We start from the raw sequence: 114,398 nt of genomic DNA, 5'->3' as shown, positions 1-114,398 counted from the left end.
CCTTACTGCGCCAACTAATCGCTCGGATGTGGACAAAGCAGTCGCAGGTGGTGACTATGACGAAGTAGCGTGATTTTTGAGAGCAATTCAATTGCAAGATTGATCTCCGGTATGTGTGTGTGTGTGTGGGACCCGAGTTTATGTTTGAGTCTCTAAGGCAGGGGTGGGGAACGTTCGGCCCGTGGGCCGTATGAGGCCCGCAAAATCATTTGGGTCTGGCCCTGCCAAGGCAACCCCGGTCGGGACTCGAAATTAAATAAATCTAGGAGCAAACCTGGAAAAGCAGTTGCGAGTAGCAGCAACATCAATACCAACTAACATCATCACACGCCTCACCAAAGAGAAGCAGTTCCAGCCATAGCATTAGGGGCGAGTTAATAAAATGTTTGACCAAATATAACGGGCAAATTTGTAAGTGGATGATTTTGTATGGCCCGCGAATGATGTTATATAAATATCCAAATGGCCCTTGGCAGAAAAAAGGTTCCCCACCCCTGCTCTAAGGCTTCCAGTGATTTATTTTCAACCGACATTGCTTCAAGGAAGGCAAGAGGGCAGCTTTACAAGAGGCACTTAGCATAACAAGCTGCAACCATAACCTGCTATACCAGCTGGGTTGTGGCGAGTGTTGTCATGGTGTCATTGTGCATGGTACGATACCAGTTCTCGCTATTAGGTACGACGATTGTCGCGATATATGAACGTTCCGTCACGGGAGACTATCAGAAACCACAGACTCGGTATTCATATCCGTTATTAACCTATTAATGTTCGGTTTTGCACGACTGCTACAGACGTCAAAAAAACTTTACCATCAAAATATACGAAATGTATAAACACTTGAACACGTGGTAGTAGTAGGAAGCTTTTGCGACCAATTTTATCCATGAGGGGGTTTTTTGGGGGGGTTAGATCACTTAAATATGTCGTTAAACCCGCCACCACCCGACAGCCAATGAGGAAGGTTTGTCACGTGAACAAGACGTGCCAATTCGTTACGAGTGCAGCACGACACCGGTTGTGTGTTGGGGAGCCAAATCTGGCTGTCGCCTGACGATGACGGCTGTAATTACTGGTGAAACAGCGTCCTCAAATAGTAAATGTTATGGATTTACCCTGAAACACACCGGTGTGCTGTACTATTAAAGAATTGGCCACGTTCTAATTTCCCTCAAACACACCGGTGTGCTTTACTAGTAAAGAATTGGCCACGTTCTAATTACCCTCAAACACACTGGTGTGCTGTACTAGTAAAGAATTGGCCACGTTCTAATCACACTCAAACACACCGGTGTGCTGTACTAGTAAAGAATTGGCCACGTTCTATTTACCCTCAAACACACCGGTGTGCTGTACTAGTGTTGAGGTGCAACTGACGACATGGTTCTTTAGTAGGAGCTGATGTCAAGGTTTATTAAGTGCTACTGCCGGTAACTTATTAAAGGCTTATGCCCAACAGGTAACAACCCTAACATCTCCCCAGGGGAAAGGGTACTGGGATGTCCCTAGCTCCACCCAGGCTATACGTGATCTCCCCCCCCAGCACCGACCGAGAGATCACCCAATTCGGTCAGCCGGGTGAAGTATCACACTCGCCTGGTGCTGATTCCCCCTACCCTGGATCCCGACTCCCCAACTCTCTCTGTTCCTGGCCCTTCGCGACGACCCCCTCTACGTCACGCGTTCCCCCTTATATATCCCCCGTAACTTCTGACGTCATCCCTTTTCACCCCCCCCCCCCCCCGTGAAAAAAACCCAGCCGAACCGTCTGCAACAATTATGCGAGAGGAGTCCATTTGGCGGGAAGCCACCCTTACCAGAAACCCCAAGGACGCATGCGTATAGAGACAACCCCGGCTGCTAGCAGAACACAACACTAGGGCAGCACGGGATCAGAAAAGTCTGGACAGTCACCACCCGGCAACGTAAGTGGCGACAAGGCAGGGGATCGAAGTAGACGACTCCGCGGGCCGTCAGTGTATGCGCACGCCCCATGAGCGCGTGCCCGCCGCCGGCGGCCTGCTCCCCGTGTGGTGTCGGCCGCCTGAGGCGACGGTGCGCCGGCCAAAGCCGAGCCCGCCGGCACGTGGCTGAGCTAAGGTGTCACCGGCGGCACCACTGGCAGGGGCTCCGCTGGCGCCTCTAACGGCAGCCCACTGCTCCCTGTGGCGTCGGTGTCCGGACCGGGCGGTGGCCTGGAGGGAGGCAGGGTCGCCGCCGGGACACCCCCCGGACGGCCCGCTGTTGGCGGCGTCACTGTCGGTGGCTCTGCGGGCATACACAAGGGCAGGGCATCGCTCGCATTTCCATGACCCCTGCGGCCCGGCTCGTCGGACGCAGCAATCGCCGACCGCTCCAAAAATGGGGATGAATCAGGGAGCCCCGGCGGCACCACCCGCTTGAGCTGCGACGGGTGCACGGTCCAGTGACGACGGCCCCACCGGATGCGGACACATTGCGGACAGCGGACCTCCACGACCTCGACAGGGCCCTGCCATGGGCGATGTAATTTAGGAGACGTACCCACCGGCACTTGGGGGCAGTGCAGCCACGCCAACTGGCCCTTTTCCCACGGGCGGCCGACAGCCTGGTGTTTGGGCAGACGCTCGGAGGCCGCCTATCGGCTGGCCGAATTATCTAACGCCGCCAACCGCGCCTCGCGCAGCCGATCGAGCGCAATCCTCATCTGGATGGGAACAGGCGAACCCTTTTTGGCAGGCCCGAGGTCCAGTTGGATGTGCATCAGGGGTTCGGGTTCTCTTCCATACATGAGGTAAAATGGTGAGAACCCCGTCGAGGCATGAGGAGCTAACCTGTACGTGGCCAGCACCCCCAGGATGAACAGGTCCCAGTCCAATTTGGACGTGCTCACATGATGACACAGCATGGACGTGAGCGTGCGGTTTAATCGCTCTACCATCCTGTCGGACTGGGGGTGGTAGGGCGAGGTGTGGACCTTCTTCGTCCCAAGGAGGTCACAGACCTTCTTGAGCAAACGGGAAGAAAAATTCCGCCCCTGATCCGCCAAGAGCTGTTCTGGCGCCCCTTTGTCAAGGACGTACCCCTGAACAACGCCTCAGTGATGGACGAGGCCGATTGGTCCACCAGAGGCCACGCCATAGGCCAACGTGTGAGATACTCCACGCCCACCAAGAGGTACCTATGGCCCCGATGGGATGCAGGGAATGGCCCCAGAATGTCGAGTGCCACGAGCTCATTGACACGAGAAACCCGGATGGACTGCAGCGGCGCCCGATCCTGACCAACAGGGGCCTTCCTCCGCGCACAGTCGTGGCAACCTTTCAAAATCAGAGCCACATCATCCTCCACACCCGGCCAATAGTAATTCCGTTTAAGGGTCAACAAGGTCGTATGGTAGCCGAAGTGCATAAGTTTTTCATGAATAACCCGGGTCAATTTTCCTCGTAAGCCAATGGGCACCACCACACAATAGCATTCCAACTGGGCATCCCAACACATGAGGAGGCCGTCATGTACTACGATCACCGGGGCCGCCGACGGAACCGAGCTACGGGCCTTTGACCCAACCCGGCGTCGCAGCCTCAGCAGAGAGGAATCCTCCATCTGCAACTTGGACCATACCTCCCGGGGGAGTCCCAGGCCAAAATCAACAGGCAATGCAATGCCACACCCGGAGGGGGTGCCGCTTCGGGCCGATGCGACCAACTGGGCCGCAGTGTTCACTGGGGCCTTACAGCGGCTGGAACCCAGGGCACAAGCGCACCCGCTGTCCGGGGGCAGCCTGGAAAGGCCGTCCGCATTCCCATGCCGAGTCCCCTTCCTGTGGATGACATCGAAGGGGTACTCCTGGAGCGCCTCGAGCCAGCGGGACAGCTGACCCGAGGGCTGGTCAATTCACAGGGAATACTGCAGGGCTGCATGGTCAGTCCGGACGGTGAACCGGCGACCATACAAATACGGCCGGTACAGCTGGACAAAAAAAACAAAAGCCAGCAGCTCCCTCCTGGTGACGCAGTACCGCTGCTCAGTGGGAGACAATAGGCCACCACCTGTTCCACCCCATCGATCACCTGGGCCAAGACGGCTCCAATGCCCGTGTCACTGGCGTCGGTGTCGAGAAGGGTTTAGAGAAATCGGGATACCCCAAGGGCGGCGCATCCGCCAGGGCCGTGCGAAGCGCCACAAAGGCGTTTTCCTCCTCCATCCCCCAGCGAAATTTTGTACCTTTGGCCGAGAGGGCGTGCAGTGGCTTCGCAATAGTCGCAAAATCGCGAACGAAACCGACGATAGTATGATGCGAAGCCGGTTCCGGCGTCGCGCCAACAATGGCGGCCGGTTCCTGCATCGCAGCGACAATGGCGGCTGGATCCGGCGGCGCATAAAAAATGGCGCCCGATTGCCGCGGCACACCCGGCAGCGCGTTGGCGGGAATTATGGTTTTGGCAGGATTCGCGATGTCGGCGATCCCGCGGTTTTGGCAAAAATCACCGCCCGCCGAGTGTACGCGGTCCCCCACCTCTGCCAAAGCGACGGCGAGCTGCGCCATCGTGAGCTGCAGCGTCTCCAGCCTGGCCGCGATGGCGCACCACTCGTCCGACGGCGGCGCGGCAGCTCCCCCGACCGCCGCCTCTTCTGGCCCCGACTGGACCATCTCCACGGGGAACATCACCGGGCCCCCGGTCTCCGGGATCATCGCCAGCTCGCCGACGTCCTTGTCGCCCTGGTGCACCCTAGGCGTAGTCTTTCGTTTCGCGCCGGATCTAGGCATTGCGGCGCGGAACGAAACCACTTCTGGCACCAGTTGTTGAGGTGCAATTGACGACACGGACACGGTTCTTTAGTAGTGGCTGATACCAAGTTTTATTAAGGGCTACTGCCGGTAACTTATTAAAGGCTTACGCCCAACAGGTGACAACCCTAATTTCTCCCCAGGGGAAAGGGTACCGGGAGGCCCCTAGCTCCACCCAGGCTATACGTGATCTCCCCCCCCCCCAGCACCAACCGAGGGATCACCCAACTCGGTCGGCCGGGTGAAGTAGCACACTCGCCTGGCGCTGATTCCCCCTAACCTGGATCCCAACTCCACAACTCTCTCCGTTCCTGGCCCTTCGCGACAACCCCCTCTACATCACGGGTTCCCCCTTATATATCCCCCGTAACTTCTGACATCATCACTTTTCACCCCCCTGAGTGACATGACGTCCTCCACTACTCCTCTACACTAGGAAAGAATTGGCAACGTCTATTTACCCTCAAACAAATCGGTGTGCTGTACTAGTAAAGAATTGGCCACGTCTATTTACTCTCAAACACATCGGTGTGCTGTACTAATAAAGAATTGGCCACGTTCTATTTACCCTCAAACGCACCGGTGTGCTGTACTAGTAAGGAATTGGCCACGTTCTATTTACCCTCAAACATACCGGTGTGCTGTACTAGTAAGGAATTGGCCACGTTCTATTTACATGACACCATACCAATTGGTTGGCGGGTTTAACGACACTTATATTGAAGTGATCTCACCCAGAAAATAAAACCGTATGGATATATAACTGTCTTGGTACGAAGCGTACCAAATGCCACTAGGTTTGTATTTAAATTCTAGTATGCATTATCTCCACAAGGGTGCACACACACATACATTGTACCCAGGTTCAATGAAATCTTATCGCAAAGAGAAACATACTCTTTGGTTCTTTTTGTAAAGTCACGTAGGTAATACAATAAAATAAATCACGACGTTTCGATTGCAACACAAGCAATCATCATCATCAGGTAGGAAAACCATGCATCGTTAGCCCAATTAGTTATTAGACGACAAACTGATTCATATTCTTAGTTTTTTCGGTAAAGTCACGTTGAAGAGAAACAACAAAATAACAAAATATATATAAAACAATAAAAAATTCTCACGACGTTTCGACCATAACTCAAACGGTCATCATCAGGTGTGTCGGTTTGCATAAATTATTTTTTAAAACGGCACATTTATTTATTTATAAAAAATAATTTATGCAAACTGACACACCTGATGATGACCGTTTGAGTTATGGTCGAAACGTCGTGAGAATTTTTTATTGTTTTATATATATTTTGTTATTTTGTTGTTTCTCTTCAACGTGACTTTACCGAAAAAACTAAGAATATGAATTACTGCAGTCACGAAAGCTTTAAATCAAAATTTAAACTGATTCATCTTCATCGCACTTGTGGTGGTCACGTGACTGATAGGCGTGACCAGGTTGTGATTCGCCGTGGACGTTGATTTATTGGAGACGTTATCGGAGCCATTGGTGATGATGGCTTCTGCCTTTTGGCAGTACAGGATTCGCTGCAAAGTGGCGACAATCTCTTTGTCCCGAATCGAGTAGATGATGGGGTTCATGGCGGAGTTGAGCTCCGCTATGAGCAAGAAGTACTTATCAAAGGCCAGGACATTGCAGTCCGAGCAGAACGAATCCAGCAGCAGAATCACCAGGCCTGGCGTCCAGCACACGATGAAGGCTCCTGAGAGGCGACGGCACGAGACACACGAGTCAGGCATTTTGATAGCAACGTGTGGAACAAGATCAGCGTTGTTCCCTGAAACCCGTGGAAGGTCAAGGCACAACCCTGCAATGGCTTGCTCCATGACTGCTGCAAGGAGGGCCCCTCCACTAGAGGAGAACTGTGGAGAGGCCCTTTAGAGGCTTCTTTTCCCACCTGCTTTTCCACCGTTGGCCAGACAAGGAACCACACTTTACCTCGCTACACCCAGACCTGCCGATCGACAAACTGTGGCTAGACCCCTACGTACTGCCGGGTGGACAGAGGCGGTGGGGGGGGGAGATAAAAAAAAAAACTTTGCCCCGTTGTTTCAACCGCTGTGCTAGAATAGTCGTCGTACGAATGATAATTCACAGGCCTTCGTCAATCCTCTGCGTACTTCAACCTAGCCGGTGCAGTTTGGTGAAACGACTGGGGAGGTGCCGCACCTGGTGCCGATAACGACTCGCCACCGTTAGCCGTGGTTTGAAATCGAACAGCAGTCGCTGGGTTCATAGCGCCAGTACGCTAACCACTGGGCCACTGTTTCCCCTAAAGCTGTTCGGCATGCGATATGAGCCATGAATGTTGCCCACAACCAAAATCACCCAGAGAACATTCACCAAATCCGATCAGAAGCTGAGCAGAGTGTTGAGCCAAGACGGTGCTTGGTTAGGCGACTGTCACGCACGTCAGATTGATGTAGCCTGCCCCGGAGGCTACATGGTGGCCAGTGCAACAATCTCCATTGTTGTGCTACACTTTCTATGCTCCCACGTCTATTTACCCCACCTTTACACAACCCACACTACAAAATGACTCCCTACACATGCACCGGATCGACACAAGGGGCTGTACACATGCACACACGCTCGAAGACGAATGTGAATCGTGTTGTCGAATATGAGCACCTGCTGCCCAGACCCACAACACTTACCCAACATGATGGTGACCGTTATGAGCAAGCTCATGGTGGCCTTTTTCCTCTGGGTGGACCTGGAGGTATTCTGCGGCACGGGTATCGTGTTCCTCCACACGTGCACGAAGATGTGACTGTAGAGTCCCACCATGATCAGGAATGTGGAGAGATTGGAGCCGGCCCAGAAGATGACGTAGCTGGTGCTGTACAGGGGCGCCATGGTGGAGCACGTGCTGATGTTGCAGATGCAGTTCCAGCCCATGCTGGGAATGGCACCGGTGATGATGGACACGAGCCAGATGATCGCAATGACGACCGCGACGCGCCGCTCGCTCATCCGCGAATGCATCTGCATCCGGAACACCGTGATGTGCCGCTCTATGGCTATGGCCAGGAGGCTGGCAACGGAGGCCGTGAGGCTCGTGTTGATCAGCCCCTGGCGTAGCATCCAGGTCGGCAGCGACAGCTTGTGAGTGTTGGGTCCCGTGTTGAACATCAGGTAGACGTACGCCGCTCCCGCAAAGAAATCCGCCACGGCCAGGTTGGCCATGAGGAAGTAGATGGGGTGGTGGCGTTTCTTGTTGATGTATACGGCGAGCATGACGAGGACGTTGGCCAGCATGATGAAGAGGCACATGGTGATGCCGAGCACCATGACCAGCACGCTGGTGACAGACCACTCGTCGTACAGTGGCCTTTTGATGTTGTTGTAGAAGAAGGTGATCGTCTCATTGTGGTGGCAGCTGCCGTCCATCTCGTTCTCGCGTTTTGTTTCCCACGCCGACACCCACCTGCAAAGCGAAGATTCATTAAAGTTAAGAGAAACGTTACACTCTTGTCCCGAACCAAATGTTTTTAAATGGACCGATTTATATTAAAAAAAGGCGAATTGAGTATTGTTTTTTGCCGTGTAGTCAAGTTACAAGGTAATTTATGAGGCGGCTATATTGTGCTGTGATAGACGACTGTTGCCTGAAACATCGCCTGTTAGATGTTTTGTCCGTTTTTAAGGTCCACGGTGTTATTGTGACCCACTACAGCCTATACAGTATACAGTGTTTACACTACAGTATACACTACAGAATAATAGTATATATACATACTGTGTACACTACAGTATACACTACAGCCTATATATATACACGTGTACCAAGGCCGTGTGAGTCTGTGGGTCTCTGTGTGAGTGTGTTGGTCTATGTGTGAGTCTGTGGGGCTCTGTGAGTCTTTGTGTGAACCTGTGGATCCTTGTGTGAGTCGGTGGGTCTCTGTGTGAGTCTGTGGGTCTCTGTGTGAATGTGTGGGTCTCTTTGTGTGTGGGTCTCTGTACGAGTCTGTAGGTCTCTGTGTGAGTGTGTGATGTTTTTGTGTGAGTCTCCGGGTCTCTGTGTGAGTCTCTGTGTGAGTCTGTGGGTCTCTGTGTGAGTCTGTGGGTTCGTGTAAGTCTCTGTGTGAGTGTGCGGGTCTCTGTGTGAGTCTTTGTGTGAGTCTGTGGATCCATGTGTGCGTCTGTGGGTCTCTGTGTGAGTCTGTGGGTCTCTGTGTGAATGTGTGGGACTCTGTGTGTGTGGGTCTCTGTACGAGTGTGTTGGTCTCTGTGTGAGTGTGTGGTGTTTTTGTGTGAGTCTCCGGGTCTCTGTGTGAGTCTCTGTGTGAGTCTGTGGGTCTCTGTGTGAGTCTGTGGGTACTCTGTGTGAGTCTGTGGATCTCTATGTGAGTCTGTGGGTCTCTGTGTGAGTTTGTGGGTTCGTGTGAGTCTCTGTGTGAGTGTGCAAGTCTCTGTGTGAGTCTGTGGGTCTCTGTGTGAGCCTGTGGGTCTCTGTGTGAGTCTTTGGGTCTCTGTGTGAGTCTGTGGGTTCGTGTAAGTCTCTATGTGAGTGTGCGGGTCTCTGTTTGAGTCTGTGGATCCATGTGTGAGTCTGTGGGTATCTGTGTGAGTCTGTGGGTATCTGTGTGAATGTGTGGGTCTCTCTGTGTGTGGGTCTCTGTACGAGTCTGTAGGTCTCTGTGTGAGTGCGTGGTGTTTTTGTGTGAGTCTCCGGGTCTCTGTGTGAGTCTTTGGGTGTCTGTGTGAGTCTGTGGGTCTCTGTGTGAGTCTGTGGGTTTCTGTGTGAGTCTGTGGGTCTCTGTGTGAGGCTGTGGGTCTCTGTGTGAGTCTGTGGGTGTCTGTGTGAGTCTTTGGGTTATTGTGAGTCTGTGGGTCTCTGTGTGAGTCTGCGGGTCTCTGTGAGTCTGTGGGTCTCTGTGTGAGTCTGTAGATCCATGTATGAGTCTGTGGGTGTCTGTGTGAGTATGTGGGTCTATGTGTGAGTCTGTGGGTCTCTGTGTGAGTATCTGTGTGAGTCTGTGAATCCATGTTTGAGTCTGTGGGTGTCTGTGTGAGTCTGTGAATCCATGTTTGAGTCTGTGGGTGTCTGTATGAGTCTGTGTGAGTGTGGGTCTCTGTGTGAGTCTGTGGGTCTTTGTGTGAGTCTGTGGGTCTCTGTGTGAGGCTGTGGGTCTCTGTGTGAGTCTGTGGGTCTCTGTGTGAGTCTGCGGGTTCTTGTGAGTCTGTGGGTTTCTGTGTGAGTCTGTGGGTTCGTGTGAGTCTCTGTGTGAGTGTGTGGGTCTCTGTGTGAGTCTGTGGGTCTCTGTGTGAGTCTGTGGGTTCGTGTGAGTCTCTATGTGAGTGTGTGGTTCTCTGTGTGCGTCTGTGGGTCTCTGTGTGAGTCTGTAGATTCATGTTTGAGGCTGTGGGTCTCTGTGGAAGTCTGTGGGTCTCTGTGTGAGTCGGTGGGTCTCTGTGTGAGTGTGTGGGTCTATTTGTGAGTCTGTGGGTCTCTGTGAGAGTCTCTGTGTGAGTCTGTGGATCCATGTGTGAGTCAGTGGGTGTCTGTGTGAGTCTGTGTGAGTCTGTGGGTCTCTGTGTGAGTCTCCGGGTCTCTGTGTGAGTCTGTGGGTCTCTGTGTGAGTCTGTGGGTTCGTGTGAGTCTCCGGGTCTCTGTGTGAGTCTGTGGGTCTCTGTGCGTCTCTGTGTGAGTCTGTGGGTCTATGTGTGAGTCTATGGGACTCTGTGTGAGTGAGTCTGTGGGTCTTTGTGTGAGTCCATGGGTCTCTGTGTGAGTATGTGGGTCTCTGTGTGAGTCTCCGGGCCTCTGTGTGAGTCTGTGGGTCTCTGTGCGTCTCTGTGTGAGTCTGTGGGTCTATGTGTGAGTCTGTGGGTCTCTGTGTGAGTGAGTCTGTGGGTCTCTGTGTGAGTCCATGGGTCTCTGTGTGAGTGTGTGGGCCTCTGTGTGAGTCTCCGGGTCTCTGTGTGAGTCTCTGTGCGTCTCTGTGTGAGTCCGTGGGTCTTTGTGTGAGTGTGTGAGTGCATACTCTTTGGTTCTATTGGGTAAAGTCACGTAGGTGAAAATAAAATAACAAAAAATCACGACGTTTCGGCCACAACACAAGCAGCCTTCATCAGGTGAAGGGACGAGACTGTCTGGAGGACAGCGCTGGAGTGAGAGAAGCCACGCTTAGATCACGACCTTTAAGCTGTGTGAGAAGAAAAACACAAAGCGCCTTGACAAAGGAATTAGCATATAATTTAGCATTGAAATGGCTCATTGAAATAGCTAAGTTAAAGTATACACATCGGCAAAGGTACCCCTTGACAAAGGAATTAGCATAGAATTTAGCATTGAAATAACTGAGTGATTAGCTTGTAACTGGTCACAGAAATAGCTATGTTAAAGTCAGAGCATATACATTCACCGAGGCACCTAGTACTCATCAAACAGGAGAATTTAGCGAAACACAACCACGCTCAGACAGCGGACCTTTAAACTGTGTGCGAGCAAACAAGGTGTTCTGACGAAGAAATTAGCATAAAAATTAGCATTTGATTGGCGGATTTTAGGAAAGAGGTGGTGTACGTGCCGGTGGACTTGCCGTTTGGCGCGGGGGGGGGAGTTTACCTATTGATGGTATACAAGCACGCACACACACACGTGGGTCGGTAGTGGGGGTGGGTAGGTGGGTCGGTGGTGGGGTTGGGTAGGTGGGTGGGTGGTGGGGGTGGGTGGGGGGGCCACTCCGCCTACCGCGTACTTCATAGACGCCGCGCACTCACACACGCTGACCAACCCACCCACCCCCACCCACCACCACGACCACCTAACCACAACCAACCCACCTACCCACCACCTACCCATCTACCCACCCCCACCACCCACCCACCTACCCACCCCCACCACCTACCCACCCACCCTCACCACCGACCCACTACACAGCACCCACCCACCTACCCACCCCCACCACCGACGCACCCTCACCACCTACCCACCCACCCCCACCACCCACCCACTACACAGCACCCACCCACCTACCCACCCCCACCACCGACGCACCCCCACCACCTACCCACCCACCCCCACAACCGACCCACCTACCCACCCCCACCACCCACCCACCTACCCACCCCACTACCGACCCACCTACCCACCCCCCACCACCTAACCACCCACCTAACCCACCCACACCACCTACCCACCCCCACCACCGACCCACCACCGACCCACCCCCACCACCGACCCACCTACCCACCCACCTACCCACCTACCTACCCACCCACCTACCCACCTACCACCCCCACCACCCACCCACCTACCCACCCATCTACCCACCCCCACCACCTACCCACCCCACCACCTACTCACCCCCACCACCCACCCACCTACCCACCCCCACCACACACCCACCACCTACCCACCCCACCACCCACCCACCTACCCACCCCCACCACCTACCCACCCACCTACCCACCCCCACCACCCACCCACCTACCCACCCCCACCACCTACCCACCCCCACCACCTACCCACCCCCACCAGGCTGACCCCCCCATAGTCTTCGCTGTTACAAACTGCTTCACCACGCTGTCGCTAAACAACGCGCACTGCTACTTAAGAGGCTGTACAAAGCTACAACACCGTGCTGCTTTGTACACCACGCAGCCCTGAAACACCGCGCACTCAGAGAGGCTGACCACCCGAGTCCTCGCGATGCAGAGTCTCACGATCTGTGTGTAGACTGCAGGAGGAGGAATCCGAGGAGCTATGAAGCTCTTTTCCACACACGTCCAGTAGGGGGGTCACAGGGGTCAGTAAGCGACTACAAACTTCAGCAAACTGATAACCGTGCTCTTACCAAAAGGCTCCACAAACGCCGCGCACTCGCTAATCGCACTCGCCCGATTAATTATTTTTTATTGCCCAGAGCATCATCCTCTGCATAGACGAAGCACACCTCTCACCCCTCCCCCAAACGCTCCCGAAGCAACACGAAAATTCCCACTTGCCGCCATCAGCTCTGGAATTCCCTCCCGTCCCCTCTTCTCCTCATCCCCACAAGTTCTTGATGACAACGACCTCGGCTCAATTCAAGACACATCGAACCCTAACTACATTCTAACTACATTTTGACATTTGCCGTTAGTTGCTGACCGCTCGTTTGACTTTTGTGCCTATGCTCAGCAACTGTTTAACAACAAAGTACCCGAAACTAACTCCTACGTATACACACACGTGTACACACACGCGTGTACACACACGTATACACACACACAGGTGTACACACACACGTGTGTACACACACACACGTGTACACACACGCACGCATGTACACACACACACGTGTACACACACGTGTGTACACACACGTGTACACACACAGGTGTACACACACGTGTAAACATACACGCGTGTACACACACACGCGTGTACACACACACGTGTACACGCACACACGTAGACACACACACGTAGACACACACACATAGACACACAACAACCGCCATTCGCCACTAAGTGGCGGTGACGTCACCACGACGCTTGTGCCAGGCCATGTGCACCTTGAGGCTGCAGTCACGGGAAGTGGGAAGGACGTCTTGGACGAGTGTGATCCTTCTACAGATGTCTCTGCATTTTTCGAAGCGATTTTTTTCTTCGGATATCTCGGGATTTTGTTTGACTCTCCAGATTTCTCAGGAGTTTCGCAGACTGTATCCAAGACATTTCAGATATAGTCTCTAGATTTACCAATATTTTTTTTTACAAAGCTCTCCGATTTTCTGCAGATTTCTCTTTGCCGTACTATCTCCAGATTTCTCGATTAACAAACAAAAAAATATTCTCAAGAATTGCCAGTTACTTTTGCATCCAGATTTCACAGATTTTCGAAAGTTAATCCACAGCTGAAAAAAAACATGTAGCAGGAACGCTTAGTAAACGTCACAACGTTTATGCTCTCGTGGGGGCTGACGCCCCGCTCCCCGTGAGAGGGCGGGATGCCCCCCCCCCCCCCCCCAGCTGCTAAGCCCTTGTGTCAACACGGCGACCGCCCTCGAGTGGTTATTTATTAACTTGCTGGCAGCTGCAGAAACTCCGCAGCTGTACGGATACTCATTAGTTTGCGCTCTCGGGATAACCACCTAGTTTCAGTTTCATTTATTTGGTGTATAGCCCTGTGAGCCATTCGGCTCTTGAATCGGGTGCAACCGCAACAAACAAAAACGCGAACAAGAAAACATCTTAAAGTGACTTTGTGACTTTGTGGAAACAGAAAATCCAGGAAAAAATCCTGAAAAAGCACCGTACACCAACGCTGTGTGCAAAAATCCCATCAGTCTAACTCCGTACTACAACAAACATGGCCAAACCAAACCCACTAATTTATATCACCCACACACGGCAGTGTGCCAATCGCTGTTCCACCACTCTTCACACACACACACGCACAACGCGTCGACCATCAATCTTGTACCAAGGTTTTATTCCCGGCGTGAATAGTGAACCCCTGTTTATGCCCCCCCCCCCCCAGCGAACACTCCACGGATCTCGCCTAGCCTCTTATTTCCCACCCTTCGCGATGTGCGACTATTCTCAGGCTAGGGCTAACGGCTAACAGGGCTGAATTGAAGCAATTGGCAGGACCCCGGGGGTCTCATCACTGCCCCGGGGTGGGAAAAACCGCGTAGCGACACGAGTCTTGCCTTACCGACAGCAAAACTAGTGGTCAATCAATTGGCCTCGTTGAGAGCTACTCGGGGAACTAAGTTTCGTAAAAAGTTGAAAAATTACATAAACACGTTAAATTCACTGCGGGCGCAGGCTCGCCTTGGCATAGAAGCTGAGGATCGATGGCTGACCGGAGGGCGGACTGAAAAATAATAAATATTGACCTGATTTTTTCGGGACCCCGGGGTCACGCCAAATGAAATTGACCAACTGAACGATCACTCACCTCGCACGGTGGAAGTTGGGGAGGACGCTGGGCAGCGAAGACTCTGCCTGGGCAATGGTTCGCAGCTGCACCCAACGGGCGTCAGGCGGACGCTGAGGGCGGCTGGGATTCAGGGCGGCTCCAGGTGAACTCTGAATTCGATTTGCTCTCTCCCTCCCCTCTTATCTTCTCAAAGCCTGTTAATCCCCGGGTGACATGATGTCATCTTGCACGTCCAATCGAGTTCTTTTTACGTGTCCCACCCATCACTACCTCTTCCTACCAACCCCCCAGTTGCTAAACCTCGATCCTCCACTCTGCTCACAGACATACACACATTCTTTGTGCTTTCAAGAAACAATACCAAGATCCCCCGTGTAGCCTGCAACAGACTGCCGGGGCAAGTGCTGTTAGAGAGCACCTATGAAGGTCGGTACGGCACACGAGCCGGTTGGGTGGCCAACACCACGCCCGGCCGCCTTTGTCTCCCCAGTGGTGATGTTTACGACACACCGCACAAGGTACTCATTTGAGGCTGAGTCTATCTAAGGGAGGACCCAGGATCGGTGCAGATAATTCGTCACTGATGTTGGCGGAATCGAACTCCGGTTGCCTGGGATCGTGGCTAAGTGCGCTAACCACTGCGCCATCACTCCCCCACATGTAAATAGACAGAGGTCCCCCGTGTAACATGTAACAGACTGTAGGGGCAAATGCTGTTAGCGAGTAGCAGCAGCAATGTCTATGAAGGAGACAAAGATCCCCCGTGTAGCCTGTAACAGACTGTGGGGGCAAGTGCTGTTAGCGAGAAGCACCTATGAAGGTCGGAACGGCACACGAGGGGGGGGGGGTACGTGGACAGCCTTTGTTTCACACGCACACACACACCACCACTCTGTAACGTTTGCCGGTTTGAACATTTGGCTCCGCTTTTAATGCTCCTATTATTCTTCACAGAGTCTTTGAAGAAGAGCACACGCGTGTGTGGGTGTCTGTGCGTGTGGGTGTCTGTGTGTGCCCTGTGTGTGTGTGTGCGTGTGTGTCTGTGTGTGGGGAGCGATAGTGTAGCGGTTAGCGCGCTGCGCTATGAACCTGGTGACCCGGGTTCGATTCCCGCTCACGGCCAACACCAGTGACGATTATCTGAACCGGTCCCGGGCCTCCCCTAGGTCGACTCAGCCTCAAATGAGTACCTGGTGTGGGAGACAAAGACGGTCGTGCGTGGTGCTGGCCACCCACCCCCTCGTGTACCGTTCCGGCCTTCATAGGTGCTCGCTAACAGCACTTGCCCCTACAGTCTGTTACAGGCTATATGGGGGATCTTTGTCTTTGTCTGTGTGTGTGTGTGGGGGGCCTTAGAAGAGCCACACCCTGTTGTTTGGCAGTCTGCTGCCCTGAGTAGAGAACTGTCCACCCCTCATGGTGGCAGGAGCCAGAACCGGTCCACCGGACCTCCTGAATGCAACAGAGATCCAGGCGGTACCGGTTCAGCTCCCGACAGAGGAGTGGCAGCTCTTCTCCGCAGTGAGTGTTCGAACATTCCACGTGGCCATCCATAGTGGCTTTTCCTTGTTTCTGGAGGAGCCCCGAGGATAGAGATTCAATCTCCTGGCTCTGCCAATTGGGGTTTGGCCAGGAGATGTCATAGACGCCTGTCCCCCCAGGGCCTCCGGCACAAGCTTATTAGTAACATATTTCAGTTTAACTCGTGGTTTAGTGGTAATTAATTGAAGGTGGAGGGGTTACCAGCCCCTCGCACCCGTCCAGAGCCCCCATTTAGCCACTGTGCTGGACACAGACGCCATGAGGGGAGGAGCCAATCGGAATTGGCCCTCCCCCCCCACAGCACTGTCCACGACAGAGTTGCCCGTCCGGCACCGCGAGGAGATAGGGGGCGTGGGAGCGTGGCGGTGAGGTGTGGGAAGCCGTAAGCCCAAGGCTACTTTGGGCTCACCTTCCCATCAACCTTAGGTGAGGAGTGGTGGTCGTGGTTAATTATGCCCCCACCGAAGACGAACATCCGTGGAGGGATGCAGGCAAAGCCGATGAGTCAGATGCCTTCTATGACCTCCTGTCACAGGTGCTGGCTAAAGCGGCACCTCGGGATAGAGTCATTATGTTGGGTGACTTCAATGCCCGAGTTGGCCATGATGCTGGCACCTGGGCTGGAGTGATTGGAGGGCATGGGCCAGATAAGCTCAATAATAATGGTAGGAGGCTGCTAGATTTTTGTGCAGCCCATGGGCTTGTAATTACCAACACGCTGTTCCGGCATCGGCGCATCCACACAACGTCATGGATGCATGCCGGGTCCAAGCAAGAACATCTGCTGGACTACATAGTGACGGACCAGCGGATGCGAGCCCATGTCCTTGACACCAGGACCGACCGTGGAGCTGATCTGCCCTCTGACCATCGATTAGTCATCTGTCAGATGCGCCTACCATTCTTCCACTCCGGTGGTGGGTGTACACCCAGGACCCCATTCCAACCTAAAGTGGTCTGGTCTCAGTTATCTGATGAAAGTTGCAAGCGAGAATTTCATCATCGCGTGTGGCTGGGATTGGCATTGTCCCCGAGTCTTCCTGATGTCGAGGGTAAATGGGCGACGTTTAGGACTGTGACTCATGCAGCTGCAATGGCTGCTTTGGGTACGCGTTCCAGACCTCCCAAGAGACCCTGGCTGACAGAGGAGGTGTTCAGGATGGTTGAGAAACAGCGACAAGCCCACTGTTATTGGCAACAGAATTCCACGTCCCTCGGAGGTTCGGAGAGCCGTGAGGCGCTGCAAGGATGGGTGGTGGTCGCGGGTTGCTGAGGAGATGAAGTCTGCCTCAGTGGCCCGCGATCACAAATCTCTATTTAACTCCATCAAAAAAGTAACCTGCAGGGCCACACCTATTACCATCATTAGGGGAAAAAACGGTGATCCAATCTCCGACCCCCAGGAACAGGTTTGTAGATTTTCTGAGCATTTCTGTGAGGTCCTGGGGGAGGGAAAATGTGGGGGCTACCGTCCCCCGCCATCACTGAATTGTCGGGGCCGTTGCCCACCGACTCCCCCGTTCCACTCATACCGCTACCCCCCGGCTGCTCTGTCAGGTCCAGACTACCGACCCCTAATGCCTCGCCCCCCTGTACCTCTGCCTGGGATGTCGACCGCGTTTGCGTAGCTTAATTAGCGGCTCGTACGCTTTATGCTCGCGATGCGCTACCCTGTTGAACGGCGGCGTGTCGCGGTGAGCGCGCTCGCAAAGTAGAACCCTGTCCTGCACGGGAATAAACAAGCGCGGCGCGCCCCCATGGGATTCCCTCCCACCCACGCTCCACGCACTTAAGCAAAAACAAACACGCCTCGATTACTTTGCTCCGATTTAACGGGCTGTTTACACAGCTGCGTATTCGCGCACGCCAGGAGCTTAATTCGCTATTAGACAATCGCTCGAGTGCGCGCCCGCCACCCCGCCACCCCATTACACAGGCGAGCGAGCGTAAAGCGCTACTGTAGGCTATTGCGCAGGTACGCGAGCGCTGGGCACCACCGAAGATATTCGTGTAGGTACGCGCGCGCTGAACGATACTGTAAACGATCGTACAGGTACCGGCACTAAGCACGTTCTACTCCCTTATTCGCTGCAAACAGCCGCGTATGCGCGCGAACACAAAACACTCTGTACACACTCGTACCGGTATGCGAACACCAAACACTCCGTCTCCCTCCTCGCACTCACAGTGACCACGACACAGCTTTATCCTATTAGTGGTTTTATTCCCCGCGAGTATCAAACTAGACTGTGTGTGTCAGTACGGACCAGCAGGACACGTCTAACCTATCTCGCTACTGCCTGATACTTAATGGACCTGTCTGCCCTCTATTTTCTCTCCGAATTTCGTTCCTTTGTCTTACCTCTCTCCCTCGTACTTACGGTCCGACCTCGCAGCGATGGAGGTCGCGGATTGATGATGCTGTAAACAGAATCTGGCTGTTCTGTCTCACGGACGTGTGAGTAACAGTCAGGTGACAGCTCCTCGATCCCTCCCTCCTGTTGATCTCCAGTCAAATAAAATAAATGGCCCCGTGCTTGCCCAAAGCGTCCCTTTTTATGCTCCTTTCAAAGCCCTCGCACCACCCGTCCGCGGTGCATCACGGGTCAGGCCGTTAATCCGCGGTGCATCACGGGTCAGGCCGTTAATCCGCAGTGCATCATTGGTAGGGTCGTTAATCCGTGGTGCATCATGGGTAGAGACGCTAGCCCGCGGTGCACCATGGGTAGAGACGCTAACCCACACTGCCCTGGTCCCCACCTGTCTGCTGGTCCGTGTGTGTCCTGGGCATCTCCTCAATGCGGTTCTCAGCGAGTTCTCCGTGGTCATTAAATTCTAAGTTAAGCCACGGTGCCGCAGTGCCAGTTGGCCTGGGGGGGGGGGGGGTGGCGGGGGAAGTGCTGTGATGGGAGCCGGGTGGCTTCTCGGTCGCAGCAGCACAGCGACGGCCCCGGTTTCGACGGAGCGGCTTCGCTGTTGTGGCACCACACACTCTCATCCCCACAGTCCACAGTTGTAATGCGAGCTTGTGATCTTTGCAGGTCTTTCTCCGGCTCAGACCACCTTGCCTTGCACATGAAGAGTGTTGTACGTGTAGAGGCGTTACGGGAGGGTGACACGCGGTTGTGTAACGGTGGCCACAAACACGTGTAGAGGTGTTACGGGAGGGTGACACGCGGTTGTGTGACGGTGGCCACAAACACGTCCACTACGGCCACCAGCCTGGGGGACTGTGGGGACGCTGTGATCACTCCCAGCCCCACCCCTCAGTGAGCGACAGTATAAAAGGTGGGACCCGGGGAACTGAGGTTTAGTTCGACTCAAGCAAGATGAAGAGCCAGTAAAGAACGAAGATCGACTAGCCAGACCCTGGAACTCCTTTGGCCCGCTGCCCTTCTGAGGGCCGGGCAAGGCAAGCCAGGGTGTGACCCCAGAGCCAAGAGGGCCGATGTCCTTCTGAGGGCCGGACTCGTGTGGCTGGTGGTCGGGACCTGCACCGAAGCTGGGCCAGGTCAGACAGCCTCCCGGGAGAGGACCAGGATAGAGGGAACCAGGGAGCTAGCGTGGGCTAAGGCTCGGGTAAATAAAAAAATGACAATGATGTAACTGCAGATACAGATAAAAGAGGCTGTAAAAAAAGAACCACATTTGTACATTACAAGTTACGTGCCTAAAGTCGTGTTCTAGGATGGACCACCGGAGTGGGCTTGAGAAAGACACTCACACCGCTTTCAGGGATGGTCAAGGCTGCTGATGGAATGGTAGTCAAAGCAGAAATGACTCCCTCAAGGATTATCACCATGGACGTGGAGTAATGTGAAACGATAACGCGCAGGCATGAGATGGATGGTATTAGCACCATCGAAAGACCATGTGGAATTGTATTAGCGTGGGAATGCTTTCATTCAGCAGTGGATATTTCTGAGCTGATGGTCTCATACTTGTTAATATTGCTCTGATATGAAGTGCATGAATATGCACATATAAAACAGTCTGCCTCAGCAGCAGGCCATGCTTCCCCACCTGATGATGGACGCTTGTGTTGCGCCCGAAACGTCGTGATTTATTTGATTTTACACCTACTACGTGACTTTACCGAAATAACCAAAGAGTATGGCTCCCATAGACTTCAATGTTAAAGTCTCCCATAGACTTCAATGCTAAATTCTCCCATAGACTTCAATGTTAAAGTCTCCCATTGACTTCAATGTTAAAGTCTCCCATTGACTTCAATGTTAAAGTCTCCCATAGACTTCAATGTTAAAGTCTCCCATAGACTTCAATGTTAAAGTCTCCCATAGGCTTCAATGTTAAAGTCTCCCATAGACTTCAATGTTAAAGGCTCCCATAGACTTCAATGTTAAAGTCTCCCATAGACTTCAATGTTAAAGTCTCCCATAGACTTCAATGCTAAAGTCTCCCATAGACTTCAATGTTAAAGTCTCCCATAGACTTCAATGTTAAAGTCTCCCATAGACTTCAATGTTAAAGTCTCCCATAGACTTCAATGTTAAAGTCTCCCATAGACTTCAATGTTAAAGTCTCCCATAGACTTAAATGTTAAAGTCTCCCATAGACTTCAATGCTAAAGTCTCCCATAGACTTCAATGTTAAAGTCTCCCATAGACTTCAATGTTAAAGTCTCCCATAGACTTCAATGTTAAAGTCTCCCATAGACTTCAATGATAAAGTCTCCCATAGACTTCAATGTTAAAGTCTCCCATAGACTTCAATGTTAAAGTCTCCCATAGACTTCAATGTTAAAGTCTCCCATAGACTTCGATGCTAAAGTCTCCCATAGACTTCAATGTTAAAGTCTCCCATAGACTTCAATGTTAAAGTCTCCCATAGACTTCAATGTTAAAGTCTCCCATAGACTTCAATGTTAAAGTCTCCCATAGACTTCAATGCTAAAGTCTCCCATAGACTTCAATGTTAAAGTCTCCCATAGACTTCAATGTTAAAGTCTCCCATAGACTTCAAAGAATATGGACACAGTAACCAACCTTATTTATTCACTCTAAGCCCTGCGCAGTTTTAATGAAGGTTATACCTGATTGTAAATCAAATGCGACATCATTTAATTTCAAAGGCACAAACCAATAATGCTAATAAAACACAATGCGGGAATATAGATGAGTTCAAAATGAAAATGTGTTTTTTCTTTGCAAGCTAACTGTATGAAAAATTATATCTGTTGAAGAAATAAATTACTTACTCAAAGGATTAAATCACCTTCCATTACTCAATGTGCATCTCAGATTACTGTTTCTGTGACTAAAGACAATGCAAGTATAATCATTGTTGAGATTTGTTGCCAAGATTTGTTCCACTTGCTTGTGTACAGTATATATATTACTTTCACGTTACTGTTTAAATAGAAGGAAGACGTCGTAATGACCCAACGCCACCTATTTCACGGCGTGACTCCACAGGTGAGCCAGGTGATAGGTTTAAGGCTTCTCGACGATTGCCTTGACCTTTGCTAAGATTAGCCAAATAAGTGGATTCTTTACTCATCCATCCCTCGAAGTTGGCTGTATCACTTGGGGTAGCTAATACCCACATTAGAATGAGCCAGCACCGTTTTTAATGACAGACAGTAAAATGGAATGATGGATTGATCCATTGATATCAATATCGATTTCGCATTTAATTAAGCATGCATTGAATCGAATATGAAAACAATCGATTATTTTTATCTGAATGTTTATGCAATGGGCCCAAATTCACTACAATGTTATAAAAAACGGATAGATGATTTTATTTAAATTGCGGCAATTCATCTAATCACGAGGTGCAACTAGTGACATCATTGTTACACCTACATCAGAGAGCCACCTTGCATTTTTTGTTTCACTTAATTTGGATTCGACCAACTCTGAGAGTGAGATATAAGTAGCACATGTCAGATGACTGACACGCATTGAACTGCTCTAATGGAGCACAGGAATGTGCTGGTTAAGTGTGACCTCTTGAAGAGATGCCAGAAGATATTCTCGTGGTGTTTCTTGTGGCATCTTTACTAATTGAGACATCGATCTGCTGCCAGTAGGAATTTCCCTGCCTTGTGTATTGGCTTCGATATTACAATTCGGAACATAAATAGTTAAGCATTCAGAAAAATAGTAAAATAAAAAAATACAACTGCACATTAAACATGTGCTCAGACACATTTGGCCAATCAGGGTGGAGTCTAAGGTGAAACTGGCTGTTTGCTACTGGAAAATTGATTAAGTAACTGTTCTCTTTGTTTTACTGTAACCATCTCTGCGTAAAAACAAATTGCATTGTCTAAGGGTATCAGCTTTCCCTGTTCCTTGGCTGTTTGCTCAAAATGTCACGGTTAGATCCGTGTTGAAACAAATAAGAGACACTGACCTTCAAAATGTCATGGTTAGATTCGTGTTTAAACAAATAAGAGACACTGATCTTCGAAATGTCACGGTTAGATCTGTGTTTAAACAAATAAGAGACACAGATCTACAAAATGTCACGGTTAGATCCGTGTTTAAACAAATAAGAGACACAGATCTTCAAAATGTCACGGTTAGATCCGTGTTTAAACAAATAAGAGACACTGACCTTCAAAATGTCACGGTTAGATCCGTGTTTAAACAAATAAGAGACACTGACCTTCAAAATGTCACGGTTAGATCCGTGTTTAAACAAATAAGAGACACTGACCTTCAAAATGTCACGGTTAGATTCGTGTTTAAACAAATAAGAGACACAGATCTTCAAAATGTCACGGTTAGATCCGTGTTTAAACAAATAAGAGACATTGACCTTCAAAATGTCACGGTTAGATCCGTGTTTAAACAAATAAGAGACACTGACCTTCAAAATGTCACGGTTAGATCCGTGTTTAAACAAATAAGAGACACTGACCTTCAAAATGTCACGGTTAGATCCGTGTTTAAACAAATAAGAGACACAGATCTTCAAAATGTCACGGTTAGATCCGTGTTTAAACAAATAAGAGACATTGACCTTCAAAATGTCACGGTTAGATCCGTGTTTAAACAAATAAGAGACACAGATCTTCAAAATGTCACGGTTAGATCCGTGTTTAAACAAATAAGAGACACTGACCTTCAAAATGTCACGGTTAGATCCGTGTTTAAACAAATAAGAGACACTGATCTTCAAAATGTTACGGCTCGATCCGTGTTCGCGACCTGAGCTCAAAACACAAAAGACACAAGGTGATGATGATGGTGGTGATGATGGTGGTGGTGATGATGGTGGTGGTGACGATGGTTGTGATGTTGACGACGGCGGTGTTGGCGCTGACGATAGCGATGGCGGCGGCGGCGGTGGCAAGGAGCCCGCTTGCAGGCCTGCCTCACGGCTCCGTGTGTCTTGGAGGCAGCGGCAGGCCGTCAACACCGCTGCTGCCTCGTCAGTGACGACCGCACATCTCGGCCAGCGACCTGCGGCCGTGCCTGGTGGCCGCGCCCGTGGCCCTGTGCAGCGCCAGCGTGTGGCCACCGCCCTCCTCCTCCTCGCTCACGACGAAGCCGACCGCGATCGCTGCCTCTCCTCCTCCCGATCCCTCCTCTTCCGACTCTCCCGAGCAAACGTGACGAAGGGCCAAAATGATGACGACGAGGAGGGGGACGATCATGAAGATGATGGTGAGGATGATGATGATCCACGGTAGACCACGTCCCGACTCCTCCGCTTCCTCCACTCCTCCTGCGAGTGGAGAGAGACGGCGTGGGCAGAGAGCGCGGAGAGAGAGCAGAGAGAGTGGAGAGAGTGGAGAGAGAGTGTGAGTGGAGAGAGATAGAGAGGAGAGAACGTGGAGAGTTGAGAGAGAGAGAGGACAGAGTGCAGACAGATAGAGAGGAGAGAGATAGAGAGGAGAAAGAGTGGAGAGAGGAGAGAGAGAGGAAAGAGTGGAGACAGATAGAGAGGAGAGCGAGTGGAGAGAGAGAGAGTGGTGAGTGGAGAGAGAGAGAGAGTGGTGAGTGGAGACAGATAGAGAGGAGAGAGAGTGGAGAGAGAGGTGAGTGGAGAGAGATAGGAGAGAGTGGAGAGAGAGTGGTGAGTGGAGAAAGAGTGGTGAGTGGAGAGAGAGTGGAGATAGAGTGGTGAGTGGAGAGAGATACAGAGGAGAGAGAGTGGAGAGAGTGGAGAGAGAGTGGTGAGTGGAGAGAGAGTAGAGAGAGAGTGGAGAGAGATTGGAGAGAGTGGTGAGTGGAGAGAGAGTGGAGAGAGTGGAGAGAGTGGAGAGTAGAGAGAGAGTGGAGAGAGTGGAGAGAGTAGAGAGAGTGGAGAGTGTGGAGAGAGTGGAGAGAGAGTGGAGAGAGAGTGGAGAGTGTGGAGAGAGAGTGGAGAGAGAGTGGAGAGAGAGTGGAGAGTGTGGAGAGAGTGGAGAGAGAGAGAGGCGTCTCTGCTAGTGGTATGTGAGAGAGAGAGACTCAGCGTCATCGCTGAGTCTCTCTCTCTCTCCTGCCACCCCGGTTACCTTCCACTGTGACCTTGACGGATCGCGACCTCACCAGGCCCGGCACGGAGTGCGGCGAGGTGACGCACCGGGAGCGGCCGTCGCCGCCGCTCCCCCCGGACGGCCTCGCGTGCCGCGGGGCCGGCGTGGCACCGCCGGACACCGCCTCCCCGGCCTGAGGCACGCAGAGCGCCGGGAAGGCGACGGCCGTGAGGCTCCACGGAGCGTCGAGCGCTCTCTCCGCTACACCACCCCCCCCCCCCCCCGGAACGCTCACCGACACGCGAACGCTCACCGACACGCAACGACACGCCCACACGCGTCACCGCCAAGCGGCGGTGACGTCACCGCGGCGCTCGCGCCAGGCCGTGTGCACGTCGAGGCCACCACGTGGAGTGTCGAACGCCCGCGGGCAGGAGGTCACGAGGCAGACCCAGCAGGTGCCACGGTGCCATGGGTCGACTGAGATGCCTGGCACGGTGCACCACCTGTACCCCCTACTGTGCCACTCACCTCATTCTCATCTTCGTAAATGTCACCCACCACCATCACCACCGTCACCACCGTCACCACCACCGTCACCACCACCACCGTCACCACCACCACCGTCACCACCACCACCGTCACCACCACCGTCACCACCATCACCACCACCACCACCACCGTCACCAACGTCACCACCACCGTCACCACCGCCGTCTTTGTCTCCCCCGTGCTAGCGATGTTTACTACAAGTACTCATTAGAGGTTGAGTAGACCTAGGGGAGGCCCAGGACCGGTTCAGAAAATCGCTATCACTGCTGTTGGCTGTGAGCGGGAATCGAACTCAGGTGGTGGTGGTGGCACGGTGGTGGTGGCATGGTGGTGGTGGCACGGTGGTGGTGGTGGCACGCTGGTGGTGGTGGTGGTGACGGTGGTGGTGGCACGCTGGTGGTGGTGGTGGCACGGTGGTGGTGGTGGTGGCACGGTGGTGGTGGCACGGTGGTGGTGGCGGTGGCACGGTGGTGGTGGCACGGTGGTTGTGGTGGCGGTGGCACGGTGGTGGTGGTGGCACGGTGGTTGTGGTGGTGGTGGCACGGTGGTGGTGGTGGTGGCACGGTGGTGGTGGCACGGTGGTGGTGGTGACGGTGGTGACGGTGGTGGTGGTGGTGGCACGCTGGTGGTGGTGGTGGCACGCTGGTGGTGGTGGTGGTGACGGTGGTGGTGGCACGCTGGTGGTGGTGGTGGCACGCTGGTGGTGGTGGTGGTGGCACGCTGGTGGTGGTGGTGGTGGTTGTGGTGGTGGTGACACGGTGGTGGTGGCACGGTGGTGGTGGCATGGTGGTGGTGGTGGTGGTGGCACGGTGATGGTGGCACGGTGGTGGTGGCATGGTGGTGGTGGTGGCACGGTGATGGTGGTGGTGGTGGTGGCACGGTGGTGGTGGTGGCACGGTGGTGGTGGTGGTGGTGGCGTGCTGGTGGTGGTGGTGACGGTGGTGACGGTGGTGGTGGTGGCACGCTGGTGGTGGCACGGTGGTGGTGGCACGGTGGTGGTGGTGGCACGCTGGTGGTGGCACGGTGGTGGCACGGTGGTGGCGGTGGCACGCTGGTGGTGGTGGTGGCACGGTGGTGGTGGTGGTGCTGGCACGCTGGTGGTGGTGGCGGCACGGTGGTGGTGGCATGGTGGTGGTGGTGGTGGCACGGTGGTGGTGGTGGTGGTGGCACGGTGGTGTTGGTGGCACGGTGGTGGTGGTGGTGTTGGTGGTGGTGGCACGGTGGTGGTGGTGGCACGGTGGTGGTGGTACGCTGGTGGTGGTGGTGGTGGTGATCGTGACACAGCGACTGGGTACCTCTGCGCACTTGTAGTCGGGTATCCCGGACGACGAGGGCGTGACCTGGGTCGCCCCGGCCGTGACCTGGGTCGCCCCGGCCGTGACCTGGGTCGCCCCGGCCGTGACCTGGGTCGCCCTGGCCGTGACCTGGGTCGCCCCGGCCGTGACCTGGGTCGCCCCGGCCGTGACCTGGGTCGCCTCGGCGGGGCCAAGCCTCACGTCTTCCGGGTCTGGCGAGAAGGACAGACGACAACCCCCCGCTGAAATCTCGATTTGAAGCTTTCGTGACTGCAAGGATTCATCTCCTTTGGTTCTTTCGGTAAAGTCACCACCACGTAGAATGAGAATAAAATAATAAATCGATAAAATAAAATAACGCGATAAAATTCTCACGACGTTTCGGGCACGACACAAGCGGCCTTCATCAGGTGAAGGGACGAGACTGTCTGGACTGATGCTCCTGTTGTTTGTGGAGTGACTCATGCAGCTGGAGCTCCAGCGCTGTCCTCCAGACAGTCTCGTCCCTTCACCTGACGAAGGCCGCTTGCGTCGTGGCCGAAACGTCGTGAGAATTTTCATCGCGTCATTTTATTTCATCGATTTATTATTTTCATTCTCATTCCACGCGGCGGCGGCGACTTTTACCGAAAGGACCGAAGAAGACGACCGCCCACTTACTCGCGGCCAAGCGGCGCCGTCCGCTCGCGACGTCCCCCCCGAGGAGCCGCCGGCGGAGGAATCCGCAGAGTCGCGGGGCTCTCGGCGTGTCCCAGACGTCCAAATCGGGGTCGCCTCCACCTCGTCTCGCGGTGACGACGACGACGACGACGACGATACAACGAGGTGGAACGGGTGGCACGAGGTGGGACGGGGTGGAACGACGATACAACGAGGTGGAACGAGGTGGAACGACGATACGAGGTGGAACGGGGTGGAACGGGGTGGAACGAGGTGGAACGAGCCGTCGCGCCCACCCCCACCGGGATTCCCCCAACGCGCGACGCGCGAGAGGCGACGGTTTAGCGCGAGGAAAGTCGTCCCCAGGCGACGTGGGTTCGACGCCTGGGCCAGGGCATCTCTCCTGCCTCGTAGCAGCAACAACAACAAAACAACAACAAAACAACAACAAAACAACAACAACAAAATAACAACAACACAACAACAAAACAACAACAACAAAACAATAACAACACAACAACAACAAAACAACAACAACTCAAATAGTACAACACACCATTCCGTCCCGGGATGCCACCTATTGTAGATGCCACTGGTTCTTCACGTTCTGCAGATGTAGAAGCCACTGGTTCTTCACGTTCTGCAGATGTAGAAGCCACTGGTTCTTCACGTTCTGTAGATGTAGAAGCCACTGGTTCTTCATGTTCTGTAGATGTAGATGCCACTGGTTCTTCACGTTCACTAGATGTAGATGCCACTGGTTCTTCACGTTCTACAGATGTAGATGCCACTGGTTCTTCATGTTCTACAGATGTAGATGCCACTGGTTCTTCACGTTCTACAGATGTAGATGCCACTAGTTCTTCGTGTTCTGCAGATGTAGATGCCACTAGTTCTTCGTGTTCTGCAGATGTAGATGCTACTGGTTTTTCATGTTCTACAGATGTAGATGCCACTAGTTCTTCGTGTTCTGCAGATGTAGATGCCACTGGTTCTTCACGTTCTCCAGATGTAGATGCCACTGGTTCTTCACGTTCTGTAGATGTAGAAACCACTGGTTCTGCACGTTCTGTAGATGTAGATGCCATTGGTTATTCACGTTCTGTAGATGTAGATGCCACTGGTTCTTCACGTTCTGTAGATGTAGATGCCACTGGTTCTTCACGTTCTGTAGATGTAGAAGCCACTGGTTCTACACGTTCTGTAGATGTAGAAGCCACTGGTTCTTCACGTTCTGCAGATGTAGATGCCACTGGTTCTTCACGTTCTGTAGATGCCACTGGTCTTCACGTTCTGTAGATGTAGATGCCACTGGTTCTTCACGTTCTGTAGATGTAGATGCCACTGGTTCTTCACGTTCTGTAGATGTAGATGCCACTGGTTCTTCACGTTCTGTAGATGTAGATGCCACTGGTTCTTCACGTTCTGCAGCTATAGATGCCACTGGTTCTTCACGTTCTGTAGATGTAGATGTCACTGGTTATTCACGTTCTGCAGATGTAGATGTCACTGGTTCTTCACGTTCAGTAGATGTAGATGTCACTGGTTCTTCACGTTCTGCAGATGTAGATGCCACTGGTTCATCACGTTCTGTAGATGTAGATGTCACTGGTTCTTCACGTTCTGTAGATGTAGATGCCACTGGTTCTTCACGTTCTGCAGCTATAGATGCCACTGGTTCTTCACGTTCTGTAGATGTAGATGTCACTGGTTCTTCACGTTCTGCAGATGTAGATGCCACTGGTTCTTCACGTTCTGCAGATGTAGATGCCACTGGTTCTTCACGTTCTGTAGATGTAGATACCACTGGTTCTTCACGTTCTGTAGATGTAGATGCCACTGGTTCTTCACGTTCTACAGATGTAGATGCCACTGGTTCTTCACGTTCTGTAGATGTAGAAGCCACTGGTTCTTCACGTTCTGTAGATGTAGATGCCACTGGTTCTTCACGTTCTGTAGATGTAGATGTCACTGGTTCTTCACGTTCTGCAGATGTAGATGCCACTGGTTCTTCACGTTCAGTAGATGTAGATGACACTGGTTCTTCACGTTCTGCAGATGTAGATGCCACTGGTTCTTCACGTTCTGTAGATGTAGATGCCACTGGTTCTTCACGTTCTGCAGATGTAGATGCCACTGGTTCTTCACCTTCTTCAGATGTAGATGCCACTGGTTCTTCACGTTCTGCAGATGTAGATGCCACTGGTTCTTCGTGTTCTGCAGATGTAGATGCCACTGGTTCTTCACCTTCTGCAGATGTAGATGCCACTGGTTCTTCATGTTCTACAGGTGTAGATGCCACTGGTTCTTCACGTTCTACAGATGTAGATGCCACTGGTTCTTCACGTTCTCCAGATGTAGATGCAAATGGTTCTTCATGTTCTGTAGATGCCACTGGATCTTCACTATCTATAGATGTAGAAGCCAGTGGTTCTTCACGTTCTGCAGATATAGATGTCACTGGTTTTTCACGTTCTGCATGTGTAGATGCCACTGGTTGTTCACGTTCTGCAGATGTAGATGCCACTGGTTCTTCACATTCTGTAGATGTAGATGCCACTGGTTCTTCACGTTCGGCAGATGTAGATGTCACTGGTTCTACACGTTCTGCAGATGTAGATGCCACTGGTTCTTCACGTTCTGCAAATGTAGATGCCACTGGTTCTTCACGTTCTTCAGATGTAGATGCCACTGGTTCTTCACGTTCTGCAGATGTAGATGCCACTGGTTCTTCGTGTTCTGCAGATGTAGATGCCACTGGTTCTTCACGTTCTGTAGATGTAGATGTCACTGGTTCTTCACGTTCTGTAGATGTAGATGCCACTGGTTCTTCACATTCTGCAGCTATAGATGCCACTGGTTCTTCACGTTCTGTAGATGTAGATGTCACTGGTTCTTCACGTTCTGCAGATGTAGATGCCACTGGTTCTTCACGTTCTGCAGATGTAGATGCCACTGGTTCTTCACGTTCTGTAGATGTAGATACCACTGGTTCTTCACGTTCTGTAGATGTAGATGCCACTGGTTCTTCACGTTCTACAGATGTAGATGCCACTGGTTCTTCACGTTCTGTAGATGTAGAAGCCACTGGTTCTTCACGTTCTGTAGATGTAGATGCCACTGGTTCTTCACGTTCTGTAGATGTAGATGTCACTGGTTCTTCACGTTCTGCAGATGTAGATGCCACTGGTTCTTCACGTTCAGTAGATGTAGATGACACTGGTTCTTCACGTTCTGCAGATGTAGATGCCACTGGTTCTTCACGTTCTGTAGATGTAGATGCCACTGGTTCTTCACGTTCTGCAGATGTAGATGCCACTGGTTCTTCACCTTCTTCAGATGTAGATGCCACTGGTTCTTCACGTTCTGCAGATGTAGATGCCACTGGTTCTTCGTGTTCTGCAGATGTAGATGCCACTGGTTCTTCACCTTCTGCAGATGTAGATGCCACTGGTTCTTCATGTTCTACAGGTGTAGATGCCACTGGTTCTTCACGTTCTACAGATGTAGATGCCACTGGTTCTTCACGTTCTCCAGATGTAGATGCAAGTGGTTCTTCATGTTCTGTAGATGCCACTGGATCTTCACTATCTATAGATGTAGAAGCCAGTGGTTCTTCACGTTCTGCAGATATAGATGTCACTGGTTTTTCACGTTCTGCATGTGTAGATGCCACTGGTTGTTCACGTTCTGCAGATGTAGATGCCACTGGTTCTTCACATTCTGTAGATGTAGATGCCACTGGTTCTTCACGTTCGGCAGATGTAGATGTCACTGGTTCTACACGTTCTGCAGATGTAGATGCCACTGGTTCTTCATGTTCTACAGGTGTAGATGCCACTGGTTCTTCACGTTCTACAGATGTAGATGCCACTGGTTCTTCACGTTCTCCAGATGTAGATGCAAGTGGTTCTTCATGTTCTGTAGATGCCACTGGATCTTCACTATCTATAGATGTAGAAGCCAGTGGTTCTTCACGTTCTGCAGATATAGATGTCACTGGTTTTTCACGTTCTGCATGTGTAGATGCCACTGGTTGTTCACGTTCTGCAGATGTAGATGCCACTGGTTCTTCACATTCTGTAGATGTAGATGCCACTGGTTCTTCACGTTCGGCAGATGTAGATGTCACTGGTTCTACACGTTCTGCAGATGTAGATGCCACTGGTTCTTCACGTTCTGCAAATGTAGATGCCACTGGTTCTTCACGTTCTTCAGATGTAGATGCCACTGGTTCTTCACGTTCTGCAGATGTAGATGCCACTGGTTCTTCGTGTTCTGCAGATGTAGATGCCACTGGTTCTTCGCGTTCTTCAGATGTAGATGCCTCTGGTTCTTCACGTTCTGTAGATGTAGATGCCACTGGTTCTTCACGTTCTGTAGATGTAGATGCCACTGGTTCTTCACGTTCTGCAGCTATAGATGCCACTGGTTCTTCACGTTCTGTAGATGTAGATGTCACTGGTTATTCACGTTCTGCAGATGTAGATGTCACTGGTTCTTCACGTTCAGTAGATGTAGATGTCACTGGTTCTTCACATTCTGCAGATGTAGATGCCACTGGTTCTTCACGTTCTGTAGATGTAGATGCCGCTGGTTCTTCACGTTCTGTAGATGTAGATGCCACTGGTTCTTCACGTTCTGCAGCTATAGATGCCACTGGTTCTTCACGTTCTGTAGATGTAGATGTCACTGGTTCTTCACGTTCTGCAGATGTAGATGCCACTGGTTCTTCACGTTCAGTAGATGTAGATGTCACTGGTTCTTCACGTTCTGCAGATGTAGATGCCACTGGTTCTTCACGTTCTGTAGATGTAGATGCCACTGGTTCTTCACGTTCTGCAGATGTAGATGCCACTGGTTCTTCACCTTCTTCAGATGTAGATGCCACTGGTTCTTCACCTTCTGCAGATGTAGATGCCACTGGTTCTTCATGTTCTACAGGTGTAGATGCCACTGGTTCTTCACGTTCTACAGATGTAGATGCCACTGGTTCTTCACGTTCTGCAGATGTAGATGCCACTGGTTCTTCACGCTCTGCAGGTGTAGATGCCACTGGTTCTTCACGTTCTCCAGATGTAGATGCCAGTGGTTCTTCATGTTCTGTAGATGCCACTGGATCTTCACTATCTGTAGATGTAGATGTCACTGGTTCTTCACGTTCTGCAGATGTAGAAGCCAGTGGTTCTTCACGTTCTGCAGATATAGATGTCACTGGTTTTTCACGTTCTGCAGGTGTAGATGCCACTGGTTGTTCACGTTCTGCAGATGTAGATGCCACTCGTTCTTCACATTCTGTAGATGTAGATGCCACTGGTTCTTCACGTTCGGCAGATGTAGATGTCACTGGTTCTACATGTTCTGCAGATGTAGATGCCACTGGTTCTTCACGTTCTGCAAATGTAGATGCCACTGGTTCTTCACGTTCTTCAGATGTAGATGCCACTGGTTCTTCACGTTCTGCAGATGTAGATGCCACTGGTTCTTCGTGTTCTGCAGATGTAGATGCCACTGGTTCTTCGCGTTCTTCAGATGTAGATTCCTCTGGTTCTTCACGTTCTGTAGATGTAGATGCCACTGGTTCTTCACGTTCTGTAGATGTAGATGCCACTGGTCTTCACATTCTACAGATGTAGATGCCACTGATTCTTCACATTCTGCAGATGTAGATGCCTCTGGTTCTTCACGTTCTGTAGATGTAGATGCCACTGGTTGTTCATGTTCTACAGATGTAAAAGCCACCACCGCCATCTATTGCGTGGCGGTTGAACTTACAACTCTCGTTCCGAACAGGCAACTGGACTTACAAACAGGTTTGAGCGTCTCTCTGAACGTTCAAAAGTCAAATGTTCATAGGTAGTGGTAGTCTCTGTGTTTAATTTGACCTTAACCCAATAAGATGGTCCGTCAGGCATGTATTTTCTGTTGTGCACATCACACACATGTCTGTTGTGCACGTCACACGCATCCCTTGTGCACCGGCGTCTGCCTGGTGTCCCGTGTACTCACAATGCAGCCCCACGTGGATCGTCTCCGAGGCAAAGGCCTCGCTCCTGCCGCCCGGCATCGTGTAGTTCACCACGCAGCGGTACCCGGCTCCCACATCCTGCTCCTCCGGTTTGTAGCTCAGGACGGATGTCACGGCGAAGGTGCCGTTGGCCTCCGTCGCTACCGTCCGCGTCACTTTCACGTCTAGCCACGCGCACGCACGCAAAGACAAAGATCCCCCGTGTGGACTTCAACAGACCGTTGGGACAAGTGCTGTTAGCGAGTGGCAGCCCGGCACGACACGCGAGGGGGTGGGCGGCCAGCACCACGCCCTGCCAGCTTTGTCCCCGCGGCGCTAGCGATGTTTACTCACTGCACCACGTAATAGTATACACTACGCAATACACGGCACTATAGCAGACGTATTCACCAACAGATACATTAACCGACAGATACATTCACCAGCAGATATATTCACCAGCAGATACACTAACCAACAGATATATTCACCAACAGATACATTAACCAACAGATACATTCACCAGCAGATATATTCACCGGCAGACACATTAACCAACAGATATATTCACCAGCAGATATACTTACCAGGTGATGGCAACAGGGGCAGGGAAGCCTTGTACCAGGTGATGTGGGGCTCTGGGTAAGCGTTGTGCACGAAACATTTACCAATCTGCACGAGAGGGAAACAGACCAACACACACAACAAAGAACCCCTGTATAGCCTTAACAGACTGTAGGGGCAAGTGCTGTTAGCGAGCACCTATAAAGGCCGGAACGGTACACGAGGGGGTGGGTGGCCAGCACCACGCCCGACCGCCTTTGTCTCCCTAGTGGCAATGTTTACACACCGCACCAGGTACTCATTTGAGGCTGAGTCGACCTAGGGGAGGTCCGGGACCGGTTCAGATAATCGTCACTGGTGTTGGCCGTGAGCGGGAATCGAACCCGGATCGCCAGGTTCATAGCGCAGTGCGCTAACCGCTACACTACCGCTCCTCACTCACACAGAGACACTCACACAGAGACACTCACACAGAGAGACACACATAGAGACACACAGAGACACTCACACACAGAAACACACACAGACCAACACACACAACAAAGACAAAGAACCCATGTATAGCCTTAACAGACTGTAGGGGCAAGTGCTGTTAGCGAGCACCTATGAAGGCCAGAACGGCACACGAGGGGGTGGGTGGCCAGCACCACGCCCGGTCGCCTTTGTCTCCCCGGTGCTGGCGATGTTTTTACGCACCGCACCAGGTATTTGAGGCCGAGTCGACCTAGGGGAGGCACAGGAACCGGTTCAGATCATCGTCACCGGTATTGGCCGTGAGCGGGAATCGAACCCGGGTTGCCAGGGTAGTAGCGTTATCCACGTCGGGATCGAACCCACGACCTCCTGCGTACCAGGCGAGGTAGTCAACATCCCCCTAACCAAAACTAAACCACGTTTGAATCTACGCACGAATCGGTGGCGTCTACAGCACAGCCGTTGGCGTGCGGCCGTTTTCGCGAAGGGGACGCCGTGAAGGTTAAAAAAAAGAACAACCCTTAAATGACCGTCAGCAGACGGCGCAACAGGAATTTGAAATAAAAAAATGTCAACGTATTCTAGATTTAAAGCTTTCGTGACTGCAAGGATCTCCATACTCTTTGGTTCTATTCGGTAAAGTCACCACGTAGGTAAAAAAGTAAAACAACAAAAAATCACGACGTTTCGGCCACAACACAAGCGGCCTTCATCAGGTGAAGGGATCAGGCTGTCTCGAGGACAGCGCTGGAGTGAAACACAGCCACGCTCAGACCGCGAGACAACCTGATCCCTTCACCTGATGAAGGCCGCTAGTGTTGTGGCTGAAACGTCGTGATTTTTGTCGTTTTACTTTTTTACCTACGTGGTGACTTCACCGAATAGAACCAAAGAGAATGTCAACGTAGGCCAAGGGCTCACCTCGTGGCGCTGTCCGTTGAGCAGCACGGGCCGCTTGCTCGCCGTCACGGCCACTGTGGGGGCCGCTGGAAGGGAAGCGAGGGGAGGGGCCGTCCCATGCGTCAATTTGTCGCGGGGCCGTCATCGGCCACTTGCTCCTGAGTCCGACCTCACTCCGAAATGTGGCCGGGTAGTGCGTCATGTATAGTAGCAGCAGTGTGCACGCCGTGCAACGCGTGTGGAATCGACGGGAGTGAAGTTGGACTTACGGGCAAAATAGACTAACGAACGTGGACCCTCTGGATCCCGGCTTGTTCGTATGTGGGTAACGTTCGTAAGAAGTAACGTCGGTAAGTAGTAGAGACCACGCAAAAATGTTCGCGAGTGAGTCACTGCAGTAACGTTCGTAAGTAGAGGCGTCACGCAGTAACGTTCGTAATGTCCACTAAGGAGTCTCCGTAGCAACGTCCGTAAGTAAGGGGAGCCCTCGTAATGTCCACTAAGGAGTCTCCGTAGCAACGTCCGTAAGTAAGGGGAGTCTTCGCAATGTCCACTAAGGAGTCTCCGTAGCAACGTCCGTAAGGGGAGCCCTCGTAATGTCCACTAAGGAGTCTCCGTAGCAACATCCGTAAGTAAGGGGAGCCCTTGTAATGTCCACTAAGGAGTCTCCGTAGCAACGTCCGGAAGTAAGGGGAGTCCTCGTAATGTCCACTAAGGAGTCTCCGTAGCAATGTCCGTAAGTAAGGGGAGTCCTCGTAATGTCCACTAAGGAGTCTCCGTAGCAACGTCCGTAAGTAAGGGGGGTCCTCGTAATGTCCACTAAGGAGTCTCCGTAGCAACGTCCGTAAGTAAGGGGGGTCCTCGTAATGTCCACTAAGGAGTCTCCGTAGCAACGTCCGTAAGTAAGGGGGGTCCACGTCGTAGGGGACGTCCCCCCCCCCCCACTGCGCGTCATTCTAAAGTGAGTAGCCCCGACCGTGAGCTCGCTTACAAAACAGCCACACTCTTGTGGTCGCCTCTGCCACGCCGGCCCGCCCCGCAAACACCTGGCAGATGAAGTCTCGCTCATCCGCGACCACCGTCGCGTCCAGCGCCAGGGCGGAATCGTCGCGTTGGGCATCAATGCGGTCCGTGTAGCCGGTATCCGCGTCGGCCACGAAGCGTCGTGAGTCGCGGTACGATATCCTCACTCGCGAAGTTGTCGAAATCTGCGCCGGGGGGGGTTTTGGCGACGGCGGTCGGGCGTATGACAGCGTGGTGAGTCTATGGGTAGCAGTGGTGAGTCTATGGGTAGTGGTGAGTCTATGGGTGGCAGTGCTGAGTCTATGGGTAGTGTTGAGTCTATGGGTGGCAGTGTTGAGTCTATGGGTAGCAGTGTTGAGTCTATGGGTGGCAGTGCTGAGTCTATGGGTAGCAGTGTTGAGTCTATGGGTAGCAGTGTTGAGTCTATGGGTAGCAGTGTTGAGTCTATGGGTGGCAGTGTTGAGTCTATGGGCAGCAGTGTTGAGTCTACGGGCAGTGTTGAGTCTATGGGTAGCAGTGCTGAGTCTATGGGTGGCAGTGTTGAGTCTACGGGCAGTGTTGAGTCTATGGATAGCAGTGCTGAGTCTATGGTGCAGTGTTGAGTCTATGGTGCGGTGTTGAGTCTATGGGCAGTGTTGAGTCTATGGTGCAGTGTTGAGTCTATGGGCAGTGTTGAGTTTATGGTGCAGCGTTGAGTCTATGGTACAGTGTTGAGTCTATGGTGCGGTGTTGAGTCTATGGGTAGCAGTGTTGAGTCTATGGGTGGCAGTGTTGAGTCTATGGGTAGCAGTGCTGAGTCTATGGGTAGCAGTGTTGAGTCTATGGGTGGCAGTGTTGAGTCTATGGGTAGCAGTGTTGAGTCTATGGGTAGCAGTGTTGAGTCTATGGGTAGCAGTGTTGAGTCTATGGGTGGCAGTGCTGAGTCTTTTGCTCACCGTACGTATCCGCCCATGACAAGCGGGGGGGTGGGTGGGGGTGGCAGTACTCACGATGTACCACTGGGTGACCACGCCGCTAGCCACGGAGACGTTGTACGTGCAGGGGACCACCAGAGGGCGTCCCAGTTCCACCTCGACCAGCGGCCTCACGGAGATGGAGATCGCCGCATGGCCACCTGCCACGATCACCGCACGCAGACTCCTAGTGTAGTGTATAGTGTAGTGTATAGTAGTGTATAATGTAGTGTATAGTGTAGTGTATAGTGTAGTGTACAGTGTAGTGTACAGTGTAGTGTATAGTGTAGTGTATAGTGTAGTGTATAGTGTAGTGTACAGTGTAGTGTATAGTGTAGTGTACAGTGTAGTGTATGGTGTAGTGTATAGTGTAGTGTATAGTGTAGTGTGTAGTAGTGTATAGTGTAGTGTATAGTAGTGTAGTGTATAGTGTAGTGTATAGTAGTGTAGTGTATAGTAGTGTAGTGTATAGTAGTGTAGTGTATAGTGTAGTATACAGTAGCGATGCCCCCGCTGTGTGCTGCGGTGTGACGACGTACACGATGGCGATTATCACCTTGCAAGGAGAAGGAGGCGAGGAGGAGGAGGAGCACCACCAGACACCATGGCAACATTTGGTCGGCACCGTCCTCGCCGCAGATTGTGGAGCCGTCAAACCACCGTGGCCTTCCCGTCGCTAGTCCTAGTGTAAGTATTAAACGCGACGCATTTCACGATACAGGTCGAGCGGTCCTCCACTCATGACGGAGATGCGTTACGACGACCCTCATCGCAGGTCTAAAATATCGTTAAGTCTAAGATGGCCCTAGCCTACCCGGGAGTCTTAAAGAATGGTGAAAATTTAGCAAGACAGAGTAATTTACAGTACCGTACTGTGTAAACTATATACTGTATTGCACAGTAAAATTTAAAGTAAAAAACAAGGTAAATTCTTAGCCTACCTATGTGAACTGCAATTTCATAGAAAGTGTTTTCAGGAAACAATCCTCTGCTATAAAAACTTTTAACATGCATTAAACGTATGTAACCCTAAAATGAAATCGCTAAAGCTATGTTATCATACACGCATTGAACGTATCGTAACGTATCATATTGTACTGGACTCACCAAGATTCTGTCCGTCGTCTGCACACTTGAATGATGTTAGGTTGTTGATGGCCACATTAACTTAGTTGTTGGAAGAGGAGGATGGCGATGATCAAGTTACAGTCTCATACCTCGTAGCACGCTGCTGCGTTTGCCTGCCGCGCAAAATTAAAAATATTTTGCTATTTTGTCATATTGCTATCGCCATCGTAACTGTGGTGCCACCACAGCGGAGCAACTCCGCCGGCTATACCCTCTCCTCGCACCCCCCTCCCCATCCCACGAACGCACGCACGCCCCACTAAACACCCGCATGTACCCCCGTAGGGTCGCGAGGAGGGATCACCTGGTGCGATGGGTTTTCACCCGAGGACCCCACTAGCAGGGACGTTCCACAGTTTCCCCGGACCAGGAAATTGGCCGAGCCCCCCAGACCGGATTACATGGCGCCCCCCCCCCCCCCAAGAAGGGGGCATAGAGCTTTACAGGCCGGCCGCGATGAAGCATACACAGCACGGGGGGGTGGGACCTTCAGCCAGTACCCAGCGGTAGGGTAAACAGTGGGGTGGGAGGGAAAAGCCCCTAGGCAGATAAGAAGTTGACTTAAGTTGGAGGAAACGAGGGGATTATCGATGAGTCAACGGCGAGGAACGCAGGTACAGAGACAATGGGAAGGGGGGGGATGACGCGACCCCCCCCACCCAACGGCCAGAGCGCTCAAAACGCCCGTAAAGAGGATTCGATTGGATGCGCAGGATGACGTCATGTGACCCGGGGGTTAAGGGGCTTTGGAGACATAAGGGGGCCGGAGGGGCGGATTGAATCAGAGTTCTTCTGGAGCGGCGGGAGAGACCAGCCGTCCTCAGCGTCCGTTCGACGCCTGCAGGGTGGAGCTGGAAACGGTCGGCCAGAAAAAGTCCCCGAGGCGAGCATCTTCCCCAGCCCCCATCGGGCAGCTGAAGAGGTGAGTGGGTACGGGAAAGGGGGGCCTATTCAGTCAGCTCGAGCTTGGGGGATAGACGCACTCTGCGACGGGTAAGTGATAGGAGGAAGGGTGCTGGCTGGAGGGGGCCATAAACGGGGGTTCACTATTCGCTCCGGGAAATAAATCTTAGCACAGACTGACGCTGTGACGCGTGGTGCCATGTGTGCGTCTGTGAAGAGCGGTGGGAGAGCGGTCGGCGCAACGACGGTGTGTGGGTGACTTTAATCGGCATAGGCAAGACGCGCACGAACACAAATAAATAATTAATTAGAGGGACGCTTGAACGCGCCCGCGAGCGTAGCGTAGCGCGCAGAGAGTAATTAATTATTGATTCTGAGCGACGTTGGCTTGTTGACACAATGGCTTAGCAGAAGTAATTAATTAACTCTAAACAGCCGGCCAGTCAAACCATTACGTCATCCACGCGGTTAGGCCACACGGAGTGGGGGAATCACGCGGCGCCTAATCAACCCCTAGGCAGGCTGGGCCAGCCGCTAGCTATGTCGGTCCGAGAGACACAAACGCGGAGGGGACGGGGGTGGGGGAGGCAAACACCCCCCCCCCCGCGCGTGGAGGGGGAGGGGGGTACCAGCCCCCACCCATTAGACGTGGCGCCCCCCCCCCGCTCGTGGTGAGTGAGATCAGCCCCCACGTAATGGGGAGTGGGGAGGGGGGCACTAGCCCCCACATAACATCTAAATATCGTAAGTCGGACCGTCGTAAGTCGGGGACCACCTGTATAGAGACCACACACACCACACATTATGATAGAGAACACATTATTATTTATATAGAGACCACACACACACAACACATTATTATTATAGAGAGACCCCCCACACACACACATATTCTACAAACAAAATGAAGGTACCCCCATGGGTTCTCCCTTATCAGTGGTACCAAATGTTTTCAATGAGAAATTTGAAACAGATGCCATCCAGCCATCCACCCTACGTCCTTCCTTGTGGAAGAGATACGTAGATGACACTTTCGTCATTTGGCCGCATGGCCTGCCAGCACTGAACCATTTTTTCAACCACATAATTTCCATACACCCATCCATCAAATTCACCATGGAAGTGGAGAATGACGATAAGCTACCATTCCTGGATGTTTTGATCGAGGAGAGGCCTGATGGCTCATTGGGACATTGCATCTGCAGGAAAGCCATCCACACGGGTTCCTTTCTAAAGCCTGATTCCCAACACCATCCGGCCCAGAAGAATTCTCCCATTAAATCACTACACTATAGGGCAACACTGCATCTCCGACCAACATCACCGAGCCAGTGAACTGGAGCACGTACACAAGGCCCTCAAGGTGAATGGATACTCAGGCCGCACAATGAACGGGACGGATGAACGAGACGAACAGGAACAGGAACGAATGGGACTAATGAACGGGACGGATGAACGGGACGAACAGGAACAGGAACGAATGTGACTAATGAACGGGACGGATGAACGAGACGAATAAACAGGAACAGGAACGAATGGGACTAATGAACGAGACGGATGAACGAGACGAACAGGAACAGGAACGAATGGGACTAATGACCGGGACGGATGAACGAGACGAACAGTAACAGGAACGAATGGGACTAATGAATGGGAGGGATGAACAGGAACAGGAACGAATCAGACTAATGAATGAGACAGATGAACAAGGTGAACAGGAACAGGAACGAATGTGACTAATGAACGGGACGGATGAACGAGACGAACAGGAACAGGAATGAATGGGACTAATGACCGGGAGGGATGAACGAGACGAACAGGAACAGGAATGAATGGGACTAATGACCGGGAGGGATGAACAGGAACAGGAACGCAGCTTTGGCGACAGGCTCCGCGACATCGCGAACGCGGTGGAGGCCGCAAGCGGCGAGCGAGGACGCAGGAGGCGGAACGACGCCGCCATTGACACAAATAAACGCGCGGCGGTGGCGAGATTGGAGATTGTATCGCCGCGGTGAAAACACTACAACTACGACCGCAACAACATCGTCAACAACAACAACGTCGTCAACAACAACATCGTCAACAACATCGTCAACAACAACGTCGTCAACAACGTCAACAACAACGTCGTCAACAACATCGTCAACAACAACATCGTCAACAACAACATCAACATCGTCAACAACAACATCGTCAACAACGTCAACAACATCGTCGTCAACAACATCGTCAACAACATCGTCAACAACAACATCAACAACATCGTCAACAACATCGTCAACAACGTCAACATCGTCGTCAACAACATCGTCGTCAACAACAACAACATCGTCAACAACAACCAACATCGTCAACAACAACATCGTCAACAACATCATCCTCAACAACAACATCATCGTCAACAACATCGTCAACAACATCGTCAACAACGCCAACAACATCGTCAACAACCTCGTCAACAACATCGTCAACAACAACAACATTAACATCGTCAACAACAACATCGTCAACAACGTCAACAACATCGTTGTCAACAACATCGTCAACAACAACATCGTCAACATCAACAACATCGTCAACAACGTCAACAACATCGTCGTCAACAACATCATCGTCAACAACAACATCGTCAACAACAACCAACATCGTCAACAACAACATCGTCAACAACAACATCCTCAACAACAACATCAACAACATCGTCAACAACAAGAACGTCAACAACAACATCGTCAACGACAACATCGTCAACAACAACATCGTCAACAACATCAACAACAACATCAACAACATCAACAACATCGTCAACAACAACATCGTCAACAACATCGTCAACAACATCAACAACAACATCGTCGTCAACAACATCGTCAACAACATCAACAACAACATCATCAACAACAACATCAACAACATCATCAACAACATCAACAACAACAACAATGTCGTCAACAACATCGTCAACAACAACGTCGTCAACAACAACATTGTCAACAACAACAACATCGTCGTCAACAACATCGTCAACAACATCGTCAACAACATCAACAACAACATCAACAACATCGTCAACAACATCGTCAACAACATCAACAACATCGTCAACAACATCAACAACAATGTCGTCAACAACAACATTGTCAACAACAACGTCAACAACAACATCGTCAACAACATCAACGACGTCGTGAGCGGCCACAGAGAGTGGCGGCGGGACGCTCGGAGCGAGCGGAATCCGAGCAGCGACAGCTGAAGGTGCCCCAAGTAGCTCAAGGAGTTGGGGGGTTGGGGGGGAGCCCGGATTGATGGCAAAGGTAGGAGCTGAATCAGACGTCAAAAATATACAGCAGCAGCAGGCATTGTCAGGGTCTCGATAGAACCCACAACCTCCTGTAGACCATGCGAGGTGGTCAACATCTCATAGCCACCGTGATAATGATGAGAGACAGACTACAAATATACAGCAGCAGTAGCAGGCATCGTCAGGGTCTGAATAGAACCCACGACCTCCTGCCTACCAGGCAAGGTAGTTAACATCTCATAGCCACCATGATGATGATGAGAGACACACAGACTATAAATATACAGCAGCAGCAGGCATCGTCAGGGTCTGGCTAAAACTCACGACCTCCTGTATACCAGACGAGGTAGTCAACATCTCATAGGCACCGTGATGCTGAGAGACACAGACTACAAATATACAGCAGCAGCAGGCATAGTCAGGGTCTGGATAGAACCCACGACTTCCTGTATACCAAGCGAGGTAGTTAACATCTCATAGCCACCGTGATGATGAGAGAGACACAGACTACAAATATACAGCAGCAGCAGGCATAGTCAGGGTCTGGATAGAACCCACGACTTCCTGTACACCAGGCGAGGTAGTTAACATCTCATAGGCACCGTGATGACAACAACAACCACAAGACAACTTTAGATTAAGGCCATCAGTCTAACTAACAACAAACAGTGACGAGGTGGTGGCAAAAAAATCGCAGACGTTAGCTGAATGTGTGTCGGGGGAGGGGGGTTGGGGAGAAAGTTAATGAGTTTATATTTAAACAAACTTTGTTGTAACAACTCCGCCACCGCCGCCACCACCACCGCCGTGAACTTCACCGCAATGCTGAACTCCACGCGACCTAAGGGACCGCGGTGATTTGCGGCTCAATGTCAGTTTCTGAACTCCACGCGACCTAAGGGACCGCGGTGATTTGCGGCTCAACGTCAGTTGCTGAGCTCCACGCGACCCCAGGAAGTGCCCCCCCCCCCTCGAGGCTTGCCGCGACCTAAGGGACCGCAGTGATTTGCGGCTCAACGCGACTTGAGCGTGGACAATGAGAACCAAGCCAAAAAACGTAACTTGTATATAAATAAATATTGTTTACAAATATAAATATTTTTTTTATTGTCAACGATAGAATATAGTATTGTCACGAGTGTGACGTACGTATAGCAAGTTTTACAGTAGTCGATACGACATTGAGGAAGTGTGTTAAAATTTTAGTCCTTGCCGGTAGAGGTCAGAGGTCGCTCCGTCTCACGCTGAAGACGTCCTGCGGACGTTCACGATGGGCAGCTGGAGACTGCTTCAAGCCCAGCAGCAGCTGCTGCTGCAGCTGTTTCAAGCCCTGCTGCTTCTGCTTCAAGCCCAGCTGCTGCTGCTGCAGCTGCCGGGCACGAGCGGTTGGCCTCCCGCAACCGGTAATGAGGCTATTCACTATTTTTAATTTATTTAAACCAGTTAAGGCGCAACACTGAGATGTTTTTTGTTTAATATATATTGTAGCTCTCTGTTTGCACCTGGCACGCCGCATCCACACGCGCACGCACGCACATGCACACACAAAGACAAAGATCTCCCGTGTAGCCTTTAACAGACTGTTGGGGCAAGTGCTGTTAGCGAGCAGCACCTATGAAGGCCGGTAACGGTACACGAAGGGGGTGGGTGGCCAGCACCACGCCCGACCGCCTTTGTCTCCCCAGTGCTGGCGATGTTTACACACCTCACCAGGGTACTCATTTGAGGTTGAGTCGACCTAGGGGAGGCCCGGGACTGGTTCAGATAATCGTCACTGGTGTTGGCCGTGAGCGAGAATTGAACCCGGGTCGCCAGGTTCATAGCGCAGCGTAGCGCTAACTCGCTACACTACTGCTCCCCACTCATACACACGCACACGCGTGTGCACACACGCACGTACACACGCACGCACGTACACACACACACGTACACACACACGTACACACACACGCACGTACACAGACACACGTACACACACACGTACACACACACGCACACAAAGATCACCACCACCACGTGACGCCCTTTGACAGGCTGCCGTGGCGAGCGCCATCCACGAGCAGCAGCAGCACCATGTGACGGCCGCTACTGTGGTACACGTGGTGGGTGAGCGGCCAGCACCACGCCCGGCCGCCTTTGTCTCCCCCAGCGGCCGTGTTCGTACACTGCATCCAGCTACGCACTTAATGCCGAGTACAACCTAGGGGAAGGCACGGGTACCGGTCGAGGTTAATCGTCGCCGATTTTGGCCGCGAGCGAGAGCGATATTCGAGCTCGTCGTCACCGGGGGTTCACGGGGATACCTCGCGATGCCCCCCACAGCCTTCGACAGGCTGTGGGGGGCAAGTGCTCACAGGCTGTGGGGGGCAAGTGCTCGTAGCGAGCGGCACGACGTGAAGGCCGCTACGGCGTACACGAGGGGGCGTGGGTGGAGCGGGCGGGCGGCACCACCACGCCCGGCCGCCTTTATCTCCCCCAGTTGCCAGCGATGTTTTACTGCACACCGCACCGGTCAAACCAAAGGGTGGAGGCCCGTGACGGGTTTAAATAATAATCGCCACTGCTGTTGGGCTCACGTAAGCACGAATTTAGTTTGGGGTTACCGGGTTCAAAGGTCGGCGTGCTAATCGCTTGCAGTCCACCACTGACCCCGTACACTTTTTTATTGTGTGCACCTGGCACTCCGCATCCGTTATTCTATCACGCTGCGGCTATCGGCAACTTAATCCGGGTGCATTTTTTTTTTCTATTTAAAGCTTTCATGACTGCAAGGATTCATCATCTTATTTGGTTCTTTCGGTAAAAGTCACTACGTAGAATGAGAATAAAATATTAAAATAACACAATAAAATTCTCCACAACGCAAGCGGGCCGTCTTCAGGGTGAAAGGTACAGACCTGTCGGGACGACAGAGCTTCAATGAACGGTGTTAAGATTCGTAGCGACTTTTAAAGTGAGGCACCTTGACAAAGGGGTTTACATATCAAATAGCTGAGGGATTAGCTTGTGACTGGTCACAGGAATGGCAATGTTAAAGTCAAAACCTACACATCCACAGAGGCACCTAGTATAAATCAAACAGGAGAATTTAGCATTGAAATAGCTGAGTGATTAGCTTGTGACTGGTCACAGGAATGGCTATGTTAAAGTCAAAACCTACATATCCACAGAGGCAAACTAATCCGGGTGCCTTTTCCATTCCGCCTTGCGGACTGGAAGATGTTCGGCGTGATTACGAAACGCACAAGCGCACAAACGCACGCGCGTACCACGCCGAGCTTGAGGTAATGCTGTCAAAACCAAACAATTCAACTGTGCGTGCGCTCACCAAAAGTTATTATAAAATCGAACCGACGGGTTCCCAACAATTTTCCGGGGTTCATTGACGGCATGGCGACTATGTGACATCATCGTTGCCACGGTTCGCGTAATTGCCGTCCGCGTTTCTGGCGTGGCCGTCTGCGCCGTGCGTTCATAAGCCTCGGAGACTGCATTGATTGCAACCGGAACTAACGCTGTGCTAAATACGAGCGCCTCAACGAATATTGGGAAATCGTCCCGTTGTGAAATTTGATGGCGTATCGCGAAAAAATGTTTTGCGGCAATCCCAGTAACAACACCTTCAGTCGAAATTCGTTTAGGCTAAGCCTTGGCGCGTCCTGGGAAACCCCACAATCCTCTGCATGCCAGCTGTTTCTGTTGCAACAGCTGAATTGCCTGTGTCCACGACGGGTTTTATTTCACCCGAGTATTTACAGTGAGGGAAAAAAAAGTATTTGATCCTCTGCAGATTTTGTACGTTTGCCCACTGACAAAGAAATGATCAGTCTATAATTTTAATGATAGGTTTATTTGAATAGTGAGAGACAGAATAACAACAATAAAATCCGGAAAAACGCATGTCAAAAATGTTATAAATTGATTTGCATTTTTACGAGGGAAATGAGTATTTGACCCCTCTGCAAAACATGACTTAGTACTTGGTGGCAAAACCCTTGTTGGCAATCACAGAGGTCAGACGTTTCTTGTAGTTGGCCACCAGGTTTGCACACATCTCAGGAGGGATTTTGTCCCACTCCTCTTTGCAGATCTTCTCCAAGTCATTAAGGTTTCGAGGCTGACGTTTGGCAACTCGAACCTTCAGCTCCCTCCACAGATTTTCTATGGAATTAAGGTCTGGAAACTTCTTGAGCCACTCCTTTGTTGCCTTGGCCGTGTGTTTTGGGTCATTGGCATGCTGGAATTCCCATCCACGACCCATTTTCAATGCCCTGGCTGAGGGAAGGAGGTTCTCACCCAAGATTTGACGGTACATGGCCCCGTCCATTGTCCCATTGATGCGGTGAAGTTGTCCTGTCCCCTTAGCAGAAAAACACCCCCAAAGCATAATGTTTCCACATCCATGTTTGACAGTGGGGATGGTGTTCTTGGGGTCATAGGCAGCATTCCTCCTCCTCCAAACACGGCGAGTTGAGTTTATTCCAAAGAGCTCCATTTTGGTCTCATCTGACCACAACACTTTCACACAGTTGTCCTCTGAATCATTCAGATGTTCATTGGCAAACTTCACACGGGCATGTATATCTGCTTTCTTGAGCAGGGGGACCTTGCGGGCGCTGCAAGATTTTAGTCCTTCACGGCATAGTGTGTTACCAATTGTTTTCTTGGTGACTATGGTCCCAGCTGCCTTGAGATCATTGATGCCAGTTAAAAAGGGTAAAACCTATTACTATATCCTCCCGTGTAGTTCTGGGCTGATTCCTCACCGTTCTCATGATCATTGCAACTCCACGAGGTGATATCTTGCACGGAGCCCCAGACCGAGGGAGATTGACAGTTCTTTTGTGTTTCTTCCATTTGCGAATAATCGCACCAACTTTTGTCACCTTCTCACCAAGTTGCTTGGCAATGGTCTTGTAGCCCATTCCAGCCTTGTGTAGGTCTACAATCTTGTCCCTGACATCCTTGGAGAGCTCTTTGGTCTTGGCCATGGTGGAGAGTTTGGAATCTGATTGATTGATTGCTTCTGAGGACAGGTGTCTTTTATACAGGTAACAAGCTGAGATTAGGAGCACTCCCTTTAAGAGTGTGCTCCTAATCTCTGCTCGTTACCTGTATAAAAGACACCTGGGAGCCAGAAATCTTTCTGATTGAGAGGGGGTCAAATACTTATTTCCCTCATTCAAATGCAAATCAATTTATAACATTTTTGACATGCGTTTTTTTCCGGATTTTGTTGTTATTCTGTCTCCCACTGTTCAAATAAACCTACCATTAAAATTATAGACTGATAATTTCTTTGTCAGTGGTCAAACATACAAAATCAACAGGGGATCAAATGCTTTTTTTTCCCTCACTGTAACCGACGTGCGACGATGAATCAGTCGATGTATGCCACACGCTAAGCTCCCGATGCACATGCCACATGTGCATGTTTAAGAAACGCGATCGTTCCCTGTGGACATTCAGCTTCATCAGGCTCTGCTGCGATGCAGACGGCACCCATGTTAACATACGCCCATCAGTACACGCATGCAAACGGTGGCGGGGTGTCAACTTCCTCGCCTGGTATACAGGAGGTCGTGGGTTCGATCCCAACCCTGAGGCTTGTATACTTGGAAGCTTGCACGTTAACCCTGTGGTCATGTGGAGTTCTAGAATCAACGTCACGTTCTAGAATCAACGTCACGCATTGCGAGTATTTGGACACTGCTGTGCATTTCCACATGATAAGAAACTTTCGTTGATCTGTCATTTGTGTGGCCAAGTTGCTTCGGCGAAAGAGTTTCGTGGCTCAGTGGGCCTTACCTGCTCAAATATTAAAAAAAAGTTTAAAAATTTTTATTTAAAGCTTTCGTGACTGCAGGGATTCATATTCTTGGTTCTTTCGGTAAAGTCACCACATAGAAGGGAAACAATAAAATAAAAAATATATAAAACAATAAACTTCTCACGACGTTTCGACTGCAACACAAGAAGCAATCATCATCAGGTGTGAAAACCACAGCAAGAAAATTTGAAAAAAGTGGCGGTTATTTTTTTTCAAATTTTCTTGCTGTGGTTTTCACACCTGATGATGATTGCTTGTGTTGCAGTCGAAACGTCGTGAGAATTTAATTGTTTTATATTTGTATTATTTTATTGTTTCCTTTCTACGTGGTGGTGACTTTACCGAAAGAACCAAGAATAAAAAAAACGTTTTCAGTTGATAGAATATCAACTTAGGGAGCAGCCGCGAATCCCTGACCCGACCGTTCGTTCATTCGTCTGTCCCTCGTTTTCCCTGGGCAGTCTTCCCGTGCCCGGGCAGCGTCCTCCTCATTGGCGAGGCCTCGCACCTCCTGGAGGCGAAGCAGCAGGCCGGCTCGTGGTGCCGCGACTCGCTGCAGGCCACCGACAAGGTGTACGTCATGCCGTGGACACCGTTCCGCACCGACAGACTGGTGGAGTACGCCTCCCTCCAGGACATCCTGGCCAGGCGACCGCTCACCAACTACAAGCTGCCGCACCGCGTCGACGGCACGGGCTTCGTGGTGTACGACGGAGCTGTGTTCTTCAACAGGGTCGGTGCCCGGCGCCGGGGGGGGGTTTCCGCGTGAGCACCAGTGGGATGATGGACGGCAGATGGCGGTAGGGGCGGTCGGGGCGCCCCGGTGGAGAGATGTTAACTACCTCGTTTAGAATCCACACGCTTTTAGAGTAATTGGCCGCTATTACTTTGCCACGTGAGAAGCCGCTTGGTTGAGCTGTCATTTTGTGTGGCCAGCTCGCTTCTGGAAAAGAGCTGTATGGCTTGGTGGACCTTGCCTGGTACGACAGAGCCGTGATGATGATGATGACGATAGGGGCCGTAGGGGCGGCGCGGTGGAGAGATGTTCACTACCTCGCCTGGTATACAAGAGGCCGTGGGTGAAACCACTTGGCAACGTCGCCCCTTCCCCCTACTGGCAGCGTATATACCCGTCTGTGAAATGGCGCCTTCATTCGTGATGGCCCCTGCGGTTCTCAGATTGGCGCGAATACCAAATGTGTTGAATTATTAATCGTGTTCATTACCCGAAGTATAGGACGGCGGTGGGGAGAGAGCTTTTGCCAGAGGGCCGGATAGAACTTTGATTTCTCTTTCCAGGTGGGGGCACCCACACATACGCTGACACTAAACTTTTATCAGGCTAGGGACTGTTGCAATGACTGGTGGAGAGATATTTTTATTATTTTATTGTTTCCCTTCTACGTGACTTCACCGAAAGAACCAAGAATATGGTGGAGAGATGTTTACGACCTCGCCTGGTATACAGAAGCTCGTGGGTTCAATCCCGACCCTGACACCTGCTGCTGTATATTTGGAGTTTGCGTGTTCTCCCCGTGGATTTTTCCTCTGGGTCTTCCGTTTTTTTCCCTCCACGTTGAGAATCGACGTCACGCGTTCAGAGTATTTGGCTGCTGTACATTTCCACTCCGTTGAGCCATCATTTAGTGCCCAGGTCGCTTCTGAAAAATAGCTATCCCGGCTCAGTGGTCCTGACCTGTAAAATACAAATAGTTAATAGTTTTATAGTTTATAGACTGAGCTCAGAACTCCAGTAAACATTGCAGTTGCTGAATGAATTAACTGGGGAGCGAGAGCCCTCCAGTTGTGAGCTGTATATACAACAACAACAACCGCCTTTCGCCACTAAGTGGCGGTGACGTCACCACGACGCTTGTGCCAGGCCATGTGCACCTTGAGGCCACGTGAAGTGTCGAATGCCCGCTGGCAGGAGGTCACGGGGGCAGACCCAGGTGCCATGGGTCGACTGACTGAGATGACCGAGATGACCGGCTGATGCACCACCTGTGCCCCCTACTGTGCCAACTTGCTGTGTTTTAGCCACCCGGCGCTCCGCTCGTTGTTGTGAGCGTCGCTCCTCAACCCTCTGCTGTTGTTGGAGGGCGACTGCCTACAACTGCCCAGTAGCGTCCTTCACGAGCCTCCTCCACAGAGGCCGATCTTGACACCGCTGGTACCAGTCATCGGCAAGTCCACCCAGCTCCACGTCCTCCTGTACCACGTCACTCCATCTCTTCTCTAGCCCGTGCCGCACCCGTTTAGCCACCTCGATCCGGCCGAACAAAAGCTATTTGGGCATGCGGTGATTGGGCATGCGGGCTATATGGCCCAGCCAACACAGCCTTGCCTGCCGGAGGAGCTCACCGATGGGACTTTGTCCAGATCTTTCGAGGATTTGTGAGCTCCTCACACAATCCAGCCTGGTTAAACCCAGGATGGATCGTAGGCAGGCTAGCCTAAATGTTTCTAACCGGCGAAGATGTTCCATTAGGGGGTTCCACGTTTCGCAAGCATAGAGAAGGAAGGGCATGACTGTGGCCGAGAAGACCCGAAGCTTCTTGCGGAGTGACAGACCAGGTAGCTTCCACACAGCTTTATGCAACGATGAAAAGATGATGCCGCTCGACTGATTCGGAGTGAGACCTCTGCTGTTAAACCGGAGCCGGTCATGAGCACACTGCCCAGGTATGGGAAACTCTCCACTCTCTCCACAACTGCCCCATCACCGATTGGGAGTTGTGGGGGTGGAGTGTCCGATGGTACAAAATACCCAGGCAGGTGCTTAGTTTTGGTGGGGCTGATGGTAAGGCCCCACCTCTTCGTGGCACACTCAAGTTTCAGCAGCAGCGCCTCCAATTTCTCCTCTGAGTGAGCTGCTATTACCAGGTCGTCGGCATACATAACGTGGTTGACCAATAGGGAGCCATCCCTTGACCGCACCCGGGCATCGATCAGCCTCCCATTCTACCTGTACCAGATGGAAATTCCTCGGGTACAGCTACTGAAGGTTTCACGAACTACGTGGTCGAAATAGATGTTAAATAATGTCGCACCTCAAGGTGTACAGGGAATGGCTCTGACTCCCGGCCACGTAGTTTTACCCGGGCCCGCTCACCATCATGATCATGAGCAGAGGCTCAGGGATTCCGAAAATACGAAGAACAACCCAGAGCCCAGGCCTACTGATGGTATCATAGGCCTTGACCAGGTCAATGGAGCAGAGATGTAGGTCTTGTTGGAATTCCCTACACTTCTGCTGTAGCACACGGGCAGAAAATATGGCATCTGTTCAGGACCGCCCTTTCCTGAAACCGCATTGGAGCTCCGCCACCCTCTCCTCAGTGTGCCTAGCAAGGCGATGTTGAATAATCCTTGAGATTCCCCTGTAGTTGTTACAGTCTGTGCGGTCCCCCTTCTTAAAGAGGGGGACCACCAGGGCATCCTTCCAATCCTGCAGAACCCATCCAGTGGTCCAGACTGTTGTTATGATGTCATGTAGGGCAGTCTGTGCACAAACGCCACCCTCCCTCAGCATTTCGTTTGGGAGATCATTTCTGCCCGGTGCCTTTCGTGGTCTCAGGCTCTGGATCGCCTTCAGTACTTCCTCAACAGATGGCACCTCAGCCAGCCACTCACAGGGGGTGACTTTTTCCTCCAATATTTGAGGCACCACAGCCTCAGCAGGGTCATCTCCACTTTGTCCCATGATGTTTTCCAGGCTGAGGGATTCCCCCTCCCCCAGGACCTCACAGAAATGCTAAGCAAATCTGCAAACCTGTTCCTGGGGGTTGGAGATCGGATCACCGTTTTTTCCCCTAATGATGGTAATAGGTGTGGCGCTGCAGGTTACTTTTTTGATGGAGTTAAATAGAGATTTGTGATCGCGGGCCATTGAGGCAGACTCCATCTCCTCAGCAACCCGCGACCACCACCCATCCTTGCAGCGCCTCACGGCTCTCCGAACCTCCGAGCGAAGGCTGCGGTAAGCCTCCTCATTCTCCGACGTGGGATGCTGTAGCCGATGAGCGTGGGCCTGTCGCTTTTTCTCAACCATCCTGAACACCTCCTCTGTCAGCCAGGGTCTCTGGGGAGGTCTGGACCGCGTACCCAAAGCAGCCATACACACACAAAGATAAAGATCCCCCATATAGCCTTAACAGACTGTAGGGGCAAGTGCTGTTAGCGAGCACCTATGAAGGTCTGAACGGTACACGAGGGGGTGGGTGGCCAGCACCACGCCCGACCGCCTTTGTGTCCCCAGTGGCAATGTTTTTATCCACCGCACCAGGTACTCATTTGAGGCTGAGTCGACCTAGGGGAGGCCCAGGACCGGTTCAGATAATCGTCACTGATGGTGTTGGCCGTGAGCGGGAATCGAACCCGGGTCACCGGGTTCGTAGCGCAGCGTAGCGCTAACCGCTACACTACCGCTCCCACACACACGCACACACATACATACACACACTCAGACACTCGCACTCAAACACCTTTGTACCTTCACCTCCGCTCTCCCTCACACACTGTGAGGAGCGCCCCCACGCACTTCACTTGTGCTCATCAAAGACCAAGATCCCCTGTAGAGCCTTCAACAGACTGTTGGGGCAAGCGCTGTTAGCGAGCAGCACCTATGATGGGCAGGCGCAGCGTACGAGGGGCTGGTGTGGCCCACACCACCACCACCACGCCCGGATCTTTCATGCTCACGCCTTCACCCACTCATACACGCACACACACTCACACTCTCCTCTCACGCTCACCTTTCCTCTCCCCACCCCCTCTCCCTCACACACTCACTCACCTCTCCCCACACACCCACCTCTCCCCACACACTCACTCACTCACCTGTCACACCCACACTCACCTCTCCACCACACACACACTCACTAACCCCCCCCCTCTCACTCTCACCTTCCCTCTCCCCACCCCCTCTCCCTCCCTCCCTCTCCCTCACGCACTCACTCACCTCTTCCCACACACTCACCCACCTCTCCCCACACACATCCACACTCACTCACCTCTCCCTACACACATACACGCACTCACTCACCTCTCACACCCACACTCACTCACCTCTCCACCACACACTCACTCACTCACCCCTCACACCCACACTCACCCACCTCTCCACCACACACACCCACACTCACCTCTCACACCCACACTCACTCACCTCTCCCCACACACGCTCACTCACCTCTCACACCCACACTCACTCACCTCTCCCCACACACTCACTCACTCACCTCTCACACCCACACTCACCCACCTCTCACACTCACACTCACCACACACACACACTCACCTCTCACACCAACACTCACCCACCTCTCCACCACACACACTCACTTCTCACACCCACACTCACTCACCTCTCCACCACACACACACACTCACCTCTCACACCCACACACACTCACCCTACTCTCCACCACACACACACTCACACTCACCCACCTCTCCACCACACACACACTCACTCACCTCTTACACTCACCTCACCACACACACACACTCACCTCTCACACCCACACTCACCCACCTCTCCACCACACACACACTCACCTCTCCCCACCCACACACACTCACCCACCTCTCCACCACACACACACTCACACTCACCCACCTCTCCACCACACACACACTCACTCACCCCTCACACCCACACTCACTCACCTCTCCACCACACACACACTCACTCACCTCTCCACCACACACACACTCACCTCTCACACCCACACTCACTCACCTCTCCACCACACACACACTCACCTCTCACACCCACACTCACTTACCTCTCCACCACACACTCACCCACCTCTCCACCACACACACACACTCACCTCTCCACCACCCTCACCCACCTCTCCACCACACACACACTCACCTCTCCCCACCCACACACACTCACCCACCTCTCCACCACACACACACTCACCCACCTCTCCACCACACACACACTCACTCACCTCTCACACCCACACTCACTCACCTCTCCACCACACACACACTCACTCACCTCTCCACCACACACACACTCACCTCTCACACCCACACTCACTCACCTCTCCACCACACACACACTCACTCACCTCTCACACTCACACTCACTTACCTCTCCACCACACACTCACCCACCTCTCCACCACACACACACACACTCACCTCTCACACCCACACTCACTTACCTCTCCACCACACACTCACCCACCTCTCCACCACACACACACACACTCACCTCTCACACCCACACTCACTTACCTCTCCACCACACACTCACCCACCTCTCCACCACACACACACACACTCACCTCTCCACCACACTCACCCACCTCTCCACCACACACACACTGACTCACCTCTCACACTCACACTCACCCACCTCACCACACACTCACTCACTCACCTCTCACACTCACACTCACTCACTCACCTCTCCACCACACACACACTCACTCACCTCTTACACCCACACTCACCTCTCCACCACACACACACCACACTCACTCACCTCACCACACACTCACTCACTCACTTAACCTCTCCCTGCCACCCACGCTGCGCACCGTCGCAGGAGCGAACGCGCAGCGTCGTCAAGTTCGACCTGCGCACGCGCGTCAAGGGCGGCGAGGCGTTCATCCCCAACGCCAACTACTACGACACTTCGCCCTACCGCTGGGGCGGCAAGTCCGACATCGACCTGGCGGCCGACGAGCGCGGCGTCTGGGTCATCTACGCCACGGAGCAGAACCACGGGCGCATGGTGGTGAGCCGCTTAAATCCGCGCGCGATGCGCGTCGAGGCCTCCTTCGAGACGGCCTACGTCAAGCGCTTGGCCTCCGACGCCTTCATGGCGTGCGGCGTCCTCCACGTCCTGCGCTCGACTTACGAGGACGACGGCGACGGAGGGGCGGACGCCGCTGGAGGAGGAGGAGGAGGAGAAGGAGGGGGGACGAGCGACCGCATCGACTATGTGTACGACACCGACTCGCGGCGGGACGCTCGCGTCTCCGTCCCGTTCCCCAACCCGTTCCGGTTCATCACGTCGGTGCAGTACAACGCGCGCGACCGCGCCCTCTACGTGTGGAACAACCACCACGCGCTGCGCTACGCGCTGCGCTTCGGCACGCGGGACCCCGCTGCGGGTGAGCGGGAGGGTGTCGGTGGGGTTGGTTGTGGGTTGGGGGGAGCGGGGGGGGGGGGGTGTGGAAGAGTGGGGTGGTGGGGAGCGGTTGGATTGGAGTTTGAAAGTCCGCTTTGTCTTCTTTGGTTCTTTCGGTAAAGTCACGTAGAATGAGAATAAAATAATAAATTGATAAAATAAAATAACACAATAATATTCTCACGACGTTTCGGCCACAACACAAGCGGCCTTCATCAGGTGAAGGGACGAGACTGTCTGGTAGGACAGCGCTGGAGTGAAAAAAAGCCACGTTCAGATCACGACCTTTAAGCTGTGTCAGAAGAAACAAAGCGCCTTGACAAAGGAATTAGCATATAATTTAGCATTGAAATGGCCGAGTGATTAGCTTGTGACTGGTCACAGAAATGGCTATGTTAAAGTTAAAGCATACACATCCGCAGAGGCACCCCTTGACAAAGGATTTAGCATAGAATTTAGCATTGAAATAGCTAAGTTAAAGCATACACATCCGCAGAGGCACCCCTTGACAAAGGAATTAGCATAGAATTTAGCATTGGAATAGCTGAGTGATTAGCTTGTAACTGGTCACAGAAATAGCTATGTTTAAAGTCAGAGCATACACATTCACCGAGGCACCTAGTACAAATCAAACAGGAGAATTTAGCATTGAAATAACTAGGCGAATTTAGCATTGAAATAACTGAGTGATTAGCTAGTGACTGGTCACAGAAATGGCTATGTTGAAGTCAAGGTCTACACATCTGAGCTATTCACAGTAACTGGGTATACAATACAATGTATAATGAATACTACATAGTGAACCAATAAAAAACAAAAATATTAATTACCTTAATGTTATCAATAAACTCTATATTCTACAATCAGCTAAGCTACCAACAATAAGTCGTTATATATCACAATGCTATATGGCAAAAAAATGGGTGGATTCTTACCCTCAACTTTAGCAACACGGATAGCTACGGGCCCCGTTCAGACGGACGAGTTCATCCAAGGTCGGAACAGAGGAGGGGGAGAGAGGCAGCTGCAAGGCGCTATTATACTCCATGTTGTAAACCATACCATTAACCGTGGTGTGAGAGGTATTAAGAGTCAATGCTGGTGAAAGAGCTGCGGTCTGAAGGTCATTGTAAAATACAATTAATTAAGAACGGAAATGGTTTAAAACATCTTTCCAATGGTTACTAAGCCAGAATCCATCTTCTCGGTTGAAATTGTCTCTGTGCTTGTATATGTGAATGGCCTCATGAACGAATCTCTCATGGTAGCCGGTTGGTTTGCAAAGAACCTCCGTCTTGGAGAAGTCAATGTCATGTGAGCCCACTGAATTATAACAGTGATCTGCCACGGCAGGTCTGCTTTATGTTCACGGATGCCGTCCGAGATATGTCGTTTGGTTTCTCCAATGTAGCTACTACCACAGAGGCACTTTAGTTTGTAAACGCCCGGGTACTGTATGTCTGGAACAGCATCTTTTACAGATGGAACTAGATCACGGATTTTATGTACTGTGTTGAATCGGACCTGGATCTTGTGTTTATTCAGGATTTTGGAGATCTTTTTAGTGACCCCTGCAATGTAGGGTAAGGTGATGGTTTTGAGTGGCTCCACAAGAGAATCCTTCTTCATGACTGGAGTGATGGCTTTGCGGATTGTGTAGTCGGAGTAACCATTAGCCCTGAGAGCCTGGTGTACGTGCTTGAGTTCACTGGTAATGTGTTCCTGGTCGGAAATGCATTGGGCTCTATGGTATAGAGTCTTGATGAGGGAGTTCTTCTGGGATGGATGGTGGTGGGAATCCAGTTTCAAGTGAGCATCTGTATGGGTGGCTTTCCTGTAGACAGAGTGGCTCATTGAACCATCATGTCTCCTTTTAATTACGACATCCAAAAAGGGTAGTTTGCCATCTTTTTCGACCTCCATGGTAAATCTGATGGCTGGGTGTATGGAATTGATGTGGTCGCGGAATTGGTCTAGAGCAGGCTGGCCATGTGGCCAGATGACAAAGGTGTCATCCACGTACCTCTTCCATAAGGTCGGGCGTAGAGTGGCAGTCTGGATGGCGTCAGTTTCAAAATTTTCCATGAATACGTTGGCTACAACTGGAGATAGGGGGGAGCCCATTGGGGTGCCCTCAGTTTGTTTGTAGAAAGTTCCATTCCAGGTGAAGTATGTGTTGGTTACTCAATGTCTCACCAGGGGGGGTACATCAGTGTGCAGTCCTTGATGAACCAGGTCTTCAATGATAGCGATGGTGTCAGGTACCGGGACTTTGGTGAACAAGGACACCACATCAAAACTGACAAGCAGGTCGTCTGGAGACAGGGAAATGCCTTTGATTGTCGATACCAGGTGAGTAGAATTTAGTACCACAGAGGTGTTTTTTTCCAGTGAAATGTCGCAGTATATCAGCAAGAAAACGTGCCAGTTTATAGGTGGGGGAGTTGATAGTAGAGACGATGGGACGAAGGGGTGTATCTTCTCTGTGTATCTTTGGAAGGCCACATAATCTTGGTGGTCTGGCAGCAGAGGGTTTCAACGAGAACTGTTTGGTCTCATCAATTAATGCTGTTGAATCAGAGATGATTTTGTTCGTTTTGGTAACCAGGCTGTTGGTGGGATCTCTTTTTATTTTTGTATAGCTGCCATCGTTGAGTAGTTCTTGAATTTTGTTGTTATATTCTGTTTTGTCCATGATGACAGTGACATTGCCCTTGTCGGCTGAGAGGACGACAATATCATCCCTCTTTTTTAATTGAGATAATTCAAAACGTTCGTCTTTGCTGATGTTGCTGGGTGGCAACTTAGCGCGTTTGAGGGTTGCAGCGATTTCAGATCTTGCTACGTCTGCAGCGATGGGACTCAAGCCCTTGATTGCAATGTCGACATGGGCAATGATATAATTAACCGGTAAGTGTCTCGGTGTGACAGCAAAGTTTAGACCTTTAGCTAAAACGGATTTCAGACCATCAGAAATGGAACTGTTACTGCGATTAATTACGACTTTGTTGACGTCTATCTTTTCGGTGTGTGGGTCCGATTTTTAGCTGGAGAGGTGATTGAATTTGGAAATCAAATTGTCCCTACATTTGGTCGACATAGTGGCAGCCGAAGAGGTAGTCATATTGTCTACATGTTTCCAATCCGATGTAGACATTGTTGCTGTCAATGTTAAGTGTGATTTGTAGAGTGTCTTGTCTAACTGATCGAGTTCGGTGCGTGTAAGTGTGATTTTTTCCGAGATAAGAGCGAAGCTAGTTCCAGCTAGAATTCGTTTTGCATTGAGAGAAGTTGCAACAGCAGAGGTTAGTGTAAATGCGGTTGGTATTACCTTAGAGTCGCGGCATCTCTTCAGAAAGGTGAGAGACTCGATTAGTTGAGCCTTCTTATCCCGGAGTCTGTTGAATGATCTTAAGGATGTGTGAAATCCCTCCCCGTAGAGGCGGTTAAATTTCGATTTAAAGCTTTCGTGACTGCAAGGATTCATCTTCTTTGGTTCTTTCGGTAAAGTCACGTAGAATGAGATCAAAATAATAAATTGATAAAATAAAATAACACAATAATATTCTCACGACGTTTCGGCCACAACACAAGCGGCCTTCATCAGGTGAAGGGACGAGACTGTCTGGTAGGACAGCGCTGGAGTGAAAAAAGCCACGTTCAGATCACGACCTTTAAGCTGTGTCAGAAGAAACAAAGCGCCTTGACAAAGGAATTAGCATATAATTTAGCATTGAAATGGCCGAGTGATTAGCGTGTGACTGGTCACAGAAATGGCTATGTTAAAGTTAAAGCATACACATCCGCAGAGGCACCCCTTGACAAAGGATTTAGCATAGAATTTAGCATTGAAATAGCTAAGTTAAAGCATACACATCCGCAGAGGCACCCCTTGACAAAGGAATTAGCATAGAATTTAGCATTGAAATAGCTGAGTGATTAGCTTGTAACTGGTCACAGAAATAGCTATGTTTAAAGTCAGAGCATACACATTCACCGAGGCACCTAGTACAAATCAAACAGGAGAATTTAGCATTGAAATAACTAGGCGAATTTAGCATTGAAATAACTGAGTGATTAGCTAGTGACTGGTCACAGAAATGGCTATGTTGAAGTCAAGGTCTACACATCTGAGCTATTCACAGTAACTGGGTATACAATACAATGTATAATGAATACTACACAGTGAACCAATAAAAAACTAAAATATAAATTACCTTAATGTTATCAATAAACTCTATATTCTCCAATCAGCTAAGCTACCAACAATAAGTCGTTATATATCACAATGCTATATGGCAAAAAAATGGGTGGATTCTTACCCTCAACTTTAGCAACACGGATAGCTACGGGCCCCGTTCAGACGGACGAGTTCATCCAAGGTCGGAACAGAGGAGGGGGAGAGAGGCAGCTGCAAGGCGCTATTATACTCCATGTTGTAAACCATACCATTAACCGTGGTGTGAGAGGTATTAAGAGTCAATGCTGGTGAAAGAGCTGCGGTCTGAAGGTCATCGTAAAATACAATTAATTTAGAACGGAAATGGTTTAAAACATCTTTCCAATGGTTACTAAGCCAGAATCCATCTTCTCGGTTGAAATTGTCTCTGTGCTTGTATATGTGAATGGCCTCATGAACGAATCTCTCATGGTAGCCGGTTGGTTTGCAAAGAACCTCCGTCTTGGAGAAGTCAATGTCATGTGAGCCCACTGAATTATAACAGTGATCTGCCACGGCAGGTCTGCTTTATGTTCACGGATGCCGTCCGAGATATGTCGTTTGGTTTCTCCAATGTAGCTACTACCACAGAGGCACTTTAGTTTGTAAACGCCCGGGTACTGTATGTCTGGAACAGCATCTTTTACAGATGGAACTAGATCACGGATTTTATGTACTGTGTTGAATCGGACCTGGATCTTGTGTTTATTCAGGATTTTGGAGATCTTTTTAGTGACCCCTGCAATGTAGGGTAAGGTGATGGTTTTGAGTGGCTCCACAAGAGAATCCTTCTTCATGACTGGAGTGATGGCTTTGCGGATTGTGTAGTCGGAGTAACCATTAGCCCTGAGAGCCTGGTGTACGTGCTTGAGTTCAATGGTAATGTGTTCCTGGTCGGAAATGCATTGGGCTCTATGGTATAGAGTCTTGATGAGGGAGTTCTTCTGGGATGGATGGTGGTGGGAATCCGATTTCAAGTGAGCATCTGTATGGGTGGCTTTCCTGTAGACAGAGTGGCTCATTGAACCATCATGTCTCCTTTTAATTACGACATCCAAAAAGGGTAGTTTGCCATCTTTTTCGACCTCCATGGTAAATCTGATGGCTGGGTGTATGGAATTGATGTGGTCGCGGAATTGGTCTAGAGCAGGCTGGCCATGTGGCCAGATGACAAAGGTGTCATCCACGTACCTCTTCCATAAGGTCGGGCGTAGAGTGGCAGTCTGGATGGCGTCAGTTTCAAAATTTTCCATAAATACGTTGGCTATAACTGGAGATAGGGGGGAGCCCATTGGGGTGCCCTCAGTTTGTTTGTAGAAAGTTCCATTCCAGGTGAAGTATGTGTTGGTTACGCAATGTCTCACCAGGGGGGGTACATCAGTGTGCAGTCCTTGATGAACCAGGTCTTCAATGATAGCGATGGTGTCAGGTACCGGGACTTTGGTGAACAAGGACACCACATCAAAACTGACAAGCAGGTCGTCTGGAGACAGGGAAATGCCTTTGATTGTCGATACCAGGTGAGTAGAATTTAGTACCACAGAGGTGTTTTTTCCAGTGAAATGTCGCAGTATATCAGCAAGAAAACGTGCCAGTTTATAGGTGGGGGAGTTGATAGTAGAGATGATGGGACGAAGGGGTGTATCTTCTCTGTGTATCTTTGGAAGGCCATATAATCTTGGTGGTCTGGCAGCAGAGGGTTTCAACGAGAACTGTTTGGTCTCATCAATTAATGCTGTTGAATCAGAGATGATTTTGTTCGTTTTGGTAACCAGGCTGTTGGTGGGATCTCTTTTTATTTTTGTATAGCTGCCATCGTTGAGTAGTTCTTGAATTTTGTTGTTATATTCTGTTTTGTCCATGATGACAGTGGCATTGCCCTTGTCGGCTGAGAGGACGACAATATCATCCTTCTTTTTAATTGAGATAATTCAAAGCGTTCGTCTTTGCTGATGTTGCTGGGTGGCAACTTAGCGTTTTTGAGGGTTGCAGCGATTTCAGATCTTGCTACGTCTGCAGCGATGGGACTCAAGCCCTTGAGTGCAACGTCGACATGGGCAATGATATCATTAACCGGTAAGTGTCTCGGTGTGACAGCAAAGTTTAGACCTTTAGCTAAAACGGATATCAGACCATCAGAAATGGAACTGTTACTGCGATTAATTACGACTTTGTTGACGTCTATCTTTTCGTTGTGTGGGTCCGATTTTTAGCTGGAGAGGTGATTGAATTTGGAAATCAAATTGTCCCTACATTTGGTCGACATAGTGGCAGCCGAAGAGGTAGTCATATTGTCTACATGTTCCCAATCCGATGTAGACATTGTTGCTGTCAATGTTAAGTGTGATTTGTAGAGTGTCTTGTCTAACTGATCGAGTTCGGTGCGTGTTAGTCTGATTTTTTCCGAGATAAGAGTGAATATTGTTCTAGCTAGAATTCGTTTTGCATTGAGAGAAGTTGCAACAGCAGAGGTTAGTGTAAATGCGGTTGGTATTACCTTAGAGTCGCGGCATCTCTTCAGAAAGGTGAGAGACTCGATTAGTTGAGCCTTCTTATCCCGGAGTCTGTTGAATGATCTTAAGGATGTGTGAAATCCCTCCCCGTAGAGGCGGTTAAATTTCGATTTAAAGCTTTCGTGACTGCAAGGATTCATCTTCTTTGGTTCTTTCGGTAAAGTCACGTAGAATGAGATCAAATAAATTGATAAAATAAAATAACACAATAATATTCTCACGACGTTTCGGCCACAACACAAGCGGCCTTCATCAGGTGAAGGGACGAGACTGTCTGGTAGGACAGCGCTGGAGTGAAAAAAAGCCACGTTCAGATCACGACCTTTAAGCTGTGTCAGAAGAAACAAAGCGCCTTGACAAAGGAATTAGCATATAATTTAGCATTGAAATGGCCGAGTGATTAGCTTGTGACTGGTCACAGAAATGGCTATGTTAAAGTTAAAGCATACACATCCGCAGAGGCACCCTTGACAAAGGAATTAGCATAGAATTTAGCATTGAAATAGCTAAGTTAAAGCATACACATCTGCAGAGGCACCCCTTGACAAAGGAATTAGCATAGAATTTAGCATTGAAATAGCTGAGTGATTAGCTTGTAACTGGTCACAGAAATAGCTTTGTTTAAAGTCAGAGCATACACATTCACCGAGGCACCTTGTACAAATCAAACAGGAGAATTTAGCATTGAAATAACTAGGCGAATTTAGCATTGAAATAACTGAGTGATTAGCTAGTGACTGGTCACAGAAATGGCTATGTTGAAGTCAAGGTCTACACATCTGAGCTATTCACAGTAACTGGGTATACAATACAATGTATAATGAATACTATATAGTGAACCAATAAAAAACTAAAATATAAATTACCTTAATGTTATCAATAAACTCTATATTCTCCAATCAGCTAAGCTACCAACAATAAGTCGTTATATATCACAATGCTATATGGCGAAAAAATGGGTGGATTCTTACCCTCAACTTTAGCAACACGGATAGCTACGGGCCCCGTTCAGACGGACGAGTTCATCCAAGCTCGGAACAGAGGAGGGGGAGAGAGACAGCTGCGAGGCGCTATTATACTCCATGTTGTAAACCATACCATTAACCGTGGTGTGAGAGGTATTAAGAGTCAATGCAGGTGAAAGAGCTGCGGTCTGAAGGTCATCGTAAAATACAATTAATTAAGAACGGAAATGGTTTAAAACATCTTTCCAATGGTTACTAAGCCAGAATCCATCTTCTCGGTTGAAATTGTCTCTGTGCTTGTATATGTGAATGGCCTCATGAACGAATCTCTCATGGTAGCCGGTTGGTTTGCAAAGAACCTCCGTTTTGGAGAAGTCAATGTCATGTGAGCCCACTGAATTATAACAGTGATCTGTCACGGCAGAAGAGTTCGTACTACCGTGTTTCAAGTCTGCTTTATGTTCACGGATGCGGTCCGAGATATGTCGTTTGGTTTCTCCAATGTAGCTACTACCACAGAGGCACTTTAGTTTGTAAACGCCCGGGTACTGTATGTCTGGACCAGCATCTTTTACAGATGGAACTAGATCAGGGATTTTATGTATTGTGTTGAATCGGACCTGGATCTTGTGTTTATTCAGGATTTTGGAGATCTTTTTAGTGACCCCTGCAATGTAGGGTAAGGTGATGGTTTTGAGTGGCTCCACAAGAGAATCCTTCTTCATGACTGGAGTGATGGCTTTGCGGATTGTGTAGTCCTAGTAACCATTAGCCCTGAGAGCCTGGTGTACGTGCTTGAGTTCACTGATAATGTGTTCCTGGTCGGAAATGCATTGGGCTCTATGGTATAGAGTCTTGATGAGGGAGTTCTTCTGGGATGGATGGTGGTGGAATCCGGTTTCAAGTAAGCATCTGTATGGGTGGCTTTCCTGTAGACAGAGTGGCTCATTGAACCATCATGTCTCCTTTTAATTAAGACCTCCAAAAAGGGTATTTTGCCATCTTTTTCGACCTCCATGGTAAATCTGATGGCTGGGTGTATGGAATTGATGTGGTCGCGGAATTGGTCTAGAGCAGGCTGGCCATGTGGCCAGATGACAAAGGTGTCATCCACGTACCTCTTCCATAAGGTCGGGCGTAGAGTGGCAGTCTGGATGGCGTCAGTTTCAATTTTTTCCATGAATACGTTGGCTACAACCGGAGATAGGGGGGATCCCATTGGGGTGCCCTCAGTTTGTTTGTAGAAAGTTCCATTCCAGGTGAAGTATGTGTTGGTTAAGCAATGTCTCACCAGGGGGGGTACATCAGTGTGCAGTCCTTGATGAACCAGGTCTTCAATGATAGCGATGGTGTCAGGTACTGGGACTTTGGTGAACAAGGACACCACATCAAAACTGACAAGCAGGTCGTCTGGGGACAGGGAAATGCCTTTGATTGTCGATACCAGGTGAGTAGAATTTAGTACCGCAGAGGTGGTTTTTCCAGTGAAAGGTCGCAGTATATCAGCAAGAAAACGTGCCAGTTTATAGGTGGGGGAGTTGATAGTAGAGACGATGGGACGAAGGGGTGTATCTTCTTTGTGTATCTTTGGAAGGCCATATCATCTTGGTGGTCTGGCAGCAGAGGGTTTCAACGAGAACTGTTTGGTCTCATCAATTATTTCTGTTGAATCAGAGATGATTTTGTTCGTTTTGGTAACCAGGCTGTTGGTGGGATCTCTTTTTATTTTTGTATAGCTGCCATCGTTGAGTAGTTCTTGAATTTTGTTGTTATATTCTGTTTTGTCCATGATGACAGTGGCATTGCCCTTGTCGGCTGAGAGGACGACAATATCATCCTTCTTTTTAATTGAGATAATTCAAAACGTTCGTCTTTGCTGATGTTGCTGGGTGGCAACTTAGCGTTTTTGAGGGTTGCAGCGATTTCAGATCTTGCTACGTCTGCAGCGATGGGACTCAAGCCCTTGAGTGCAACGTCGACATGGGCAATGATATCATTAACCGGTAAGTGTCTCGGGGTGACAGCAAAGTTTAGACCTTTAGCTAAAACGGATTTCAGACCATCAGAAATGGAACTGTTACTGCGCTTAATTACGACTTTGTTGACGTCTATCTTTTCGGTGTGTGGGTGTACCCCCCCTTGTGAGACATTGCTTAACCAACACATACTTCACCTGGAATTGAACTTTCTACAAACAAACTGAGGGCACCCCAATGGTTTCCCCCCTATCTCCGGGTGTAGCCAACGTATTCATGGAAAATTTTGAAACTGATGGCATCCAGACTGCCACTCTACGCCCGACCTTATGGAAGAGGTACGTGGATGACACCTTTGTCATCTGGCCACATGGCCAGCCTGCTCTAGACCAATTCCGCGACCACATCAATTCCATACACCCAGCCATCAGATTTACCATGGAGGTCGAAAAAGATGGCAAACTACCCTTTTTGGATGTCTTAATTAAAAGGAGACATGATGGTTCAATGAGCCACTCTGTCTACAGGAAAGCCACCCATGCAGATGCTTACTTGAAACCGGATTCCCACCACCATCCATTCCAGAAGAACTCCCTCACCAAGACTCTATACCATAGAGCCCAATGCATTTCCGACCAGGAACACATTACCAGTGAACTCAAGCACGTACACCAGGCTCTCAGGGCTAATGGTTACTCCGACTACACAATCCGCAAAGCCATCACTCCAGTCATGAAGAAGGATTCTCTTGTGGAGCCACTCAAAACCATCACCTTACCCTACATTGCAGGGGTCACTAAAAAGATCTCCAAAATCCTGAATAAACACAAGGTCCAGGTCCGATTCAACACAATACATAAAATCCGTGATCTAGTTCCATCTGTAAAAGATGCTGTTCCAGACATACAGTACCCGGGCGTTTACAAACTAAAGTGCCTCTGTGGTAGTAGCTACATTGGAGAAACCAAACGACATATCTCGGACCGCATCCGTGAACATAAAGCAGACTTGAAACACGGTTGGACGAACTCCTCTGCCGTGGCAGATCACTGTTATAATTCAGTGGGCTCACATGACATTGACTTCTCCAAGACGGAGGTTCTTTGCAAACCAACCGGCTACCATGAGAGATTCGTTCATGAGGCCATTCACATATACAAGCACAGAGACAATTTCAACCGAGAAGATGGATTCTGGCTTAGTAACCATTGGAAAGATGTTTGAAACCATTTCCGTTCTTAATTAATAGTATTTTACGATGACCTTCAGACCGCAGCTCTTTCACCAGCATTGACTCTTAATACCTCTCACACCACGGTTAATGGTATGGTTTACAACATGGAGTATAATAGCGCCTCGCAGCTGTCTCTCTCCCCCTCCTCTGTTCCGAGCTTGGATGAACTCGTCCATCTGAACGGGGCCCGTAGCTATCCGTGTTGCTAAAGTTGAGGGTAAGAATCCACCCATTTTTTCGCCATATAGCATTGTGATATATAACGACTTATTGTTGGTAGCTTAGCTGATTGGAGAATATAGAGTTTATTGATAACATTAAGGTAATTTATATTTTAGTTTTTTATTGGTTCACTATATAGTATTCATTATACATTGTATTGTATACCCAGTTACTGTGAATAGCTCAGATGTGTAGACCTTGACTTCAACATAGCCATTTCTGTGACCAGTCACTAGCTAATCACTCAGTTATTTCAATGCTAAATTCGCCTAGTTATTTCAATGCTAAATTTTCCTGTTTGATTTGTACTAGGTGCCTCGGTGAATGTGTATGCTCTGACTTTAAACATAGCTATTTCTGTGACCAGTTACAAGCTAATCACTCAGCTATTTCAATGCTAAATTCTATGCTAATTCCTTTGTCAAGGGGTGCCTCTGCGGATGTGTATGCTTTAACTTTAACATAGCCATTTCTGTGACCAGTCACAAGCTAATCACTCGGCCATTTCAATGCTAAATTATATGCTAATTCCTTTGTCAAGGCGCTTTGTTCCTTCTGACACAGCTTAAAGGTCGTGATCTGAACGTGGCTTTTTTTCACTCCAGCGCTGTCCTACCAGACAGTCTCGTCCCTTCACCTGATGAAGGCCGCTTGTGTTGTGGCCGAAACGTCGTGAGAATATTATATATATATGCTTTGGCCCACCATAGCGACCTACCCATCGAATACCAGGCGAGGCGGTTAACATCTCACCACTGAGAGAGAGAGAGACACGCAAACTCCAAATATACAGCAGCAGCAGGCGTCAGGGTCGGGATCGAACCCACGACATCCTGTATACCAGGCGAGGTAGTTAACATCTCAAAACGGAGAGAGACACGCAAACTCCAAATATACAGCAGCAGGCATCAGGGTCAGGATCGAACCCACGACTTCCTGTATACCAGGCGAGGTAGTCAACATCTATGCCACTGCGGTGCCCAAGTTGAGGAGTTGGTTGGCAACAGACACTCGCCGTCGCATTCGACGACGACTCAAAACTGATTTTCCTGCTCAAGAAGAGCGTCTCGACGCATTTGGCTCTCATCTCCCGCTTACAACCCTGAGCCAGTGGTGGGAATTCCACCTTCCTATGGCGGGGCCAAGTTTGCTTACAGGACAATGTCATTACATTCAGAGCGAGTGATTAAATCCAGCCGCTCGTACCAAACTTACCTTTTAAAACCAGAGGTAGGACCCCATCCATGGCCCTGCGGCTTTGCTTCACAGAGGCCCACAGCCGTATGAGGACTGCCACGGGTGATTGTTATCCATCGCCGGGAGGCACTCATCGGCTAAACGGTGCAGGGGTCTCAAGTCGCTCTCCCATCACCGCCTCGTCTGTTTGACATTTTTATTGAACTCGCTCTGTCTGTTGTTGACGTGTACTCAACAGACGTCTGCAATAACCGCGCACATACTCACGGTGAACTTGCAAACGGAAACATCACGCTCCGGTAGTATGTGATGCACTGTCTTTGAAACGTATTGGCCTACACCAGAGACAGCCGTCTTTATGGCCCAGTCCCATCAGTGTCTGGCCAGAGAATGCCGAAAGGTGACCAGGACAAGGACAGCGGCACTATCGGAGCGTTGATAGCTCGGAGGTGAACAGCAACACCATCGGGAAATATTGTTTTGCCAGTATCAAAAGTATTGAAAGATAAGAATAGGTTTTAGCTCTTTCTGCCAATAACACAAGAGGCTTTATTTAAAGCTTTCGTGACTGCAGGGATTCATATTCTTGGTTCTTTTGGTAAAGTCACCACGTAGAAGGGAAATAATAAAATTATAAAAATATAAAAAACACAATAAAATTATCACGACGTTTCGACTGCAACACCAAGTAATCGTCATCAGGTGTGAAAACCAGAGCAAGAAAATGTTCTTGCTGTGTTTTTTTCTTGCTGTGGTTTTCACACCTGATGATGATTGCTTGTGTTGCAGTCGAAACGTCGTGAGAATTTAATTGTTTTATATTTTTATTATTTTATTGTTTCCTTTCTACGTGGTGGTGACTTTACCGAAAGAACCAAGAATAAAAAAAACGTTTTCAGTTGATGGAATATCAACTTAGGGAGCAGCCGCGAATCCCTGACCCGACCGTTCGTTCATTCGTCTGTCCCTCGTTTTCCCTGGGCAGTCTTCCCGTGCCCGGGCAGCGTCCTCCTCGTTGGCGAGGCCTCGCACCTCCTGGAGGCAAAGCAGCAGGCCGGCTCGTGGTGCCGCGACCCGCTGCAGGCCACCGACAAGGTGTACGTCATGCCGTGGACGCCGTTCCGCACTGACAGACTGGTGGAGTACGCCTCCCTCCAGGACATCCTGGCCAGGCGACCGCTCACCAACTACAAGCTGCCGCACCGCGTCGACGGCACGGGCTTCGTGGTGTACGACGGAGCTGTGTTCTTCAACAGGGTCGGTGCCCGGCACCGGGGGAGGGGGGGGGGGGTTCCTCGTGAGCACCAGTGGGATGATGGATGGCAGATGGCGGTAGGGGCGGTAGGGGCGGTCGGGGCGCCGCGGTGGAGAGATGTTAACTACCTCGTTTAGAATCCACACGCGTTTAGAGTAATTGGGCGCTATTACTTTGCCATGTGAGAAGCCGCTTGGTTGAGCTGTCATTTTGTGTGGCCAGCTCGCTTCTGGAAAAGAGCTGTATGGCTTGGTGGACCTTGCCTGGTACGACAGAGCCGTGATGATGATGATGACGATAGGGGCCGTAGGGGCGGCGCGGTGGAGAGATGTTCACTACCTCGCCTGGTATGCAAGAGGCCGTGGGTGAAACCACTTGGCAACGTCGCCCCTTCTCTCTACTGGCAGCGTATATACCCGTCTGTGAAATGGCCCCTTCATTCGTGATGGCCCCTGCGGTTCTCAGATTGGCGCGAATATCAAATGTGTTGAATTATTAATTGTGTTCATTAGCCGAAGTATGGGATGGTGGTGGGGAGAGAGCTTTTGCCAGAGGGCCGGATAGAACTTTGATTTCTCTTTCCAGGTGGGGGCACCAACACATAAGCTGACACTAAACTTTTATCAGGCTAGGGACTGTTGCAATGACTGGTGGAGAGATATTTTTATTATTTTATTGTTTCCCTTCTACGTGACTTTACCGAAAGAACCAAGAATATGGTGGAGAGATGTTTACGACCTCGCCTGGTATACATAAGCTCGTGGGTTCAATCCCGACCCTGACGCCTGCTGCTGTATATTTGGAGTTTGCGTGTTCTCTTCGTGGATTTTTCCTCTGGGTCTTCCGTTTTTTTCCCTCCACGTTGAGAATCGACGTCACGCGTTCAGAGTATTTGGCTGCTGTACATTTCCACTCCGTTGAGCCATCATTTAGTGGCCAGGTCGCTTCTGAAAAAGAGCTATCCCGGCTCAGTGGTCCTGACCTGTAAAATAAAAATAGTTAATAGTTTTATAGTTTGTAGACTGAGCTCAGAACTCCAGTAAACATTGCAGTTGCTGAATGAATTAACTGGGGAGCGAGAGCCCTCCAGTTGTGAGCTGTATATACAACAACAACAACCGCCTTTCGCCACTAAGTGGCGGTGACGTCACCACGACGCTTGTGCCAGGCCATGTGCACCTTGAGGCCACGTGAAGTGTCGAATGCCCGCTGGCAGGAGGTCACGGGGCAGACCCAGGTGCCATGGGTCGACTGACTGAGATGACCGAGATGACCGGCTGATGCACCACCTGTGCCCCCTACTGTGCCAACTTGCTGTGTTTTAGCCACCCGGCGCTCCGCTCGTTGTTGTGAGCGTCGCTCCTCAACCCTCTGTTGTTGTTGGAGGGCGACTGCCTACAACTGCCCAGTAGCGTCCTTCACAATCCTCCTCCACAGAGGCCGATCTTGACACCGCTGGTACCAGTCATTGGCAAGTCCACTCAGCTCCACATCCTCCTGTACCACGTTACTCCATCTCTTCTCTAGCCCGTGCCGCGCCCGTTTAGCCACCTCGATCCAGCCGAACAAAAGCGATTTGGGCATGCGGTGATTGGGCATGCGGGCTACATGGCCCAGCCAACGCAGCCTTGCCTGCCGGAGGAGCTCACCGATGGGACTTTGTCCAGATCTTTCGAGGAATTGTGAACTCCTCACACAATCCAGTCTGGTTAAACCCAGGATGGATTGTAGGCAGGCCAGCCTAAATGTTTCTAACTGGCGAAGGTGTTCCATTAGGGGTGTCCACGTTTCACAAGCATAGAGAAGAGAGGGAATGACTGTGGCTGAGAAGGCCTGAAGCTTCTTGCGGAGTGACAGACCAGGTAGCTTCCACACAGCTTTATGCAACGATGAAAAGATGATGCCGCTCGACTGATTCGGAGTGAGACCTCTGCTGTTAAACTGGAGCCAGTCATAAGCACACTGCCCAGGTATGGGAAACTCTCCACTCTCTCCACAACTGCCCCATCACCGATTGGGAGTTGTGGGGGTGGAGTGTCCGATGGTATAAAATACCCAGGCAGGTGCTTAGTTTTGGTGGGGCTGATGGTAAGGCCCCACCACTCCGTGGCACACTCAAGTTTCAGCAGCAGCGCCTCCAATTTCTCCTCTGAGTGAGCTGCTATTACCAGGTCGTCGGCATACATAACGTGGTTGACCAATAGGGAGCCATCCCTTGACCGCACCCGGGCATCGATCAGCCTCCCATTCTACCTGTACCAGATGGAAATTCCTCGGGTACAGCTACTGAAGGCTTCACGAACTACGTGGTCGAAATAGATGTTAAATAATGTTGGAGCCAGAGGACATCCCTGTTGCACCCCAAGGTGTACAGGGAATGGCTCTGACTCCCGGCCACGTAGTTTTACCCGGGCCCGCTCACTATCATGAAGGTCCTTAATGATCATGAGCAGAGGCTCAGGGATTCCGAAAATACGAAGAACAACCCAGAGCCCAGGCCTATTGATGGTATCATAGGCCTTGACCAGGTCAATGGAGCAGAGATGTAGGTCTTGTTGGAATTCCCTACACTTCTGCTGTAGCACACGGGCAGAATATATGGCATCTGTTCAGGACCGCCCTTTCCTGAAACCGTATTGGAGCTCCGCCAGCCTCTCCTCAGTGTGCCTAGCAAGGCAATGTTGAATAATCCTTGAGATTCCCCTGTAGTTGTTACAGTCTGTGCGGTCCCCCTTCTTCCAATCCTGCAGAACCCATCCAGTGGTCCAGACTGTTGTTATGATGTCATGTAGGGCAGTCTGTGCACAAACGCCACAATCCCTCAGCATTTCGCTTGAGAGATCATTTCTGCCCGGTGCCTTTCCTGGTTTCAGGCTCTGAATCGCCTTCAGTACTTCCTCAATGGATGGCACCTCAGCCAGCCACTCACAGGGAGTGACTTCTTCCTCCAATATTTGAGGCACCGCAGCCTCAGCAGGGTCATCCCCACTTTGTCCCATGATGTTTTCCAGGCTGAGGGATTCCCCCTCCCCCAGGACCTCACAGAAATGCTAAGCAAATCTGCAAACCTGTTCCTGGGGGTCGGAGATCGGATCACCGTTCTTTCCCCTAATGATGGTAATAGGTGTGGCGCTGCAGGTTACTTTCTTGATGGAGTTAAATAGAGATTTGTGATCGCGGGCCATTGAGGCAGACTCCATCTCCACAGCAACCCGCGACCACCACCCATCCTTGCAGCGCCTCACGGCTCTCCGAACCTCCGAGCGAAGGCTGCGGTAAGCCTCCTCATTCTCCGACGTGGGATGCTGTAGCCGATGAGCGTGGGCCTGTCGCTTTTTCTCAACCATCCTGAACACCTCCTCTGTCAGCCAGGGTCTCTGGGGAGGTCTGGACCGCGTACCCAAAGCAGCCATACACACACACAAAGATAAAGATCCCCCATATAGCCTTAACAGACTGTAGGGGCAAGTGCTGTTAGCGAGCACCTATGAAGGTCGGAACGGTACACGAGGGGGTGGGTGGCCAGCACCACGCCCGACCGCCTTTGTCTCCCCAGTGGCAATGTTTTTATCCACCGCACCAGGTACTCATTTGAGGCTGAGTCGACCTAGGGGAGGCCCAGGACCGGTTCAGATAATCGTTACTGACGGTGTTGGCCGTGAGCGGGAATCAAACCCGGGTCGCCGGGTTCGTAGCGCAGCGTAGCGCTAACCGCTACACTACCGCTCCCACACACACGCACACACACACATACACACACACACTCAGACACTCGCACTCAAACACCTTTGTACCTTCACCTCCACTCTCCCTCACACACTGTGAGGAGCGCCCCCACGCACTTCACTTGTGCTCATCAAAGACCAAGATCCCCTGTAGAGCCTTCAACAGACTGTTGGGGCAAGCGCTGTTAGCGAGCAGCACCTATGAAGGGCAGGCGCAGCGTACGAGGGGCTGGCGTGGCCAACACCACCACCACGCCCGGATCTTTCATGCTCACACCTTCACCCACTCATACACGCACACACACTCACACTCTCCTCTCACGCTCACCTTTCCTCTCCCCACCCCCTCTCCCTCCCTCCCTCTCCCTCATGCACTCACTCACCTCTTCCCACACACTCACCCACCTCTCCCCACACACATCCACACTCACTCACCTCTCCCCACACACGCACACGCACTCACTCACCTCTCACACCCACACTCACTCACCTCTCCACCACACACTCACTCACTCCTCACACCCACACTCACCCACCTCTCCACCACACACACTCACCTCACCACACACACACACTCACCTCTCACACCCACACTCACTCACCTCTCCACCACACACACACACTCACCTCTCACACCCACACACACTCACCCACCTCTCCACCACACACACACTCACCCACCTCTCCACCACACATACACTCACTCACCTCTCACACCCACACTCACTCACCTCTCCACCACACACTCACTCACTCACCTCTCACACCCACACTCACTCACCTCTCCACCACACACTCACCCACCTCTCCACCACACACTCACTCACCTCTTACACTCACACTCACCTCACCACACACACACACACTCACCTCTCACACCCACACTCACCCACCTCTCCACCACACACACACTCACCTCTCACACCCACACTCACTCACCTCTCCACCACACACACACCCACCTCTCGACCACACACACACTCACCTATCACACCCACACTCACCTCTCCACCACACACTCACCCACCTCTCCACCACACACACGCTCACTCACCTCTCACACTCACACTCACTCACCTCTCCCCACCCACACACACTCACCCACCTCTCCACCACACACACACTCACACTCACCCACCTCTCGACCACACACTCACTCACCTCTCACACCCACACTAACTCACCTCTCCACCACACACTCACCCACCTCTCCACCACACACACACTCACTCACCTCTCACACTCACACTCACTCACCTCTCCACCACACACACACACTCACTTAACCTCTCACACCCACACTCACCCACCTCTCCACCACACACACACTCACTCACCTCTCACACCCACACTCACCTCTCCACCACACCCACACTCACTCACCTCACCACACACTCACTCACTCACCACTCACACTCACTCACCTCTCCACCACACACACATACTCACCTCTCACACTCACCCACCACTACACCACACACACTCACTCACCTCTCACACCCACACTCACCTCTCCACCACACACACACTCACCTCTCACACTCACCCACCTCACCACACACTCACTCACTCACCTCTCACACTCACTCACTCACCTCTCCACCACACACCACACTCACTCACTCACTCACCTCTTACACCCACACTCACCTCTCCACCACACACACGCCACACTCACTCACCTCACCACACACTCACTCACCTCACCACACACTCACTCACTCACCTCTCCACCACACACACACCACACTCACTCACCTCTCCCCACACACTCACTCACTCACCTCTCACACCCACACTCAGCCACCTCTCACACTCACACTCACCTCACCACACACACACTCACCTCTCACACCCACACTCACCCACCTCTCCACCACACACACACACACCTCTCACACCCACACTCACTCACCTCTCCACCACACACACACACTCACCTCTCACACCCACACACACTCACCCACCTCTCCACCACACACACACTCACCCACCTCTCCACCACACACACACTCACTCACCTCTCACACTCACCTTACCACACACACACACTCACCTCTCACACCCACGCTCATCCACCTCTCCACCACACACACACACACTCACCTCTCCCCACCCACACACACTCACCCACCTCTCCACCACACACACACTCACACTCACCCACCTCTCCACCACACACACTCACTCACCTCTCACACCCACACTCACTCACCCCTCCACCACACACACACTCACTCACCTCTCCACCACACACACACACTCACCTCTCACACCCACACTCACTCACCTCTCCACCACACACACACTCACCTCTCACACCCACACTCACTTACCTCTCCACCACACACTCACCCACCTCTCCACCACACACACACACTCACCTCTCCACCACACTCACCCACCTCTCCACCACACACACACTCACTCACCTCTCACACCCACACTCACCCACCTCTCCACCACACACACACTCACTCACCTCTTACACTCACACTCACCTCACCACATACACACACTCACCTCTCACACCCACACTCACCCACCTCTCCACCACACACACACTCACTAACCTCTCACACCCACACTCACCCACCTCTCCACCACACACACACTCACTCACCTCTCACACCCACACTCACCCACCTCTCCACCACACACACTCACCTCTCCCCACCCACACACACTCACCCACCTCTCCACCACACATACACTCACTCACCTCTCACACCCACACTCACTCACCTCTCCACCACACACACCCTCACTCACCTCTCACACCCACACTCACTTACCTCGCCACCACACACTCACCCACCTCTCCACCACACACACTCACCTCTCACACCCACACTCGCTTACCTCTCCACCACACACTCACCCACCTCTCCACCACACACACACACACTCACCTCTCCACCACACTCACCCACCTCTCCACCACACACACACTCACCTCTCACACCCACACTCGCTTACTTCTCCACCACACACTCACCCACCTCTCCACCACACACACACACACTCACCTCTCCACCACACTCACTCACTCACCTCTCACACTCACACTCACTCACCTCTCCACCACACACACATACTCACCTCTCACACTCACCCACCACTACACCACACACACACACTCACTCACCTCTCACACCCACACTCACCTCTCCACCACACGCACACTCACCTCTCACACTCACACTCACCCACCTCACCACACACTCACTCACTCACCTCTCCACCACACACCACACTCACTCACTCACTCACCTCTTACACCCACACTCACCTCTCCACCACACACACACCACACTCACTCACCTCACCACACACTCACTCACCTCACCACACACTCACTCACTCACTTAACATCTCCCTGCCACCCACGCTGCGCACCGTCGCAGGAGCGAACGCGCAGCGTCGTCAAGTTCGACCTGCGCACGCGCGTCAAGGGCGGCGAGGCGTTCATCCCCAACGCCAACTACTACGACACTTCGCCCTACCGCTGGGGCGGCAAGTCCGACATCGACCTGGCGGCCGACGAGCGCGGCCTCTGGGTCATCTACGCCACGGAGCAGAACCACGGGCGCATGGTGGTGAGCCGCTTAAATCCGCGCGCGATGCGCGTCGAGGCCTCCTTCGAGACGGCCTACGTCAAGCGCTTGGCCTCCGACGCCTTCATGGCGTGCGGCGTCCTCCACGTCCTGCGCTCGACTTACGAGGACGACGGCGACGGAGGGGCGGATGCCGCAGGAGGAGGAGGAGGAGGAGAAGGAGGGGGGACGAGCGACCGCATCGACTACGTGTACGACACCGACTCGCGGCGGGACGCTCGCGTCTCCGTCCCGTTCCCCAACCCGTTCCGGTTCATCACGTCGGTGCAGTACAACGCGCGCGACCGCGCCCTCTACGTGTGGAACAACCACCACGCGCTGCGCTACGCGCTGCGCTTCGGCACGCGGGACCCCGCTGCGGGTGAGCGGGAGGGTGTCGGTGGGGTTGGTTGTGGGTTGGGGGGAGCGGGGGGGGGTGTGGAAGAGTGGGGTGGTGGGGAGCGGTTGGATTGGAGTTTGAAAGTCCACTTTGTCTTCTTTGGTTCTTTCGGTAAAGTCATGTAGAATGAGAATAAAATAATAAATTGATAAAATAAAATAACACAATAATATTCTCACGACGTTTCGGCCACAACACAAGCGGCCTTCATCAGGTGAAGGGACGAGACTGTCTGGTAGGACAGCGCTGGAGTGAAAAAAAGCCACGTTCAGATCACGACCTTTAAGCTGTGTCAGAAGAAACAAAGCGCCTTGACTACGGAATTAGCATATAAATTAGCGTTGAAATAGCTGAGTGATTAGCTTGTAACTGGTCACAGAAATAGCTATGTTTAAAGTCAGAGCATACACATTCACCGAGGCACCTAGTACAAATCAAACAGGAGAATTTAGCATTGAAATAACTAGGCGAATTTAGCATTGAAATAACTGAGTGATTAGCTAGTGACTGGTCACAGAAATGGCTATGTTGAAGTCAAGGTCTACACATCTGAGCTATTCACAGTAACTGGGTATACAATACAATGTTTAATGAATACTATATAGTGAACCAATAAAAAACTAAAATATAAATTACCTTAATGTTATCAATAAACTCTATATTCTCCAATCAGCTAAGCTACCAACAATAAGTCGTTATATATCACAATGCTATATGGCGAAAAAATGGGTGGATTCTTACCCTCAACTTTAGCAACACGGATAGCTACGGGCCCCGTTCAGACGGACGAGTTCATCCAAGGTCGGAACAGAGGAGGGGGAGAGAGACAGCTGCGAGGCGCTATTATACTCCATGTTGTAAACCATACCATTAACCGTGGTGTGAGAGGTATTAAGAGTCAATGCTGGTGAAAGAGCTGCGGTCTGAAGATCATCATAAAATACAATTAATTAAGAACGGAATTGATTTAAAACATCTTTCCAATGGTTACTAAGCCAGAATCCATCTTCTCGGTTGAAATTGTCTCTGTGCTTGTATATGTGAATGGCCTCATGAACGAATCTCTCATGGTAGCCGGTTGGTTTGCAAAGAACCTCCGTCTTGGAGAAGTCAATGTCATGTGAGCCCACTGAATTATAACAGTGATCTGCCATGGCAGAGGAGTTCGTCCTACCGTGTTTCAAGTCAGCTTTATGTTCACGGATGCGGTCCGAGATATGTCGTTTGGTTTCTCCAATGTAGCTACTACCACAGAGGCACTTTAGTTTGTAAATGCCCGGGTACTGTATGTCTGGAACAGCATCTTTTACAGATGGAACTAGATCACGGATTTTATGTATTGTGTTGAATCGGACCTGGATCTTGTGTTTATTCAGGATTTTGGAGATCTTTTTAGTGACCCCTGCAATGTAGGGTAAGGTGAAGGTTTTGAGTGGCTCCACAAGAGGATCCTTCTTCATGACTGGAGTGATGGCTTTGCGGATTGTGTAGTCGGAGTAACCATTAGCCCTGAGAGCCTGGTGTACGTGCTTGAGTTCACTGGTAATGTGTTCCTGGTCGGAAATGCATTGGGCTCTATGGTATAGAGTCTTGATGAGGGAGTTCTTCTGGGATGGATGGTGGTGGGAATCCGATTTCAAGTGAGCATCTGTATGGGTGGCTTTCCTGTAGACAGAGTGGCTCATTGAACCATCATGTCTCCTTTTAATTAAGACATCCAAAAAGGGTAGTTTGCCATCTTTTTCGACCTCCATGGTAATTCTGATGGCTGGGTGTATGGAATTGATGTGGTCGCGGAATTGGTCTAGAGCAGGCCGGCCATGTGGCCAGATGACAAAAGTGTCATCCACGTACCTCTTCCATAAGGTTGGGCGCAGAGTGGCAGTCTGGATGGCGTCAGTCTCAAATTTCTCCATGAAAATGTTAGCTATAACTGGAGAAAGGGGGGAGCCCATTGGGGTGCCCTCAGTTTGTTTGTAGAAAGTTCCATTCCAAGTGAAGTATGTATTGGTTAAACAGTGTCTCACCAGGGGGGGTACCTCAGTGTTTAGTCCTTGATGAACCAAGTCTTCAATGATTGCAATGGTGTCAGGTACAGGAACCTTGGTGAATAAGGAAACTACATCAAAACTGACAAGCAGGTCGTCTGGGGACAGGGAAATACCCTTGATTGTTGATACCAGGTGAGTAGAATTTTGTACCGCAGAGGTGGTCTTTCCAGTGAAAGGACGCAGGATTTCAGACAAAAAACGAGCTAGTTTGTAGGTGGGGGAGCTGATAGTAGAGACTATGGGACGAAGAGGTGTATCAACTTTATGTATTTTTGGTAAGCCGTATAATCTTGGTGGCCTGGCAGCAGAAGGTTTCAACGAAAACTGTTTAGATTGATCAATTAATGCGGTTGAATCAGAAATTATTTTGTTGGTTTGTGTGACGAGGCTGTTGGTGGGATCTCTTTTTTATTTTTGTATAACTACCATCGTCGAGTAATTCTTTAATTTTGTTGTTGTATTCTATTTTATCCATGATAACAGTAGCATTGCCTTTGTCAGCTGAGAGAACTACAATATCATTCCTCTTTTTTAATTTATATAATTCAAAACGCTCATCTTTGCTGAGGTTGCTAGCTGGCATCTTAGCGTTTTTGAGGGTTGCAGCGATTTCAGATCTTGCTACGTCTGCAGCGATGTGACCCAGGCCCCTGAGAGCAACGTCTACTTGGGCAATTATATCATTAACTGGTATGTGTTTAGGTGTGACTGCAGGTCTAAACTTTGCAGTCACACCTAAACACATACCAGTTAATGATATAATTGCCCAAGTAGACGTTGCTCTCAGGGGCCTGGGTCACATCGCTGCAGACGTAGCAAGATCTGAAATCGCTGCAACCCTCAAAAACGCCAAGATGCCAGCTAGCAACCTCAGCAAAGATGAGCGTTTTGAATTATATAAATTAAAAAAGAGGAATGATATTGTAGTTCTCTCAGCTGACAAAGGCAATGCTACTGTTATCATGGATAAAATAGAATACAACAACAAAATTAAAGAATTACTCGACGATGGTAGTTATACAAAAATAAAAAGAGATCCCACCAACAGCCTCGTCACACAAACCAACAAAATAATTTCTGATTCAACCGCATTAATTGATCAATCTAAACAGTTTTCGTTGAAACCTTCTGCTGCCAGGCCACCAAGATTATACGGCTTACCAAAAATACATAAAGTTGATACACCTCTTCGTCCCATAGTCTCTACTATCAGCTCCCCCACCTACAAACTAGCTCGTTTTTTGTCTGAAATCCTGCGTCCTTTCACTGGAAAGACCACCTCTGCGGTACAAAATTCTACTCACCTGGTATCAACAATCAAGGGTATTTCCCTGTCCCCAGACGACCTGCTTGTCAGTTTTGATGTAGTTTCCTTATTCACCAAGGTTCCTGTACCTGACACCATTGCAATCATTGAAGACTTGGTTCATCAAGGACTAAACACTGAGGTACCCCCCCTGGTGAGACACTGTTTAACCAATACATACTTCACTTGGAATGGAACTTTCTACAAACAAACTGAGGGCACCCCAATGGGCTCCCCCCTTTCTCCAGTTATAGCTAACATTTTCATGGAGAAATTTGAGACTGACGCCATCCAGACTGCCACTCTGCGCCCAACCTTATGGAAGAGGTACGTGGATGACACTTTTGTCATCTGGCCACATGGCCGGCCTGCTCTAGACCAATTCTTCGACCACATCAATTCCATACACCCAGCCATCAGATTTACCATGGAAGTCGAAATAGATGGCAAGATACCTTTTTTGGATGTCCTAATTAAAAAGAGACCTGATGGTTCAATGAGCCACTCTGTCTACAGGAAAGCTACCCATACGGATGCTTATCTGAAACCGGATTCCCACCACCATCCATCATAGAAGAATTCTCTCATCAAGACTCTGTATCATAGAGCCCAATGCATATCCGACCAGGAACACATAAGCAGTGAACTCAAGCACGTACACCAAGCTCTTAGGGCTAATGGTTACTCCGACTATACAATCCGCAAAGCTATCACTCAAACCATGAAGAAGAACCCTCTTGAGGAGCCTTTCAAAACCATCACTTTACCCTACATTGCTGGGATCACAAAAAAGATCTCCAAAATCTTGAATAAACACAAGATCCAGGTCCGTTTCAACACATTACATAAAATCCGTGATCTGGTTCCGTCTGTAAAAGATGTGATTCCGGACATACATTACCCTGGTGTCTACAAACTAAGTTGCCTCTGTGGTAGTAGTTACATTGGAGAAACCAAATGCCATATCTCGGACCGCATTCGTGAACATAAAGCAGACCTTAAACACGGTAGGACCAACACCTCGGCCGTAGCAGATCATTGTTCTAATTCAGTAGGCTCACATGCCATTGACTTTTCCAAGACGGAGGTTCTTTGTAAGCCATCTGGCTTCCATGAGAGATTCGTTCATGAGGCTATCCACATATACAAACACAGAGACAATTTCAACCGAGAAGATGGATTCTATCTTAGCAATCATTGGAAAGATTTGATAAATCATTTCAGTTCTTGATTGATTGTTCACGCTTACAGTGCCTTTCAGACAGCATACATAAAAACAAATTTCGTCTCCCCCCTCCTCTTTTCAAAAAATAGATGGACTAGTCCTGGCAAACAGCCAATCGTTGCGCGTGACGCAAACGTTATTTTTATATAAATAAATAAATAAATATGCCGTTTTAAAAATAAATTTATGCAAACCGACACACCTGATGATGACCGTTTGAGTTATGGTCGAAACGTCGTGAGAATTTTTTATTGTTTTATATATATTTTGTTATTTTGTTGTTTCTCTTCAACGTGACTTTACCGAAAAAACTAAGAATATAATTACGACTTTGTTGACGTCTATCTTTTCGGTGTGTGGGTCCGATTTTTAGCTGGAGAGGTGATTGAATTTGGAAATCAAATTGTCCCTACATTTGGTCGACATAGTGGCAGCCGAAGAGGTAGTCATATTGTCTACATGTTCCCAATCCGATGTAGAAGAACTCCCTCATCAAGACTCTATACCATAGAGCCCAATGAATTTCCGACCAGGAACACATTACCAGTGAACTCAAGCACGTACACCAGGCTCTCCGGGCTAATGGCTACTCCGACTACACAATCCGCAAAGCCATCACTCCAGTCATGAAGAAGGATCCTCTTGTGGAGCCACTCAAAACCATCACCTTACCCTACATTGAAGGGGTCACTAAAAAGATCTCCAAAATCCTGAATAAACACAAGATCCAGGTCCGATTCAACACAGTACATAAAATCCGTGATTTAGTTCCATCTGTAAAAGATGCTGTTCCAGACATACAGTACCCGGGCGTTTACAAACTAAAGTGCCTCTGTGGTAGTAGCTACATTGAAGAAACCAAAAGACATATCTCGGACCGCATCCGCGAACATAAAGCAGACTTGAAACACGGTAGGACGAACTCCTCTGCCATGGCAGATCACTGTTATAATTCAGTGGGCTCACATGACATTGACTTCTCCAAGATGGAAGTTCTTTGCAAACCAACCGGCTACCATGAGAGATTCGTTCATGAGGCCATTCACATATACAAGCACAGAGACAATTTCAACCGAGAAGATGGATTCTGGCTTAGTAACCACTGGAAAGATGTTTTAAATCATTTCTGTTCTTAATTAATTGTATTTTTACGATGACTTTCAGACCGCAGCTCTTTCGCCAGCATTGCCTCTTAATACCTCTCACACCACGGTTAATGGTATGGTTTTACAACATGGAGTATACTAGGGCCTCGCAGCTGTCTCTCTCCCCCTCCTCTGTTCCGACCATGGACGAACTCGTCCGTCTGAACGGGGCCCGTAGCTATCCGTGGTGCTGAAGTTGAGGGTAAGAATCCACCCATTTTTTCGCCATATAGCATTGTGATATATAACGACTTATTGTTGGTAGCTTAGCTGATTGGAGAATATAGAGTTTATTGATAACATGAAGGTAATTTATATTTTAGTTTTTATTGGTTCACTATATAGTACTGTGAATAGCTCAGCTGTGTAGGCCTTGACTTCAACATAGTCATTTCTGTGACCAGTCTCTAGCTAATCACTCAGTTATTTCAATGCTAAATTCGCCTAGTTATTTCAATGCTAAATTCTCCTGTTTGATTTGTACTAAGTGCCTCGGTGAATGTGTATGGTCTGACTTTAACGTAGCTATTTCTGTGAGCAGTTACAAGCTAATCACTCAGCTATTTCAATGCTAAATTCTATGCTAATTCCATTGTCAAGGGGTGCCTCTGCGGATGTGTATGATTTAACTTAGCTATTTCAATGCTAAATTCTATGCTAATTCCATTGTCAAGGGGTGCCTCTGCGGATGTGTATGCTTTAACTTTTAACATAACTATTTCTGTGACCAGTCACAAGCTAATCATTCAGCCATTTCAATGCTAAATTATATGCTAATTCCTTTGTCAAGGCGCTTTGTTCCTCTCACACAGCTTAAAGGCCGTGATCTGAACGTGGCTCTTTCACTCCAGCGCTGTCCTACCAGACAGTCTTGTCCCTTCACCTGATGAAGGCCGCTTGTGTTGTGGCCGAAACGTCGTGAGAATATTATTGTGTTATTTTATTTTATCAATTTATTATTTTATTCTCATTCTACGTGACTTTACCGAAAGAACCAAAGAAGATGAAACATTGGGGTAATTTATATTTTAGTTTTTTATTGGTTTACTATGTAGTATTCATTATATAGTGTAGTGTATACCCAGTTACTGTGAATTGCTCAGATGTGTAGGCTTTGACTTTAACATAGCCATTTCTGTGACCAGTCACAAGCTAATCACTCAGTTATTTCAATGCTAAATTCTCCTAGTTATTTCAATGCTAAATTCTCCTGTTTGATTTGTACTAGGTGCCTCTGTGAATGTGTATGCTTTGACTTTAACATTGCCTTTTCTGTGACCAGTCACAAGCGAATCACTCAGCTATTTCAATGCTAAATTCTATGCTAATTCCTTTGTCAATGGGTGCCTCTGTGGATGTGTATGCTTTGACTTTAACATAGCCATTTCTGTGACCAGTCACAAGCTAATCACTCAGCCATTTCAATGCTAAATTCTATGCTAATTCCTTTGTCAAGGCGCTTTGTTTCTTCTCACACAGCTTAAAGGTCGCGATCTCAGCGTGGCTTTGTTCGCTCCAGCGCTGTCCTCCAGACAGTCTCGTCCCTTCACCTGATGAAGACCGCTTTGTGTTGTGGCCGAAACGTCGTGAGAATTTTATTGCGTTATTTTATTTTATAAATGTATTATTTTATTCTCATTCTACGTGACTTTACCGAAAGAACCAAAGAAGACCCATAGACTACTCACACAGAGACCCATAGACTACTCACACAGAGACCCACAGACTCACACAGAGACCCATAGACTACTCACATAGAGACCCATAGACTACTCACACAGAGACCCACAGACTCACACAGAGACCAATAGACTACTCACACAGAGACCCATAGACTACTCACACAGAGACCCATAGACTCAGACAGAGACCCATAGACTCATCACACAGACACCCATAGACTACTCACAGAGAGACCCATCGACTCACACAGAGACCCATAGACTCATCACACAGACACCCATAGACTACTCACACAGAGACCCATAGACTCACACAGAGACCCATAGACTCATCACACCGAGACCCATAGACTACTCACATAGAGACCCATAGACTACTCACACAGAGACCCATAGACTCACCACACAGACACCCATAGACTACTCACACAGAGACCCATAGACTACTCGCACAGAGACCCATAGACTCATCACACAGACACCCATAGACTACTCACACAGAGACCCATAGACTACTCACACAGAGACCCATAGACTCACACAGACACCCATAGACTCACACAGAGACCCATAGACCACTCACACAGAGACCCATAGACTCACACAGACACCCATAGACTCACACAGAGACCCATAGACTACTCACACAGAGACCCATAGACTACTCACACAGAGACCCATAGACTCACACAGAGACCCATAGACTCATCATACAGACACCCATAACCTACTCACACAGACACCCATAGACTCACACAGAGACCCATAGACTACTCACACAGAGACCCATAGACTCATCACACAGACACCCATAGACTACTCACACAGACACCCATAGACTTCTCAGACAGAGACCCATAGACTCACACAGAGACCCAAAGCTGATGTAGATGCTACTGGTTCTTCACGTTCTGCAGATGTAGATGCCACTGGTTCTTCACGTTCTGCAGATATAGATGCCACTGGTTCTTCACGTTCTGCAGATGTAGATGCCACTTGTTCTTCACCTTTTACAGATGTAGATTACACTAATTCTTCACGCTCTGCAGATGTAGATGCCACTGGTTCTTCACGCTCTGCAGATGTAGATGCCACTAATTCTTCACGTTCTGCAGATGTAGATGCCACTGGTTCTTCACGTTCTGCAGATGTAGATGCCACTGGTTCTTCACGTTCTACAGATGTAGATGCCGCTGGTTCTTCACGCTCTGCAGATGTAGATGCCACTGGTTCTTCACGTTCAGCAGATGTAGATGCCACTGATTCTTCACGTTCTGCAGATTAGATGCCGCTGGTTCTTCACGCTCTGCAGATGTAGATGCCACTGGTTCTTCACTGTCTGCAGATGTAGATGCCACTGGTTCTTCACGCTCTGCAGATGTAGATGCCGCTGGTTCTTCACGCTCTGCAGATGTAGATGCCACTGGTTCTTCACGTTCAGCAGATGTAGATGCCACTGATTCTTCACGTTCTGCAGATTAGATGCCGCTGGTTCTTCACGCTCTGCAGATGTAGATGCCACTGGTTCTTCACTGTCTGCAGATGTAGATGCCACTGGTTCTTCACGCTCTGCAGATGTAGATGCCACTGGTTCTTCATGTTCTGCAGATGTAAATGACACTGGATCTTCACGTTCTGCAGATGTAGAGGCCACTGGTTCTTCGCGTTCTGCAGATGTAGATGCCACTGGTTCTTCACGTTCTACAGATGTAGATGCCACTGGTTCTTCACCTTCTACAGATGTAGATGCCACTGGTTCTTCACGTTCTACAGATGTAGATCCCACTGGTTCTTCACGTTCTGCAGATGTAGATGCCACTGGTTCTTCACATTCTGTAGATGTAGATGGCACTGGTTCTTTACATTCTGCAGATGTACATGTCACTGGTTTTTCGTATTCTGTTGATATTAATGTCACTGGTTCTTCTCGTTTTGCAGATGTAGATGCCACTGGTTCTTCACCTTCTGGAGATGTAGATGCCACTGGTTCTTCACCTTCTGGAGATGTAGATACCACTGGTTCTTCACGTTCTGCCACTGGTTCTTCACGTTCTACAGATGTAAATGACACTGGATCTTCACGTTCTACAGATGTAAATGACACTGGATCTTCACGTTCTACCGATGTAGACGCCACCACCGCCGTCTGTTGCACGCCGGTTGAACTCACGACTTTCGGTCTGAACAGGCAACTGGACACACGAACAGGTTTGTTCGCATCTCTGAATGTTGCATGTGTGTGTGTCCGTGTACGTTTGTGCGTGCATGCACGTGTGTTGGTGCGTGTCTGTCCGTGTGCGTGTGCATGGTTGTCTGTCCGTATGCGTGTGCGTGCGTGTGCATGTGTGTGTGTGCGTGCGTGTCCGCGTGCGTGTGTGTGTGTGCGTGCGTGTCCGTGTGTGTGTGTGCGTGTCCGTGTGTGTGTCCGTGTGTGTGTCCCTGTTCTGGCCACCCATCCCCTCGTTTGTCACAATCACGGCCTTCACAGCTGCTGATACTCGCTAACGGCACCCGCCCCGACAGTCCGCCGGGGCCTTTACGGGGGAGACTTTGTCTCCGTCCGTCCCTTCGTCTCGCTCCCTCGACCCGCAACGCCCGGGTGCGAGCGCCACGAGCCTCAAAGCGCACCTAGCCTGGCGCGTGTGGTCATCGCGGCGGTTGTCGTCGTCGTGCTACGGCGGCACGCTCACGCCACGCGGGGGATCGTTGTTGTGCCACGCAGAGAAGGCGGCGGCGGCGGGCCGGGCCAGCTGGGCCGCTCCGGCCGCGATCCTCGCCGTGTCCCTCGCCCTGGTGGCCACGCTGCTGCTGCTGCTGCTGCTGCTCTACCGCCGCCGACGCCGCCGGCAGCAGCAGCATTGGCAGGAGCCCTGGGGCCCCACGTGAGTCGCTCGCTTCTCTCGGACGTGGGGCGGACGTCGGCGGTGCCCGCGGGGTCATCTTTGTGACGACCTGCCGTTGTGCCCCCACCCACCACCCCCCCCACTACCCCCCCACTACCCCCCCACTACCCACATGCGTGCAGGGAGGATCCCCCCACTCTCCCCAAGGCACCGCAGAGAAACGCGGAGGGCGACCGTGGCTACGTGAGTGGCACACCGCCAGGACACAGAGGGGTGTATAGTGTAGTGTATAGTGTAGTGTGTAGTGTAGTGTATAGTGTAGTGTGTAGTGTAGTGTATAGTTTAGTGTGTAGTGTAGTGTATAGTGTAGTGTATAGTGTAGTGTATACTAGTGTAGTGTATAGTGTAGTGTATAGTAGTGTATGGTGTGTAGTGTAGTGTATAGTGTAGTGTGTAGTGTATAGTGTAGTGTATAGTGTAGTGTATAGTGTAGTGTATACTAGTGTAGTGTGTATAGTATAGTGTAGTGTATAGTAGTGTAGTGTATAGTAGTGTGTAGTGTAGTGTATAGTGTAGTGTATAGTGTAGTGTATAGTAGTGTAGTGTATAGTGTAGTGTATAGTGTAGTGTATATATAGAGACACACTTAGACTCGACCTAAAGCTTTCGTGACTGCAGGAATTCATTTTCTTTGGGTCTTTCGGTAAAGTTGTGCCCACTTTGTTTATGACCCTTGGGCTACACCCAACTTTAAAACTTTAAAACAGCCTGCTGCTTCAGCGGCTTTCATCCCCCTCTTTTCTCCTCCTGATGACGATTGCCAAAATAATACCCACAGACTCACCACACAGATACCCATAGACTCACCACACAGAGACCCACAGACTCACCACACAGAGATCCATAGACTCACCACACAGAGACCCACAGACTCAACACACAGAGACCCACAGACTCACCACACAGACACCCATAGACTCACCACACAGACACCCATAGACTCACCACACAGAGACCCATAGACTCACCCCACAGAGACCCATAGACTCACCACACAGAGACCCACAGACTCACCACACAGAGACCCATAGACTCACCACACAGAGACCCACAGACTCACCACACAGAGACCCACAGACTCACCACACAGAGACCCACAGACACACCACACAGAAACCCATAGACTCACCAGACAGAGACCCACAGACTCACAACACAGAGACCCATAGACTCACCACACAGAAACCCATAGACTCACCACACAGAGACCCATAGACTCACCACACAGAGACCCACAGACTCACAACACAGAGACCCATAGACTCACCACACAGAAACCCATAGACTCACCACACAGAGACCCATAGACTCACCACACAGAAACCCACAGACTCACCACACAGAGACCCATAGACTCACCACACAGAGACCCACAGACTCACCACAGAGACCCACAGACTCACTACACAGAGACCCACAGACTCACCACACAGAAACCCATAGACTCACCAGACAGAGACCCACAGACTCACAACACAGAGACCCATAGACTCACCACACAGAAACCCATAGACTCACCACACAGAGACCCATAGACTCACCACACAGAGACCCACAGACTCACAACACAGAGACCCATAGACTCACCACACAGAAACCCATAGACTGACCACACAGAGACCCATAGACTCACCACACAGAGACCCACAGACTCACCACACAGAGACCCATAGACTCACCACACAGAGACTCACAGACTCACCACACAGAGACCCATAGACTCACCACACAGAGACCCATAGACTCACCACACAGAGACCCATAGACTCACCACACAGAGACCCACAGACTCACCACACAGAGACCCACAGACTCATCACACAGAGACCCATAGACTCACCACACAGAGACCCACAGACTCACCACACAGAGACCCATAGACTCACCACACAGAGACCCATAGACTCACCACACAGAGACCCATAGACTCACCACACAGAGACCCACAGACTCACCACACAGAGACCCACAGACTCACCACACAGAGACCCACAGACTCACCACACAGAGACCCACAGACTCACCACACACTGTGCGTGTTGTGGGGATGCTCCGTGTGTAGTTGCTAACGCTAGAGAGTGGCAACAAGGCGGATATGGAGCTGCACGAGTTGCCACCGCAGCCTCAGCACCAAGACAGCGGAGCTGGCAGCTACGACTACACGGTGAGGAGGGGTGGGTGGCGAGCGAGCGAGCGGTGAGCGAGTGTCCGCCCACTGCTTAGGCTGAGTGAGCGATCCACTTCTGGCCACCCCAGTGGGTGGGGGTGGGTGGGGGTGGGGTCGGTCACCGTCTCTCTAATTTATTCCGACCCCAGCAGGTTTTCACAGACGAAGATGACGACGAGGAGTGGAAGGAAGATTTTTGAGAAGCGGCTCGGGGTGGGGCGGGGGGGGGAGGAGCGAGAGTGCTCCACCTTGCCGTGCTCCACCTTGCCGCGCTCCACCTTGGAGTGCTCCGCCTTGCCGTGCCTCCGGTTGCCACTGGCAACGCCGGGGATTGTCGCTTCGCGAGCGGGTGAACCCCCCACCCCCCCCGAAAGAACCAAGAAGAATTGTTGTTGTTGTTGTTTGATCCCAACTGAGCGATGTTTTTCAGCATTGGGGGATATTTGCCTCGTGCCAGTTACAATCGGTGCCCCGAGTTTGGCTTTTCACTTTTTTTTTGGGTGGGGTGGGGGTGGGAATTTTGTTTTACGAAAGAGCTCTCCGTTACCGGACGCAGTGTTTTTGTTATTTTATTTTAGTCTTCGCGACGGTCTCTCACCTCCCAGCGCTTTCCCCCGGCGTTGGTGTGCCGCTGGACGGGAGGCGACTGGGCGTGGTGCTAGGGAGCCAGGGAGAGGGGGGTGGGGGGGTGGGGGGAGAATTTAAATTCGCCCTCGCGTGGCCGGGGGTCAATGAGCGGCGACATCGGCACGGTCCGTCACGACGTCCGGCACGGAGAGGGAGTTCCGCGTATTTATATTATTGTTTTACCGGGGCGACAGGCGGCGTCACGATGGCGCGTACAACGCCGTGAGCCTTCGTGCGCCCCGTCAGCGTCTCGGTTTTTTATTTCTCCCCGAACCCGGCCAGTTTCATCGGCCGCTCCCGCGATGCCGCAGCACTTTCGTAGTTTGACGCTGTTGGTTTTCGGCGAGCCGATATCAGCCGGGTTAGATTGTGTAAATGAATAAATGCACAAATGTGGCTGTCGCCTGATGAAGCTGGTTGTTGTGATTGCTGGTGAAATGTCACGGTGTCCAGAGTGCAAATGTTGTTGCTTGGCTCGCTAAACCACCAGTTTTCTTTGGTTCTTTCGGTAAAGTCACGTAGAATGAGAATAAAATAATAAATTGATAAAATAAAATAACACAATAATATTCTCACGACGTTTCGGCCACAACACAAGTGGCCTTCATCAGGTGAAGGGACAGCACACTGGACAGCGCTGTCCTACCAGAGAGTTTCGTCCCTTCACCTGATGAAGGCCGCTTGTGTTGTGGCTGAAACGTCGTGAGAATATTATTGTGTTATTTTATTTTATCAATTTATTATTTTATTCTCATTCTACGTGACTTTACCGAAAGAACCAAAGAAGATGAATCCTTGCAGTCACGAAAGCTTTAAATCGAAATTTAACCCACCACTGTTCTGTATTAGTCTACTACACTACACTATACACTACACTATACACTACACTATATACTACACTATACACTATACTATACACTACACTATACACTACACTATACACTACTATACACTACACTACTATACACTACACTATACTATACACTACACTATACACTATACTATACACTACACTATACACTACACACTACACTATACACTCCACTACACACTATATATACTACACTATATATTACACTACACACTATACTATACACTACACACTATATATACTACACTATTTTGTTGCTTGGCTCGCTAACCCACCAGTGTGCTGTACTAGTGTACTACACTACACTATACATTACACTATACACTACACTATACACTACACTATATACTACACTATACACTATACATTACACTATACACTACACTATACACTACTATACACTACACTATACACTACACACTATATATACTACGCTCTGTTGTTGCTTGGCTCGCTAACCCACCAGTGTGCTGTACTAGTGTACTACACTACACTATACATTACACTATACACTACACCATACACTACACTATACACTACCCTATATATACTACACTATACAATACACTACACTATACACTACACTATACACTACACTATACACTACACACTATATATACTACACTACACACTATACACTACACACTATATATACTACACTATATACTACATTATACACTATATACACTACACTATACTACTATACACTACACTATATACTACATTATACACTACGACACACTGCATTAGTAGGATCCGTCGATTGTTTTGTGATGTTCTTCTGCCCGTTCACCCAGAGCCGTACTGCTTATTCATATTCTCTGGTTCTTTCAGTAAAGTCACGTAGATAGAACAAATAAAGTGAATAAAAAATACCACCACGTTTAGATCGCAACACGGAGAGACATTGACTCACACGGAGCACCACAGAATCACAGAGACATAGACTCACACAGAGAGCCACAGACTCACACGGAGAGCCACAGAATCACAGAGCCATAAACTCACACAGAGAGCCACAGACTCACACAGACAGCCACAGAATCACAGAGCCATAGACTCACACAGAGAGCTACAGACTCACACAGAGCCACAGAATCACAGAGCCAGAGACTCACACAGAGAGCTACAGACTCAGAGAGCCACAGAATCACAGAGCCATAGACTCACACAGAGAGCCATAGACTCACACGGAGAGCCACAGACTCACACAGAGCCACATAATGACAGAGCCATCGACTCACACAGAGCCACACAATGACAGAGCCATAGACTCACACGGAGAGCCACAATCACAGAGACAGACTCACACGGAGAGCCACAGAATGACAGAGCCACACAATGACAGAGCCATAGACTCACACGGAGAGCCATCGACTCACACAGAGAGCCACACAATGACAGCCATAGACTCACGGAGAGCCACAGAATGACACAGAGTCACAACGACAGAGCCATAGACTCACACGGAGAGCCATTGACTCACACAGAGCCACAGAATCACAGAGACATAGACTCACACGGAGAGCCATCGACTCACACAGAGAGCCACAGAATCACAGAGCGATAGACTCACACAGAGACCCATAGAGACCCATAGACTCACACAGAGACCCATAGACTCGCACGCAGCCAAAACAAACTACAAGACAATTCACGGCCAAACACATCCGAAGAGAGGCACCTGACAGACACCCGAGTTCGATTCCCGCTCACGGATGCGCCCTACCCAACACCATCAAAGACGTAACCGGTCAAACTGGGGGGGGGGGGGGGAGACAAAGGCGGCCGGGCGTGGTTGCTGGCCCACACACCCGTCTCGTGTGACGTCTTTAAATGCAAAAGCGCTGAAGCTGGCGCGTGTCTTGACAATGGCGCCCTCTAGTGGCTGCTCACGCGTGGCGATGGCGCTTTGTTGATAAATTAGAGACAACGATCCCCCGTGCCCCCCCCGGAGGGGAGGCGGTGGGCGGGTCTCGTGATGGGGGGAGGGGCAGTCACGTGCCTCTACGGGTGGGCGGGTCTCGTGATGGGGGGAGGGGCAGTCACGTGCCTCTACGGGTGGGGGTGGGCGGGTCTCGTGATGGGGGGAGGGGCAGTCACGTGCCTCTACGGGTGGGGGTGGGCGGGTCTCGTGATGGGGGGAGGGGCAGTCACGTGCCTCTACGGGTGGGGGTGGGCGGGTCTCGTGATGGGGGGAGGGGCAGTCACGTGCCTACTTGTGTGGGGGTGGGGAGTTTGGTGGTGTGACGAGAAGGGAGTGATTTGAGGTGCGGAGTTGAGGCGAGCGAGAGGAGGTGAGGCGAGAGAGAGGAGGTGAGGCAAGGAGAGAGGGGAGGTGAGGCGAGGAGCGAGGCGTGAGGGAGCTGAAATCCGGCAAGTGGAGGGAGCCACATTGCATTCATGGCTTTTATTTTGGTGATTTCGAAAAGTTTTTTTGGTTTTGGCCATGTTTTTGTTTATTGTAGTACGGAGTTAGACTGATGGCCTTAATGTTAGTTGTCTTGTGGTTGTTGTTGTTTGACTTGCATCCCACTGGGATTTTTGCACACAGCGTTGGTGTACGGTGCTATTTCAGGAATATTTTGATATTTTTTCCTGTATTTTCTGTTTGCACAGTCACATAATCACTTTAAGATGTTTTCTTGTTCATGTTTTTTGTTTGTTGAGGTTGCACCCGATTCAAGAGCTGAATGGCTCACAGGGCTATAACAAATGAATTAAACTATGAACTATGCTTCGCCGTTCTTACCCTCACCGCGATCACGGCGGCAGCAAGCAGCGGCAAGCAGGGGCGGCACCGCTCCCCCATCGCCGATGAGCCTCCTCCACTCAAGCCGCCGGCCGCGTCCGCACCGCCTCGTCCAGGCCCCGGCGTGGCTGGCGCCGCGCGCCACGCTGCGCTGCGATCCCCGCTCGGCCAGGACGCTCCGCGGCTCCGAGCTGATGGAGGCGCCGCGGTTCGCGTGGGGCACCGACGGCTTCTACGCGGCGCGGCGGGGCGAGGGCCGGGGCGGCCGGGGCGCCGGGGCGGGCGGCGTCGTGGACGAGTGCCGCTTCCGTTCCCGCTCGCCGACGCGACCGGAGCGGTACTGCGCTCCGCCTCGCGGCACGGGGGGGGGGGCCTCGAGGCACGGGGGGGGGGCCTCGAGGCACGGGGGGGGGGGGGCCTCGAGGCACGGGGGGGCCTCGAGGCACGGGTGGGGGCCTCGAGGCATGGAGGGGGCCTCGAGGCACGGGAGGGGCCTCGAGGCACAGGGGGGCCTCAAGGCACGGGGGGGCCTCAAGGCACGGGGGGACCTCGAGGCACGGGGGGGCCTCAAGGCACGGGGGGGGCCTCGAGGCACGGGGGGGCCTCAAGGCACGGGGGGGGCCTTACTGGCGAGCGCGCCGTGAAGAAAAAACAAAAAATTTAAAAAAAAATTCCTTCTAGAAAAGTAGAGAAGGGGGGGTGTGGGGTTACGTAAAACAAAGCATTAAAAAATCCCCCAAAAAATCGAGTGCAACTGGGTTAAATGTTAATTAACCAAGTCACCAGGAATGTGTCCGATCTCACGCGATCTCGGAAGCTCAGCACGGTTGAGTCTGGATCGTGCGTCGATCGGTGACCACCATACAAACCGGCTTAGTGCAGGCTGCTGTTATGCTTCATGGTGGGCAGCTCTATCATCTTAATGCTCCTGCTCTCACCATAATCCTCACAACTCACATGGTGGAAAGCCCTCATCCAGTGGTGAATTAATAAAGTGATGTACAAATATAAGACAACGGTCTGATTTGCTCCCCAAAAAGGTAAGATTAAATCCCCATTAGCCTAATAAACTTAAAAAGCAATGTTTAAACAACCAAACTCGTAATTTGTTTTATTGATGGGGAATATTGCTGGGGAGATGCTTTATCGCTAGCCATGCTATCTTAATGTTTACAGCTGTAATCCTCTTGTTACGTGTGCATTGCATCAATAAATTGAGAAATATTCAGATAATTAGCGCTGTAAATGCCTCGGAGGCCAATTTCATTTTCCAAATATAATTTCAGGTAAGAATAGGAGGAATAAGAAGTGTGTTTAGTATAGAACATGCAGTGCAGTCGCCATCCATGTTAATGTAAGCCACAGGATGGCAGCAGCATGTATACACTTGATTGAAACCTTCCACTTTTATAACGAAAGCTGTTTTATAAGCAGACTTGAAGATAATGTTATAGTAAACGTGCGTATAATATGTTTTTAACATCTCTTTTTTAACATTTTTTTTTATTATACAACTAATTCCTAAATGTTACATGTATAATAAAAGGAATTTACTCGCAACACAAGACGATCGCTTGTGTTGCGATGGAAACGTGATATTGTTCTTATTTTCATTATTTTTTCTATCTACGTGGCTTTACCGAAAGACCCAAAGAATATAGAAATTACATTTTGTATGACTTACCCAACCAAGATGGTTCTTGTATCATATGCTAGATGTACTGTAATTGAACATTTGTCTTGGTTTTTGTTTCTGACCGTGCAGATATGCCTGACCGGGTGCCCTCAGGATGCCATGATTAAGATTAATAGAATCTGTCACGAGCATAATTTCAAGTTCTTTGCAGGAGATGTGTTTGGTTATCACAGCTACATGTTTATATTCTTAGCTCTTTCGGTAAAGTCACGTTTAAGGGAAACAATAAAATAATAAAATATATATAAAACAATAAAAATTATCACGATGTCTCATATCCTGCGTCCTTTCACTGGAAAAACCACCTCTGCGGTACAAAATTCTACTCACCTGGTATCGACAATCAAGGGTATTTCCCTGTCCCCAGACGACCTGCTTGTCAGTTTTGATGTAGTTTCCTTATTCACCAAGGTTCCTGTACCTGACACCATCGCAATCATTGAAGACTTGGTTCATCAAGGACTAAACACTGAGGTACCCACCCTGGTGAGACTGTTTAACCAATACATACTTCACTTGGAATGGAACTTTCTACAAACTGAGGGCGCCCCAATGGGCTCCCCCCTATCTCCGGTTATAGCTAACATTTTCATGGAGAAATTTGAGACTGACGCCATCCAGACTGCCACTCTGCACCCAACCTTATGGAAAAGGTACGTGGATGACACCTTTATCATCTGGCCACATGGCCGGCCTGCTCTAGACCAATTCTTCGACCACATCAATTCCATACACCCAGCCATCAGATTTACCATGGAAGTCGAAAAAGATGGCAAGCTACCTTTTTTGGATGTCCTAATTAAAAAGAGACCTGATGGTTCAATGAGCCACTCTGTCTACAGGAAAGCTACCCATACGGATGCTTATCTGAAACCGGATTCCTACCACCATCCATCATAGAAGAATTCTCTCATCAAGAGTATCATAGAGCCCAATGCATATCCGACCAGGAACACATAGGCAGTGAACTCAAGCACGTACACCAAGCTCTTAAGGCTAATGGTTACTCCGACTATACAATCCGCAAAGCTATCACTCAAACCATGAAGAAGGACCCTCTTGAGGAGCCTTTCAAAACCATCACTTTACCCTACATTGCGGGGATCACAAAAAAGATCTCCAAAATCTTGAATAAACACAAGATCCAGGTCCGTTTCAACACATTACATAAAATCCGTGATCTGGTTCCGTCTGTAAAAGATGTGATTCCGGACATACAGTACCCTGGTGTCTACAAACGAAGTTGCTTCTGTGGTAGTAGTTACATTGGAGAAACCAAACGTCATGTCTCGGACCGCATTCGTGAACACAAAGCAGACCTTAAACACGGTAGGACCAACACCTCGGCCGTGGCAGATCATTGTTATAATTCAGTAGGCTCACATGACATTGACTTTTCCAAGACAGGTTCTTTGTAAGCCATCTGGCTACCATGAGATATTCGTTCATGAGGCTATCCACATATACAAGCACAGAGACAATTTCAACCGAGAAGATGGATTCTGGCTTAGCAATCATTGGAAAGATTTGATAAACTATTTCAGGTCTTAATTGATTGTTCACGCTTACAGTGGCTTTCAGACAGCATACATTAATTTTTCGTCTCCCCCCTCCTCTTTTCAGAACATAGATGGACTAGTCCTTCTAAATAAACTGCCAAATCGCTGCGCGTGGCGCTGGCGGTTTTTTAAAATATAAATAAATAAATGCACCGTTAAAATAAATAAATTAATGCAAACCGACACACCTGATGACGACCGTTTGTGTTATGGTCGAAACGTGATAATTTGTATTGTTTTATATATATTTTTTATTATTTTATTGTTTCCCTTCAATAATAAAATATATATAATATATATATACTTTATTATTTTTTGTTTCCCTTCAACGTGACTTTACCGAAAGAGCTAAGAATATGAGTTTATCAATCTACATGACGACGACGATGATGATGATGAGGTTGTCAATCTCCATGACGACGATGATGATGACGAGTTTGTCAATCTCCATGACGACGATGATGATGACGAGTTTGTAAATCTCCATGAAGACGATGATGATGATGATGATGAGTCTGTCAATCTCCATGACGATGACGATGAGTTTGTCAATCTCCATGATGACGACGATGATGATGAGTTTGTAAATCTCCATGACGACGATGATGATGACGAGTGTTAATCTCCATGACGACGACGACGATGATGATGACGAGTTTGTAAATCTCCATGACGACGACCTCCAAGCCTCGTGGAGCCTCCAGCAGCCCCCGTTGCCATGGCCACGGGCACAACCACTTGAAGACTTCAACCCGGGGGTGGTGGTCGACATCGGGCGGTGGCAGCGTTCAGTGGCGATCATCTGCGTTGTGTCGCATTTGCGTGAGAGAGAGAGAGTTTCAAGTTTTCAAGTTTCATTTATTAGGTGTAGCCCTGTGAGCCATGCGGCTCTTAAGTCGGGTGCAACCGCAACAAACAAAATTTGAACACAGAACATCTTAAAGCGACAATGCGTAACAGAAACATTCTGGAATAAACCAGCAAATATTCCACACAAAAAAACATGTTAAAACGCTGTGTGTTAAAATCAATGTGGTGCAAGCCAACAACAACAACCATAAGACAATTTAGATTAACCATGTTTTCGAATCACCAAAATAAAGCTGTAAAAACAATGTAACAACAGTAATCATAGGAACTGTGAATTTAAATTTAACAATAAACGATATACATAATTCGTACGACAAAAAAACTGCAGCCATAGCTGGCAGCACGACACTCCCAGTGTATGATGTGTGAGTGAGTCAGCAGCAGAGTGAGTGAGTGTATGATGTGCGAGTCAGCGTATGATGAGTGAGTCAGCAGCAGCGTGAGTGAGTGTATGATGTGCGAGTCAGCGTATGAAGAGTGAGTTAGTGAATGATGTGTGAGCGAGTGTATGCTGTGTGAGCGAGTCAGTGGCAGTGTGAGTGTATGATGTGTGAGTCAGCGCACGATGTGTTAGTCAGCGCATGATGAGTGAGTCAGTGTATGATGTGCAAGTGAGCCAGCAAACAATGAGTGAACCTGTGTATGATGAGTGAATGGGTCAGTGGTTGTGCGAGTGTATGATGTGTGAGTGAGTAAGCGCATGATGAGCGAGTCAGTGCATGATGTGTGAGTGAGTCAGTGCATGGTGTGAGTGAGTCAGTGCATGGTGTGAGTGAGTCAGTGTATGATGTGTGAGTGAGTCAGTGCATGGTGTGAGTGAGTCAGTGTATGATGTGTGAGTGAGTCAGTGCATAATGTGTGAGTAAGTCAGTGCATGGAGTGAGTGAGTCAGTGTATGTGTGAGAAAGTCAGTGTATGATGTGTGAGTGAGTCAGTGCATGGTGTGAGTGAGTCAGTGTATGATGTGAGAGTGAGTCAGTGTATGATGTGTGAGTGAGTCAGTGTATGATGTGAGGGTGAGTCAGTGTATGATGTGTGAGTGAGTCAGTGTAGAATGTGTGAGTGAGTCAGTGCATGATGTGTGAGTGAGTCAGTGTATGATGTGTGAGTGAGTCTGTGTATGATGTGAGAGTGAGTCAGTGTATGATGTGTGAGTGAGTCAGTGTATGATGTGTGAGTGAGTCAGTGCATGGTGTGAGTGAGTCAGTGTATGATGTGTGAGTGAGTCAGTGCATGGTGTGAGTGAGTCAGTGTATGATGTGTGAGTGAGTCTGTGTATGATGTGTGAGTGAGTCAGTGCATGGTGTGAGTGAGTCAGTGTATGATGTGTGAGTCAGTGTATGATGTGTGAGTGAGTCAGTGTATGATGTGTGAGTGAGTCAGTGCATAATGTGCGAGTGAGTCAGTGCATGGTGTGTGAGTGAGTCAGAGCATAATGTGCGAGTGAGTCAGTATATGATGTGTGAGTGAGTCAGTGTATGATGTGTGAGTGAGTCAGTGTATGATGTGTGAGTGAGTCAGTGTATGATGTGTGAGCGAGTCAGTGCATAATGTGCGAGTGAGTCAGTGCATGGTGTGTGAGTGAGTCAGAGCATAATGTGCGAGTGAGTCAGTATATGATGTGTGAGTGAGTCAGTGTATGATGTGTGAGTGAGTCAGTGTATGATGTGTGAGTGAGTCAGTGTATGATGTGTGAGCGAGTCAGTGTATGATGTGTGAGAAAGTCAGTGTATGATGTGTGAGTGAGTCAGTGCATGGTGTGAGTTAGTCAGTGCATGATGTGTGAGCGAGTCAGTGTATGATGTGAGTGAGTCAGTGTATGATGTGTGAGCGAGTCAGTGTATGATGTGTGAGTGAGTCAGTGCATGGTGTGAGCGAGTCAGTGTATGATGTGTGAGCAAGTCAGTGTATGATGTGTGAGTGAGTCAGTGTATGATGTGTGAGTGAGTCAGTGTATGATGTGTGAGAAAGTCAGTGTCGGCTCCCTCTGCTTGCGCCATCGCCCCGCCCCCCCCCCCCCTTGACTCCGTCGGCCCCCCCCCAGCTCCGTCACCCCCCCCGGCTCCATCGCTCCCCCGCTGGCTCCGTCGCCCCCCCCCGGCTCCATTGCCCCCCCCCCCCCAGCTCCGTCGGCCCCCCCTGGCTTGGTCGCCCCTCCCCGGCTCTGTCGGCCCCCCCCCCAGCTCCGTCGGCCCCCCCGGCTCCGTCGCCCCCCCCCGACACCGTCGGCCCCGCCCCCACCTCCGTCGGCCCCCCCCTGGCTCTGTCGCCCCCCCCCCAGCTCCGTTGGCCCCCCCCTGGCTCCGTCAGCCCCCCCCAGCTCCGTCGGCCCCCCCCGACTCCGTCGCCCCCCCTGGTTCCGTCGGCCCCCCCCGGCTCCGTCGGCCCCCACCCAGCTCCGTCGGCCCCCCCCCGACTCCGTCGGCCCCCCCTGGCTCCGTTGCCCCCCCCCCGGCCCCCCCAGCTCCGTCGGCCCCCTCGGCTCCGTCGGCCCCCTCCGTCGGCTCCCTCGTCCCCCTCACAAACGACAGACACGGTCAGATATCTTCCATGGTAGGTTGGCAGTCACCTTTAAGTGCAATAAAAAATAGTTATAATAATTGTAACAACAATGAAAATAGCAATGACAATCATAATATTACCGACAAGGATGATTGTAAACGGGGTTACACTCCCACTCCCCCACCACCTCAATTTAACATGGGTTGACCCACGGGTGACCGCCCGATGTTTTGTAAACAAGTTTAACGTTGAGGGGGTTGTTGGTTATTGGATTCCTCGGATGTGGTGAAGGAGTTTAAAGTTCTCTGCTCGACTCGGCAGAATCGGCGTCTTGGGAAAGGCGATGTTGAGCTGAGAGCCTTGGGAGGAGCGAGAGAATCTCTTAGCACGTGGGGGAATATCGTCACCCAAAAAAGTAAGAATCGTTTAAATGTGTCTTTGTGTATGTGCGGCGGTGAAGAGCTTCATAGATAATCGGATTTCTTCCGGTAATAAATGTTCTCATGAAACATCCTTAACCTATAAGTTAAACGTAATTGAGGATTCAGGCTTCGCCTAGTAACAGGTTAGTAGGCCTCAAGCCTTAGGCCTAAAGGTTTAATCTTTAATTTGTTCACCCACCTAAGGTGTTTAATAATTTAATTATACAGAGATCGTGAGATGGCAAATCTTCAGTCACCCCTTAAACTGTAAGTGCATTTTTTTTACTAATTTGAGGATTATTGTATGAAAATGTTGATGTAAATAATAAAATTTAATTTAATTTTATGCGTAATTATCCAAAGTTATGTTAATGTTTCAATTATGTGCATAAATTATGCTAAGTGGAGATATGACGTATTAATTTATGTGAATGCATGCTGTTATGCTAATGTATACAGTTATGATAATTAGGCTTAGCTTCGTTGCCCAGGGTCGTATCATCAATCGGCATCATACAATTAATTGTATGAAGTTATGCAGGTGTGCTGTAAGTATGCCAGATTGAGCTCGGCTTTGTTGTCTAGGTTCGTATTATCGATCGCTATGATACAATTATTCTCGCTTTAACATTTACTGATTATGTATTAGTGTGTTATCTCAGGTCTCCAAATTCAAATCTCACTGCAGGATACAGTTCTTGTAATTAAGAATTAACTTAGGAAATAAACACTCAAACACTGCTGTGTTAAGCAATTTTAATTTCTAAACAAAACTTTAACACTCTAATATGCGAATTCTTATGCTTGAAATTGTCAACACAGTATTCCAGGAGATGTTCCCCTCATTGATCCATACATTTAACCCTCAATAATCACGTTTGTTAACTGGGTACCAGAACAATTGATTACTTCCTCAGAGTAACACGATCATATACGGCGATAGGGAACAAAACTCCTTAAAAATTCGTGCAACGATATTCATACGAAGGCAATAAAGAAACATGTCCTGAAGGCAAAGTACACGGTAATTAATTCATGAGCAAGATTACGTAATTGCGAAATGTCTTGGAACAAGGGTGTGTGGCAGTACGCCTGCTTCAGCAAATACTCATCAATTGGCTAAGGCTTCATGGATTCATACATTTAACCCTCAATGATCACGTTTGTTTACTGGGTACCGGAACAAACGATTGCTTCATCAGAGTAACATGAGCATATACGGCAAATAGGAATAAAAGTCCTTCTTAGCTCTTTCGGTAAAGTCACGTTGAAGGGCAACAATAAAACATATATAAAACAATAAAAATTCTCACGACGTTTCCACCATAACACAAACGTCGTGAGAATTTTTATTGTTTTATATATATTTTATTATTTTATTGTTTCCCTTCAACGTGACTTTACCGAAAGAGCTAAGAATATGAATTACTGTAGTCACGAAAGCTTTAAATCAAAAGGAATAAAAGTCCTTAAAAAAATCATGCAACGACATTCGCACGAAGGCAATAAAGAAACTTATCCCGAAGGCAAAACGTATACGGCAATGAATCCATGGGCAAGATTACGTAAGTTAACGAAATGTTGAAACCATGGTGTGCAGCAGTAGGCCTGCTTCAGCAAATACTCATTAATTGGCTGAGGTTTCAATACATTCACGGGCCAGATTCTGTGATCAAAGGAAGATTTCAACGCAGTGTTCTCCCTGTGAGTGTGTGAATTCGTAACTTATGTTTTTAAACGTTTAGTTTTCATCAATGAATTCGTTGATAATATTTATGCAAATCAAAAAGAAACATAACTACTAAAAATACTTCTACACGACCGTTTCCCCGTAACCCAATGGCAACCGTGTTCTTCGTTATCAGTTGATACTTGACGCACTTATCATGAGTCTTCTTAGTAATGATTCGTGTATATGTGTTGAGTGGGCATGGTATGGGTTGAGTGGGGATGTGTTGTTGATCAATTATTTGCGTCAAGCAGATGCCAGGTGATGCGTTGCAATGTGTGGCGGCGTGCATGTCATACGGATAGCTGGGTTCTCCTCTCACACGGGCGGCCGGAGTTCGGTCCGCAGCCAGTCCGAAGAGTCGGGACGACGCGATGATCCCGTCTTCAGGTAGCACCCACAGCTCTTCCGCTGGCAGCTGACACCCTTGCTTGGTGCGCGCCGGCTCCGGCTCTCTGGCGACGAACGATGCTTTCGTTCGTCGATGGATGACGCTGGAATTCTGGTCAGCTTAGCTCGAACTGCAGTGGCTCTTGTGAGTCGACGCCCAGAGCAGAATGATTTTCGAGCGATACTTCTTCGGACGGCGCTGAATTCGCACGGCGTAGCATGTCGCTACTCAGCGAGCCTCACCATCCTGGATGAGTTGCGGAGTCTTCTTCTGCGTCGGCGGTGATCTCCTGCGTCGGTGGCTGGCTGTTATCTTCGGTAGCTGGTCATCTTCGGTAGCTGATGATCGCCGTCTTCTGCCGCTGGTAGCTGTGTTGCAATGTATGGCCCGTGTCTCTCTTTTTATGCCAAAATTTCTTTCTCTACTCGCCTTCTCACAAAGGACCGGAACTTTCTATGATCTCGCTCTGTGTTGTGGGGGGGGGGGGGGAGTTGTATGTGTGTCTGTGTGTGTGTCATTTATTAAGCCATCTGTGTCTCTCCCCAAGCCATCTTTTCATCTGTGGAACACAGATGCCCCCCTGCAATACAAGAGTAATTTCCCTCGCTCTGGGCGTTACATTCTTTGCTATGCCGTGCTGCGGGAAGACAAAGACGGTTGGGAGGGTCTTTTCCTATGGGATACAGTTTATCTTGGTTGTGTGTGACCTATTTCGCCTCATCTTTTCTGGATAACCCTCGGTTTAATAATGCATAATTATTATTTGGTTAATGTTTCCCAAGATTTGTGATTTAACATTGTAATCACCACGTATTTCTTAGGGGTTTTTTTATTTCGTCCCCCTGTCAGTATCCGCGGACCCGTGCTGTTATACTAGAGTAATTTATTGGTGTCCTCAGTTTTAGAGGTATAACTTGGTTTCGGTTAAGCTTCTTGACTGCTGGAATTAATTTCTATGGTTTTTGTAAAGTCACGTAAATGGCAAGATGTAGTGTAATTTAAGGTGAATAACGTTAGTATCAGTATTATGTACGAGAAGTAATACCCACTATGTAGATTGTAGTCTGTTTTTTTATCGTAGCGAGTGTGTAGATTCCTATAATGTCAACTTATTCTTTAAAGCTTTCGTGACTGCAAGGATTCATCTTCTTTGGTTCTTTCGGTAAAGTCACGTAGAATGAGAATAAAATAATAAAATAAAATAACACAATAAAATTCTCACGACGTTTCGGCCACAACACAAGTGGCCTTCATCAGGTGAAGGGACGAGACTGTCTCGAGGACAGCGCTGGAGCGAACACAGCCAAGCTCAGACCGCGACCTTTAAGCTGTGTGAGAAGAAACAGAGCGCCTTGACAAAGGAATTAGCATTTGGTATTACCTTAGAGTCGCGGCTTTAAATCGAAATTTAACCGCCTCTACGGGGAGGGATTCCACATAACCTTAAGATCATTCAACAGACTCCGGGATAAGAAGGCTCAACTAATCGAGTCTCTCACCTTTCTGAAGAGATGCCGCGACTCTAAGGTAATACCAAATGCTAATTCCTTTGTCAAGGCGCTCTGTTTCTTCTCACACAGCTTAAAGGTCGCGGTCTGAGCTTGGCTGTGTTCGCTCCAGCGCTGTCCTCGAGACAGTCTCGTCCCTTCACCTGATGAAGGCCACTTGTGTTGTGGCCGAAACGTCGTGAGAATTTTATTGTGTTATTTTATTTTATTAATTTATTGTTTTATTCTCATTCTACGTGACTTTACCGAAAGAACCAAAGAAGACTTATTCTTGTTGCTGAGTTTTGTCCTATTTTGTCTGATGTATGTGTGTTTGTTCTATTTTATTGTGGTGATGAGATGTCTCATCAAGGCCTGGCTCCTTCCTTCGCGGTCGGGTGTCACCTTTGTCTATCTCGGTGGGAGTCGTGTTCTCTCCCTTTGCCGTTTTATTGCTACCGCATGTGGCTGGGAAAAAAGGCGGCCGATAGGCTTCCTCTATGGAATCCTTTTCTCTCGGTCCCGTGATCAACCCATCTCGCTCCATCTCCTCTGGGTGACCCTTGGCTTAACTCTAATAATCATTATTTGGTTTATGTTTTCCAAGATTCATCTTTAATCTTTAATTTGTTTACCCACCTAAAGTGTTGTTAACAACTTCACTGATTTTGAAATAACAAAAATATTTTTTTAACACAAAACATTTTTTTGTTATTTTCTTTGAACCTATCTAAGTGACTTTACCGAAAGACCCAAGAATATTAAATGACCTCGTTTAATAATGATAATTATCATGACAGATTAAGAACAATAATGGTAACAATGATAACATTAACAATAATGAACAATAAGGATAACAAGGATAATTTTATCAATTTATGATAATCGTAATGATAGCAATGATACGGATACTGATAATACGGATGATCGTGATAAATATATTATAACAAAACAGATAATGACAATGATACGGATACTGATAATACGGATAATCGTGATAAAGATATTATAACGATACAGATAATGACAATGATACGGATACTGATAATACGGACAATCGTGATAAAGATATAACGATATAGATAATGACAATGATACGGATACTGATAATACAGACAATCGTGATAAAAATATTATAACGATACAGATAATGACTGATACGGATACTGATAATACGGATAATTGTGATAAAGATATTATAATGATACAGATAATGACAATGATACAGATACTGATAATACGGATAATCGTGATAAAGATATTATAACGATACAGATAATGACAAGGCACCTTAATTACTCTCACGCAGCTTAAAGGTCACGGTCTGAGCGTGGCTGTGTTTCACTCCAGCGCTGTCCTCGAGAAAGTCTGGTCCCTTCACCTGATGAAGGCTGCTTGTGTTGTGGCCGAAACGTCGTGATTTTTGTTGTTTTATTTTTTACCTACATGACTTTACCAAGAGCATGATAATAACTCTTATATTTTATTTTAAACAAACCCCCCGCCCCCCAGGAAAGAGAATGCCGTGAATGTTGAAGCAATGGATCTTCCAGACGACGTGGAGACTCACCACGTCGGCGGCGGCGCTCACACCCAGCTCCACTTAGCCCAGCGGAGCGTTACCTTGGAAGGGCTTTGTGTGGTGGTGGAGGAGAAAGAGGAGGAGGTGGAGGAGGAAGAGGCGGAGGAAAAGGAGGAGGGACAGCAGGTGGAACGTGACCCGTGGGATGAGTTAGACAAGCTGGAGTGTGCCTCGTGGGATGAGTTCGACAAGCTGGACGATGAGGTGCAGCGTGTCCTGTGTGATGAGTTAGACGAGGTGGGGGAGCGTGTCCTGTGGGATGCGTTTGACAAGGTGGGGGAGCGTGTCCCATGTGATGAGTTAGACGAGGTGGGGGAGCGTGTCCCGTGGGATGAGTTAGACGAGGTGGAAGATGAAGTGCAGCGTATCCTGTGGGATGAGTTTGACAAGGTGGGGGAGCGTGTCCCGTGGGATGAGTTTGACAAGGTGGAGGAGCGTGTCCCGCGTGATGAGTTAGACAAGGTGGGGGAGCGTGTCCCGTGTGATGAGTTAGACGAGGTGGGGGAGCGTGTCCCATGTGATGAATTAGACGAGGTGGGGGAGCGTGTCCCGTGGGATGAGTTAGACGAGGTGGAAGATGAAGTGCAGCGTATCCTGTGGGATGAGTTTGACAAGGTGGGGGAGCGTGTCTTGTGGGATGAGTTTGACAAGGTGGGGGAGTGTGTCCCGTGTGATGAGTTAGACGAGGTGGGGGAGCGTGTCCCGTGTGATGAGTTAGACGAGGTGGGGGAGCGTGTCCCGTGTGATGAGTTAGACGAGGTGGAGGACGTAGGCTACAAGTGCTCTCCCATGGAGTCGATTGGAGACGAGGCTTTGCCGTGTTCCGACGGAGGGGACCCCTGGGAACGGATCTTTGACGTCGCCTCCGCCGTGACCTCCTCCACCGCCTCCACTTCGACGTCGTCGACTCTCGGAGGTCTCCCCTCGGAGGCCATCGACGACGCGACCCGAGGGGGCTCCTCCTGGACAGAGTCGGATCTCGTTATTTTCAAGCTGATAGAAAACGCCTGGCGTGGCGGCGGCGGCGGGGACGACGACGATAGCCTCGGGGAGGTCGCGGCCGCGTCTCCCCGTTTGACTCAGGGTGCAAGATGGAGGAGAAGTGAAGCCAATCACCAAGGCAGGGAACTCCTCTACTTACAAACATCACTTCAGATAATCCCCTACTTATGAACGTTACTGCGAGGACTTCCCTACTTACAATCATTACCGCAGATACTCCCTTATGAGCATCGCCAGAGGGATTCTTCTATTTACTATCACTGCTGCAGGGATTCCCTTACATTACCGCAAGACGCCCCTGTTTACAAGCATTACTATAGAGACGCCCCTACTTACGAACATTACTTCAGAGATTCCCATACTTAAGAGCGCTACGACGTGGATTCCCCTACCTACGGACATCACAGCATGTACTCTATGTACGAACATTACTACAGGGACTTCCTTACTTATGAACATTCGACTTACGAACTTTCAGAGATGCGAACAAACCTGGTCCGTATGTCCACTTGCAGCTGCTCGTACCGAGAGTCGTAAGTTCAACCGGCGCGCAACAGATGGTGGTGGTGGCATCTACAGCGAGGGAAAAAAAGTATTTGATCCCCTGCTGATTTTGTACGTTTGCCCACTGACAAAGAAATGATCAGTCTATAATTTTAATGCTAGGTTTATTTGAACAGTGAGAGACAGAATAACAACAACAAAATGCAGAAAAACGCATGTCAAAAATGTTATAAATTGATTTGCATTTTAATGAGGGAAATAAGTATTTGACCCCCTCTCAAGCAGAAAGATTTCTGGCTCCCAGGTGTCTTTTATACAGGTAACGAGCTGAGATTAGGAGCACACCTGTCCACAGAAGCAATCAATCAATCAGATTCCAAACTCTCCACCATGGCCAAGACCAAAGAGCTCTCCAAGGATGTCAGGGACACGATTGCAGACCTACACAAGGCTGGAATGGGCTACAAGACCATTGCCAAGCAGCTTGGTGAGAAGGTGACAACAGTTGGTGTGATTATTCGCAAATGGAAGAAACACAAAAGATCTGTCAATCTCCCTCGGCCTGGGGCTCCATGCAAGATCTCACCTCGTGGAGTTGCAATGATCATGAGAACGGTGAGGAATCATCCCAGAACTACACAGGAGGATATTGTCAATGATCTCAAGGCAGCTGGGACCATAGTCACTAAGAAAACAATTGGTAACACACTATGTCATGAAGGACTGAAATCCTGCAGCACCCGCAAGGTCCCCCTGCTCAAGAAAGTTTGCCAATGAACATTTGAATCATTCAGAGGACAACTGGGTGAAAGTGTTGTGGTCAGATGAGACCAAAATGGAGCTCTTTGGCATCAACTCAACTCGCCATGTTTGGAGGAGGAGGAATGCTGCCTATGACCCCAAGAACACCATCCCCACCGTCAAACATGGAGGTGGAAACATTATGCTTTGGGGGTGTTTTTCTGCTAAGGGGACAGGACAACTTCACCACATCAAAGGAACGATGGACGGGGCCATGTACCGTCAAATCTTGGGTGAGAACCTCGTTCCCTCAGCCAGGGCATTGAAAATGGGTCGTGGATTGGTATTCCAGCATGACAATGACCCAAAACACACGGCCAAGGCAACAAAGGAGTGGCTCAAGAAGAAGCACATTAAGGTCCTGGAGTGGCCTAGCCAGTCTCCAGACCTTAATCCCATAGGAAATCTGTGGAGGGAGCTGAAGGTTCGAGTTTCCAAACGTCAGCCTCGAAACCTTAATGACTTGGAGAAGATCTGCAAAGAGGAGTGGGACAAAATCCCTCCTGAGATGTGTGCAAACGTGGTGGCCAACTACAAGAAACGTCTGACCTCTGTGATTGCCAACAAGGGTTTTGCCACCAAGTACTAAATCATGTTTTGCAGAGGGGTCAAATACTTATTTCCCTCATTAAAATACAAATCAATTTATAACATTTTTGACATGCGTTTTTCGGAGTTTTTTGTTATTCTGTCTCTCACTGTTCAAATAAACCTAGCATTAAAATTATAGACTGATCATTTCTTTGTTAGTGGGCAAAGGTACAAAATCAGCAGGGGATCAAATACTTTTTTCCCTCACTGTACATCTGTTGAACGTGAATAACCAGTGACATCTACATCTGTAGAACATGTAAAACCAGTGGCATCTACATATATAGAAAATGAAGAACCAGTGGCATCTACATTTGCAGAACATGAAGAACCATTGGTATCTACATCTGCAGAACGTGAAGAACCATTGGAATCTACATCTGCTGAACGTTAAGAACCAGTGGCATCCACATCAGTAGAACGTGAATAACCAGTGGCATCTACAGCTGCAGAACATGAAAAACCAGTGGCATCTACATCTGCAGAACGTGAAGAACCAGTGGCATCTACATATGAGGAACGTGAACCAGTGGCATCTACATCTGCAGAACGTGATGAACCAGTGGCATCTACATCTGCAGAACGTGAAGAACCAGTGGCATCTACAGCTGCAGAACATGTAGGATCAGTGGCATCTACATCTGCAGAACGTGAAGAACCAGTGGCATCTACATCTGTAGACTATGAAGAAGCAGTGGCATCCACATCTGCAGAACGTGAAGAACCAGTGGCATCTACATCTGTAGAATATGAAGAACCAGTGGCATCTACATCTGCAGAACGTGAAGAACCAGTGGCATCTACATCTGCAGAACGTGAAGAACCAGTGGCATCTACATCTGCAGAACGTGAAGAACCAGTGGCATCTACATCTGCAGAACATGAAGAACCAGTGGCATCTACATCTGCAGAACATGTAGAACCAGTGGCATCTACATCTGCAGAACGTGAAGAACCAGTGGCATCTACATCTGCAGAATGTGAAGAACCAGTGGCATCTACATCTGTAGAATATAAAGAACCAGTGGCATCTACATCTGCAAAACGTGAAGAACCAGTGTCATCTACATCTGCAGAACATGAAGAATCAGTGGCATCTACATCTGCAGAACGTGAAGAACCAGTGTCATCTATATTTGCAGAACATGAAGAACCAGTGGCATCTACATCTGCAGAACGTGAAGAACCAGTGGCATCTACATCTATAGAATATGAAGAACCAGTGGCATCTACATCTGCAGAACGTGAAGAACCATTGGCATCTACATCTGCCGAACGTAAAGAACCAGTGGCATCCACATCAGTAGAACGTGAATAAGCAGTGGCATCTACAGCTGCAGAACATGAAAAACCAGTGGCATCTACATCTGCAGAACATGTAGAACCAGTGGCATCTACATCTGCAGAACGTGAAGAACCAGTGGCATCTACATCTGCAGAATGTGAAGAACCAGTTGCATCTACATCTGTAGAATATAAAGAACCAGTGGCATCTACATCTGCAGAACATGAAGAACCAGTGGCATCTACAACTGCAGAACGTGAAGAACCAGTGGCATCTACATCTATAGAATATGAAGAACCAGTGGCATCTACATCTGCAGAACGTGAAGAACCATTGGCATCTACATCTGCCGAACGTAAAGAACCAGTGGCATCCACATCAGTAGAACGTGAATAAGCAGTGGCATCTACAGCTGCAGAACATGAAAAACCAGTGGCATCTACATCTGCAGAACGTGATGAACCAGTGGCATCTACATCTGTAGAACAAGAAGACCAGTGGCATCTACAAAACGTGAAGATCCAGTGGCATCTATATCTGTAGAACGTGAAGAATCAGTGGCATCTACATCTACAGAACATGTAGAACCAGTGGGATCTACATCTACAGAAAATGTAGAACGAGTGGCATCTAATCTGTAGAACGTGAAGAACCAGTGGCATCTACAGAACATGAAGAACCAGTGGCATGTACATCTGCAGAACGTGAAGAACCAGTGGCATCTACATCTGCAGAACGTGAAGAACCATTGGCATCTACATCTGCAGAACGTGAAGAACCAGTGGCATCTACATCTGCAGAACGTGAAGAAACAGTGGCATCTACATCTCTAGAACGTGAAGAACCAGTAGCATCTACATCTGCAGAACGTGAAGAACCAATGGCATCTACATCTGCAGAACATGAAGAACCAGTGGCATCTACATCTGTAGAACATGAAGAACCAGTGGCATCTACATCTGCAGAACGTGAAGAATCAGTGGCATCTACATCTGCAGAACGTGAAGAACCAGTGGCATCTACATCTGCAGAACGTGAAGAACCAGTGGCATCTACATCTGTAGAATATAAAGAACCAGTGGCATCTACATCTGCAAAACGTGAAGAACCAGTGTCATCTACATCTGCAGAACATGAAGAATCAGTGGCATCTACATCTGCAGAACGTGAAGAACCAGTGTCATCTACATTTGCAGAACATGAAGAACCAGTGGCATCTACATCTGCAGAACGTGAAGAACCAGTGGCATCTACATCTATAGAATATGAAGAACCAGTGGCATCTACATCTGCAGAACGTGAAGAACCATTGGCATCTACATCTGCCGAACGTAAAGAACCAGTGGCATCCACATCAGTAGAACGTGAATAAGCAGTGGCATCTACAGCTGCAGAACATGAAAAACCAGTGGCATCTACATCTGCAGAACATGTAGAACCAGTGGCATCTACATCTGCAGAACGTGAAGAACCAGTGGCATCTACATCTGCAGAATGTGAAGAACCAGTGGCATCTACATCTGTAGAATATAAAGAACCAGTGGCATCTACATCTGCAGAACATGAAGAACCAGTGGCATCTACAACTGCAGAACGTGAAGAACCAGTGGCATCTACATCTATAGAATATGAAGAACCAGTGGCATCTACATCTGCAGAACGTGAAGAACCATTGGCATCTACATCTGCCGAACGTAAAGAACCAGTGGCATCCACATCAGTAGAACGTGAATAAGCAGTGGCATCTACAGCTGCAGAACATGAAAAACCAGTGGCATCTACATCTGCAGAACATGTAGAACCAGTGGCATCTACATCTGCAGAACGTGAAGAACCAGTGGCATCTACATCTGCAGAATGTGAAGAACCAGTGGCATCTACATCTATAGAATATGAAGAACCAGTGGCATCTACATCTGCAGAACGTGAAGAACCATTGGCATCTACATCTGCCGAACGTAAAGAACCAGTGGCATCCACATCAGTAGAACGTGAATACGCAGTGGCATCTACAGCTGCAGAACATGAAAAACCAGTGGCATCTACATCTGCAGAACATGTAGAACCAGTGGCATCTACATCTGCAGAACGTGAAGAACCAGTGGCATCTACATCTGCAGAATGTGAAGAACCAGTGGCATCTACATCTGTAGAATATAAAGAACCAGTGGCATCTACATCTGCAGAACATGAAGAAACAGTGGCATCTACAACTGCAGAACGTGAAGAACCAGTGGCATCTACATCTATAGAATATGAAGAACCAGTGGCATCTACATCTGCAGAACGTGAAGAACCATTGGCATCTACATCTGCCGAACGTAAAGAACCAGTGGCATCCACATCAGTAGAACGTGAATAAGCAGTGGCATCTACAGCTGCAGAACATGAAAAACCAGTGGCATCTACATCTGCAGAACGTGATGAACCAGTGGCATCTACATCTGTAGAACAAGAAGACCAGTGGCATCTACATCTACAAAACGTGAAGATCCAGTGGCATCTATATCTGTAGAACGTGAAGAATCAGTGGCATCTACATCTACAGAACATGTAGAACCAGTGGGATCTACATCTACAGAAAATGTAGAACGAGTGGCATCTAATCTGTAGAACGTGAAGAACCAGTGGCATCTACAGAACATGAAGAACCAGTGGCATGTACATCTGCAGAACGTGAAGAACCAGTGGCATCTACATCTGCAGAACGTGAAGAACCATTGGCATCTACATCTGCAGAACGTGAAGAACCAGTGGCATCTACATCTGCAGAACGTGAAGAAACAGTGGCATCTACATCTCTAGAACGTGAAGAACCAGTAGCATCTACATCTGCAGAACGTGAAGAACCAATGGCATCTACATCTGCAGAACATGAAGAACCAGTGGCATCTACATCTGTAGAACATGAAGAACCAGTGGCATCTACATCTGCAGAACGTGAAGAATCAGTGGCATCTACATCTGCAGAACGTGAAGAACCAGTGGCATCTACATCTGCAGAACGTGAAGAACCAGTGGCATCTACATCTTTAGAATATGAAGAACCATTGGCATCTACATATGTAGAATATGAAGAACCATTCGCATCTACATCTGCAGAACACGAAGAACCAGTGGCATCTACATCTGCAGAACGTTAAGAACCAGTGGTATCTACATCTGCAGAACGCGAAGAACCAATGGCATCTTCATCTGCAGAACGTGAAGAACCAGTGACATCTACATCTTTAGAATATGAAGAACCATTGGCATCTACATATGTAGAATATGAAGAACCATTCGCATCTACATCTGCAGAACACGAAGAACCAGTGGCATCTACATCTGCAGAACGCGAAGAACCAATGACATCTTCATCTGCAGAATGTGAACAACCATTGGCATGAGACCTCCTTTGCCAGTAACAAGATATAGAAATAGGTTTTACCCTTTTAACTGGCACAAAAACTGACACCTTTATTCAAGGCATCATGTTTGCAATAACCACAACACAAGCAGTCAACATGCAAACAAAAAAGACAACTCTGATAATAATATGCACTGTCCTTGAATTTGATTGGTCCACACCCGAGACGGCTTTTCTTAGAGCCTAGTCTCCATTGGTGTTGGACCAGAAGACGCCAAAAGGCGTACAACTCAGAAACAGCGCACTATCAGAGTATTGAGGGCTCGGAGTGAGCATTTACATTATGAGACCTCCTTTGCCAGTAGCAAGATATAGGAATAGGTTTTACCCTTTTAACTGGCACAAAAACTGACACCTTTATTCAAGGCATCATGTTTCCTACAACCAGTGGCATCTACATCTGCAGAACGTGAAGAACCAGTGACATCTACAGCTGCATAACGTGAACAACCAGTGGCATCTACATCTACGAACACAGACCCTCTGGAACCTAACTCGTTCGTAAGTAGAGGTAAGTCCCTGTATAGTGTAGTGTGTATAGTCGTGTAGTGTGAATAGTAGTGTTTATAATATTGTAATATGTATAGTAATGTTGTGTATATAGTAGTGTAGTGTAAATAGTAATGTACATAGTAGCGTCGTGTGTATAGTAGTATAGTGTCTATGGTAGTGTAGTGTGTATAGTAGTGTATATAGTATTGTAATATGTATAGTAGTGTTGTATATAGTAGTGTAGTGTGTATCGTAGTGTAGTGTATATAGTAATGTAGTATATAGTAGCGTAGTGTGTATAGTAGTGTCATGTATAGTAGTACTGTGATGAAATTAAATATGTTGGTTCTTCACGTTCTGCAGATGTAGATGCCACTGGTTCTTCACGTTCCGCAGATGTAGATGTACATGCCGTACAAATCTAGAGGAGTAAAGTTGGATAAATCGACTTACGAACACAGATCTCTGGAACCTGACTCATTCGTAAGTAGAGGTAGTCCCCGGTATATATATAAATGCAAAAAAAATATTTAATTTCATCACTTAAAAAGCTGGACATCCGTGACGCGCGAAGCACTTTGCGGCCCTTTGGATTCCTCCCGCCGCGGCTTAAAGATTCCGATTCCCCGACCCCGTCGTTGGCGCG

General features: G+C 49.4%; 5 protein-coding genes across 5 annotated transcripts; 2 read left to right on the top strand and 3 right to left on the bottom strand.

The window, feature by feature from the left end:
• Positions 1 to 6,014: 6,014 nt before the first annotated feature.
• On the bottom strand, positions 6,015 to 14,805 carry LOC116958718 (lysophosphatidic acid receptor 1-A-like). The gene is made up of 3 exons (XM_076062221.1): positions 14,687 to 14,805; positions 7,445 to 8,217; positions 6,015 to 6,489 (listed from the first exon to the last, which is right to left on the bottom strand). The coding sequence occupies exons 2-3, from the start codon at positions 8,178 to 8,180 to the stop codon at positions 6,158 to 6,160; spliced, it is 1,068 nt and encodes a 355-aa protein (XP_075918336.1). The 5' UTR covers positions 8,181 to 8,217; positions 14,687 to 14,805; the 3' UTR covers positions 6,015 to 6,157.
• Positions 14,806 to 23,111: 8,306 nt separating this feature from the next.
• LOC142917880 (uncharacterized) lies at positions 23,112 to 35,225 on the bottom strand. Its single transcript, XM_076062220.1, has 6 exons — positions 35,121 to 35,225; positions 33,749 to 33,833; positions 33,164 to 33,346; positions 26,495 to 26,706; positions 24,687 to 24,840; positions 23,112 to 23,911 (listed from the first exon to the last, which is right to left on the bottom strand). Exons 3-6 carry the CDS (start codon positions 33,219 to 33,221, stop codon positions 23,616 to 23,618), a joined length of 720 nt encoding a protein of 239 aa, XP_075918335.1. The 5' UTR covers positions 33,222 to 33,346; positions 33,749 to 33,833; positions 35,121 to 35,225; the 3' UTR covers positions 23,112 to 23,615.
• Positions 35,226 to 36,055: 830 nt separating this feature from the next.
• On the bottom strand, positions 36,056 to 43,265 carry LOC142917902 (basal cell adhesion molecule-like). Its single transcript, XM_076062244.1, has 5 exons — positions 43,177 to 43,265; positions 38,183 to 38,316; positions 37,632 to 37,757; positions 37,112 to 37,236; positions 36,056 to 36,307 (listed from the first exon to the last, which is right to left on the bottom strand). Exons 3-5 carry the CDS (start codon positions 37,687 to 37,689, stop codon positions 36,056 to 36,058), a joined length of 435 nt encoding a protein of 144 aa, XP_075918359.1. The 5' UTR covers positions 37,690 to 37,757; positions 38,183 to 38,316; positions 43,177 to 43,265.
• On the top strand, positions 37,875 to 90,215 carry LOC142917901 (uncharacterized). Its single transcript, XM_076062243.1, has 10 exons — positions 37,875 to 37,908; positions 48,702 to 48,973; positions 54,812 to 55,382; positions 68,711 to 68,982; positions 76,113 to 76,683; positions 86,202 to 86,318; positions 86,833 to 86,992; positions 87,136 to 87,196; positions 89,076 to 89,177; positions 89,333 to 90,215. The coding sequence occupies exons 1-10, from the start codon at positions 37,875 to 37,877 to the stop codon at positions 89,378 to 89,380; spliced, it is 2,208 nt and encodes a 735-aa protein (XP_075918358.1). The 3' UTR covers positions 89,381 to 90,215.
• A 10,220-nt stretch (positions 90,216 to 100,435) lies between these two features.
• LOC142917900 (uncharacterized) lies at positions 100,436 to 106,841 on the top strand. Its single transcript, XM_076062242.1, has 2 exons — positions 100,436 to 100,472; positions 105,599 to 106,841. Exon 2 carries the CDS (start codon positions 105,627 to 105,629, stop codon positions 106,839 to 106,841), a length of 1,215 nt encoding a protein of 404 aa, XP_075918357.1. The 5' UTR covers positions 100,436 to 100,472; positions 105,599 to 105,626.
• The last annotated feature ends 7,557 nt before the right edge of the window (positions 106,842 to 114,398 follow it).

The sequence above is a fragment of the Petromyzon marinus genome, unplaced genomic scaffold (genome assembly GCF_048934315.1).
Source record: "Petromyzon marinus isolate PM22_M1 ecotype Great Lakes invasive population unplaced genomic scaffold, UKy_Petmar_22M1.pri1.0 PM_G_Scaffold_54, whole genome shotgun sequence".
Lineage (NCBI taxonomy): Eukaryota > Metazoa > Chordata > Hyperoartia > Petromyzontiformes > Petromyzontidae > Petromyzon > Petromyzon marinus.
Note: the sequence above shows the minus strand (reverse complement) of the source record. Positions and strands in the feature narration are given on the sequence as shown.

Coding starts and splice junctions, on each gene's coding strand:
- LOC142917900 (XM_076062242.1), top strand. CDS start 105,627: ATGGATCTTCCAGACGACGTGGAGACTCACCACGTCGGCGGCGGCGCT.
- LOC142917902 (XM_076062244.1), bottom strand. CDS start 37,689: ATGTTGCCATGGTGTCTGGTGGTGCTCCTCCTCCTCCTCGCCTCCTTC. Junction 37,237..37,631: donor CGCCTCCTTCTCCTTGCAAG/GTGATAATCGCC, acceptor TGATCGTGGCAG/GTGGCCATGCGGCGATCTCC. Junction 36,308..37,111: donor TGGTCACCCAGTGGTACATC/GTGAGTACTGCC, acceptor CCCCCGGCGCAG/ATTTCGACAACTTCGCGAGT.
- LOC142917901 (XM_076062243.1), top strand. CDS start 37,875: ATGGCCCTAGCCTACCCGGGAGTCTTAAAGAATG. Junction 37,909..48,701: donor CCCGGGAGTCTTAAAGAATG/GTGAAAATTTAG, acceptor TTCCCTGGGCAG/TCTTCCCGTGCCCGGGCAGC. Junction 55,383..68,710: donor CACGCGGGACCCCGCTGCGG/GTGAGCGGGAGG, acceptor TTCCCTGGGCAG/TCTTCCCGTGCCCGGGCAGC.
- LOC116958718 (XM_076062221.1), bottom strand. CDS start 8,180: ATGGACGGCAGCTGCCACCACAATGAGACGATCACCTTCTTCTACAAC. Junction 6,490..7,444: donor AACGGTCACCATCATGTTGG/GTAAGTGTTGTG, acceptor GTCGCCTCTCAG/GAGCCTTCATCGTGTGCTGG.
- LOC142917880 (XM_076062220.1), bottom strand. CDS start 33,221: ATGCCGGGCGGCAGGAGCGAGGCCTTTGCCTCGGAGACGATCCACGTG. Junction 26,707..33,163: donor GATCCACGTGGGGCTGCATT/GTGAGTACACGG, acceptor CCTTCTCGCCAG/ACCCGGAAGACGTGAGGCTT. Junction 23,912..24,686: donor CGTCAAGGTCACAGTGGAAG/GTAACCGGGGTG, acceptor CTCCACTCGCAG/GAGGAGTGGAGGAAGCGGAG.